This window comes from Neovison vison, chromosome 1 (genome assembly GCF_020171115.1).
Source record: "Neovison vison isolate M4711 chromosome 1, ASM_NN_V1, whole genome shotgun sequence".
Classification (NCBI taxonomy): Eukaryota; Metazoa; Chordata; class Mammalia; order Carnivora; family Mustelidae; genus Neogale; species Neogale vison.
In genome coordinates, this window is record NC_058091.1 from 252,217,251 (window position 1) to 252,323,365 (window position 106,115).

The following is a 106,115-nucleotide window of genomic DNA, read 5'->3' on the forward strand; positions in this document are numbered from 1 at the left end:
GCTATTGTGCACTTGGTGCAGTCCAGGTAGTTCCACACGCGCACAGGATTGGGGGTGAAGCTGCGCAGCCGCCGTAGGCCGCGCGCCCGGGTGGTGAGGTCTGCGGACGGTTCCACTGCACGGAGCCAGAGGGGGGGCCGCGGCAGGCGGCGCTCAGGCCGCAGCGGGACCCGGACCCCGGGCTGCAGCGGGAGCGACTCGCCGGCCGCCCGGTTGGGGTGGAGCCCAGCCGCGGTCCCAGGTAACGCCTGGCTGGGACCCTGCGCCATGCGCCTCAGGCTCGAGGCCAGCGAGGACGGAGCGATAGGGGGCGGTCGCGGGCTGACAGAGTAGCTCAGGGACTTCCAGCGAGGCCTCTGCCTACGTCTGCAGTGCTGAGCTCGCTGTCCCGGGACCGGGAGCCGGAGGTGCTCCGCTCACCAGTGTGTCCGCCCGCCTGCTAGGTCCTAGTGCCCCAGTTTGGGGACAGCCCCCCACGAACTACGAGTCCCAGAGTGCCCTGCGCCCCGCACGTGACCCGACCGACACCCCCCCCACCCCCACCCCCACCCCGCGCGGGTTCCGGCTCCCGCCGGGGCCCTGTTGTCAGGGAACAGGAACTAAAGTGGCGCCGCAGTCCTCCGGCTTCGTAACGTCCTTCCAAACATTTTACCAGCGCTCCTTGTGCCAGCCGCTGGGGAGCCAGAGCTTCCCGAGCCTTGCCCTGGAGCCTCTGCGGGTCCGAGGAACAGGCCACCACACCCCAGCGCCGTCGATACAGCTTTCAGAATGGCAGAATGCGGGGGCGGGTGGGGGGGGGCGGTCCAGAGAGGGTGTGTGTCTTATGCAAGGTCACACAGCTTCCGTTGCCTAAGGATCTCTAGACTCGAACTGAGGGGCTGTCGGGGTTCAGGGCGGTGGTATGAACAGGACGGGGTAGGAAGCCTGGCCCTCAGGAGAGAAACTTACATGGAGAGAAAGTGGGGAGTCCAGTTGAACTCATCTCCTTGGGTCTGCCAGGCCCCACACTCCTGCATGCCCCCGGTTTTCATCTCTGGATGATGTGATAGTACCTGCTCCCACCTCTGCAGACCCAGGGAGTTACAGCGGCCAGAGCTGCAGGGGGGAGGGAATCAGAAAGGGGAACCCCTTCCAACACCGTGCCCACAAAACTCACACACTCAGGTGCAGACCCAGACTCAGAAAGTTGGGTAGGTCCGTCAAAGATGCACACATAGTGGGAGAAACTGTTGACCCACTGAGGTAGGTACTGTCCCCTCCGTTTTACCCCTGGCCAAACTGAGCTGTAAAAACGTGGTGACTTCCTCAAAATGACATAGCTAATAAGGGGCAGAGCCAGGCTCCAAGCTCAGACAGGCTGACCAGAGGCTCTGTATTTAACCATCAGTGTGTGCCTGTCCTCAGTAGCCTATAGGAGATGAATAATAGTGGTGCACACTAAGTGCTCAGTAAATATCATGTGTCACTAGTGTTATTGTCTTGATTTTACAGATAAGACTAAGGTAGAGAAAAGCCAAATAACTGACCCAACTTAGAACTAAAAGTACCCCTGACCTGAGCCCCAGGCCCTTGAACACCTTAATGGACGCCCTGCCCTACCCCCATATGCACAAACAGCCACTTCTTAGGGGAGCCAAAGCTTGGAGCTCACATGTGAAGGTGGTGTGTTCAGGCGTGTCCCGAGCAGAGAGGACTTGGCAGGGAGGCCATCAACCCCCAGTTTGGGGTGTGTGAGGCTCTGGGCTCAGGTCCACAATGTTCAGTGGTAGCTAGGAGGTCTTTGTCCCAGGCTGGCTCTACCAGGCTGTGCTGTGTGACCCTGGGTGATCCCTTAATCTCTGCTCCACAGGCTACTGGGCCCTGCATCTGTAGAAGTTGAGGAGTCTTAGAAGAAAGGAGTGGGGTGCTTTCTGACCCTGAGGGAAAAATGGAGGCAACCAGCTGTCCAAGTTCTTAGGAAGGGCAGGGCCCCAGCAGGAATCCATGACCACCCCCCTTTCTGCCAAAGTGGAATCCCTCCCATCTGAAGAGGAGGCTTGTGGGTGGAAGCTGGAATGTAACATCCAGGGCTTTGCCTTGGAGGGACTGGGATTTGAATCCTCTGCTGCTCATGCACAAGTCCTTGAGCCTCCATGGTCTATTTTTGCCTTGGTATATCTGTGCTTTTTATTATTGAGCAACGCTTGGGGACTCTGTTTTGACATTTGTATTGCATGAACCAAACTTAATGTGAGATTAGAATGTGATCCCAGGTTTGCCCCTTGATGGCTAAGTCATCCCCCTCCTCACCCATTTCTTCATCTGCAAAATCCTGGCACCTAGCTCTTTGGTCTTCGGGAGGACCAGTGAGTTGATCAGGATGGGACTTCCTTAGATTGTGCAGGAAACCCTAGAACCCGAATTTCTCCACAGAACCTCACTGCACATGCTTGCGTTAAGAATGAGCCGCCCCCTCCTGTGGCCTCCGGAACCCACTGGGCCACACTTCCGGGATCTGAGGCAAGGAGAGGCACTTCCTGAACCACTTTCCATTTCCTGGGAGATGAAAACAGGCTCCAGGTGTCAGGAGTGAGTAGAAACCTGTCTTCAAGTGGCAGGGGTGGAGTAGGGTGGATGCGAGTGGGGCACACAGTACATGTGCAGGCCATATCACCACGTTGGGGTTCCCAAGCAGACCTGTAGGTAAACCTGAGGGGATTTCACCGGAAAGCCCAGACTTCTGGCTTCTCTGGGAATCTGGTAAAATTGAGCCTCCTGCCCACTTGCTCCAGGGTGATTCTGCATGTGCCCAGGAAGGTTTTTCAGATCAGGAGGAAAAGTGTTACTGGCCTCTGGCCCTGGGGGCACCCTGGGGGTCTGTGGGTGCTTGCTTAGGGCCTCCCAGGGGAGTAAGCCAGAAGGTCATGCGTGAGAAAGGACAGAGCAGGGTTTTCCCAGCCCTGTAGCATCAGAGGTGAGAGTCAAACTCCGAGCCCCTTCCTTAAGCATCTGCTGCCCAGTGTGAGCCAGCACCTGCTGGGGTGGGGGAGCAGCCCCATGGAGACGGTTTTTCTGCCATCCTGGTGCAGTGTGGGAACAGCTGTGCTGTGCATTAAGGAAGCCAGGGCAGCTGACTGCAGAAAACAGGTCAGGGAGGCCTCGCAGAGGCAGTCTTGGAGCTGAACCCCAAAGGCTGAGCAGGGTTCTGCTGGAGTTATAAGGTGGTGGGGAGGTTTTAATTAGAGTTGTACAGTCAGTTTTGGTGGCTTCAAAGTACCTGGCTTGATTGTGGCTGAAGAATTGTGTTCTGAGGGTGCAGGAGTGGTAAGGTAGTCTCTTTCCGGCAAGTCACTCTTGGGCAAGTCACTTCTTTCCTTGAGTCTCATATCCTCACCCATAAACTGAGCCCTTCTGGTGAAGGCTAGATGATAGTGCACTTAAAGATGATGAATTCCCTTAGGCCAGCTGGGGGTTATGGAGTGAGACATGAAGTGAAGTGACCGTGACAGGGCTATGTGCAAATCAGATGATATGAAGTGAAGACTGGGGTACGTCTAGCCCTGAGTTCAGAGATGGGGGAGGTTCAGTACATGCTGGAGACCCCAGAGCTTCCTATAAGAGGTGAGATGAGAACAGAGCCCTGAAGGACAGAGAGGAGAAATAGATTGGTAGCAAGGGAGAGAGAGGGCATCTGAGGGAGGCAGTCCAGCTAAGCACAGGCAGGAAGATAGCAGGCAGGGAAGGCCAGTAGGTGCTCCATCGTGGCTGTGGGAGAACTGGGGAGAGGTGAGCCTGAAAGGCTAGGGGAAGCTGGTTAAGGACAGCACCAGGGGCAGGCAGTAGGGAGCCACTGCAGGTTCTGTCCCTACACAGGCAAGCAGGGGGTGGTCTTAACAATGTGGCATCTTCCAATGAGGGGAGGATTTTCTAGTTGCTTTTACATAATGGGGAGAAATAAAAGGTCAGAAGGGATATAGGAGAAGGGAGAGTTGATGAAAAGGAGTTGCTTAGAGAAAGGCATCTCCTCTACACCCCCATTCATTCTCATGCACACATAATTAAAAGCATGGTTAGAGTTGGGCAGATAACATCGACAGTACTGCATCATGAACTTGCTCTCCCGTGCTTAGATATCTGCAACGTGCCCCTGGGAACCATCTTCAGTCATTGCATTGCTGGCTGCACATCCACTGTGCAAAAATAGATTGTGGCTGATCTAAACAAAACTTGAATAAGTATCTCTGTTCCCCAGACTTCTGGGTTGTTTCCACTGGATAACTTTCCTGAAGGGGGATTTCTGGATTTCTTACTTTAAGGGAACAGAAGTTTTTATGGCTTAGAAGATTAAAAAAAATACTCTTTCACAGTAATTTTTAAAAATTTAATTTTTTAAAAAAGATTTTATTTGAGAGAGAGAAGGAACAAGCAAGGGACGTGTCACTCAATCCCAGAACTCTGGGATCATGACCTGAACCAGGAGAGAGTCTTAAACTCCATGCTGAGCACCAAGCCGAACACAGGGCTCAGTCTCCCCACCCTGAGATCACTACCTGAGCTGAAACCAAGAATTGGAGGTTTAACCGACTGTGCCACCCAGGCACCCCTGTGTAGTTTTTTGTTGTTGTTGTTGTTGTTTTTTAAGAGCAAATGTACATAAGCATATACAATAAAAAGTCTTATCCTCCGGATCCCATACTCTCTTCCAGTTCTCCCTGAGGACAGTTGTTTCCTGTATCTTCCAGAAGTATTCTGTGCAGAAATATATCCAGTTTTCAGGAAGATGGATACATTGTAACACCCTGTTCAAGCAAATTGCTTTCCATTTTTATTTTTAAATTTGGGGTTATGAAGTACACCAAAGCAGCATAGAATATGACACCACCCCACCCTCAGTAGCTCTACACACAGGCTTTAATAAATGTTAACATTTTGCATTGGCATCTTGTTTAGTGGGTAGCCCTATGTCAGTGCAGCCCCACGCGGAGCAGTCCGGTTATTGATCATATGCACATGATTCTTTTCAGCCTATGCCCAGCTCTTGGATATTTAAAGCATTACTGATTTTTTTTTCTTAAATAATCGATGTGGAGGTAATTCCCACACTTTATGTATTGGAGGTAATACCAATACTTTGTATAATGTTGCCCCTGTATTAAGGCAGAGGAGAATGAGCTCGGCTGTGGTTTCGGTTCAAATACCTATTCCGCCACCCTTCATAGCTGTGTGAGTTGGAGTGAGTGGGTAACGCCCCCCTTGACCCTCCTGACCCATCTGTAAAATCCTGTAGCAGTCCTTCCTTCTCATCGCCGCTGGGAGGAGTACAGTAGGAAACTGAAGACTTATTTGGGCTTAGTTTTCCAAAACCCTTAAGCAGGGAGCCCTCTATGGAAGAGACCAAGCTCTCCCGGCCACGCGCCGACTGCTACCGGAGCGCCAGACTACAGCAGCTCATGCTTCAAACTGTTCCCCGTCCCTTTCCCGGGCCACGCCGGGGGCGGGGCGGTTAAGTGTCTCTGTGGCGTCGGCGCACGCAGGACCAATCCCCTTGCACCGCAGGCGTTAGCTCGTTTGTATGGGTCACCCGCTATTGGTCCGTTGGGCAACCCAGGTGTCCCAGCTTTTTAAAGCTGCCGCGTAGTATAAACAAGAAGATGCAGGGCGGCCAGGCCATGATGTCATCGCGGCGCGGTAGCTCTTGGGGCTGACGTCATCTCCGGGGAGGTTGCCGACCCAAGGCTGTTAGAGCCTTCCTAACCCAGTTGGGCTGGCTTAAGAGGCCCCTCCTGCCTCGTCGAAGGTCAGTCCCATTGCACTTCAGTATCCCAGGAAGCGCCCCGTCCCCGAAGAGAAGACCATGACACAGTAAGTCCGGGCTGCGGCTCCTCTAGGGGGACCCATTTCTCCGGCAGGGAAACTGAGCCTCAGAGGCGCGCGTGGTTCACGAGTTTGCATAGCAAGTTCGAGTTGCAGCTGGTTGGCCTCGCCCACCCCGGGGTCTCCCATCTTTAGCTCAGGCCATGTGGCCCCGCCCCCTGCTTGTGATGAGGGCGGTCACTTTAAGTGCGAAGGTGGGGGCAAGGAGGAGGTTTTAAGAAAATCTGCCTTTCAAGATGGCGTCCCATTAATCACGTGCCGAGTTGCGGCGAGCGATTGGCTCTCATAGCCCCCGCGGGGCGGAGCTCTTGGCTGGGCTGCCGCGGGCAGCAGCCGGCTACTGTTTGCCGGAACCTCCCGGCGCGCCCCCGCGAGCCCCCCTCCCGCCCGGCGCGCGACCCCGCCGCTTCGAATGTTGTGAATCAAATGTGGGGTTTGTTACATTCCGCTGCCGCCGCGGACAGTTCTTAAAGGGCCAGCCGCCTGCAGCTGCGCAAACCCGGTTGCGTCCTGCGCCGCCTCCCGCTCCCGGAGGGCCTGGGCTGAGAGGCAGACCGCGCGTGGGCCTCGCGAGGCAGACGCCGGCGGACCGACAACAAAGAGAGAGCCCCGGAAGGAGCTGGACTGCCCCCGGACCGGGGGTGGGGTGGGGAGGGGAGCACATTGTTCCGCAGGGCGGGGGCTCTTAAAGGGTCCAGGCAGCCCCCCTCCCCTCTGTCCAGCTTGGCCGTCCTAGATCGGGAACAAAGGAGCCAACGTGTGGCCTGGCGGCCCAAGGTGAGTAGGGGCCAGAGTCCCAACTCCCTATTTCCGCATCCCTGGAACTCCTGTCCCTCTCCCCTGGGATTGGGGGCTGTGATCTAGCTGGCTCCGCAGGGGTTAATCACGGGCGGTCCAGAGGGGATAAGGAGACCTCTAGAATCAAGGAGGATCACCCCCTCCCAGCCCCCAAGGCCGGTCGAGCCTCCCTTCTCTGGAGGCTGAGTGCTGCGGAGGCTGAGTGCTGCGGTTGGAAAGGAAGGAGCCGCCCCCTCCCCCTGCCGCCGCCACTTCCTTTGTTGTTGCTTTTGTCTCACGCCGAGCACATGGTCCGGGAACCTCGGCTCTTAAAGTCACAGCGCTCTGGCCCCAACGCCGCAGTCCGGCCTCCCGCCCCCCATGTCCTTCCGAGCGCGGCACAAATGAGTGAGGGGGGACGTTGGGGGTCTCCTCGCTGGGCGGGTGTCTGTACCTTGGCCCCCCATCCCCGGGGAGGGGTGGCTAAGGAAGCTCCCCGGAGCCCCTGCGCCTGGCCCGCGTTGAGGAGGGGCAGGTCCTTCAGGAACACTGGTTTCCTCCCCCGCTAATGTGACCACCTGGTTTCTTGCGTCTTGTTTCTTTTGGCTTTATTTAGGCGTTCTAGGAAGGAGAGATTTCCACCCCCATTTCACAGCTGTGACAACTGAGGCTTACAGAAGCAGAGAGATTTCCTTGACCAAGGTCACCTAGGGAACTTGGGCTATCCAAGGACTCCTAGCTCTGAGGCTGATGGTCCTACTCTCAGCTTCCTCCAGGCAGCACACGTTCGGAGAGCTCTGCTTGCCTACCAGGCAGTAGTGGCTTAGCCTGCCCCTGGCGGGGAAGGGGGCTTCTCATCCTGCTTAAATCTACACCGACTCTCAGGCAGACATCCCCAGGGCAAATGACTTGGCAGGGGTTTCCTAGACTTGGACTGGAATAGCTGCATGGGGCACTGGAAGTAGGGAGTTGGCTGCCTCCTGGGGAAAGAGGTGGCTGCAAATGTGGTGCCTGCTTCAGGCAAGATTGGGTTTAGGGATGGGACCCTGCAGACCCATTTATCCACACCTCATTGAAAGTGCAGCACCAAGGACTATGAAAAGACAGAAATTGGGGGTGGTCACCTGGCCACCCTTGCAGTTTGACCTTGAGCAAGTTGCTTCCTCCAACTCTGGGTCTCAACTTGCTTCATTCACCACAATAGTTAGTCGTGAGTGCCTAAAACAGAAAACTCTTGATCCCCTTTAGGTACTGAAATTAGTTGGGATTAGGTGGGTTTGGGGGCTACTGATGCTAATGAGAGTGTCAGGGGTTGGGGGGATCTGGGCCTTGGTGGCCAGCAAGGCCGAACTAGTTTTGTGTCTCTCTGGCTTTGTGGGCTAGAACAAGTTACTTCCTTTCTCTGGGTCTCCGTTTCCTCAACTGTGAAGTGGGTGTGTCCCTTCCGCATAACCTCTGTTCTTAGTAGGACTTCCAAGAACCAGGGGTCCTTCCCTTGCCAGCTGGGATTTCCCCTAGGGAGGCATATTTCCCAGAGCTTGAAGTGGCACCTGATTTCTTTTTGTGAGGGTGAGAGTGGAGGTTAGCCTCTCTTAATTTCTAATAGTGATCACTCACGCATGCGCTTTAGAAATCACCTTTCCTTTGCGCAGTCCTTGCCAGTCCACTTGCAGGTGGTTATCTGGCTGTTCCATCTTAACAGGTGAAGAAGCTGAGGCTGAGAGGGGAAGTGATGTGCCCAATCCTCAGCCAGGACTGTGGCCAGAGTTGGGGTATCGTGTAGAAGAATGCAAGGGTTGACACTTAAAACTTTGGCACAGTCATCTACAGCGGGAGGCCCTTTGGTCTGCTGGTTTGGTTTCTCAGCTCCTTGCCACTTCCCTTTCCTGAGGAACGGGTGTTTTTGAAGGGGCTGACCAGAGCAGATTCCCATGTGCCTGAGCCCCTATGCCATCCACATCCCACAGACTTCAGCAAGGCAGCCTGGAGCCATTGAAGATGCTGCCTGGGCCATGTCCCAGTGTACTCCAGCTCTGGCTGACAGACTCTGGACCTCACCTCGCTGAGCCTCAGTGTCCTTACATCTGAGGGTTGCTATGAGGACTCAGGATGGCATGTGAGAAGTGTCATAGTCATTACTGTTACTATTCTTTATCAGCAGGACTGTCGGCTCCCAGGATCTCCGAGGTCAGTTAGAGCAGAGGTGCCCAAACCTGGCTGTGCCATAGAAACTGCTGGGGAATTTGGTAAAATATCTCAATGTCTTTGTTCCCCAACCCTCCAAAGATTCTGATCCAGAAGGTCTGGAGAGGCCTAGGAGTCTCTCATTTCAGATATTTAGGGGTATACTAGGAGTCTGTCTTGGCCTTTTTGCTAGGCTGGATTGTCAGCAAGAATCAGGAAGACTGGGTGTACTCATGTGTGAAGGATGTACATTCAGCTCACCCCAGGCGTTACAGACCTAGTCACCTACGGTGGGCAGGTAGAGAATGGGCTTTCGGTGGTCTGGAGAGAAAGCTCCCGCTCCAGTGAGAGGAACCAAGCAGAAAATGAGGGCCTAGAGGGACCAGATTTTCTGCTTTTTTCCTCTCAGGAAGGAACAGATTTTTATGTAATCTCCCAATTTTTAATCATAGGCACCAATTTCCCTCCTGCCAGACTGTGTGATGAGCTCTCAAATGTACATTTACCACATCATTGCTGGACACAGGCTGGTCAGTGGGCTCTGCCTGCCCTTCTGCCAAGTGCCAGAACCCAGGTTAGGCAGGAGAAATGTGAATTCCAGCTCTTACATGCCTGGCTGTGGCCATGGCCAGGTGCTGTCCTAGCAAGTGAAGAGCTTCCCCTGGACGCTGGCTATGAGAGTTAGGGCCCCGGCTTGTAAAGCCGAGCACAGAGGAGGTGTTCTTGCCACTGCTGGCAGGAGGGAATGAGGTATTGAGGGTATGGTGTACTGGCTCCCCAGCTGTGTCAGCAGGGAGGGAACACTGAAAGCTGGGTGTCAGAGATGCATAGGAGTTCTGTCAGATGGAGAAGGGGCGGATGGAGGAGGCCTCTCCGTAGCAGGAACAGCAAAGGGCTGGTCCTATTTGGTGCACCCTTCAGCTTTGCAGGGCCTGACAGGTTCCAGAGTTTTCTCCGCCAGGGCTTCATCCCAACTTCTGGAGTTAATAAATGGTCCCACCAGCTTATCCCACCTGGACCCCCCAACTCCTACCCAAGGGAGGAGACCTGCCCCACCCCATTCCCACTCAACTTCCTCCTTTAGGTTCTCGCTTCCCTTTTTTTCTCAGCAAGCCCCACCGCCACTTGGGGGCTGTGTTAGGCCCCCAGAGCAAGGGCCTGGCTGTATGCCAGACGCACCCACCCACCAGTGGCCACTTGATCACCTCCTGCAGAGCGCTTGGGCTGGACCCCTTCTTGCTAGCAGCAGGGTGCCCTGAGAGGCTTGTGGCCAGCTCACCTCCCAGCTTGGACACTTGGGCAAGTCTCTTTCAATCTCATTGACCCTCAGTTTTCTAGTCTGTGAAATGGACCTTGAAGAGTAGATGAAGTCACATGTGGGTAGGCACTGTGGCAACTGGTTATGGAAAGAAAGAAAGCTGACTTGAATTGAGAACCCCTGAGGGCGGGAACTGGGTCAGAACCTCTTACCTGGCAATAGTGGAAAGAGAAGGCCTGATTGGAGTCCCCCTAGAGCCAACACAATGGAATGGAGGAAGCTGGAGTGCCCTCCCAGGGACCCCCTGCTTCCTGGAGGTTGAAGTAATTGACCACCACACCAGAACAGGGAGCCCTGGGGACTCCAGCTTGAGGGAACCTTAGTGGAGCCACCTGGCCTGGAAGCATGCTGGCCAGCCCTCTTAACTCACCACAACCCTGAAGGGGAACTTGATTCCATTTCATAGAGCAGGAAACTGAAACCTGGGCTCCCTGTCCCTGATCTGTCATCCTGGATCCCCAGTGCCCAAGAAGAAGGCCAGACCCAGAGTGCACACTGCGCATGGAGTACAGTGGCGTGGTGGACATCAGTAGCCCTTAGAATCAGACTGCTGAGGTTTGATTCTGTCTCCACAATCCCTAATGGGGCAAGTGACTGGACTTCTGTGTGCCTGAGTTTGTTTATCTGTTTGCTTTCTAGGGTTGTGAGCCCTGGCCCAGCCCCTCCACCCCTCTGCCACCCCTGATGCGACCATGGGCTCTGGCAGTGACTAGGTGGCCACCCTCTGCCCCTGTGGGTCAGCGGCGATTCTCTGTAGGACCTGGCACTACCCCGGGCCAGCTCCGGGGAAGGTAGGAAGGAGCCTCCTAGTCCTACAGAGCTTAGAACCCCTGGTACCAGCGCTGTCAGCTTGGATTGGGGCATAGGGGCCAGGGGTGGCAGGGCACAGGGCCCTGAGCGGTATTCCTTCCCTAGTGGGTAGTGACCTTGGCTTCTCTCCATGCTCTCTGAATGAGTGGCTCCCCTCAGTCCTACTGGGGCCTCCTCTCTGTGGTGCAGCCCCAGCCGCGAGGGCCCCCTGGCCAGCCTGCCTGCCCAGGATGAGCGCTTACCCTCCCAGCAGCCACCACCCCGACCACCACACCTCCCTGTAGAGGAGCACCGAGCCTCGGCTCCTGCCGGCAGGAGCCCCCGAATGCTGCACCCAGCCTCCCAACAGAGCCCGTTCATGGTTGATCTCCACGAGCAGGTAGGCAGAATGCCCATCACCTCCGTTTCCCCACCCTGCTGGCCCCTCCCCACCAGCCTCTGGCAAGCCTATCTGAGGACCAGAGGTAGCAGAACCCTGATTTCCCCTTGCTTTACTCATTGCATGTTCAGTGAATCGTTATTAGCCCTGTTTTACAGGTTGGTAAATTAAGGCCCAGAGAAGGGAAGGGCCTTCCTTAGGACTACACAGTGGGTGAGTGGTAGAGTTGGAAGCCCCTCCCAGGTTCCCAGAGGGTTCTCTCTGCCCTCTAGGGCTTGGGACAAGGAGTACTGGCAGGTGGGTACCTAGGTAGGCCCCAGCTAGAGAAGGGAAGGGAGGTGGCCCAGTAGGGCTTTCTCATTTGAGGGCAGCAGCATGGCTATTTCTTCCTTACACTTCCCGGGTTTCTCTCTGCCCACAGGTGCACCAGGGACCTGTCCCTTTGTCCTACACAGTCACGACAGTGACGACCCAAGGCTTTCCCTTGCCTACAAGCCAACACATCCCTGGCTGCAGTGCCCAGCAGCTCCCAGCATGCTCCGTGATGTTCAGCGGGCAGCACTACCCCCTCTGCTGCCTCCCACCCCCGGTGAGTGAGTGCCTCCACCTCCTGCTCCATCCCCACTTCAAAGCCTCAGACAAGGCCAGCAGCAAAAGCAAACTGAGCTTATGACACCCATCCACACTATCAGAGCGCCTGCCCAGCTCCAGGCTTCCACCCTGCCCAGAAAGGCACGTGTACATTTGTAGATAGTGAGAGAGCACCTCAGGGTTCAGGGACCTTCCCCGCCCAGTGCCTACCTTATGGTTTGGAATTGTAACTGTGGGCCTTAAAAGAGTGTAGTGTCCTGCCTTGGTGGCCTCTGGCAGGGGTAGGAGGGGCCAGAAGGCTTCAGTGAGGTCACCTCTCAATGGGTGGAATGGCCCCTGGCCCTTGGCCCAGGCATAGGCGCAACCCAGAGCCTAGAACATTCTGCAGCCCCCTACCCCCTCCCTCTCTTGGCAGCTGATCCAGGCGTGTACCATGCAGCAGCTCCCCGTGCCCTATCAGGCCTATCCTCACCTCATCTCCAGTGACCACTACATCCTGCATCCCCCACCGCCAGCCCCACACCCCCAGCCTGCCCACATGGCACCTCTTGGGCAGTTTGTATCGCTGCAGGCCCAGCACCCGAGGATGGTGAGTCTGGGCAATGGGTTTGATGCTCTAGGGGATGGCATGGGGGCCATGGCTTCCCTTGTTAGCGAGTCTGGCTGCCCACCGCCCCCACTGCCCCCCCCCCTGCTTCTTCCAGCCTCTGCAGCGGCTTGACAACGATGTGGACCTGCGGGGGGACCAGCACCCCTTGGGGAGCTTCACCTACTCCACCTCTGCCCCAGGCCCAGCCCTGTCCCCATCTGTGCCCCTGCACTACCTGCCCCACGATCCACTGCACCAGGAGCTGTCCTTCGGTGTGGTAAGTACCGTCCCCAGCCAGACTCTAGAGTGATCAGGAGACAGGTCCACTGGGCTGATCTGCACCTGGCACCCCTCTCGTAGCCATATTCCCACGTGATGCCACGGAGACTGAGCACTCAGAGATACCGCCTGCAACAGCCGCTGCCCCCACCACCCCCACCGCCACCCCCACCACCGTATTATCCCAGCTTCCTGCCCTACTTCCTGTAAGTACCAGTACATCTGCCCCAGAGCCATGGTGCTGTGGTCTCCTGGGGCCTCCAGTTGTTGGACCCAGACAAAGTCCCATGGGGTGCCTGGGGCCTCTGAAGCCATCTGGCATCTCCACCAAACCACATACATTCTCAACACTCACCAACTGGGTTCCTGGCCCTCCTGCAATGTCCTGGGACAAACGCTGGAGTCCCTGGTGTGAACGGTGCAGAGCTCTGGGCTTTGTTTCACAGAGGGAGTCGGGAGCAGCTCTGCACCCCCTACACCTATTGACCTTGACCCTGGGCCCCCCATACCTGTCTCCCCCTCCCCTAGCTCGATGCTGCCAATGTCACCAACAGCAATGGGGCCCACCATCAGCCTGGATCTCGATGTGGATGACGTGGAGATGGAGAACTATGAGGTCCCGTGGAACACTGTCCTGGGAGGTGGGAGCCTGGGGGACCTCCAGCCCTGAGCATTAATGACCTTCCCTTCCTGCCTGGCTACAGGCCCTCCTGAACCTGGCAGAGCGGCTAGGAGATGCCAAGCCCCGAGGCCTCACCAAAGCGGACATCGAGCAGCTCCCATCGTACCGCTTTAACCCAGACAGCCATCAGTCAGAGCAGACGCTGTGAGTGCTGTGCCCCTATCTCCTGCCCCTCTGTGAGCACAGGGAGACTACAAGGGGACCCCTTTCTCCAGGGGGTTTTGTACTATGTGATGAGCCTCCCCCTGCCATCAGTGACGCTCTGTGCCCCCTCCCAGGTGTGTTGTCTGCTTCAGTGACTTCGAGGCACGGCAGCTGCTGCGAGTCCTCCCCTGCAACCATGAGTTCCACACCAAGTGTGTTGACAAGTGGTTAAAGGTAATGCAACCCAGGCCAGATTCCAGATGTTCATTATGTGGTAAGGGACGGGGGGGTGGACGTTGGAGGGTTTCCCTTGTCGTCATCTAGAAGTTCAGGCTCTGTTCAGGGATCAGATCCCAGAGGTAGAATAGACCCAGCTGGGGTGGGAGACAGGCAAGAGTGGAGCCTGATGTGTGGCTGCTCCCCCAGGCTAACCGGACGTGTCCCATTTGCCGGGCCGATGCCTCCGAGGTGCCCAGGGAGGCTGAGTGAGGCTCACAGCCGCCCAGGATAACCCTGCCCGAAGCTCTGGAAGCTTGGGTTGGGGGGACCTGGGGAGGACGGGGAGGGAGTGGCCCAGGCCTGCCCAGTCACTCCCGCCTGCATCTCCAGAGCTGGTGCCAGGTCAGCCCCGAGAGAAGTCCCTGCAATAAGCCCCTGCATTTGCCAAGCTCCAAAGACTCCTGCCCCAATCTGCCTGCCATTCTGCCCACCACGGAGCTGCCTGAGTTTCCTTCACTCAGTCTCCCTCCTGTTTGCCCTCAAGTCTGTCTCCTTTTCCTGCCAGCCCTGGGAGCCAGGAGTCCATCCCCTCACCCCAACCCCGAGTGCAGCTGGGGAAGATCCTCAGCCCTAGAATGGGCAAAGGGGGCTCCATCCTGGGTTGCCTGGTCTCTTGCACTGAAATGGTATGCTGTCTGACTGGGTGACACTGACAGGCGTGCAGACAGAGGGTAGCATGAGGCCATTTCCTGAGCCCCAGGCCTGGGTCCTCCTGCCTTCACCCCAGACTCAGGCAGCCAGCCCTACCCAGGCTGCTGTGAGGGTTGGCTCCCTCAAGGACCCTCCCCCCAGTCACAACATTCCAGCTCACCCCCAGGCTGGAGGGTATCAGAGCCAGCCTCCTGAGCAGATGGGAGACAGGCCCTGAGCTGGGGTGGCTTGTGACCTGAGAGGGCCTGGGCTATGCAGGGGAGACGTGACCTCCTGTGTTCCTGGCGGCCACCCCTTCCTGGCAGTGACGGCAGCCAGACACACGCCCAATCTCCCCTTTCTGTTGTTTTGCATGAACGTGAGGAGCAGCAGTTTTTGTTTATTCATTTGGCCCAAAATTGCGTGTAGGATTTGGGGGTGTGGATTTTTAAATAATTTGTTTCCTTTTGGTTTAATGGGGGATATAGGGACCAACCAGGACCAAGCGCCCAGGGGCCGGGAATGGTCTGGTGGTGCCGCCTGGTCTGCATGCATGTGTGCGGCTGGGGCTGGGCTGGGCGGCTGGCAGTCAGGGCTGGGGTTGGGGGGTGGTCTGTGCTCAGCTGATAACTGCCATGCACTGTACTGCACACGTCCCCAGAGCCTACCGGGACCGTACGCTTTTCAGGGCATTTCTCCCTCCAGCCAGGGCCCGTCTCCCACCTGACGGGGCAAGTCTCCTCCAAGGAAGTCCCAGGAGGACAGGGACCAGGGAGGGCGTGGACCCCACCTCCAGGGGCCCCCTCCCAGCCTGAGCCCTGCCCTCCAAGGTCTGGAGGAGGTCCCCGGTAGGGTCTGGCTGAGCTCCCATCTTCTCTTTCCCTAGTCCCATTCCTTTCCTGTCCTACCCCCAGCTGGGGTTGCTGCCCCGAACGAACCGCGTGTGGGGCCGGCACATCCTAGCAGGCAGCCCCTGGCGCCTGCTGCCTCAGGGATGCTCCAACCACCCTCGTTCTCCCTGCAGCGGCCCTGGCTCCCTGCCTCCCCTCAGCCTGCCATGGGGCCCCATCAGCCTGGCCCCACCCCCATGGAGAACCCAAAGTCTTACTGTATATAACTCCAGGTGATGTTTCTATATTTATAGCAGTGTTGAAACCCCATGTGTTTTACAGAGAACCACCCTCTCCAAACCCCCCCTCCCTTTCCCACCCCGACAAAAGGTTTTCCAGATCCTCAAGGTTCCTGGGGCGGGCGGAAACAGGCTCACGGGTTGTACGTTGGCTGCAGCAGTCATTCTGACGAGCAGCTCTGGGGGGGGGGAACACATTTAAAAAAAAAATCATTAAAAAAAAGATTTATAAAACAATTATTTAGGATGTTTGTGATTTGCCGACCTTGCTATAGATGCCATGTTACCAATGATTTCCTGTGGTGGGGGCTTGTCATTGTTTACTCTTTTATTTACCAACTTCTGGCCTAGGCATGACAGTGGGCATCATCCCCCAGCCCTGGCTGGGCCCAGCACCTGTGTTCTGTGTTAGAAAGGTGTTTTATGTATATGTGTGTGTGTATACACACACACACACACACATATATATATATATAAAATTACATATATATATATAAAAATACATGTAATTTGGGGGGCCCTGTTCCTTGCACATTTTACAGTTACCTCATTTTTCCCATGTATGTATTTGAGAAAATGCTAATATATAGAGAAAAAAAATGGTTCTTAAAGCTTAAATGTGTGGTTTTTTCCATTCCATTGGATTCACATTGGTTTGTAGCATTTAACATAACTAGTATGTTGTATTATATATATGTGTATACTGATTGAAATTTTTAACAGATTTGTACTTTTTTTAAAATGAAAGTTGCTAGTTCTGCTTGACCAAGTAGTGCAATCATTATTTTTTTTAATATTGTTGCTGATTTCAGAGGGATATTCACTAATAAATGTATGATGTATATCAAGTATTGCCCAAGCTGCCTTTGGCTACCTGTGTTCTTTCTGTGGGAAGTGGGGGTAATGTCAGTCTGAGAGTGGGTAGGGGATACGGATGAGGTGGGCAGAAAAGACTGTTCTCTGCTGTGGCACCTTGGGGGTACCTCCTGATCAAGAGGGTCTGCCAAGCCAGGTTAGTGATGACATTCTGGGCCATCTGCTTCACACTCAAATTAGGCAGGATTCTGTTGGCAAGTGGCAGGATTCCATGAAACTGGTTTTAGGCAACCGTCACTTGTTGGTCTCTCATTTCATTTCTGGAGGTAGGTTCTGCCTCAGGTGGGACTGGATTGGGCTCGGGCATGTTATAAACCAAGGTCTCCTGTCTCCTTCATTTTATAATTTTGTTTTGAAGGAGCTGCTTCTGTGTGGTGGTTCTTGGCAGCTCTAGTTCAGTTTCTTCTAGTTTAGCATCATTCATGGGAAAACCATTTTTTCCCCGGAATTCTAATGATATTTCTGGGATGGAGTCTTGTTAGACCCGGTTTGGATTGTGGGTGCATCGCTGAACCATTCATTACCATATCAGGGAGCTACACCAGCATGATCAGCCTAACCTGCATTACATACCCTCCCACACCCAGGCACTACTAAGACTACCTGGACTTGAGTCCCTCATCTCCAGGCTCAGTGGAAACTAGGGGCCTGAGAACCTCCCAGGGGACCAGGTTGGTGACACGGTTACATAACCCTTAACCCATGATGGTGTATGGTGCTGCAAGAATATCAGCTGATTATTAGCATGTCAAAGCAACATGGTCTGGAGCAGGAGCAGTGGGCTGGGGTCAGGAAACCCAGGACCAGGTGTCTGTGTGATGCCACTGTCTGTAGCCTTGGTCAGGTCACTTCTCTTTCAGCCTCTGTATCAACTGCAAAATAAGGGACAATTAGTCGAGTGGTTCCCTGTGTCTCAGAGACAGGGCTATGAGAGCATAAGGGGGTTTAAGAAGGGCTCTGTTAAACAAGTTTGGGAAATTCCACACTAAAGGTAATAGAAGCTTATGCTGCAGGGCTTCTCTGAGCCATGGTTATGCTGATGAGTGTTATAAGCCTCTAGAAATGGATACCGTGAGCAGCACTTGCTATATTGGGCTTGTCTGGCCAAATGTAGTGCTCAAATTGCATTCTCTGGGGGCACACTGGGAAGTGCTGGACTAGACCAGTGATAGTGATGGAGTTCCAGGGCCCTAGTCTGAAGTCTAGGGAAGTCTCTAAGCTTTTTCCAGTATTTACAAAAAAAAAACAAAAAACAAAACTTACAGGAAAGCTGATGATCTTATCAGTTGATTTAAAAAAAAAGAAACTTGGGGGCGCCTGGGTGGCTCAGTGGGTTAAAGCTTCTGCCTTCGGCTCTGGTCATGATCCCGGGGTCCTGGGATCGAGCCCCACATCGGGCTCTCTGCTCGGCAGGGAGCCTGCTTCTCTGTCTCTCTCTGCCTGCCTCTCTCCCTACTTGTGATCTCTGTCTATCAAATAAATAAATAAAATCTTTAAAAATAAAAAAAATTTAAAAAAGAAACTTGGCAAAATTGAACATTTATTCATGACAATAACTCTCAGCAAGCTAGAAATAAGAAGATAACTTCCTCAACTTGGTAAGTAACATCTACAAAAAACTCAACAGCTAACAATATAATGGTGTGAAAGACTAGGTGCCTCACCCTTGAGATCAGGACAAGGCAAGAATATCCACTCTTACCACTCCTTTTCAATATCATATTGGAAGTCCTAGCGAGCACAATAAGATAAGGCAAAAAAAAGGAAATAAAATTAAACATAAGATACTGAAAAGAAAATTGCCCCTGTTTATAAATTTGATGACCTATAAATTACCAAAACCCCATGGAGATTTTGAAAATCCTAAGGAATCTAAAAAAATGGAACTAAATGAGTTCATCAGGTCATAGGTCACAAGATGAATATACAAAAATTAATTATAGTCTATATAGTAGCAATGAACACATGAAGTCCTAGCGAGCACAATAAGATAAGGCAAAAAAAAAGGAAATAAAATTAAACATAAGATACTGAAAAGAAAATTGTCCCTGTTTATAAATTTGATGACCTATAAATTACCAAAATCCCATGGAGATTTTGAAAATAAAATTTAAAACTACAGTCACTCAAAAGGTGAAACCTAAATCTAACAAAATGAGATTTGTGTGTTAAAAATAAACACTGGATAAAAGAAATCAAAGACCTATATAAATGGAGAAACATGTCATGTTCTAGAATTAGAAGACTCAGCAATAGGTTAAGATGTGATTTCTTCCCATATTGATCTATGGATTTAATGTGATTCCTATCAAAATTCTGGCAGGTTTGTGTGTGTGTGATGACATTCTTCAAAATTCATATGAAACGGCAAAGAAACAAGCAGCTAAGATAACTTTGAAAAACAAGAAGAAAGTGAGAAGAATCACCCATACCTGATTTTAAGAGTTACTGTAGATCTGCATTAAGACGACATGGCAGAGGGACAAACAAGTAGATCAACGGAACAGAAAAAAGATTCCAGAAAGAGACCCGCACAAGTAAGGCCAGCTAATTTTTGAGCATTCAATGAAAGATAGGCTTTTCAATAAATAATACTGGAGTAGCTGAACATCCACTAGAAAAATTAAATAGAAACAAGTCACAATACAAAAATGAACTCAAAGCAGATCAAAGATTTAAAGGTAAAACATAGGGGCACCTGGGTGGCTCATTCAGTTAAGCATCTGCCTTCAGCTCGGGTCATGATCTCAGAGTCCTGGGATCAAGTGACTCAGCGGGGAGCCTGCTTCTCCCTCTCCCTGCTACTCCCCTTGCTTGTGCACGCTCTCTCTCTAATAAATAAATAAAGTCTTTAAAAAAATAGTAAAGGTAAAACATAAAAGTGGAAAACATTTAGAAGAAAACAAGTGAAAATCTTTAGGACCTACAGTGAAGTGAAGAGATCTTAGACATGACACTGAAAGCAATCCATAAAGGAGAAAAGTAATAAACTAGACTTCACCAGAAATTAAATGCTTAATTTGCAAGTCACATATATGAGAAATGACTCATGTCAGATAAAGAACTCTCAAAACTCAAGAAAAGATAGTCCAATGAGAATATGGGCAAAAGACATGAACACATTAAACAGAGGATATTTCATTTGTTGACCACCATAAGCTATTAGGGAAATGCAAATTCAACCACAATAAGATTATTACACACCTGTAAAAACAATGAAAATAACAAATAGTGTCAATAACAAATTTTGGTGAGGATGCATTGCATCCTCCTACATTGATTTCTCCTACATTGCCAACGGGAATACTAAATAGTACAGCCACTCTGGAGTATAGTCTGGCAAGTGTTTGATACAATCTATGATAAATAAGTCAGTAGAGGTTCCACTCTGCCACTGAAGCTTCTGTGAAGAGCCCTGTACCATTCAACTGATGAGCATCTAAAGGATGACCCATCTTTCATTCCAGCCACCACACACACCTTCCATGTTGTTCCTGTCTATTAACTGCTTCCAAATCCAGATGACCAAATAGTTCTTTATCCCCTGAGTAAACTAAAAAGGGTTGGCTATTCATTCCAGGATCTGCACCCCTCTTAAATCCCAGGCAAATCATGAGAGGAATAAGGTTCCAGGGGCTGGCAAACTGGCCCCCCTTGAAGGGCTGCTGCAGCCTCTGCTTGGCCTCTTTGCTCAGCTTCACCATGGCGACAGCCTGGCAGTTTCCTCTAAAACTAAACATATACTTATTACATGACCCAGCACTCCTGGGCATTTATCCCAAAAAAATGAAAACATGTCCATACTAAAACACATACATAAATGTTTATAGCTCCTTTACTCGTAATCACCCCAAAGAGAGAACAATGTACACATCCTTCAGTGAGCAAATGGTTGAACTGTGATTCATCCAGATCACAGAATACTACTTAGCAATAAAAAGGAACAAACTAGGGGTGCCTGGCTGGCATGCTCACTCAGTGAGCGTGCAACTCTTGAGGTCATGAGTTCAAACCCCACATCTGGTGTATAGTTCACTTAAAAAAAAGAAAAGGAACTATTGATACATGCAACAACTTGGATGGATCTCAAGGCAATTATGGTGAGTGAAAAAAGCCAATCACAAAGGATATATATATATATATATATATATATAAAATCAATATTAGGAGAGATGGAGAATAGATTAGTGGTTGCTAGGGGTTGGGGATGGTGGAACAAGGGTGTGTGTATGTGTGACTATAAAGGGGTAGCAGGGATAAGATCTTTGTGGCAATGCAGTGGTTCTGTATCTTGATTATAGTGTGGTTACATGAATTTATATAAGTAACGAAACTGACAACTACAAATACACACAAATGGGTGGATGTAAAACTGGTGAAAACTGGGTTATATCAATGTCAATTTTCTGGTTTTATGCAAAATATTATTGGTGGGGCGCCTGGGTGGCTCAATCAGTTAAGCATCTCCCTTCGGCTCAGGTCATGATCTCGGGGTCCTGGGATCGAGCCCAGCATCGGGCTTTCTGCTCAGCAGGGAGCCTGCTTCCCCCTCTTTCTATGCCTGCCTCTCTGCCTACCTGTGATTTCTGTCAAATAAACTAATAAAATCTTTAAAAATAAAAATACATACATACATACATACATACATAAAAAGATGTACTCAATGGGTTACATAAGACATTTTTGTAATATTTTTACAAGTTCCTATAAATTTATATTTATTTCAAGTAAAAAAATTTTTTAAAAGCCTTTGGGAAATTGGGTAAAGGCTGATATTATGAATCATTAAAATCCTATCATTTTTATACTATACATAGAAAATCCTAATGACTCCACCAAAAACCATTAAAAGTAATATAAGAATCAAGTGGCAGGACATAAAATTAATGCCCAGAAATTGGTAGTGTTTCCATACACTAATAATGAAGTGGCTGAGAGAGAAATTAAAAAAAAAAATCCTGGGGCGCCTGGGTGGCTCAGTGGGTTAAGCCACTGCCTTCAGCTCAGGTCATGATCTCAGGGTCCTGGGATCGAGTCCCGCATCAGGCTCTCTGCTCGGCGGGGAGCCTGCTTCCCTCTCTCTCTCTGCCTGCCTCTCTGTCTTGTGATCTCTCTCTGTCAAATAAATAAATAAAATCTTAAAAAAAAAAATCCTATTTACAGTTGTACCAAAAAGAATAAAATACCTAGGAATAATTAACCAAGGAGGTGAAAGAAACTCTGAAAACTATAAAACACTAATGAAAAAAACTGAAGATGACACTAACAAATGGAAAGATGCTCCATGCTACTTGTTTGGAAGAATTAATATTGTTAAAGTTTCCATATAACCCAAAGCAAGCTACAGATTCAGTGCAATCCGTATCAAAATACCAACAGCATTTTTCAATGAACTAGAACAAAAAATACTAAAATTTGTATGGAAACTACAGAAGACCTACAGAAAACTTGATTAAGAACAAAAAAGCTGGGGCGCCTGGGTGGCTCAGTGGGTTAAGCCACTGCCTTCGGCTCAGGTCATGATCTCAGGGTCCTGGGATCGAGTCCCACATCGGGCTCTCTGCTCTGCAGGGAGCCTGCTTCCTCCTCTCCCTCTCTATGCCTGCCTCTCTGTCTGCTTGTGATTAAATAAATAAAATCTTTAAAAAAAAAAAAAAAAGAACAAAAAAGCTGGAGGTATCCCAATACCAGATTTCAAGACATACTACGAAGCTGCAGTAATGAAAACAGTATAGCACTGGCACAAAAATAGACACATAGATCCATGAAACAGAGAAAAGATCCCAGACATAAACCGACAATTATACGGTCAGTGGTCAGTTAATCTATGCAAAGAAGGCAAGAATACACAATAGGAAAAAGACACTCTTTAATAAATTGGTGTTGGGAAAACTGTACAGCTACATGTAAAAGAATGGAACTAGATCACTAACACTATGTACAAAAATAAACTTGAAATGGATTCAAGGCCTAAATATGAGACCTAAGACCATAAAAATCCTAGAAGAGAGTACAGACAGTAATTTGTCGGACATCAGCTGTAGCAACACTTTTCTAGATGTGTCTCCTGAAGCAAGGAAACAAAAGCAAAAATAAACTATTGAGACTACATAAAAATAAAAAGCTTTAACACTGCAGAAGAAACCCTCAACAAAACAAAAAGACAACCTACGGAATGGGAAAGGATACCTGCAAATGATATATCTGATAAGGGGTTAATTTTCAAAATATATAAAGAACTTATACAACTCATCACCAAAAAACCCAATCTGATTAAAAAATGGGCAAAGGACCTGAACACATTTTTCCAAAGATGACATAGAGATAGACATAAACACATGAAAAGATGCTCAACTCAACATCACTAATCATCAAGGAAAGGCAGAGTAAATCTACAATGAGGTAGCACCTTACACCTATCAGAATGGCCAAAATCAAAATGACAAGAAACAACAGTATTGGCAAGAATGTGGAGAAAAAGCAACTATTGGTGGGAATGTAACGTAGTGTACAGCCAACTGTGGGAATCCTAGAAGGTATTATACTAAGTAAAATAAGTCAGACTGAGAAAGACAAATACCAAATGTTTCCACTCATAAGTGAAATCTAAAAAAAAAAAATATTAAACAAAAAGCAGAATCAGACCTATAAATACAGAGAACAAACTGATGGCTGCCATAGGGAAGGTGCATGGGAGGATGAGCAAAATGGGTGCAGGGGAGCGGGAGATACAGGCTTCTAGTTATAGAATGAGTAAGTCATGGAAACAGAAGGCACAGCATAGGGAATATAGTCAATGATGATTGTAATGGCGTCGTCTGGTGACACCAGCTACACTTGTAGTGAACATAGCATAATGGATAAACTTGTTAAATCACTGAGCTGTACACCTGAAACTAATGTAATATGGCATGCCAACTATACTCAAATAGAAAACAAGTTAAAAAAATTTTTTTTCTAAATCCTATCATCTTGGGACCCTTGGATGGCTCAGTTGGTAGAGCATGCGACTTTGGATCTCAGGGTCATGAGTTAAAAAAATAAATATTTTTAAAAATCCTATCATCTTTGAGCTGTAGTTCTGTTACTCAAAGGTGCGGCAGTGTTGCGGGGTTGGGGGTGGGTAGAAATTCATTCTGGTTAGAGCGCTGTTCTATCAGAAGCTCTGCCTGCCAGTAACTACAACTATGCCATTTCTTGAAGAATGAATGAAGTGGCAGTCAAGTGTGTCTTTACTTTAATAATGGTTGGTAGAATTGGTAACATCTCACCAAGGGCTGCACACCACAGGTCCTCAGAGAGAGGCAGGTGGAGCTCCAGGAACAGACACTTTCTCACCCCTTTGGCCGTGGTGCCTCAGCACCATTTGAACTCAGCCTGTATGCTCATGGGAAAGACTTTCACAGTTCTTCTCTGGGCACAGGTGTGAAAACCTACATACTCTATAAGGGCAGTTTAACCGCCACTGAGTCCTCAGCACCTTGTAGGTTGCTTTGCATGTTGTTTGTGCTAAATAAAGTCATTCAACAGAACTGGCTGAGTGTTTCTGCCCAAAGCCATGCACTGTTCTAGGCAGTGGGGGAACTCCACTGAATGAGACAAAGTTCCTGCCTCCAGGAAGCTGGCACTCCAGGAGAGACAGACAATATATAAGCAAAGAATAACCTCAGATTATCACAAGGGTCATGAAAATGGGGTGGTCTCCCAGAGGCGACCAGTGAGATCAGTGAGGCCTGAATGATGAAAAGGAGCTACCTAGTCAAGAGAAAAGCATTCCAGGAGGAGGGAACAGAACATGCAGAGGCCCAGAGGCAAGAAAGAGTTCGGGCAAGAGCACAGGGTGAAGTTGAAGAGGTGGTCAGGGGCCAGGACCCAGAGTGCCTTATAAACCATAGTGTTTCATTTGCTCTTCATCATCTTTGGTTTCCCGCTGGAGGAGCTGCAGCTCAGAGAGGCCCCAGGCTAGCCCTAGGCCCACATAGAAAATGGCGAGAATCAGGATAATCTGGTAGTCTTTCCACTTCTGCATTTTCCAAGTCAGAAAACCCACTTTTGAAAAACCCTAACAGAGGTCTTCAGTCCGTTTCTCCCCCCTCCTCCATGCTCCACTGCTACCTTACAGCCTCCTGGGATGCAACAGAAAATGGAAGTCCTCTGTTCCTTACGGGGTTCTTGAGGATGACAGCCACAGAAGGAGTGTTGTCTCCTCTTTTCCTTTTTTTATGAATGGGGAAACTGATTGCAGCCCTGAAGATAAACCCCCTTTGTCATTTCATTGGAAGATGGTGATGTCAAAGAAATGGGGTTCCATACTTGTATTTTCCTCCTTTCCCCTGCCTCTCCAGCTTCCCTGTGGGAGGGAATGGAGGCAGTAGAAGAACTATTATCACAATTTCGTCTCACTCTTGTCAGCCCCTGTGTCTCCCCTCCTTCAAGTCAGACCAGGTTCTCATGGTTTCCCCAACATGCTGTTTTTACCCATATTGTGCATGCTGGTCCCCCTGCTTGGAAGACCATTCACATTTCATGAATGCCTACCATACTGCTGAGTTATCCTTCACGGAGTCCTTCTGTTTTCTTTACTGTAAAACTGTTACTACCTTCCTCATACTTCCTGCTGAGGAAAGGGAGGCCCAGGAATGGGAAAGGACTTGGCAAAGATCCCAGAGCCAATACACAGCAGAGCTGGGATCAAGGGCTCAAGACCAGGTCGGTCTACCCACCCCTGCAGCCTTTGCCATTGAACCACACTATATAGCCTCAAATGCCTTAACATTTCCTGGTAATCAGGCTCCTTTCCCAAAGTCCAGTTTGAATGCCTCTCCTCAAGTGAGCTTCCCCAGATCCCTCCCTCAAGCCAGAGCAGGCCACATTTCTACTCTGTTTCCACAGCCCACCATACAGACAGCTTTCTCCCACATGTCTCACCTGTTATGATCAATCCAGTTGGCTGCCCATGTCTCTGCTTCACTAGACCAAGGGCCATCACAGTCACCATGTTCCCAGATCCTAGCAAAAGGGCATGGACACAGTAGACATCAGTGAGGGTTTTCTCCACAGGTGATTGAAAAGTGAACAAATAAGCTCCTGGAGGGAAAGCATGTGGGAAGTTGACCCCAGCCCCAGGGCCCAGGTGTTTGCCCAGGCCCTGCCCTCTCATTCTTTCCATCATCCCAGCATAGTAAATTAACTGTTATCTGTCCCGTATCCAATGATCTTTCTGTACAATGATGATTCCTCGAACCATCCCCTCCCTGGCCTCCACAGTTCTGACAAGCTGAGGCAAACTCATTGGCCTCTGCTGTTATTTCAACCTCAGATCAAGCACACTAGGAAAGGCCTCCGAAAAACAGAGGGCTCACTGCCGGTCAGTGCGCAACACAATGGCAGGTTGCTCTGTCAGAAATTAGCCACATAGGGGTGCCTGGGTGGCTCAGTGGGTTAAAGCCTCTGCCTTCAGCCTAGGTCATGATCCCAGGGTCCTGGGATGGAGCCCTGCTTCGGGCTCTCTGCTCGGCGGGGAGCCTGCTTCCCCTTCTCCCTCTGCCTGCCTCTCTACTTGTGATCTCTGTCAAGTAAATAAAATCTTAAAAAAAAAAAAATTAGCCACATCTGCTGAGCATGAAGGGATTTATTTTAGTAAATGTATAAAGATTTGATGCGATTTTAACCAAAGTATATCCAGGGGGGAGAAAAAAAGCTTGAAGCAAATATGCCAAAATATTAATAATTTGGGGTAGTAGGAATCAGGTTTTTTTTCTTTTTATACTTTTCTGCAATTTTTAAAAAAGGCCCTGCCATATATGGGGTGCAACTAAGCACAGAAACCCCAATCTACTTGCCAATTATGTTCCTCCCTCCCAAAGGTGGGAGTCCTGACTTCCCAAGGGTATCTTCTACCTCTGACAACACCCTCCCACCAACCCACCCCCTCTGAAACCTGGACCTCACCCTTTCTGTGATCTGACTTTCAGTTCTGGGACCTACCCCATGGTCTTTCAACACATCAGTTTTTTCCCTTAAATTAGCTACAGTGGGTTTCCTGTTTGTTACTTGCAACTAAAGATCTCTAATAGAGGCACCGAAAGGTAAGAGCTATCTGAAAAGATCCAGATGTATACAATTACTGTGTTCCTAAATTGGTATACCATGCTAATTATGATTTATGTCTACTCTCCTTGCTAGTACCTGTGTTATAGTAAGCCCGAGTCTAGGCACTGCCTGCTGGCCACCAGAAGAGTTTGAGGAATTGACAGCGTGTCTTTTAAACCATTTCTCTTGGGGCGTCTGGGTGGCTCAGTGGGTTAAGCCTCTGCCTTCGGCTTGGGTCATGATCTCAGGATCCTGGGATTGAGCCCCACTTCGGGCTCTCTGCTCAGTGGGGAGCCTGCTTTCCACCCCCCTCCACCGTCTCTGCCTACCTCTGCCTACTTGTGATCTCTGTCAAATAAATAAATGATATCTTTAAAAAAAAATAAACCATTTCTCCTGAGTGCCAGTTGTGTTAGTTTATCTTTAGGCAGGAAATGCACGGTATATTTAGGGAACAACCAAGAGATCCATAATGGTTAGTTAGTGTGGCCATGAGGAAGAACAGAAAAACAAAGCTATGAAGTTCTGCAAGGGCCCAGAGTTGAAGTCTCCAGCTCCAGGTTGAGGAGCTGGACTTTGACCTGGGACAAAGGAGGTGTTGAAAACTGAATGGCCGCATGTGACCCATTTTCAGAAAGAAAATTGGCAACAGGAAGGAAATAGACTGGTGACAAGGCCTGGCTTTTTGTGTCTTTCCCTACTATGTATTCTGGTCTGAGTCTCACCTGGGCTCTGTTTTTCCAGAAAGCCACCTGTCTTCCTATACTCGGGCCTGCTCTCTAAAATGTCTATTTCAAATCTTCTTCAGTCTTCTTAGACATTTGACCTCATCAATCCCCACAACCTGACAGAACAGAGGACATCACATGCACACACTCTCAACTTTTTGCCTTCAAATCTACAAATACCTTGACTTCTGTTCCCATCCTTCCTCCAAGGCCAACCCTTCCACCACCCCAGGGGCATCTTTCTGTTTTCCTCTCTCTGTGGATCTTCAACCTTTTCCTCTAAAATCTCATTGCTTTTAACATTTACACTTAATGAAGTCTCTCCCACCTTAAAACAAATGACCTTTTCTCATTCACAGCGCCTCTCTGGCCTGTTCTATTTCCTCCAATACCTTCCACTGACAAATTTCCCAAGAGCTGCCTACACTTCATCTCCCATTCGTTATTTCTACCTTCCGATACTGTACTCCCCTGAAATAGCACCTGTGAAAGTCACCAGTGACTGTCTGTTCCTAAATGCAGTTGTCAGATCCTGGACATCACCCTCAATTTCTCACTCCATCATCCTCCATATCTTATCAGCCTCCAGGTCCTCCCTGGTCATTGTGCTTCCTAAACAGTTCTCATTTCCATCATTAACACCCCCATCATTCCCAAATCATTCCTGATTCAGGACTCTATCATATCACCTCTTAGTCCTGGCTCCCTCCCATTCAGTCTCCCCAGTGACAGAATCAGCTTTCTAACACCCAAATCTGATGCATCTCCCTTGCTTAAAGCTCCTCAATGGCCCTCAAGATAAAGTGTGATTCCCTTACATAGTTCACATAATCTGACCCCCAATCTGTGGGCCAGAAACAAGGGGACACTTGAGTCTGTATCAGGTACCAACTGGGGAACTTTTACATTTACAGAGATCTTGTAAGAGATCAATTAGGGGGGCGCCTGGGTGGCTCAGTGGGTTGGGCCGCTGCCTTCGGCTCAGGTCATGATCTCAGGGTCCTGGGATAGAGTCCTGCATCGGGCTCTCTGCTCAGCAGGGGGCCTGCTTCCCTTCCTCTCTCTCTGCCTGCCTCTCTGCCTACTTGTGATCTCTGTCGAATAAATAAATAAAATCTTAAAAAAAAAAAAAGATCAATTAGGAGGTTATAGCTGACCATAAGAGATGGTTAGTGGGGATGAAGTTCAATCAAAAGGAGGTTAAGAAAGAAGTGGAAGCTGGTTGTGCAAGCCATCTTGGCAGGAAAGGAGGTAGGATGGTAACTTGTGGGTAAGTTTAAGGTTTTGCAAGGGAGGAGATGCCAAACATTTTTAAATGGAACATGAAAGGAGACTCAAGTGACTGAAAAGGGGATAGTTGTTAGTAAAGGTTCTGGCAATGATGACACAAATGGGAGACTGAGCACACAGTGCTGGCAGAAATACAACTTTTCTGCCCTACAATTTGGAAATCAATCATTTAAAAAAGCAAAATTCCATCCTTTTGTGACTCAGTAATTTCACTTCGATTTCTTTTTTCCCCTGAGCAAACAAACATGGATGTGAACAAAGTTGAACAACCTAAAATGTCATAAGAGGATTTTTATTAGTTTATAGTTTATGGCACATCCATTCAGTGAAATGCTGTATAGTCATTTAAAAATATATAGAAGATGTGAAATTGAGATAATACAGTATTTACAATGCCATCCCGTTTTTTTTTCCATCCCATTTTTGTAGAAGAAAAAGTTTTTTTTTTTTTTAAAGATTTTATTTATTTATTTGAGAGAGAGAGACAGTGAGAGAGAGCATGAGCGAGGAGAAGGTCAGAGAGCAAAGCAGACTCCCCATGGAGCTGGGAGCCCGATGTGGGACTCGATCCCGGGACTCCAGGATCACGCCCTGAGCCGGAGGCAGTCGTCCAACCAACTGAGCCACCCAGGCGTCCCCAAGAAAAAGTTTTTAATAGGTAACGTCTGGGAAGACATACACTGGAATATTCATGATAGATACCTCTGGACAATGTGGTATTATAGGTTTTTTTAATTTTTTTTATTTTTTAATTTTTTTAATTTTAATTTAAAAATTTTTTTATATTATAGTTTTTTAAATTGTTCCTTTGCACTTCCTAAAGTTTCCTATTATGAATAGGAATACTTGAATAAAGGAAACAATTGATGGGGCATCTGGCTGGCTCAGTCAGCTCAGTGATTCGATCTCAGGGTTGTGAGTTCAAGCCCCATGTTGGGTGTGAAGATTTATTAATTTAAAGAAAAAAACCCACACACACACAACAGGAGCACCTGACTCTTAAGCATCTGACTCTTCATTTCAGCTCAGGTCATGATCTCAGGATCATGAGATCAAGCCCTGTGTTGGGCTCTCTGCTGGATGTGGAGCCTGCTTACGATTCTCTTTCTCCTTCTTCCCTTCCCTCCTCTCCTCTCCCCCACCCCAATTCATGTGCTCTAAAAAAACAAAAACAATTTATAAAATCACACACACACACACACAATGAATCCATTCATATGAAGTTTAAGAACAAGCAAAACTTCTACGGTAAAAGAAGCCAGAAGAGCGGTTGTCTCTGAGGAGCTATAGACACACAAGGTAACTTTCTAGAGTGAGTAAATATATTGCACCTTGATTTTGGTATACATAATCAAGAAAAATTTGGTATACACAATCAAGAAAAAAAATAATCATGTTGTGGATTTAAGATTCAGGGATTTTATTGTGTGTTTTATCTCCTTCAGGAGAAAATAGACCTACAAGACAGAAAAGAGAGGAAACAGGTAACAACACAGAACCATTTGGAAGTGAAAAAGAGGATGAAGTTCTGTGACAAGAACTTGAATTTCTCAGGAAGTAGGCTGCTTAGCAGTGGACTTAAGAGTGAAAAGGATGCATTAGGGCTTGGATTTGGGAAAGGGGACACAGTAGAGCAATACTTATGAGGCAGAAACACATGGGGAGTTTCCCAGAGCTGGAGCACAGAAGTGGGCACCAATACCAAGGCTCCTCAGTTTACTGTGATATATAAGCTAGGACTTTGCAACTTAAGGAACAAGAGGAGGGAAATAAAATGGTTCATTTAATTCGGGGAATTGTGACAGCACTGGATTGTAGTGGAGAGAGGCATGAAGCCAACAGAATTCTGGTAGGGAGAATTAAGAGGTGTAGAGAGGGGCAGAAAGGCCTTATGGGCAGTGTTGGGACAATGGAGCTGGAGCACTAAAGGCAGTGGTCAGTAAGGATTTGGTTCTGAGGTCTTGAGGGTGAAGCAGTTCACACTGAAGGCTAACCTCAAAGCACAGCACTGCTGGGACAGGAGCGAAGAAAGCAAACATTTACTAAGCACTCTTCCACCTACCACCAGGCACTTCACAGCAGTCCATTTAAAGAGCACCTAAACTTTGCAAGGATGCACTGCCTTGATGTTTACAGATGAGGAAACACCCTAGATTACTCAGCAAGGGGTAGTTTCAAATTCAGATTTGACTCAAAGCCTCTTTCTACTACATTCAGCAGCTGTATAAGTCAAATCAGGAGAAGGACCAAAATTTTAGGAAATTCACATATATAAGATGTAAGAGTCACCTAGGTTGCTGGTGGAGAAGTAAGTACCAGTTGCCAGTATCTGGGAGAATGTCCAGTAGCAACCAGAACAGTATAAAGTAGTCCAAGGAGATGGCATGTGCTTCAGGAACACCATCCTAGACAACAGCGGATCAAAGCAGCAGAAGAGAAATGCAGACCCATCTTCTGGTTTCTAGTTTTGAAGGAAAATGGACAGTCCCTGATTATGGGTTTTTCTGAAGTGGTATCTTCAAGAGAAAACCAGGTTTCAGCTTACCAGGGTTAAAACCTGGAAGTTTGGGGCATCATTCTGAGAGTTCCCAAGAAGGGCAGACAGAAAAGGGGAGAGTTAGAGCCATGAGGAGGAGGAAAGGCTCAGCATAGAGCTCATGGTCAAGAGGAAGAGACTTTGGGGCTGGTGGCTCCATTAGGATAAAAATACATGGTGTTACAACACGGGAGGCATGGGAAGAAAAAAAGTGTTGGACATTATCCGCCCATAAGCAAAGCATCAACTTAACCCCCCTCCTTTTGCTCTCCTTCCTTTATCTGCATCTAGGATGGACTGTTAGCAGGGAGCAAGCTACAGACTGTGCTGCAAACAGTAATCGGAGCTATTCCTTAGTGAACACCTATTGTGTGCCAGGTCACTGCAGCAGCAATTCACTTCATCCTGACTGCAAGGCTACAACTGGCCCCATTTTACCAATGATGAAACTGAAACCTAGAGAGCTGAGGTCATTTGGCCAAAACCATGGCCACAACCAGGATTTGAAACCAAGTATATCTGGCATCAGAGTTCAAATCATCCATTGATCTGTCAATCGATGGCAAAAATTTTACACATAACCTTCACAATCAATTGCGAAGTGTTCATTTTTATTTTTTATTTTTTAATTCATCTTTAAAAGATTTTATTTGACAGAGAAGTAGGCAGAGAGGCCGGCAGAGAGAGGAGGCGGCAGGCTCCCCGCTGAGCAGAGAGCCTGATGTGGGGCTTGATCCCAGGATCCTGGGATCATGGCCTGAGCTGAAGGCAGAGGCCGTAACCCACTGAGCCAGCCAGGCGCCCCTGTTTTTTAAAGACTTTTATTTATTTATTTGAGAGAGAAGAGAGAGAGCATGAGAGGGGAGAAGGTCAGAGGCAGAAGCAGATACCCCGTGGAACTGGGAGCCCAACATGGGACTCGATCCTGAGACTCTGGGATCATGACCTGAGCCAACAGCAGTTGACCAACTGAGCCACCCATGCGCCCGCAAAATGTTCATTTTTAAAAGTGGATTCTGACCCAAGGTAAACCAATGTTTCTTGCAGACTTATGAGACTGAGCAGAAGACATTCTAGTTTACACTTCGGATCTACATTTAAAAAAAATGAACAAGCAGTGCCTGGATGGCTCAGTAGGAAACCTGCTTCTTCTCCCTCTCCCTCTCCCCTGGCTTGTGTTCCCTTTCTTGCTGTCAAATACATAAAATCTTAAAATAAAATAAAATAAAATAAAATACACACACACACACAAAAAACCAACAAAAAGGAAGCCCACATCTTCAGATAAGCAACAGGGTAGACTATGAAGATGACAAGAATTCATAGCTCACAGGAGTGAGTTCTTTGAGCAAGGTCAGAAAGTGGGGAAGAGAAAGGAAAAGAACCAAGGCTTGCATTTCCTCTCAGAAACTAAAAAGCAAAAATACCTTAGGAGGGGAGTTCCAACAGTCCAGACTTTATTACATCAAAGGTGTCTCTTCTTTAGGCACTCATTCATTCACAAGGAAATGGGTGTGTTCTAGCAGGAGACATGGCATCCCTTTTGAAACTGACAGTTAAAACTGCAAGAAAATATTCCTTCAGAACACACTCCCATGGAGAAAAGGAACAATGACACCTGTGTTGGGCACTTCATATACATTTGACTAACCTACAAACCCATCTTGATTGACACAGATGGTGTTAACTTCACTTATTGTTAGGGGAAACGAAAGAACTTGTCTGAGGTCAGAAAAGCCCACTCAAACCTGAATCTGTCTGCTTCTTCTGCTATACCACACTGTGTTGCCTCCTTTCCCTGGAATACAGTATTTTAACTCCATGGTCTTCTTTGATTCTCTCTTGCTTTTCGGCAATGCAGTACCCTGTTCTGACCCCCATGGTTTCCCAAACTTTCCTTCACACAGGAAAATACCTACCACATCTCTCCTGGACAGAAAGACCCACAACTTGTTTGGAGATTTTTGTTATAAAACATTTAATGTTAACCTACAATACAATGTAAACTTTTATGAAAAAAATTTAAAGTACACTAGATTTCTTCAGTAAATTATCACATAACTATTCAGGTGCAGTACAAGTTAGGGCACTGCATCCTTTGTGGATGGATTTCCTGTTGCTGCATTCCTCACAAGTCCTAAAAAAAAAAACCAGTTGTAAAGTGGAGCTCCTTGTTCAAGCACCAGATAATACTCCCCTGATTTTGCATTCTGGGGGTTATCACTTCTTCCCACAGTCATTTTCTGAAACTCTTTCCTTGGCCTTGGCACCATTAGCAATTTTCATAATGACTGCTCAGTTGAAGATTCTAGGTTCCTTTTTTTTTTTTTTTTTTAAAGAGACAAGTATTATCCTCTGCTCATTTTTTATCCAAACTCATAGTGGAGGAAAGCAAGGACAAAGAAGTATTTGCTGCAGGAAATTCTGTAGAAGTGGAAGAAAAGACCAGAAAGGCCCCACTGAGGCTGCAGAAATTCAACTGACTCCAACAGGTGTCTTGGTCATTTCCCATGGTTTATCAGCTGAATCTACTACTTCAGTTTTGGGACTGCAGAACACAACTTGAAACAAGTGTTTTTGTTAGGTTGATGACTTGCTGTTTGATAAACAGCTGAAATAACCCAGAGGTGATCTGGAAATGAGCAAATCCTTGCAGGTACTTCTCAGTTATTTTCTCCCTCACAGGTCCCATTGAGTTCCCAGAGGTCCTTGGGAGTAACATACAGATTGTACTGGCTTTAAGTGACAAAACGTGCATTCTTCACGGAGGAGGGAGATGGCACCTAGGCAGCAGCCCTAGGGTCAGCAAGGAGACAGGAAAGAGGTCTGAGCAAAGCAGGCCTGTTTCAACATGGACTAGGAAGGAACATGTGCTCCAGATAAAACCTCCTGAAACCTGAAGTAATGGGCAGGCCATTCCAAGAACTGTACCGACATAGACTTTTTCTTAATATTCTGGCATCTGACCTTCAATGAACAAGTTTTTAAAGGGCAAGAGACATAAAGTGCACATTGTAGAATAAGATGCAGACTGAATTAAGGAAAAAGTTTTACAACTTCCCAAAGAGGTGTGGGCAAGACACTTGGTACCCCAACCTAACGAAGGCCCTTAACATCCTCCCCTCCTGTGTACTGCCAGGGAAACAGCCGCAAGATTGACAGGTAAGGAGGCTCTGAGTTAAGCGGAAAAATTCCTCTTTGCGTGGTTGTTAGCAGGAAGAATTCACGTAAGGTTGGATGGAGAATACGCTTTATCCTGGTACTCACTCCAGATTCCTTTAAGGCCAACACAACAGTCAGACAGTGATTTCCCACTCACCTGGGCTTGAGGAAGCAGGAAACAATGGAATAATAGGCAGTCAGGAACAGAATTAAATTTCCCTAGAAACAGTGTTCTAGAAACCTGTGCTGAGGCTACTGGGAATTTCCTAGGCTTCCCAGGTGCTTTGTGTGAGGATCCTTACTCTGTTCCTTATGTTTACCCCAACCCCTGAGGGCTGCAGAGAGTAGAAGACACATCACTCCTACCTAAAAGAGTGGCCCTTAGATTTTAGGTAAGCAAGAGAGAAGGCCTTTGGAGGCTGGAAATCTATGTTTTATCTTGATGTGAACCCCTGGCCTCACAGCATGCTAAGATCTATAGTAACTTCAGTAGGTAGCAGTGTTACATACCTGCACCAGTCTAGCTCTAGAACACTTTGGAGTATTTGCCAGCTCATGCTGGCATCTGTTAATACATGGCCTGACCCATGCACCCATTACCATAAACTCAACCAGAGAATAGATATTCAGAGGTTAAAAAACCCTATTACTTCAACACAGCAAGAGAGAGGATTAAAAACTACGTCTAGCAGATGGCTACATCAGAAACTAAATGTGCCTTCCAACAGTTTACACAGGCTGAGAGTTGGCTTGGCTCCCTTCAAGGTCTCTAGTTCTATCCTTAAACCACCACCACCACCACACTCCCACTGAGATAGGCAGGGAACTCTCATGGGGTTCCTTCTGGCTCTGCCACAGGTCCTGCTAGTCCTTTGGGAAAGCACCAAACTTGGCAATTCAGGAAAGCTCAAGGCTGGGCAGGAAAAGCATGCACATGTCAGAAGAGGAATGAAGAGCCGCTATCCTTTGGTTCAGATCCCATAACCACTTGGTACAGATTCCAAAGGAAAGCTGCAGTCATGTGTATACTCAGTATACGCCGAATTCACGCCATGTATATGGGTCTATCTGTATAGACTTTGTGGGGCAATGAACCCAGATTTCCTCCTAATACTCCCCAGTGGGGCACACAGATGGCAAGAAAGGACAGCAAGAGTTGGACCAAAAAGAATCACCTCTCTGGGAATGTGAGAGGGAAAAAGGCAGAAATAAGCATAAACCAGCCCAGGCCACCTTTATTACACTCTGTGGGCTAAGGAGCCCAGGGCATGAACTCATGGGCTTAAGAATTGGCTCTCATCAAATAAAGTTGAGGAAAAAATACGCCTATGTCAGCCTCATTCCTTTGGTCATTACAAAGCAACAGAAAACATTTAGAAGTTATTCATAAATTGTGGGAAGTTCAAGAACATCTCTGTTCTGTGCCTTCTCTTCCCTCTCTTCTCCTGTGGTGGGAGAAGCAAGTCCTCAGGAGATGCTGCAGTAGCTGGTTGATGGACGTCTTTTTCACTTTTATTTTCCATAAAAGCAAGAATGAATGAGAACTAGTGGGAATGTCCACCCTTCCCCAGTAGGGACAATGACTGGGTTGGAGGTGAAGAGTCTCCTTTTGTTGGAAGGTGCGTGGTGCAGAGGCAGTAGGGAAGGGTGGCCTTGCCAGCGGGAACGTTCGTTGCTGACCTCGCACGCACACACAGGTGGTGACTCTTTTAGGCAGCATGGTTTCTGATCCTTCCTCAGGATGCAGCAGTCTTTTAAAAAAAATATTGTATTATAATAATAATAATAATATGAATTTCTCTCTTGTTTTTTTTGTTTTTGTTTTCCATTTCTTTTAGGGATTAGGGTAGGAGGGGGGAAGAAGAAAAAATGTCATTCATCTGTTAGGTCCTGAACAAAGAGAACTTCTGTGTGGCTGAGTCCGGCCTCCTGCAGTGTTGGGGGGTTGGGCCACTCCTCTGAAGGGATGCAGGGCAGCACCCGCCGGGGAAAGTTGGCTTCAATCTGAAACTTTTCCGGGCTTTCTTTCAAGGAAAATAAGAAGTCATGGATTACCTGCAGATCATACAGAAAAAGGACAGTTAGAGAAAGACAGACAGACAACACAACTATGAAATCAAATATCCCCTTGCCAGCTCTCTCCAGGATGACTCGGAATATAAAGTCATCGCATGACACTGGAATTCTATTATGAGGTCCTTCAATTTCACAGAGCAAATACATAGGGCAGCTCTTAATTTTAAGAGATTACATTGCCCAATGCTAGTCCTACTTCTGAAGGAATTCATCTGCTTTTTTCTTGACAACTTGATATAGAGCTAAAAATTTACTTAGAAATAATCAGAGTTACAGAACAGTGGGAAGTACAGAACATAAATTTTTTTTTCTTTTAACCAGTTGAGAATGAGCTGCCAGCCTGATGGCCCATCACCCCTAAAATCCTTGTCTATGTCTTATAAACAGGACAATCTCCTACATAACCTTGATATAGCCCTCAAAACACAGGAAATTTAACTGGCACAGTAGTGCTGTAACAATACATATTTAATTATTATCAAAGTTTTCAGGTTTTGCTAGTTTCCTTTCTTAGCAAAAGCATCTAGTTTAGGATTATGTGTTTCATTTCAGTGTCAAATCTTCTAAGTTTCCTCCTTTAGTCTGGAACAAACCCTCAGTCTTTCATTGACTTTCATAACCCTGACACTTCTGAAGATTATTGGTCAGTTATTTCGCAGAATGTCTTTCAATTTTTGTCTAATATGTACTCATGATTAGATTCCAGGTATGTTCTTTGGCAGGAGTGTTACAGAGATGATGCTGCATTCTACTAAATCCACCCTATCCAGCTGGAGCACAATTCCCATTTGCCCCACTACCTATAATGTGCACTTTGATACCTTTATTAAGGTGGTGCCTGCTAGGCCTCTCCACTGTCACAGCCATTCCTTTCTTCTTTGTAATTAAAGAGATTTTGTGGGGAGGTACTTTGAATCTACAGAGACAACTATTCCTTAAGCTTTTAACTTATTTATTTTTTAAGATTTTATGTATTTATTTGACACAGAGAGAGATCACAAGTAGGCAGAAAGGCAGGCAGAGAGAGAGGGGGAAGCAGGCTCCTTGCTGAGCAGAGAGCCCAATGTGGGGCTCAATCCCAGGACCCTGAGATCATGACCTGAGCCAAAGGCAGTGGCTTAACCCACTGACCCACCCAGGCACCCCTTATTTATTTATATTAACATAGAGTCCTGATTCCCTATTTTACTCAGTAGGTTATAATGTTATAGTATTTATTTCAATATTCAAATGTTCCAGATGGAGTTAGAAGAGTCCATCCAAGATGGCTTTTGTGTCTTTGTGGCAAGTCTCCATCATTTTTTCAATAATTCCTTGCTATTCTGGGCTGGTCTTGTATTTTCCTGCCCACGCTCTGGAATCAGTCATTTCTCCAAGGAGCCCTGGTTCTTCTTAACGGACAACGGCTATTAAAAGCCATGTTATCTAGGTGCTAGGTATGTATGTTCATTGCTATTGGGGTGTTGCTGCTCCCAAGCCCTCTCTATGGAGAAAAACTAGAGAATATGTGTATGTACATACATACATCTATATCTGAACTTCCTTATATTTATGTACACAGAAAAACCATGAGTTCATTTCCCCCTCCTTACCCAGTTCTGGCTTTAGCACCCTACACCCCACACCACACCAGAGGCCACTCGGGCTCCGACTCTGTGCACTAGGCAGTCCTCACATCTAGACACTCTCCTTAATTTGGTCAAGATCTGATATTCTTCATGCAGACCTCTCTTCTATGAGAATGCCCTTCTCACCCTGCTCTGGCTCTGACAGAATAAAGGTAAATTCTTAATGAGAAGTAAGGTGACATCAAGAAAACTCCCATTACTAACACTTAAAATGTGAGGTACTATGAATAGGCCACCTTTACCGTTCCCGGTCTCTTGACACCACACATTAAGTACTGGCATACTGGATCTACTCTATGGCCCTCTTCAGCCGGCATGCTACTTCTACCAAAGAGTCGGAAGGATGTGCTGTGAAGGGCAGTGCTAATCTTTCAGGTCAGTCCCGAAGATCAGGAACGTAACACTCAAGTTATCCTATTTGGAGGGAATCTATTTTCTTTTTGTTCTACCACTCGTAAGTTTAGTCCCCTTTGTGTGAAGCACTCCTTTTTCATTTGTCTTAAATTTACCTCTTTAGAGCTTTTAAGAGGCTACATATGACTCCAGAATTTAAGAAGTAAATCCACGCTCCTCTTCCCTAAATCCATTCATGATTTTATAAATTCATATACTTTAATCTATCAACCTCAATCATTTACAGTTCCTGTCTCTCTGTGCAATTTCCATTAATATTATTTTCCTTATGCTGAAATGCATCAATTAGACTTGCAACAAATACTACTGGTATTAACCCAACACAGACCTTAAACAATATTTTGTTTCCTTTTTAATCTTGTTGAAAATATTCAACCCTGGTATAAAACTGGCACCTTCTGTTTACCACTGACAATGCACATCACCTCCAGAGGTCACTTTTGCTTCCTAACAGATAGAAAAATGATTTGGAGTCTCTCTAACATGCATTCATTTAACAGAAAGTCAGCTGCCACTTTTCTGCCCACTCATGAGACCTGGAGATTTTTTTCTACAGTTTATTCTTTTTTATCTTAGCATTTTATTACTATCAAGAGCTGAGCTTTGTGCAAATTGAGTATTCCACTGCACATTAACTTTTTGGGATTATTTACAAAGAGGAGATCTCACAGGAAGATGATACAAAGTCTGCAAGAACATGAAAAACTATGAATTTTTACTCAGTTATATGTACAAACGCCATGGATGTTAAAGGCCCAAAGCATCACTACACTTTACATTTCTTTCCCCTCTCTGAGCTTTGTCCCCACTTATGATCAAGTATTTCAGTCAGAGGTTTGTTTTTTTAAAAACTGAGAACCTATTTAAGAGTCTTAAAGGACTGGGGAGGTCTGGGTGGCTTAGTTAATTAAGCAGCTGCCTTTGGCTTAGGTCATAATCTCAGGATCCTGGGATGGAGCCCCACATTGGGCTCCCTGCTCAGTGGGGAATCTGCTGTCTCTCTCCCTCTCCCCCCTCCCCCAACTTGCACACTCTCTCTCAAATGAATAAATAAAATCTTAAAAACAAACAAAAAAAGTCTTTAAGAATTAAATAGCTAACAAATGGGCTGGTTCCCCTTAGGCCAGAAGCCTATTCTGTTCCACAATTCTAATAGATTTTTCTTCTTTAACTCTCAAGAGAGTCTATTTTTGTTAGGTTTTTCACATACACAATTAGAGTTTAGGGAGTAGAAGCTCCATAAAGCTCAGGTATACTATGATGTGAAACTGTTAGTGAACATGGTTGTAAGCTAAAATCCAATGCAAACCTCCGTAGTTAGGAAACACCAGGGGGAAGGGAATGAACATTTAGTAACCACCTACTACATGGTATATACTATGTGAGGCTCATTCATGTTATCCCAATTTAAGAATCCAAAGTTAGGAATGTGAATATTTCACTCAAAAGAAATAAATGCATAAATGGGAGATAAATAAAATGAGAAAGCTACTCACTTTTCTCTCCCCAGGATGCCTCACAACTTTTTACTTTGTATTAACTCTGAGTCTTACATTCCCTACTGGCCGTAAGTTGCAAGAATGCCAGATCCATGTCTCACTTATCTGTATAACCCCTAGAGTGCCTAGTGCAGTGCCTGAGATATCTTCAGTTTACATTTATCAAAAGGCAGATTATATCTCCATTTAATTGATGAGGTATCTGAGGCCCTGTAAAAGATTCTACAACTTGTCCAATGTTCTTTCCTTAAACAGGAGAAGTAATAAATGTGCCACCTGGCCTCACCTGACTGCAGTGCATACTCATTTCTATTACGCAGTTTACTCTGTTTTGAGTTTTATCAGGGAAATGGCATAATCTACTATAGTTGGTAAATTTAAAAAGACAACGCACTATCAATATAAACAGAAATTTCCTTTTGGTTATAAATACCAAAAGCAACAGTTAACATGTGAGTGCTTACTATGAGCCAGATGCAATGTTGAATACTTTATGTCTGAACTTAATCCTGACAACAATCCTAACAGAGAGTACCTATTATGATATCCATTTTACAGATGAAGAAACTTGAATCAAAAAGTCCACTGATCAAGAAAATGAATCCATTAATCTTAGAATGAAAATTTGATCCCCAGTTTCTAAAAGATTTATTTATTTAAGAGAGAGACAGAGAGAATGTGCACAAGTCGGGGAGAGGCAGAGGGAGAGGAAGAAGCAGATTCCCCGCTGAGCAAGAGGCCTAACACAGAGTCCCGATCCCAGGACTCAGGGTCATGACCTGAGCCAAAGGCAAGAGGCTTAACCAACTGAGCCACCCAGGAGCCTCATCATTCCGGGGGACTCTAATAAGAGACTCTGCTTTTAACTATTTCCCTATAGAATGACAAATACTATTTAGTTCTAGATACCAAATACAAAAGGTAGCCCCCCAAAGTGGGGATTCTTATGGGCTAAATGGATAGAAACAAAGAGTGACAACTGCATGCAAACTGTACATGCATTTATATTCGGATGTGTAATTCTGATGCTTTTAGGTCAGTGGAGACAGAGTGTGCTATGGAGACAGAGCAAGGGGTTCTGCTGGGATTCTGAAGCCAATGTGAGCTGAGCGGCATGGAAGAGCCTCCCACCTTAAATACCCAAGTCTTCTGTGGAGCTTCCTGGTGAGGAACGATTCAGAACTCAAACACGATGAAAGAAAACCTTAGCAGCTCCTTTGAGTTGGCAGCTAGAATTGAAGGAACCTCATGGTTCATTGCACTCCTCTCTCTGCCCACCCCTTCCTGCTCATCAGAGCAACAGATACACCAACAACACTTTCAAGAGTCCTTAAAAGCTTCCAAATCTATAGCCCAGACCCTACATACACTTCACACAACTTAGGGGGTCCTTACTGTTAGAGACTGTGAAAAGTGGAATCGTCTCTCTACTCGAGAATCATTGGGTAATTTGAAAATGATCTTGACACTTTCAGGGTCATCAGGGGAAGGCTCCGGGGGCAGGCACTCCAACTTCCTTTCCTTTTCCTCTTGTAAATTCTGTACAGACACAAAACAAAGTTGAGACTATGGTTCCAACAGGGAACAGGACTACTATCATCACGTAGGTTTACTGTGCAGCCAGAAGGAAAATGAATGACAGCTATCATAAGAAAAACTTCTTGGCAAGAATCAGAAACACCCTAATTCAAAGTGCTACTGCATTACATGTATTATTTATTGACGATGTTATGGTATTTACCTGTCAGGAAAAAAGGGAAGGGCTAAAAGACACCGGCTATAATCAAGTAGCAATACGTGATGAAAAATCATGAATGAAATGCAAAATTAGCTAATACTGACTAGTGCGAAGAAATAAAAAATATTGCTATGAATTCTCAACTGCCTGTTACCCATTTACACTTGCTTTTCATGGAACAGAGTTGTTTTGTCGAACTTTTGCTCAGTGATGTATTTGTTCTTAATAAAAAATTGAAAAAAAATTTTTAAATTACTTTTTGTAGTAAACATAAAAATAGCAAGGAGGGGGCAGCTGGCTGCCTCAGTCAGTAGGGCATACAACTCTTGATCATGAGTTCAAGTCCCACACTGGACACAGAACTTATTTTTTTAAAAAAATGGCAAGGAATTAAAACACCACAAATCCCATCATTTTCAAGTTTTTTCCTTTCACAGTTAAGATCAGTTTGGGAATCACAAGGAGGAAAAGATGGGCTCATTACCCGCCGACGTCTCTCCTCTGCTAACTTTTGCTGCTGCACCTCCTCTTCCTTCCGCCGCTTCCGTTCCCGCTCCTCCCGTTTCTTCCTTTCTTTCTCCTGGTCAGCCCTGAGAGAGGCCAGGTAGGCCTCATCCTGCTGTTGTCTCAACACTTGGGTCTGGTTTCGTTCTTCCCTGTGGCCAGACCAAAAAGGAGAGAAGGAAAAAAACAATCTCTTTTTTTCTCATACTGAAACTTCTGAGGAGGTAAAAAGGTTGACAATCTTGACAGATGAGTATTTCATACTACCATGAAGGATTCCAAAGCAAAGCATGGCAGAATTTGAATGAGCTTTTTTCTCAGTTTAATCTGGCAGAAAAATAAATGGCAAGCCTCTCCTTTACCTTTTAACTTTACAAACAGAACTATCCTTTTCTCAATTGTAACAAAAGTAACAATATTACTGCCAAAAAGTGATCATCAAGATCACGTTTTACATTTAAATACCCTTTTGGGTTACTAGATTTTTGTACATATTGCTTTCATAAAACTAAAAACCACATACATGCCTTTTAGAAGATTTGGAAAATGGAAAAATATCTTGTTCAGAATCCTACTAACCAAAGAGAAAATACTGAACATTCTGGTGTACTTCCAATTTTCTCTCCAAAAAAAAAAAAGGTGTGTATGTATACGTAGGAGTGAGTGAATAAAAGATATTGTGTATCTATAAAATAAAGTACACCAGAATATCAAAAGTTATAGTAGGACTATGGATGATTTTAAGTTTCTTTTTTGTGCTTTTCTGTGTTTTCAACATTTTCTACAATTAATGTATACCACTTAATGTAATAGGGGAAGAGTTCTAACGATTCCACATTTTTTACATTTAAGCTCCTTAGATCATGGTTTAAGTATTCTAAATGACATGACATATACATTCTTGAGCACAAAGCCTTGTCTTTATTTTGATTCACATCTCCAAGAACAGATGACCTGAAGAGAGAATTAATTCAGTCAACGTACATAAATATTTTAACACTAAATGCATAAGGTTTTCAAAATTGCCCAAGACACAGAGTAAGTCAGGATCTGTGAAGCCCTGGGTCAGCCACTCAAATCTGTAGCTGGTCTCTCTGTTCCAGAAAGGAACTGTCCTGTACCTTTCAAGGCGTTCTGACACCAGGTAAGTCTGGTTTGCATCCATGATAAATGTAAGCTGGTTAATGAGGTCATCGGGTTGAATGAGGCCTTCTAGCCGTCCCACCACAGTCATTCTCCGATCCTTCAGCATAATCATGGCCAGGAATGGGTAGGTGTTCTCTCGTAAAGCCTGTGAGACTGACAGAAAGAAGAGCCAACAGGTGAAGTGCAGCCCTAGGGATGAATCAGATCAGCTCTTAGACTTTTCGCAATGAGCAAGAGAGAAAGGTTTTAATCCCACTTGGGAAAGAAAGGAGGTCTCACTTATTCTCTAAGTACCTTTTTTTTCGTTCTAGTTTCTTAATCTTTGCTGTTTTTTTTAATTTTTGTGTCTCTATTCCCAGGTAATTTGATCAGAATGGAACAGGCTTTTCTGATGGAAGGTGGCTGTCATAATGATGCTATGGAGACTGCAGGGGTCAAGGACAATATCTTTTTGATAAGGAAGAATCTATAAAAAAAATCTGACTAAGCATGATTTTTTCCCTATGTCGGGTGTCAAGCCTAAAGGAAATAAGGCTGCAAATCTCAGCCTTGTATCACTGGTGATGAGCTCCACCACTGTCTTCTGCCTTTTCTTCCTCGTATTCAGTCCCTTCCTTATCCCCCTTTTAAAGTCTCCCCCACATCACCCTCAAACAAAAGAGCTAGTTTTTCTGTTTTAAAGGAGTTTTAGAAAGTTGGTTTTCCAAATAACCAAGGTTTTACCATAACAGAGTTTTACTTGTTTTCCTTATGGTTTGAAAGAAGAGATTTTATATGCTTCTATATAAAATATCCTTAGTCTCACTCTATCCACTACCCTCCAATCCCAAAGCCATATCTGAATGGCAGAATGCACACTGTACAAACTTATCAGATGCTTAAAAACCAATTAGGAGTAAAGATTCAGATTTTAAGATGTAGGCAAAACATCTAGATTCTTAGGATCTAGCATAGTGCCTAGTATGCTAGTATATACTCAAGTTGCTGAACAGAAGTAGCTGCAAAGTAACTATATTTTTCTTCACTGGTTACCTTTGTATGTTATACTGAGTTCTAACAATACTTCTCTCCAGTGAAGAGTTATTGTCAGCAAAGATTTGAACTTTCTGAATCCCTCTCAGCATTCAAGGTACTCAAACAATGATCTGTGAAAATTGCTGATGACAAGAGTAAACTCCTCTGAAAAAAGCCATTTAGATTAAAAGTAAGTTACTGGACAGAACTGGGTGTTTTAAAACTCAAACAGGTCCTGGCAGTGGTTACCTGTAAAGAACGGACTGAATCTAAAAGACCTGAGCTTGTTAACTGTATGATCTTGGGCCAGTCTCTTAAATTCTGAGCCTGTTTCCTAAACCATAAAGTGGAGATGATACAACCCCCATCTCAGGACTACTGAGAGGATTAAATAAGATAATGTATAGTCCCTAGCACTGTGTCTCACACGGAAAAATCATGCACTAAATGGCACATTTTCCACTTATTTCAAGGATATTTCACCAATCTCAATGAGGAAAAAGAACTACAACTCACCCCTGTAGCCCTCAGGTTTATTTGTGGAACACGCCCAGAACAGCATCCTAGTGTTAATCAGGGAAATAACTTCCGGTGCACAGAGTGTGTTGCTGTGGAGAGGGATGAAAAGGACATGAACAGAACTTGATTACTACAGAATATCAGCAGATCAAAAAAATTAAATAACTGAACAAATGATTAATCTACTTACCGACAGAACTCATCAGAGTCCTGGTGATCATCTCCATGAAGATAAACCAAAAGGAAGCGAAGCTCCCGTTTGGCATCATTAAGTGCCTGTGGAAAACAGAAGATCACTAATTATTACGATGACTGTGCCTTGAGCTTTTAATTAGGCTAAAGGAACAAAAGGAGAAATGAGGAATAAAGTGAACAAGAAATCAGATTCTGGGCTCCTACCTTCATATCCCTGGCATTTTTCTCCCTATAAAAAGTTCACACTAATAAGCTTTAATGAAAAGGTTTTAGTGTTGTTAGGATTTAAACTGTATCAGGCACATGAGAGTAGACAGGCTGACAAAGAAAGGTCCCCAACAAATCACAGAAAAGTCAGCTGTTCCCAAGTCTAAAGGAAGATAAAAACAGGAGAATCTGACCGGGTGAAAGGGAGGTGAGAATTTTGTCTCTTTAGAGCTAGCTACACCATCTTTGTCTATAAAAAAATACTGCAAACATGAGCCTGACCCCAGGGATGAAAGACTGGGGGACCCAAATGCATTCCAAAGAGCAAAGGGTTTAAAAGATCTTTCAAGACAAAGCCAGTGTCCAAGATTCCTATGTATACTTTTGCATTTCCAAAATCCTTACACATTACAATTCAATTAAGATTTCCTGAATGACCAATGGCAGTCTACTCTCAGGATCATGGCAAGGAGGGTACATGAAAGGTAACCATCTCATTCACATCTGCATCTCTAGCATTGAGCACACCATCCAGCATACAGTGGGAGCTTAATGCTTATTGAGTAAGGTGGCAGCAGAGCCACTGAGACCAACTATGAGAAAAGGCTGATATGGGAGAATCAAAGCAGGAAGCAAGAGTAAGCATTTTTCTTTTTTACCAGATAGATTAAGGAATACAAAAACCTGAAACAAAACCATCCTTTGGACTATGTTCACAGTGTTATTTCTACATTTTTCTCTGGCAAACTAGAGATATGCCTAACACCCACAAAACTCTTAATTTTCACCCCGAGAGTTAACAGTTCAAAGGCCTGTGTGGCTTGGGTTGAATAAGATGTGCTGCCTTGAGTCTATGGTCTATGCCCTTATTCAATTCTGTGAGGGATCAAAGATAACTTGGACTTTGCCTTCAAGGGGATTACTGTCTGATACAGGAGATAAAACATGAACATAATCAACCATAATATAAGGAAGAATGTGAAACTGCTGTAAGTTTTCAAAAAAAAAAAAGCTATGAAAGCACAAAAGGAAAGACTACTATTTTAGATTGCAAGCTAGGCCAGGTAGGGCACATCAATCAGAAAGGGTATAGGGAAGGGAGTGATATGACCTAGTTGAAGGATGGGCAAGGTTCTATTTAGCAAAAATGGGAGGAAGGCATTCCAGGTAGAGGGAAAAGCAAAAGCAAAGGCACAGAGGTGAAAAAAGTAGAGTATGTTCAGGAAATGGTTTAGCTGGAACCTAGGGTATGGAGAAACAAGTTATATAGGAAAAACCTCAAAAGAGGGTTGGGATTAGATTAAGTAGGGCTGGCTTTCTTTTTCTGTAAGCAGTGAAGAGGTATTTAAGGATCCTGAGTAAAAGAATGACATGATCAGTGCTGGGCTATGCTTTCCTTTGTGGATAGAACCATATCAATAAATTGGCATCTATATGGTTTGTGGCACTGACCTGGCTGTACGTTCCCTGGTAGAAGACAGGGTGTGCCCTCCCATATTTCTCTTCAAAAGAGTGCATAAATGAAACAATGTCCCCAACGGGGTCAGTGACCCGGCTGCGAGGGTCAGGCCGTATAAAACGAAGAGCAAACCTGGGGAGGAAGGAATAAATATCACATGAATCGGCTTATTGTAGTGCATATGGAGTGGGCCAGTTCGTAAAGATTCCTACAACAGAGCCAGAGGCGAGGCAGCAAAAGGAGGTGAATGGTCTATGAATGGACCATCAAATCTGAGAGTAGAATCTGGCTCAAAAGCTGCAAAGTAGCCAAGTGTTTTTCCATTGCCCCTTCAAGACAAATGTAAACTACTAGGATTATAAATTCCAACAATGGCTTAAACAAATCCTGAGTGTTTTTTTGCAGAAAAATTCAGGACTAGAAAAATTGTGAAAGGAAGACACAGTCCAAAAAGATCATAGGTCAGACTGTGCCCCCAGACTCCCTAGAATGGCACTGTCTAATAAGGCAGCCACTAGACACATGGGGCTAAGTTTAAATTAACTAAATAAAATACAAAATGAAATTCAGTTCCTCAGTTGCTCTCACCACATTAAGTACTCAATAGTCACATGAGGTTAGTGGCTTCCACACTGGACAGCGAAGATACAGAATGTTTCCATTATCATAGAAAATTCTATTGGATAGCATTGCTCTAGAATAGAGCTCTGTCTCTTTTTGGTTGTCCTACTTGCCTCTCCCTCTCCTTTCTATTGTCCTGGGATTTTGAATTTCCAGAGCATACTCCCAAGTTATTCAAATTATGGACAGGCTTCAAACCCGAACTTGTGGTCATGATTTACTTGCTTTTCAAGGAGGCAAGTAAAATTCTGCTAAATGACTGGCGGTTAATGGCATCCATGAAGGAAGTTTTAAAACTGACCTAGAGTACACTGGTAGATTTGGAGACCTGGCAGCTTTGTCAAGTTAAAGATGATACCACACATCTGTTTCTTAAAAGCCTATCTTCTATTTGTATAGCACAACTTATTTATCCTTTGGCTTTCCACAGAAGGCAATGGACAGAGTTTTGACAAGTCAATGTGCTACATAACATGAAATAAGTTGTCTGGATGATAAAGTTGCATTAAAATTAGTCAGACATGCCATGCATACTGTTTTTCCAAGGAAAGCACACAATACTCACGTACTTGAGGCATTTTCAGCACAGAAAAGTTGACTAAACTATGACACTTTCCTTTTCAAATACTGAGCCAATTCCTTAGCCTCTCAAATTCCCCATGTGTATACAATTTCACTTACAAATTCTCCTAAGTAATCAAATCAAATTCACTGACACAAACATTGCAGAGGAAATTAAAAACAAATGTAAGAAGTTGTATATGTGGGGGAGTGGTTAGAAATCATTTAGAAAATTGATATTTTGGTAACTTTCTTAGAAATTAAGGATTTAAGACTATTTTATTATTCTCTTAAGTTTTCAAATTTTGATGAACAAATGGATAAAGGCTGTAACTTTTCTTTCTAATTACAATACATTCCCATGGCTTACATAATTCAGGACAATCAGCTTTTTTTTTTTTTTTAAAGATCTCAAATTCAGTCTTTGTTATGATTTTAACAGTTTATATGTGCCCATTTTAAAATTAAACAGGATGGAAAAAGTACCAACTGATTAACTGGTAACCAATAAGAACTTTGCTAAAGCTAAGAAGTCATTAAGCAGGCAACTCCTAAAACAACCAAGTAGTCAAGGTAAAAGGTATTACCTGATCCTTGCATTTTTACACGGCTGGGTCCTCACCTTCAAAGCCTTTGCTCTCTAGAGCAAGGCAAAGTTTTTCCATATATGGTGGGGGAATATAGGTTGCCCTGTATACAAGGCCCAGACCACATATTCTAGCTCCATCTGTTGGCCTGGATGCCCATACAACATGTTAGTTCCCCATAATGCCCAAGTATGGGTTCATTTACTACTCAGCTCTAGACCAGATGCCCCAAGACCAGTATGCCAGAAACTTGGTCCCCTTTGACATTTTCTAGCCCAGTCCCCTCTTTGTCTTCCAGTACTGAGCTCTCTGAATGGTACATGAAGGAGGCAAGAAGAAAAGTGAAAGTATAAATCAAGAGGGTAGATATAAGGAAGGATGCCAGTGTCAGCAACCTATGGGTTGCCAGTACAAAGGAGAATGTACAGCAGTGTCTGAGAGGTAAAACTGTTGTGGGAGGGAGAAATACAGGTAATCTCAGAGCAAGACAGTTTGTTGGGATTAGGAGTAGTCAGATGAAGTTAGATGGTTTAGGGTAAAAGTTATAAGGAGTGTATGAGATAATGGTGGTTAGAAAGAAAAGGGTGTGAAGATTAACTAGGGAATGTAGAGGTGACAAACAAGGTGGGCAGAAGGAGGATAATGATAAATGTAGGTAGACTGACCTTCAGAACAACAGGCAAGATTACTTTACAGGATCAATTTAAAACAGTTCCATTTCACAACATTTGTTATGTTTGACCAATTTAAAATCTTGTCATACTACGTTAAAAGATTGTTCAGGAAGACTATTCAATGTGATGACAAACTGGCAAGTCAAAACCGACAGCAGAAACCTTATTATTTTGGTCTATGTTTCAGCTCCAAAGTCTGCCCTATTGCTACTGACACATAAATACAAAGGTACATACCTAAATATATCAAGTATTGTGTAATAGGTAAACCGGAATGGAAGCATTATCAAGTAATAACCCCATCCAAGCAGCCCCTGAAATTCCAAAAACAAAGTTAGACACCATTCTCTCAATCCCTAATACCCTGCAAAAATGACTAGTTCAGATTTTCACTCTCCTTTTGTTCTTTCATATGATTCCTCCCTCTACAATATGGTTCCCTCTTCCCTGGCCACCCTTTTCTTTCCTATCCTTCCTAAAGACCTACTGCCTTTCATCTCATTTCATCTGATACTATCATATTTTCCCTTATCACATAATTATTGTATTAAATCTGCTTCAACACTTTCTGCAGTTACTTATACTAGTAGTCAAATTTAATTACAAGTATGCCTCCCAACATTGTAAATATTCATTCTTTCCTTTTCAGATTTACACATTTCCTTTTCAGATTTCACATTACACATTAAAATATGGTATACAGAAGTAACAAGAAAGATAACCACCTTGGGACATTTGATTATAAATTTGTATATAAATGACAGATAATTATATTAACCACAATTATAAATCCCAAATGGCTGCCAATATTAATATTAATAAATATTAAAATAAAAGAAAATAAAAAATAAATAAATAATAAAATAATAATCACTATTATTTTAGCAATGCTAATTACTACTGCTATTATTAACAACTAGAATATATAAGGGGCTCCATAGTTTACAAAGCATTTCTTCTATGTCACAACATGTTACTGTGATACCTTCCCTGTGTCTATGGCCAGGGGGCTCTGAAGCCCCATGGCTGATGTTAGGGTCCCAAACACTAAATCAAGCCCAAAGCAAACTGAGGAAATATCAGGCATATACAGAATTTCTAGAGTCATATAATTGCTCTAGGAATCTGTTTCCTTCTACTTCAGAATACCCTATAACAACTAGTTAGAAACACTGTTTTTAAAACATTGTCAAGTACTCCATAAACAAAAGTATGATAATGGAGTATATTCTAACTGCTGGAAAGTTAAAGAGAGTGCTTTCTTGGAATTTTAAGCCTGGATGATTCAGTTGGTAAGCATCTGTGTCTGGCTCAGGTCACCATCCTGGGGTCCTGGGATCAAGACCCACACTGGGCTCCTTGCTGATCAGAAAGCTTGCTTCTCCTTCTCCTTCTGCCTCTGGCAACCCCTCCTTGTCTTCTCTATGTATCAAATAAATAAAAAATCTTAAAAAAAAAAAAAGTCCTCTGGAGTTCATTTATTAGTATACATTATCTAACTTTCCTAATTAGACTAAAAGAGCAATTTGAAGGGGGAGAACTGGCTCTTTATTCTTATCTGGATCACCAACAGCAAAATACCAGGTACAACAGAGCACCCTTAAATGCCTGCTGAATTTAAAGGAACCACCATCACCTCCCTGCTACTAGCTGTTCAAGACAAATTTCAAACATATGACCAAAGACTCCACAAAGATTCCAAGTACTTCCCCAGAAGTAGCTTAAAATTAAGTAAAATGAAGTAATCTAACTTAAAAGTGAAAGTGAAAGACCTAGGGGTGCCTGGCTCAAGTGGCAGAACATGTACTCTTGATCTCATGATTGTGAGTCTGAGCCCCACACTGGGTGTAGAGATTATGTAAAAAAATAAAATCTTGGGGCATCTGGGTGGCTCAGTGGGTTAAAGCCTCTGCCTTCAGCTCAGGTGATGATCCCGGGGTCCTGGGATCGAGCCCCGCATCGGGCTCTCTGCTCCGTGGAGAGCCTGCTTCCTCCTCTCTCTCTGCCTACTTGTGATCTTGTGATCTCTTATTTATTTATAAATAAATAAAATGTTAAAAAAAAAAAAAATCTTGGGGCACCTGGGTGGCTCAGTGGGTTAAAGCCTCTGCCTTTGGCTCAGGTCATGATCTCAGGGTCCTGGGATCGAGCCCCACATCGGACTCTCTGCTCAGCAGGGAGCCTCCTTCTGCCTCTTTCTCTGCCTGCCTCTCTGCTTACTTGTGATCTCTCTGTGTCAAATAAATAAAATCTTTAAAAAGAAAAAAAATCTTGGGGAAAAAAGTGGAAGATCTATTTAATATGTAGCAAACATTTTTAGACATGTAAATAAAACTGTGTATTCAAGGGACGCCTGGGTGGCGCGGTTGGTTGGACGACTGCCTTCGGCTCAGGGCGTGATCCTGGAGTCCCGGGATCGAGTCCCACATCAGGCTCCCAGCTCCAAGGGGAGTCTGCTTCGCTCTCTGACCTTCTCCTCGCTCATGCTCTCTCTCACTGTCTCTCTCAAATAAATAAATAAAATCTTTAAAAAAAAAACAAAAAAAACTGTGTATTCAAAACAAGGTACACAAAACTCCTAAAAAAAACTAGCAAAAGGGGGGAGAAAAAGGATAGTTATCAATTCATTGAGGAATAAACCAGAGAGTCAGGTCTAGCTAAGGCTCCCATTCTGATTATTTCCTTACTCCTGTCATACAGAGATCAATACAACCTAGTGAATGGACTTATAAAATAAGGGGGAAATTCCAGCTACAAATAACTTGCCCTTGGTTGTGGTCTTGAGACAACATAGCTGTAGATCCTGTGGTCAGCTGTATTAACTTGCAGGGGTCGGGATGGAGGTGGGTTGAAAACACTTGGTACACCTTCTTGCTCATTCAATCGGTCCTGTACAGCAGCCTGAGAAGGAAAAAAGAGCATTAAGAATTTCAGTGATACTCAATTCAACACAAAAGAAAAGATGAGGCAACCACTGTTTGGTGTTTCAAAAAGGATTACTTGAGGAGTATACCTTTATAGACATTTAACGCGCTATGCTGGGAGTCAGTGTGTGGTGATAGCTCCAGAATTCACAGGAGTCCAAGAAGCTTATCTGGAAGCTCCATTAATGCGGCAAACACAATTGCTTTTATCCAAATGGTATGTGTTATTAAGGGTGGCTGGGATCCAAGGTGCTTCACTGTAGGAAGGAAAGCCATCCACAGAGAATACAATGTAGAAAGTGCCCCTATAGACATGCAATGGAGCAGTCATGATGAGCAGTGTTTGATGGAGGGCTTGGCTTTGGAACAGAGAAACTTTGGTCTGAATCTTAGCTCTATCACTCAGAAGTCAATTGGCTTATAAGCCTCAGTTTCCTCACATGTAAAACGAAAGAATACTATTCTCAGGGTTAATTTGAAAATTTAATGGGATGTCTATGTAAGATCCTAATATAATTTTTTATAGATTTTACTTTTTAAAAGATTTTATTTATTTGAGAGAAAGAGAGTGAGTGAGACAGCCAAGCAGGGGGAGTAGCAGGCAGAGGGAGAGGGAGAAGCAGACTCACCGCTGAGCAAGCAGTCTGATGCAGGGCTCGATCCCAGAACCCTGGGACCATGACCTGAGCCGAAGGTAGATGCTTAACCAACTGAGCCACCCAGGTGCCTCAAGATCCTAATATAATTCTTGATAGAATATTCAATAAAAAAACCTTATTCTCTTTTTTTAATAAAGATTATTTATTTATTAGAGAGACAGCAAGTGCGTGTGAGTGGGGGGAGGGGCAGAGGGAGAGAATCTTAAGCAGACTCCCCACCGAGTGTGAAGCCCCATACAGGACTCAATCTCAAGACTCCAAGATCATGATCTGAGCCAAAACCAAGAGTTGGACGTTTAACCAACTAAGCCAGTTTTTGGGTGTCCCCCAAAACTTTACTCTCTTCTTAACTCTGCCCCAGAAAACGAGTATTTGTCACTGTAGTAAAAAAATCTGGCCCTACCCAAAGAGAGATCTGGGTTTTTGGTTTTGGATTCTGGGAGATAATCTCTAACTGACAGGAGTGTCTTTGTTACCAGATCTCAGGGCAAAAATGGCCATCCTGGAAAGACCAACCATATGTTTTAGGGTGGGGACTTTGTGTAATGAGTTATCAGTTGATCTGGAGACTGAGCTCAATAGTAGGCAACCAATCAATTCAATCATGACCATGTAATGAAGCCCCAGTGAAAACTCTGGACACAGAAGCTGAGATGAGCTTCCCTGGTTGGCAATACTTCATGCATAATGTCATAAATCTTTGATTCCATTAAAGAGGAATATGGAAGCTTTGTGTTTAGAAGTCAAGATTCTGTCCTGTATGTCTTTTCCTTTAGCTGATTTTAGTCTGTATTCTTTCCATGTAATAAACTGTCACCCAAGTATAATAGCTTTTAGAGAACTCTTCTAGTGAATTATCAAACCTGAGGGTAGTTTTGGGGAATTCCCAAACCTGCAGTTACTGTCAGAAGCGAAGGTGGTGGGGCACCTGGGTGGCTCAGTGGGTTAAAGCCTCTGCCTTCGGCTCGGGTCATGGTCCCAGGGTCCTGGGATCGAACCCTGCATCGGGCTCTCTGTTCCTTTCTCTCTGCCTGCCTCTCTGCCTATTTGTGATCTCTGTCAAATAAATAAATAAAACATTTAAAAAGAAGAAGAAGAAGAAGTGAAGGTGGTCTTTTATGAACTTGTGTGTGCTAACCATGATAGTTGGCTTTAAACTTTGTGAGGTGGCTAACATCAGGTAGTTCTCTAAGTTTTCATATTTTTGAGTATTAAGGCATAACTTGATGTGGAAAGAGCAGTCTTTTTTTTTTTTTTAAAGATTTTATCTATTCATTTGACAGAGAGAAATCACAAGTAGGTGGAGAGGCAGGCAGAGAGAGAGAGAGGGAAGCAGGCCCCCCGCTGAGCAGAGAGCCCGATGCGGGACTCGATCCCAGGACCCCGAGATCACGACCTGAGCCGAAGGCAGCGGCTTAACCCACTGAGCCACCCAGGCGCCCCGGAAAGAGCAGTCTTCAACAAATGATGCTGGGACAACTTACTGACATGCAAAAGAATGAACTTGAACTCCTAAATCACATTATATGCAAAAATTAACTCAAAATACATCAAAGACCTAAAGAGCTGAAATTATACAACTTGTAAAAGAAAAATTAAAATCTTCATGACCTTGTATTAGGCAACTGTTCCTTAGATATGACACTAAAAGCACAAACAACAAAAAGAAAAAAATTAGATAAACTGGACTTTCATCAAAACTGAAAACTTCTGGGGCGCCTGGGTGGCTCAGTGGGTTAAAGCCTCTGCCTTCGGCTCAGGTCATGATCCCAGGGTCCTGGGATCGAGCCCCGTGTCAGGCTCTCTGCTCCGCAGGGAACCTGCTTTCTCCTCTCTCTCTGCCTGCCTCTCTGCCTACTTGTGATTTCTCTCTGTCAAATAAATAAATAAAATCTTTAAAAAAAAAACAAAAAAAAACCAAAAAAAACTGAAAACTTCTGTGCATCAAAGGGACACTACCAACAGAATCAAAAGACAACCCACAGAATCAAAGAAAAGATTTACATATATTTTTAAGAGTGTGGTATCAAGAAAACATTAAAAACCCTTAGAACTCATCATCAAAAACATAATAACCCAATTTAAAAGTGGACAAAAGACTTAAATAGACATTTCTCCACTGATATATAAATAACCAACAAGCACATAAAAATGTTCTATATAATTAGCCATCAGAAAAACGCAAACCAATATCACAAGAAAATATTTCACATCCACAAGAAGACTATAATATAAAAGATATGAACAAATGTTAGTAAGGATATGGAGAAATCGGAACCTTCATACACTACTGCTGGGAATGTAAAATAGTGTAGCCTCTTTGGAAAAGTCTGGCAGTTCTTCAAAAGGTTAAACACAGAGTTGCCACAAGACTCAGCAACTCCACTCCTAGATGTACATCCAAGAGAAATGAAATCATCTCCACAAAAACTTGTACACTACTGTTCACTGCAACATTACCGATAATGGAAAAAGTGGAAACACCCAAACATTTATCAACTGTGGTATATTCATACAAGGGAATGTGATTTGACAATAAAAAGGAATGAAGTATTGATACATATTATGACATACATAAATCTTGAAAACAACATGCTAAGTGAAGTAAGCCAGACATAAATGGACAAATACTGTCTGATGCCACTTATAAGAGGTATTTAGAATAGCCAAATTCTATAGAGACAAAAAATGCAATTATGGTTACCAGAGGCAGGGGAAGAAGATAATGGAAAATAATTGTTCAAATTTAATAGGTACAGAGTTTCAGTGGGGGACTATGAAAAAGTTCTGAAGATGGACAGTATTACCACTATCACAACAATGTAATTGTACTTAATGCAACAAAATTGAAAACTTAAAAATGGTTAAAATGGTAAGCTTTTATGTTATGTTTATTTTACCACAACACAAAAAAAGGAATGCAGTGCTGATATATGCTAACATGGATGAACCTTGAAAATATTGAGTGAAAGAAGCCAGTCACAAAAGACCATATACAATTCCACTCATATGGAAGTCCAGAAAAGGAAAATCTATAAACAGAAAGTAGGTTAGTAGTTGCTTAGGAACAGGGAGGGATAGAAGTAGGTGGGTAATAGCTAAAGGGTATTGGGTTTTTGGTGTGGGGGGGTAAGGGTCTCAATATTCTAAAACATTTTTGGGAAAATGTTTTAAAACTGATGGTGGTAATGGCTGCACAACTTTGTGAATATACTAAAATCTGCTGAATTTCACATTTTAAATGGGTGAACCGTTTGGTATGTGAATTATGTATCAATAATAAAGCTGTCATTTAAAACCCACAACTGAAAGCAATTACTGTCAATGATAAATTAGAGCTTCTAGGCAAAAATTAGAATTTTAGAAAACTTGTATTTGCCATTGTAAACTTGGTGATTTCCTAATGCCTTTTAAAAGCTTTTCTGAGGAGTATGGTGGTGCTATTAACACATGAAATTATAGGGGCGCCTGGGTGGCTCAATGGGTTAAAGCCTCTGCCTTGAGCTCAGGTCATGATCTCAGGGTCCTGGGATGGAGCCCCATATCGGGCTCTCTGCTCAGCAGGGAGCCTGCTTCCTCCTCTCTGCCTGCTTCTCTGCCTGCTTGTGATCTCTGACTGTCAAATAAATAAATAAAATCTTAAAAAATAGGGGCGCCTGGGTGGCTCAGTGGGTTAGACCACTGCCTTCGGCTCAGGTCATGATCTCAGGGTCCTGGGATTGAGTCCCGCATCGGGCTCTCTGCTCAGCAGGGAGCCTGCTTCCCTCTCTCTCTCTCTCTCTGCCTGCCTCTCCATCTACTTGTGATGTCTCTCTGTCAAATAAATACATAAAATCTTTAAAATGTAAACTATTTTAAAAAGAAAAGAAAAGAAAAAAAAATCTTAATAAATAAATAAATAAAAATAAAAAGGACATTTATGGGGCACCTGGGTGGCTCAGTCAGCTGAGCATCCAACTGTTGATTTCAATTGGGTTCATGATCTCAGGGTTGTGGGATCAAGCTCCAAGAGTGGTTGACGCTCAGTGTGGAGTCTTCTTGTCCCTCCCCCTCTGCTCCTTACCCTAGCTCACATATGCACTCTCGCTCTAAAATAAATAAATAACCCTTAAAAAAAAAAATCATTCATAAGAACTAAACAACAACAAGTGCAAGAAAGATCAATAGATTTCAATGTAAAAGAGTGAAAAGTTCCTTCATATGGTTTCAAATTCCATATCACAGCTAACTTTAAGAAACTGCCATGTATCAGAGAACAACCATGGTTATATGGAAAGGTTATTGAAGTATTTTCCTCATTTTCAACTATAATTGGGTGAAACTGGATTTTCTTCACATACTTCAACTAAAGTGATGTATCAAAACAGATTAAAGGTAACGCAGATGAAAATCCAGATTTTTTTCTCTATTAAGCTAGACATTTAAGAGATTTGCAAAAATTTATGTTAACATGTAATGAGTTTATTTTTAAGATGAGCTAAAATTTTTTTTGGTTTTAATCTGTAGTATGGTAATAAATATCAATTGATATAAGCCAGTATAAACAAGCTCTATGGAGCTTCTCAAATTCTTAAGTGTAAACAGTGGCATGAAAAAGTTCAAGAACCTCTGGATTATTTGGGGGAAATATATACATATATTTTTAGACAGGCATAAAAATATCTGGAAACAAATTTAAAAATGTTAATATTATTTTATTAGGGGTTTAGGATTAAGAGATTGTAATAAAAATGTGATCTGAATGGGATTTTTTTCATATTTCATTTTAGGCTTTAAACTTTTTTTTTTTTTTTTTTAAAAAGATTTTATTTATTTATTTGAGAGAGAGACAGTGAGAAAGAGCATGAGCGAGGAGAAGGTCAGAGAGTGAAGCAGACTCCCCATGGAGCTGGGAGCCTGATGTGGGACTCGATCCCGGGACTCCAGGATCACGCCCTGAGCCGAAGGCAGTCGTCCAACCAACTGCGCCACCCAGGCTTCCCTAGGCTTTAAACTTTTTAAAGCCAGGATTATTTTAATGTATTTCATGTGTTATTTTTATGAGTTACTAAAATAGATTAAGGTGAAAAAAATGTAAAGATGGCATAATCCCACTAGTGTAGCAAGAAGATTATACTTCAATCTACAGTCATATAAATAAGTATAAAAAGTCCAAAAGGATATACACTAAAACTTAATACCAGTAGTGGAATTAAGGAAGAGGATTTTCTTCTTTATGCTTTTCGGAATTCTTTATCTGTGTGGGTATGCACATGTACACAGGTATTTTGCAACAAGCTTTTAATATTATAATAAGTCATTTCCTATTAAAGGATGGTCAACATTATGCCAGGTAATTGAAAAATCAATAAAGAAAAGCAGGCGCAACAATATTAATATATCAAGGTAGAATTTAAAGCAAAAAGTATCATCTAATACTAAGAGATATTACAAGAAAGCTCTAACAGGCACTTGTCTTTCTGTGTCAAATATTCAAACTGTGTAAAATTAGAAAGTGTCTCCTTAAGAATAAAGCATAGTATTTTAAAAGATTTTATTTATTTATTGGACACACAGAGAGAGATCCCAAGTAGGAGAGAGGCAGGCAGAGAGAGGAGGAAGCAGGCTCCCCACTGAGCAGAGAGCCGGGTGTGGGCCTCGACCCCGGACCCTGAGACTATGCAGAGGCTTAACCCACTGAGCCACCCAGTAGCCCTAAAACATAAAATTTATTAATATAGTTTATCTGCACCATGGCCTGCCTTTCCACAGCATGTACTAAAGATTAGAATTTCTTTGACATATTTGTTATTAACACACATATAATATATATATGTGTTAAAATATATACATATATTATCAGTACACTAAGCAGAGTTACATATATATGAAGGTCTGGTAGAACATATACTAAAACATCAAACATGGTTATCTTAAGTGTGATTACCAAGAACTTTTACTTTATATAATTTATTTTTAAGATTTTATTAATTTGAGAGAGAGAAAGCACTAGAGGGGAGGAACAGAGGGAGAGGGAAAAGCAGATTCCCTGATGAGAAGGGAGCCTGGCGTGGGGCTCAATCCCAGGACCCTGAGATCATAACCGGAGCTGAAAGCAGATGCTTAACCAACTGAGCCATCCAGGGCCCCTAAGCCCATAGTCTTAAATTGCAATAGTTAAATTAGGTATCAGTGGACACTGCCTAGTTTTTTTTTTTTAAAAAATCTTTTTTAGAGAGCGTGAACACATGACTGGGAGCAGGCAGAGGTAGAGTCTCAAGCAGGCTCCAGGCCCAGGGTGGGGCTCAATCCTACACCCCAAGATAATGACCTGAGCCGAAATCACAGCCTGTTGCTCTACCAACTGAGCCACTCAGGCACCCCAAGAACTTTCACTTTAAACTTTATCAACTCTGTATCTTAAATTTGGGGTAGACATGTACTGTTTTTGTAATTAGAAAAAAAGACATCACCAGTAAGAAACAAATCCAATGTGGAGCTCGATTCCACAACCCCAAGATCATGACCTGAGCCAAAACTAAGAGCTGGATGCTAAACCGACTGTACCACTCAGGCGCCTCAGGAAACAGCAGATTTTAATTATACAGTTAAATAAGCTTGATTGAATACAGACACCAAATCTTTATCCAACAAAAAAACGCATTCCTTGATAACCACCTAGTTGTCAACAGCAATTACTTCTTAAAAAAGAAGGAAAAGAAAGCAGGTGCGGGTGTTGGAGAGGAATGACATGCAAGCAACTTACATGGGGTGTGATTTTACCCATATGTGTTTATTTTACTAGTTTTTCATTTGTATTTTTATATACACTTTTTTTCTTTTCAAATTTTTATTTTAATTCCAGTTAGTTACTATACAGTGCAATATTAGTTTCAGGAATAGAATTCAGTGATTCAGCACTTACATGTAACACCCAATGCTCATCACAAATGCCCTCCTTAATGCCCTTCACCCATCTAGATCACCCCCCACCCACCTCCCTCCAGCAACCCTCAGTTTGTTCTCAGCCATTAAGAGTCTTGGGGCGCCTGGGTGGCTCAGTGGGTTGGAGCCTCTGCCTTCAGCTCAGGTCATGATCCCAGGGTCCTGGGATCGAGCCCCGCGTCGGGCTCTCTGCTCAGCGGGGAGCCTGCTTCCTCCTCTCTCTCTCTCTCTCTGCCTGCCTCTCTGCCTACTTATGATCTCTGTCTGTCAAATAAATAAATAAAATCTTAAAAAAAAAAAAAAGTCTCTTACGGATTGTTTCCCTCTCTCTAATTTTCCCCCTTCCACATGTTCATCCGTTTGTTTCTTTAAATTCCACATGTGAGTGAAATCATATGATATCTATCATTCTCTGACTGACTTTGCTTAACGTAATATATTCTAGTTTCATCCACATCATTGCTAATGGCAAGATTTCATTCCTTTTGTTGGCTGAGCAATATTCCACTGTGTGTGTGTGTGTGTGTACACACACATCCTCTTTATCCATTCATCAGTTGATAGCCATTTGAGCTACTGTTGGTAATTCTGCCATATATATACAATGCTGCTATAAACACACTGGGGTGCATGTACTCCATGGAATCTGTTTTTTTTTTTTTTTTTTTTAAGATTATTTATTTATTTATTTGACAGGCAGAGATTACAAGTTGGCAGAGAGGCAGGCAGAGAGAGAGAGGGGGAAGCAGGCTCCCTGCCGAGCAGAGACCCCGATGCGGGGCTCGATCCCAGGACCCTGAGATCATGACCCGAGCTGAAGGCAGAGGCTTTAACCCACTGAGCCACCCAGGCGCCCCTTGATTTGATTTTTATAGCTTGGTTTATTTATGTTCTTTCTTGCATTTAAGGCTATGAATTTTCTTCTGAAAATACCCTTTTAAAGTTTAGATTTTTTTCTTTGACCCAGAAGTTATTTAGGAACATATTTGGAATTTTTAGTAGCTTGTTTTTTTGCTTTTTGTTTATCCTTTTCATATTAATCTTTCATTTTATTTCATATAGGCATGTATTGAGGTTCTTGTGGCTTAATAATGTTCCATTAACATTATGAGATGTATTTTTAAGTTTTTAAAAATTTTTTTTAAAGATTTTATTTATTTGGGAAAGAGAAAGCTAGAGACAGAGGAGAGCAGAGGGAGAGGGGAAAGGGGAGGGGCAGAGGGAGAGGGAGAAGCAGACTCCCTGCCGTCCAGGGAGCCCAACATGGGACTCCATCCCAGGACCCTGAGATCATGACCTGAGCCAAAGGCAGACATTTAACCAACTGAGCCACCCAGCTGCACCAAGATATATTTTTAAATTAATACTTTAAATTTAGAGAAAAATGTAGAGATAAGGTGAAAAGCCATGTACCTACCATCCAGCTCCTGATACCCAGGCATTTTACAATCCTTGTTTTAAACTTCTTTTAAACAAATATGGATAAAACGATCAACAAAACTAAAAGGAATAGGAGAAGATATTTGCAAACAATGTATCTGATAAAGGGTCAGTACCCAAAATCTATAAAGAATTTGTCAAACTTAGCACTCAGAAACCAAATAATCCACTTAAGAAATGGGCAGAAGACATCCAGATGGCTAACAGACACACGAAAAGATGCTCAACATCATTCATCATAGGGGAAATACAAGTCAAAACCACGATGAGATACCACATCACACCTGTCAGAATGGCTGAACTGAACAACAAGAGAGAACAGGTGTTGGTGGATGGCTAAAATGAACAACAAAAAAGAACAGGTGTTGGTGGGCGTGCAGAGAAAGGGGAACCCTGTTGCACTGTTGGATGGGAATGCAAAGTGGTGCAGCCACTGTGGAAAATCTCTCTCTGCCTGCCTCTCTGCCTACTTGTGATCTCTCTCTGTCAAATAAATAAATAAAATCTTAAAAAAAAAAATCAAATCAAGATGCTAAGTTAAAAAATATAAATATACAAAAGCGTGTAGATTTTTTTTCTTTTTTAAAAAAGATTTTCTTATTTGAGAGAGAGAGAAAGCGTGAATAGCTAGGGAGAGTGGCAGAGAGAGAGGGAGAAGCAGGCTCCCCACTGAGCAGGGAGCCAGATCTGGGGCTCAATCCAAGGACCCTGGAATCAGGATCTGAGCAGAAGGCAGATGCATAACTGACTGAGCCACATAGGCACTCCAGATTTTTCTTAAATAAAAAAAAACAAAACAAAACAAACAAAACCAGAATGAACTGATAAATACAAGAGCTTTTTATAAACCAAACAAATAATAAAATAAACCAATATTCACCAAGTCTCCTTTTTTAAAAAGGAAAACAATAAAAACAATAAGGGCTTCCTGGGTGGCTCAGGTCTCTGTCCTCTGCTCAGGTCACGATATTGGTGTCCTGGGATCAAGGCCAGCGCTGGGCTCCCTGCTCAGTGGGGAGTTTGCGTCACCCTCTCCTTTTGCCCACCTGTTTGTGCTCAAGAGCTCTCTCTTACTCTCTCTCAAATAAATAAATAAAATCTTAAAAAAACAAAACAAAACAAAACAAAACAAAACAAAACAAAACAATGGGGTGACTCAGTCGGTTAACCGTCTGCCTTCAGCTCAGTTCATGATCCAAGGGTCAAGTTCTGCATCAGGCTCCTTGCTCAGAGGGGAGTCTGCTTCTCCTTGTCTTGTTATTTTAAAGTCTGTCACTCCCCCTGCTTGTGTGCGCACGCACACATGCTCTCTCTCTCTCTCTCTGACAAAAAGAAAAAAAAAAAAACAACCAACAATGAGAAGAGGGGCGAACCGAACAAAGAGAGAAAAAAGATATGCTACTTTGTATAGCCTATGCTAAAAAAAAAAATTTGAAAATCTCTAAGAAAAAAGCATCTCCTAAGTAAGCTTATGAAGAAAGATGTAGCAACCTCACACCAGTCAGAATGGCTAAAATTAACAAGTCAGGAAATGATAGATGTTGGCGAGAGGACATGCAGAGAAAGGGGAATCCTCTTATACTGTTGTGGGAATGCAAGCTGGTGCAGCTACTCTGGAAAATGGTATAGAGTTGAAAGTTGAAAACAGAGCTGCCCTTATGATCCTGTAACTGCACTACTGGGTATTTACCCCAAAGACACAAGTGTAGTGATCCGAAGGGGTACCTGCACCCCAATGTTTATAGCAACAATGTCCACAACAGCTGAACTACAAAAAGAGGCCAGATATCCATCGACAGATGAATGGATAAAGAAGTAGTATGTGTATGTGTTTGTGTATATATATATAATTCATATATTATATATATATATATATATATATAATGGAATACTACTTAGCCATCAAAAAATACAAAATCTTGCCTTTTGTAATGATGAGGATGGAAGTAGAGGGTATTATGCTAAGCAAAATAAGTCAATCAGAGAAATATGATTTCACTCATACGTGGAGTTTACAAAACAAAACAGTGGATTATAGGGGAAGAGAGGGAAAAATAAAAAGACGAAATCAGAGAGGGAGACAAACCATAAGAGACTCAATCATAGGAAACAAACTGAGGATTGCTGGAAGGGAGGAAGGCAGGAGGATGGGTTAACTGCAGGATGGACATTAAGGAGGGCGCATGACGTCATGAGCCCTGGTATTACATAAGGCTAATGAATCACTGACCTCTACCTCTGAAATCAGTAATACCTTATGCGTTAATTAACTGAATTTAAAAAAAAAAGAAAGATGTAGCAAAGAAATTATGGATGGGGAAAACATGAAAAAGTTAATAGAGAATTGACAGAAACAAGTTTTGAAGTGCTTTCTTTCAAATCTATGCTATGTACATTCCTGATTCACATCAAGACAGTCATCTTACAAAGTCAGCACATACTTGAAATAAAAATTTTAACAAGGAAATAGCACAAAATTATACAGAGCAACATCATTTATCAGCCTAAAATGCATTCTCTGCCCCAAATGTTCACATTCACCATCCCTTTTCATCATTCAGGTATCAGCTCAAATATAGCCTCCTCAGAAACGCCTTACTTCACCACCCTATTTAAAAAAACTCAAGAGTTCCTGTGACATTTCCTATACTCATTCACAGCATTTATTACGAATTAAAATTATCTAGAATTAAGCTCCCTGAGAGTAGGATTTTAGTCTTGTTCTCTGGTATAGTAACAGAGCCTAGAACTTCATTGCTCAAAAATGTGCTAAATAACTAAATATCATTCAGGAATATATTTTCATAAATCTAGCACCCTATTCAAATAACATACTATAATTAAAACGTAGTAATCTCAACAGAGATCTGCTGAATAGACTAAGATTGGAAGATAGTAGGCAGATATTTATTGACAGCCTATGACATGCTATAATTTTTTAAAAAGATTTTATTTATTTGACAGAGAGACAGTGAGAGCAGGAACACAAGCGGGGGGAGTGGGAGAGGGAGCAGGGAGTCTGATGTGGGGCTCAATCCCAGGATCCTCGGATCATAACCTAAGCCAAAGGCAGACACTTAACAACTGTGCCACCCAAGCGCCCCTCTAGAATGTTTTAGATGTCAGAAGATGGCAGTCAGCAAAACCAAAAGCTCTCATGGAGCTTAATTTCTAGTGATTTAGGTCAAAACAACATCACACTCGATAATAAAACATTAGAGGCATTATAGTGAGGACAATGTTTACTATTACCATTATTAAGTGACACTGTTTATGAAGTTCTAGAAATTCAATGATCAAGTAGAAGAGACAGAAGATCTACATATGGAAAAAAAAAATCACTGAGTTGCAGATGACAGAGCTACCTAGAAAATCCAAAAGAATAAACTATAAAATATGTAATAAGAAAGTTCATATTAAGGTATTTGGTTACAAACCAAATATATAAAAATCGAGTTTTCCTGAAGAATCACTGAAAAAACTGAGGGGGCACTATACAGAGGGATCTCATCACCATCTTTTATAAAAGATTGTAATAGACTTTGATCATAATTTTTACCTTTCCCAACACATTTATTTTTAAAGACTAAAGAGTTGTAAATTAAAACAAAACAAAACAAAACTATGAGGAGAAAAGACTCCTGCTGTGAAAAAATACATGTCTTTGGTTCATTATCAAACCAGAAGAAAAGAAATAAGCTCAGAATGAATCTTACTATACCTCTATGTTCCAGTTATGCTGTTCCAAGGTATGGCGACATTGATCCATAGATTCTATGCCAGTCAGATCCTGAAAAGAAGGAAAAACCAAAAAGTTACTTAGGGAGAAACCAACAGTAAATATATATTTTTACCTTTTATACTTAATGAATGCTGCTGGGAAACTACACTGAAAAGTACTGAAGACAGATGTTCAAGTATGGTAAAAATGTCACTATTCAGAATTTATCTAAGGTGCACTTGGGTGGCTCAGTGGGTTAAAGCCTCTGCCTTTGGCTCAGGTCATGATCCCAGGGTCCTGGGATTGAGCCCCACATCGGGCTCTCTGCTCAGCAGGGAGCCTGCTTCCCCCTCTCTCTCTCTGCCTGCCTCTCTGCCTACTTGTGATCTCTGTCAAATAAATAAATAAAAGTCTTTTTAAAAAATTTATCTAGTCTTTTATAGCAGGTGTTACTCCCATAGGAAAATTAAAAAAAGGAAAGTTTCTTACCCTTTAAAACTTCAGGGCTTTCAATTAAATGACTACTGATTAAAATCAGTTTCTCCTCTCAAACTGAAGTTTAAAAAATTAAAGATTCCTTCAACCACTGGGTCCAGCAAAATATTCTTTAATGTTCAACAACAGTTCTGTTTATAATACATAATAAAAAAATAACATAGGTTTCCTGCAAAATGTAATGCCTTCCAATAACTTACATCATTTTACCTACTGGCATATAACCTAGCTTATAATATGAACTGTGTAAAACTGAATCTGTTATTCATAGGTTTCCCTATGATAAGTATTTTCCCTTCTCCTTGGACTGTTCTCCGATTTCACTTTGTTCCTTCTCTGGCTCCTCTTCTGCCACCCCTCTAAATGGCATTTCCCTAAAGATGCATTCCCGGTTTTCATCTCTCTATACCTACCCCACCCTGGCAATCTCATTTAAAGATTTTATTTTATTTTATCTTATTTTACTTTATGTTTGTTTATTTTACTTACTTACGGAGAGGTAACACGGGAGGAAAAGGGAGAGAGAATCTGAAGCAGACCCCATGCTGAGCACAGAGCCGGACATGGGGCTCAATCTCATGACCCTGAAATCATGACCTAAACCCAAACCACAAGTCAGACACTCAACCAACTAAGCCACCCAGGTGTTCCACTGGTAATCTCATTTGATCCTTAGTCTTCAACCACCCTTTCTACTTAGATGACTCCTAATTTATTTATTTATTTATTTATTTTAAAGATTTTATTTATTTTACAGAGATCACAAACAGGCAGAGAGGCAGGCAGAGAGAGAGGGGGAAGCAGGCTCCCTGCTGAGCAGAGAGCCCAATGTGGGGCTCAATCCCAGGACCCTGGGATCATGACCTGAGCTCAAGGCAGAGGCTTTAACCCATTGAGACATCCAGGCACCCCAGATGACTCCTAATTTAATCGCTGGGCCTGCTAACTCTTCTGAAGTTCAGCAGCATACTTCCAATAGCCTATTCAACACATCCGCCAAGCTGTGGCATCAGTATCTCACATGCATCATTTAAAACCACTACATGGTAGGGGCGCCTGGGTGGCTCAGTGGGTTAAAGCCTCTGCCTTTGGCTCAGGTCATGATCCCAGGGTCCTGGGATTGAGCCCCCCATTGGGCTCTCTGCTCAGCAGGGAGCCTGCTTTCCTCTCTCTGCCTGCTTCTCTGCCTACTTGTGATCTCTGTCTGTCAAATAAAAAATAAAAAATAAAAATAAAAATAAAAAATAAAACCACTACATGTATTAATGACATCACCCTCCAAAATATACAGGTGGGGTGCCTGGGTCAGTTAAGCATCTGCCTTCAGCTCAAGGTCATGATCCTGTCCTAAGATTGAGCCCCACATCAGGCTCCCTGCTCAGTGGGGAGTCTGCTTTTCTCTCTCCCTCTGCCCCTTCCCCTGCTCCTTCTCTCTCTCAATTTCTCTCTCAGATATATAAAACTTAAGAAAAAAAATATATATGTGCATATATATATATATATATATACACACACACACAGGCGCGCGTGCGCGCGCACATACACACCCCCCCCATACATTCACACAGGCAAAGATGACCTTGGGAACCTCAGCCTCATTTTTGAGTACTCTATGTCTTAACTCCACACTTCATCAGCAATCAAGTTCTAACCATTTTCTATATTGTATCTATAACCACATTTCCTTTTTTTTTTTTTTTTTAAAGGTTTTATTTATTTATTTGACAGAGAGAGAGAGAGACAGAGATCACAAGCAGGCAGAGGCAGAGAGAGAAGCAGGCTCCCCACTGAGCAAGGAGCCCGATGCGGGGCTTGATCCCAGGACCCCGAGATCATGACCTGAGCTGAAGGCAGCGGCTTAACCCACTGAGCCACCCAGGCGCCCCTATAACCACATTTCTATTCTCAGATCCAGCATCTTTAATCAAGCTCTTATAACCCTTCAACTGAACTGTCAAATCATCATTTTCTCTCTCCTTCTAACTCTGCATGTATGTGTGTGCAAACGTATATGCATGTATGTGTATTACTCCTCTGCTCAAAACTTTTCAGTTGATTGCATAGTAAATTCCAAAACGCTAAGCCTGTCATTCAAGTGTTTGTATAACACGGTCCCAGCCTAGCTTTCTAGGTTATTTTCTTTCTTTCTTTTTTTTTTTTAAGATTTTATTTATTTATTTGTCAGAGAGAGAGAGGGAGAGAGAGTGAGCACAGTCAGACAGAGTGGCAGGCAGAGGCAGAGGGAGAAGCAGGCTCCCTGCCGAGCAAGGAGCCCGATGTGGGACTCGATCCCAGGATGCTGGGATCATGACCTGAGCCGAAGGCAGCAGCCTAACCAACCAAGCCACCCAGGCGTCCCTCTAGGTTATTTTCGATTTCCCTTTAGATGTGCCAATACTTAATAAATCTAACAGTTCATATGTATATCTAATGACCAGAATTTCCAGCGGGCTAAATCCTAGACTTCCTTTGAGGTCTAATACAAAAGCCAAATCCATGTATCCATCCATCCTTTCACATAACAAATGTCTATTGCTATTATCTATTCTCTGTACTACTTACTATGCCCAAGAGATACAGAGTCTCTAACCCTTTTTTTTTTAGTAACTTTTTTTTAAAAAAGATTTTTATTTATTTATTTGACAGAGAGAGATCACAAGCAGGCAGAGAGGCAGGCAGAGAGAAAGGAAGGGAAGCAGGCCCCCTGCTGAGCAGAGAGCCCGATGCAGGACTCGATCCCAGGACCCTGAGATCATGACCTGAGCCGAAGGCAGCGGCTCAACCCACTGAGTCACCCAGGCGCCCCAGAGTCTCTATTCTAAAGAAATTTCTCTTAACAACCAGCAAGCAGCAGGAGAAAGAGACTGATCTCAACCTCACAATAATGTGGTAATATGGACTCCTGAAGGAGCTTGAGGTTCTTGCCTTGATGCTGTACCCTGTAAAAATGGACCAGACACATTTTAACTCTTTAGGATTTAATTCTAAAAGATTTTAGCTTCTTTTATGCGTACCATAAGGGGCTTAATTTGGGCTGGTTGTGCTTTCTAGATCTTAAAAAAAAAAAAAACCCTTGGACACCTGCATGGCTCAGTCGTTAAGCATCTGCCTTTGGCTCAATCCTCAGGGTCCTGGGGTTGAGCCCCGCATTATACTCCCTGCTCAGTAGGAAGCCTGCTTCTCCCTCTTCCACTCCCCTGCTTGCGTTCCCTTGCTTGCTGTTTGTCAAATAAATAAATAAATCTTATAAAAACCAAATAAATAAAAAAACTAAGTCTGAATTATTTAGTGATGCAGTTGTTTAAAAAAAAAAACCCAACAGTGTATAAATTTTGATAAGAAAAAGTGTTTATGGGGCGCCTGGGTGGCTCAGTGGGTTAAGCCGCTGCCTTCGGCTCAGGTCATGATCTCAGGATCCTGGGATCGAGTCCCACGTTGGGCTCTCTGCTCAGCAGGGAGCCTGCTTCCTCCTCTCTCTCTCTCTGCCTGCCTCTCTGCCTACTTGTGATCTCTCTCTGTCAAATAAATAAATAAAATCTTAAAAAAAAGGCATCTCCCGGGATGCCTGGGAGAGCCCTGCATCAGGCTCTCCGCTCAGCCAAGAGCCTGCTTCCTCCTCTCTCTCTGCCTGCCTCTCTGCCTACTTGTGATTTCTGTCAAAAAAAAAAAAAAAATAATAAAATACTATACAAGTTTCAAAATTAAAATTGTTAAGTTCTGTTAATTACTATAAAGCTCTATTAATTAGATCCACTGGCTGTGGGATGCCTGGTTGGCTCAGTTGCTTTAGAGTCCAACTCAGATCATAAGATTGAGTCCTACCATCAGACTCCGCCCTTGGTGTGGAGCATACTTAAGATTCTCTCTCCCTGGTGAACCATGAGAGACTATGGACTCTGAAAAACAGTCTGAGGGGTTTGAAGTGGCGGGGGGGTGGGAGGTTGGGGTACCAGGTGGTGGGTATTATAGAGGGCACAGCTTGCATGGAGCACTGGGTGTGGGGAAAAAATAATGAATACTGTTTTTCTGAAAATAAATAAATTGGGAAAAAAAAAAAAAAGATTCTCTCTCCCTCTGCCCCCTTGTGCCCTCTTTAAAAACAAACAAAGAAACACTGACTTTGACAGCTCTAACAGTCTAGCCTTTAGTTTCTGACCATTCTAGGCCTTTCATCAATTTGGCTACTGCCTTCTTTTAAAAAAAAATACACACACACACACACACACACACATTTATTTATTTATTTCAGAGAGAGAGAGAGAGAGAAAATGAGCAGGGGGAGGGGCAGAGGGAGAAGTGGGCTGCCTGCTGAGTAGGAAGCCTGATGCACGACTCATCGATCCCAGGACCCTGAGATCATTACCTGAGCTGAAGGCAGAGGACCAACCAACTGAGCCACCCTCGTGTCCCTGCCTACTGACTTTTAATAGGCTCCCCCTTAACTTCCAATTTCCTCAAGACCTTCTGCAGGAGACTGGGATATCCAGGGTTTTCCCTCCTCTGTATACACTGTCATTAAAAATGAAACTCCACTTTCACCTTCTTCTCTGGGTGAATGGCCAAGCTGCCTTTATTTAAAGAAAATTTTATTTATTTATTTGAGAGACAGAATAAGAGAGGGAGTGAGAGAGCAGGAGAGGGGGCAGGGTCAGAGGGAGAAGCAGATTTCCCACTGAGTCTGGAGAATGATGTGGGACTCTATCCTGGGACTCTAGGATCATGAACTGAGCCAAAGGCAGACGCTTAACCAAATGAGCCACCCAGGTGCCCCAGTCACTGCTTTAAATTGTTTTCTATCTCTCTTATCTACGTATTATTTTCTGCCTTCTATTATGATTATTTATACTCACTTTATTGCCTTATTAGAACATACAGATGCCTTGAGAGCAGTGTCTGGAATGTATCTATAGCACACAGTAAGAATTTAAAAAGTTACAGAAGTAGTTACTTAGTATACAGTAAGGACCTAAAAAGTTACAGAAAGTTAGTATAAATTAAAAAGACCGGGATGCCTGGGTGGCTCAGTGGGTTAAGCTTCTGCCTTCGGCTCAGGTCATGATCTCAGGGTCCTGGGATCCAGTCCCGCATTAGGCTTTCTGCTCAGCAGGGAGCCTACTCCCCCCACCCCTGCCTGCCTCTCTGCCTACTTGTGATCTCTGTCAGTCAAATAAATAAATAAAATCTTTAAAAATTAATTAATTATTTAAAAAGACCTTTTTGTATACGCTTTGATGACTGCAGCTATAAACCGAAATCCTCCAGACAGTCTCACCAGATCTCATTGTATATTAATACCCTAGGGCTTTAAAATCCCCAAAACTTCTGACTAGATGCTAAGCTGGGTGTTAAAAACATAAATTTGCAGAATTTTCCTGAAGGTAGGTCAGATGTGAAGTCTGGGAATTTTTTTTTTTTTTTTTAAAGCTCCTTAATGAATTCTAATATACACTGGGCTGGGCAATTCATGGTACTGTACAGTGCTACAAACAACTAGAGATTATACTGTATGTCACTTACTAATTTAAAAAAAGAGTTATAGACATTATAGAAGAGAAAAATCAGAGTAAATGCACATCTTCAATATACTGAAACACTTAACCTAATCTGCAAGCAAAACTCTTTCGTAAGTAGTGAATCAGGGTGAACTGGAAGCCCAACTGAATAAGCCTGTTTTTCCATCACTACTAATGAGTACTAAAGCCATGCACTAGGAACAAGCAATGTGGACACACCTAGGACAGGACTACTTATTCATCTATGAACAAATGTTCACCACTGCAGTACTGTAGATATCCAGTATACAAATACAGTTCCTTTTTTCATTAAGTTTATATCCTACCAGAGGCAGACTGAACAAAACAAACCACACACATAGAGCAAATAAAATGAACACTTTTCTAGGTTAGGAGATTCCTCTGGATTGAGCGTTCAAGGAAAGCCTCCACAAGCGCTAACATTTCAGCAGAAAACTGATGAAAGATAAGGGTCCAGTCATGGAAAACCATGCAGGAAGAGTATTCTAGGCAGGACAACAAATGTAAAAACTCTGACAAATGGATATGTGACACTATGCATTTGTTAAAACCCATGAACTTCATAGCAGAGTAAATCTTAATGCATGAAGTTAAAAAGATCATTTAAAAGTTCAGAGGATCCTAGGATGGAACACCAATTACGACAAAAGAATCTAATTGTATTATAAATATATGAAACGACCTCACTGAAGGTGAAGAAAGGGAAAGGTGTGGACCTATATAGCTGCGGAAATGAGTGGAGTCTATTAAGACTAAAGGCAAAAGAAACTGCACATAAGTGCTGTTCTCCAGGTGATAAAGGTGTTTGCCATAAGGTGTTAATTCTGAAGCCACTAAATCGATCAACATATACAGGAACTGAACAACTAAGTAAACAGATGAGGGGAAGTCAGTTTCCTCAGTGTTTGAAGCAGGAAGTTACAGGTAACCAAGGGGAGAAGGCTAGAATGATCCATGTGGTAATGGATTAGAGTTGGAGACATCTGAATCAACTCATGTTTAGCTTAATATAGAATGGTTAGAAAGAGAAACTCTTTGTATATACATATGTATACCCCTGCTCCATCAACTGAGAGGACCTAGAAGCAACAACACACAACCCAGTAGCAAGCACCCATTAACGCCCAGATTTTGGTTGCTAACATCATTCTCCAAAAAAAAGGAACCACGTACCCTGGAAAAATGGGTGATCCTAGGACTAGGGCAGGAAATATACAAAGTAAGCCTAGAGAATCTCCAAGCGCCAGAAAGTAAGGAATTGCCCCCAAAGAACCCCACAATGATGGGGGTATATCAAGAGGAGTCAACTCAAAGAGCTAGCAGTAACCAAAGATGGTACAATCTGAGTAACAAAATAGTCATGGATTATACTACAAAATAAACATCCATGAGTCCACATAAATACACAAATGAATAAATAAATGGGGAAGAACAGACAAATATCCTGTGCAAAACAACACCAAATAATTGTGTAGATAACTATGCCTTCAAGGAGATATAACATAACCTTGTATTCCTTAAGTGTGAGCTGTGCACAGTGACTTTCTTCCAAAGAGTACAGTATGGAAAAGGGGGGGAAAAGATTAATTATACAGCTGGGAAACCCAACACTACCACAACCAGGTAATCAAGTCAATGTCACTGGTGATAAATTGTGCTCACATTATTAGATCTTATCAAGGGTACAAAAACAAAGCACTTTCCCTCTGTGGTCTTCCTTCTAAAAATCCGTAACTCTTGTCTAATCATGAAAAAAACCATCAGACAAATCCTAGCTGAGGGACATTCTACAAAATACCTGACTAATACTCCCCAAACTGTCAAGATCATACAAAACAAGGGAAGTCTGAGAAACAGTGACAGCCAAGAGGAGCCCAAGGAAACTCGGCTACTAAGTGTAATGTGGTACCCTAGATGGGATCCTGAAACAGAAAAAAGAACATTAGGTAAAAACTAAGGAAATCTGATTAAAGTATGAACTTTAGTTAATAATAATACACCAAAATAATAATACTGATTCATTAACTATAACAAAAGTACCAAATTAATAATGTAACATGTTAATAAGGAACACTGAGTACAAGAGACACGGGAGATTTGTGTAATATTTTTCCAACTTCTCCATAAATCTAATTCTGAAGTAGAAAGTTTACTCGAAAGTGAAAGTGAAAAACCGGGGCACCTGGGTGGCTCAGTGGGTTAAAGCCTCTGCCTTTGGCTCAGGTCATGATCCCAGGGTCCTGGGATTGAGCCTCGCATCGGGCTCTCTGCTTGGCAGGGAGCCTGCTTCCTCCTCTCTCTCTGCCTGCCTCTCTGCCTACTTGTGATCTCTGTCTGTCAAATAAATAAATAAAATCTTAAAAAAAAAAAAAAAAAAGAAAGTGAAAAACCAAAAGTAGGGGGGGAACTTCTGAGGCAGAACAAATCTGGCAAGCTGGCAGATAAGGTCTGAGAAGGCGGCAGGGGAGAGAACATTAATCTAGGGTAGTTTTCTGAGAAGACAGTGTTATTTACTCAGAATGAGGAAAACAGCTGAAATAATTTTTGCAAAACTGTGAGAAAAATTTACCTTTGGTAAAAAAGCAAGTGGTTTTTTAAAAAGACTTATTTATTTGAGAGAGAGAGAGAGAGAGCGCGCGCACACGCAAGTGATGGGGAGGGACAGAGGGAGAGAAAGAGAGGAAGAAAAGCAGACTCCCCACTAAGTACAGAGTCTGACACAGGGTGGAGACCCTGACTGAGATCATGACTTGAACCAAAATCAAGAGTTAGATGCTTAACTGAGTCACCCAGGCACCCCTGAATTTGGGGTTTTGATTCAATCTCCATCCAAACTTTTAATTATAGAGGGAACTGGTTAAAGGGCTTTGCTTCTCTTTCCCAGACTACAAGCATCTTGGGAAGAATCCATCTACTTTTGCTTTCTGATCTTTGTAAGACTCTTCTGGTATTTTCTCACCTAGCTTGGGAACCAATCCCTCTACCCCTCCTCCCTTTCCACTAACCAGCCCTCCCCACAACCTCCCACATCACTGCTTACATCACCAGGTGAGAAGCTTTCTGTATTTTCTCTCCCCTGTGAGACTCCTCTTTCCTTGATACATACAATTTTGAGCACTCTTACTTAATACATTAACTATTAGTTATATATCAGTTAACTATCAGTTATATAATATTCCAATTGGCCAAATAAAATTCAGTTATATAAAATTCCAATTGGCCAAAACAACTTACATATAGATGTTACAACTGCTTCTGATTTTCCACTATTAAAATAGCACTCTGATGAACATTTCTGCTTGTAAAGTTTCTTTGCATTTAGAATTTCTCCCTTTAGGGTTCAATTAAAATTATGAGCCAAGGAATACACCTAATTTTTAAAGTTCTTGATACATATTGCCAAAATGCACTTTGAAAGGACTATTTCAATTTACACTAAACAGGGCTGGTTTCAATGTGAGTCAAAAGCTAAATATGTCTCAAGCCAGTATTCATTCTCACCTTGGTGCCAAAGGGAGTTCTGCAACACTAGCTTTGTTCGAACAAAAAATGTAGCAGTTTTGGCTAGAGATATTACATTAGCTTGCAACCAATTCTTTCCTTCTCAAGAACATAATGTTTGGCTACTGGCACTTAATGAAAACAGGTAAAATAGAGAACTTAGAAAATGTTGGGCTTAATAACCTTAGTCACTGGTTTCCAACTTCTCCCAAATTAATTTATTTCAATTAAAAGGAACTTTTAATTTAAAATTAAAAACTTTTTAACTTGCAAAGAACTTTTAAAAGGAACTTAAAAAAATATATATATGCTCTATGCCCAATGAGGGGCTTGAACTCATGACCCCCAGATCAAGAGTCACACTCTCTATCCACTGAGCCAGCCAGGTGTCCCTCTTTTCCCCCACCCCGCCTGCACTCAAAGGAACTTTCTTTTTAATATAACACCACATGTTAACTGTACTGGAATTTAAAATTTAAAAAGGGGGGGCGGCCTGGATGGCTCAGTCAGTAAAGCATCTGCCTTCAGCTGGGGTCATGATCCCAGGGTCGGCTGTGCTCTCCCTCTAAGTCAAATAAAATCTTTAAAAACAATAAAAATAAAATTTTAAAAACAGAACATTCTTTTGTAGAGAGAACCCATTTATTTATATTATCTTCAAGATGCAGTGAAGTGCCTCTGCAAATAGCAGAAATATCTGAACAAGGGTGCCTGGGTGGCTCAGTAGGTTTAGCACCTGCTTCAGCTCAGTCATGATCTCACAGCCCTGGGATCAAGCTCCACATTGGGCTCTCTGCTCAGTGGCAAGTCTGCTTCTCCCCCTCGCCCCGCCGCTGCCACTGTGATCTTTCTTGTTTTCACTCTCTGAAATAAATAAAATCTGAAGAAGAAGAAGAAGAAGAAGAAGAAGAAGAAAATGTTTGAATGAATCCTGTCCCTTTGCCAATAATTGACTTTATCCCTGTTTTTTTTTTCTTTAAATATTTATTCATTTGAGAGACAGCGAGCCAGAGAGAGCAGGGGGAGGGGCTGAGGGAGAAGCAGATTCTGCACTAAGTGTGCAGCTCGACTTGGGGCTTGATTTCACAGCCCCAAGATCATGATCCAAGAAGCTCACCCAACTGAGCCACCCAGGTGCCCCTAAAGATTTTTATTTTCAAGCAATCTCTACACGATGTGGGACTTGAACTCCAAGGTGAAGAGCTGTAGACTCCACTGACTGAGCCAGCCAAGCACCCCATCTCTCTAGTTTTTAAGTATTTTTAAAATATTTAATTTTAAATATTGTTCTTCTTATTATCACATACTCCTACTTTGTGTCAGGCTACTAGCCATCTTTACTACATTTTCCCCAACAATCCTATGAGACAGATACTACCATCATACTCATCAGCAGTTGAGAATACTAAGACTCTAAAAAGAATTATGTGCATGTACTCCTCACTAAGTCAGGTAGCACCGTAAGTGCTCAAAAAATTTCAGCTAAATCTGCTGACCTTTATCTCCTACCTGGCTTGCTTTTCAGAACTCTGGTTTACATTTAGATCTACTAACATCTGAAGTGACTTGAGATGGCACTGGATAAAACAGCTGCCATGGATATAAAAGTTAATTTTAGCACCTGTACATTAACATTGGGACCTCTTTCTCCCTCTAATCTCCCAGGGCCAGCATCTAATGTCAACTGCTATTATAAATCCCCTACTGGGAAGGTGCACCCAGGTCTGTCTTACAGAGAAATATCCCTTGCTCCGAGATGATCTTTCCTTCCTTTCTCCTCCTCTCAGAGATAACTCCTCTTCCATTAATTGCTCTCCTAAAGATTTAGGATACTACTGCATTAATTACAACAATTTACACAAAAGTGTAATTGATTTATAGCATTAGTAGGAGAAAGGTATATATCTTTAGAGCAAAAAATACCCTGAACCCCAACCAATCTCTAATTAGCAAAATGCACTGGGGAAACTGGAGGGAAGTGTGTGGACTATTCTATATCCTTCTCCTTTTCCATCCTTGGTCTAACTTCCTCCTCTCCCAAGAGGAGAAAAGAGTGTGGACTGTTCTATAACCTTCTGGATATAGAACACAGAACTAGAGGATGTAGAATACAGATACAGAATACAGAACTAGAGGAACGTGTGTGGACTATTCTACATCTTTCTCCTATTCCATCCTTTGTCTAACTTCCTCCTCTCAGAAGACAAGAGCACAGCAACACCACTTGGCAACCCACTTCCAAAATACTGAAATCCTTGACCTATCTCAAGTATGATTCAAGGAAGGTATTATAAACAATAAATGGTATAATGTTTTACCTAGATGTCTCATTCAACTATTTGGATAGGGCTTAGGTAACACTCTAGATTACCCAAGTGTAATCACTAGAGTGCTTTCCTAAGAAGTGTTTCTCTTCCCACACCTCATCTGTTTAATCTAACAGACACTGTAGGAAGGAGGCTGATGTGAAATCTCAGTTGAAATTTAAGTACTCTCTAAATTCCAATTGGAGTGTTGGCTCTAAGTTGCTGGAGATGGATATAACTTGTTTTGTTATTCCCAGAGAGAAATTTGACAAAAACCAGTGATTTTTGTTCCCTCCTTCCTACTACACAGATACCTTTGCTTTATGCAGTAAGCAATATGCCCTCTATAGTAGTAGCAAGAGAAATGGAATTTGAGGTCCTTTCAGGAAGCAATCACATACAGCCTCTATCTATTACTAAAACTCTTATATTCAGATATTTATTATTTGTAACTACTGGGCTCCCCTAAATTAAACAGCGGCAGATGGGGTGCCTGGGTGGCTCAGTCAGTCGAGGGCCTGTCTTCAGCTAGGGTCATGTTCCCCGTGTCCTGGGATGGAGCCCCATGTTGGGCTCTCTGCTCAGCAAGGAGCCTGCTTCTCCTTCTCCGTCTGCCTGCCACTCCTCCTGCTTGTGCTCTCCTTCTTTCTGTCAAATTAATTAAATCTTTAAAAAAGAATTAAATACCAGCAGCTTCCATTTCCTAAGCACCTAATACTATGTAATAGGCATTATAAGTAATTAAAAGCCCTCATTTTCACCACTGAGAAAGCCAAAGGATTCAAGAGGTTAGGTAACCTGTCTAAGAATATCCTTGTCTAGGAATAACAAGAAGTGGTAGAGCTGAGACTGAAACCTAGAATAACTACATACAAAGTCCAGGTTCGTTCCTATGCCATACTGCTTCCCAGTATCATTTAATTCCTATTAGAAGACAAGTTTTAAAAAATTCTCAATTCAGAACTTAAAAAAAAAACGTTTTTTTTTTTGTTTGAGAATACCTGGAATGTTTCTAATTTTCCCATTAAGGATTAAAGATAAGTCGGAGAGAGCAGGGACGCCTGGGTGGTTCAGTAGGTTAAACATCTTGCCTTCAGCTTGAGTCATGATCCCAGAGTCCTGAAGAGAATAAATCAACCCCTCATTTTGCACAAAAGGAAACTGAGGCTTAGTGATGTGAAAAAGCTTTCCCAAGTTACAGAGCGTCTGGATGGCAGAACTGTCTGGTCTTTGTATTCCTGGTTATTGCTTTCTTCCTTCCCTTCTCTCTTTCCTCTTTTTTTTTTTTTAAGATTTTATTTTTTAAGTAACCTCTACACCCAACATGGGCCTCAAACCCACAAGCCTAAAATCAAGAGTCACAGGTTTTACCAACTCAGGCAGCCAGACACCCAAGGTTCCTTCCTCCTTAACTACACTTACTGGTAGCTAACTATCAGCTCACAGATGTATACAAAATTGTTCTCCTTTATGCCTAGATTCAACAATTTATTGGTATAGTTTTGCTCTATGAACAAAGGGTTTGGTGTTAAACAAGCCTAGAAAATGCTGCATATAAAAATCCCTTTTGGAAATTCCCAATACATCTTTTAGATGTCTTCCTTTTAGGTAAAAAGAAAAGAAAATTAACTTCACAACTGCACAAAGGAAAAGGTCTATTTTAAAAGAATACTATTAATATCCATTGAGGAGCTATCCCATAGAACTGGCCTTGGAACCACAGATTAGAGATCATCACTGGATGTTATAAACCAAATGGTCTATGTGAATCAAGAGATAATCCTACCCACCTGTGTAGATTCTTAAATATTTGAAAAGTAACTGGACACAACAACAGTATGTAGGATATTTTATGTGCAAATATTTGAATCTACATTATTTTTTGTTAAGATTTTGTTTAATTATTTGACAGAGAGAGATCACAAGTAGGTAGAGAGGCAGGCAGAGAAAGAGGGGAAAGCAGGCTCCCTGCTGAGCAGAGAGCCAGATGTGGGGCTCAATCCCAGGACCCTGAGATCATGACCTGTACCAAAGGCAGAGGTTTAACCCACTGAGCTACCCAGGTGCCCCTTGAATCTACATTAAAATGCCACATGGAGGGGTGCCTGGGTGGCTCAGTCCTTAAGCACCTGCCTTTAGCTCAGGTCATGATCCCAGAGTCCTGGGATTGATGCCTTCGGGAAGCCTGCCTCTCCCTCACCCTATATGGGGCTCAATCCCAGGACTCATGACCTGCCTGAGCTGAAGGCAGACTGAGCCACCCAGGTGCCCCAAGTGGTTGATCTTTGCTGGAAAATTAGAGGAGACCAGAGTCTTCAACAATGCTTCATTCTAACTCTACTGCTAACTGGCTTGGGCATGAGTCTGAGGTTCAGTTTATGTCTTAGTAAAACATAAATAAAAACAGTGACTGATTGATTGAGCTGTAAAGATTAAGTATACAACACTCAATACAGCTATTATTACAAAGAAACATGGAGGAAACATTAAAAATGAGAATGTCATCATGAAACTTAAGTTTCTTTTTTTTTTTAAAGATTTTATTTATTTATTTGACAGACAGATCACAAGTAGGCAGAGAGGCAGGCAGAGAGAGAGGAGGAAGCAGGCTCCCCACTGAGCAGAGAACCCAATGTGGGACTCGAGCCCAGGACCCTGAGATCATGACCTAAACTGAAGGCAGGGGCTTGAAACCACTGAGCCACCCAGGTGCCCCGAAACTTAAGTTCCATGTGGACAAGAAAAAGACATTTTATTTGTACATCAAATGAGATGATCATGTGGACTTTTCCCCCCTTCATTCTGCTAAGCTGAACATAGATGTTCATACTCTCAACCACTGTTGCATTCCAGGAATAAATCCCACATGGTCATGGTGCATAATCCTTTTAATATGTGGCTAAATTCAGTTTGCTAGTATTTTGTTGAGGATTTCTGCATTAATGTTCCTAAGAGATAATGGTCTCTAGTCTTCTTGCTGTGTCATAATCTGGCTTTGGTATCAAGGCAATGCTGGCCTCACAGAATGAGTTAGTAAAATGGTCCTTCCTCTTCCAATTTTTTGGAAAATTTTGAGAAGGACTGGAATTAGTTCTTTTTAAAATTCTATTTTTAAGTAATCTCTACACCCAATGTGGGCACCAACTCACATACCTGAGATCAAGAGTGACATACTCTTCCAACTAAGTCAGTCAGACGCCGCTGGAATTAGTTATTCATATGGCTAGTAGAATTTACCAGTGAAGCCATCAGGCCCAAGGCTTTTCTTTGTCAGTTTTTTTTTTTTAATTTTTTATTGACTCACTCTCCTTATGGTGATAGGTCTATTCAGATTTTGTATTTCTTTGTGATTTAGTCCTGGTAGATCTTTTTTTTTTTTTTTTTTTTTAAAGTCCTGGTAGATCTTATGTTTCCATGAAATCTGTCCATCTCATCCAGGTTACCCAATTTGTTGGCATTCAACTAACTGTTCATAATACTTTCATATCAATTTAATTTCTATAGAATTGGTAATTATGTGTCCATTTTCATTTCTGATTTTAGTAACTTGAATCTTCTTTTTTTTTCTTAGTCTGTTGATCTTTTCAAAAGAACCAACTTTTGGTTTCTCTGATTTTTCCCTACTGTTTTTCTAGTCTCCATTTCATTTTCATTTATCTAGGCTCTAATCCTTATTATTTCCTTTCTTCTGCTAGCTCTGGGTTTAGTTTTCCTTTTTCTAGTTTCTTAAGTTATAAAGTTAGGTTGCTGGTTTAAGAGCTTTCTTGTTTTCTTAGTGTTTTTTAATAGTGTATAGTTGAAAACTTACTTCTTCTTGTATCCCATAAATTTTGACATGTTTTGTGTTCATTTTCATTTGCCTCTACATATTTTCTAATTCCCCTTGTGATTACGTCTTCAAGCCACTGGTTGTGTAAAAGTATGTTGTTTAAGGTCACCCAGGTGGCACAGTCAGTTAAAGCATTCAACTCTTGGCTTCAGCTCAGGTCGACCTCAGGGTCATGAGATCAAGTCCTGCATGGGCTCCCTGCTCAGCATGAAGTTGACTTGAGTTTCTCTCTCCCTCCCCATCTGCTCCTCCCCTACTCACTCTAATAAATTAAATCTTTTTAAAAAGTATGTTGTTTAATCTACACAAATTTGTGAATTTTCCAGTTTTACATGTTATTCATTCTAATTCACCCAGTTGTGGTTGTAGAAGATACTGTGTTATCTATGATATCTATGACACACACACACACACACACACACACACACACACACCCCTTGATCCCAGGACCGAGACCATGATCTGAGCCAAAGACAGGTGCTTAACCAACTAAGCCACCCAGGCTACCCAGCTTTCTTACTGATTCCTAAAACAACCTTGTAAAGTTAGAAATATCAGAGTCACTTTGCAGATGTGGAAACTAAGGCCTAAGATTAACTACCATACAGATCTCAAATGGCCAAGTCCTGAAGTCATGAAGCTCTTTGCCCTTTACCATGCTGCAAAGATGAGAACATGACTAACCAGATTTTTTTGTTTTCCCCTTTTTCCTAAAACTGGAATACCTAATACTGTTGGAAATACTTCAATAAAAGGGAGGGAGAGAGAAAAAAACATTAAGAACAATTGGAACAAACCCCCTCTGGTTAAGTGAGATTTCTGGTGAATTACTCAACTCATTCAAAAAATATTAATTCAGCAACTGTCCTGCAGCAAGTACATCAAAGAAATCAAAGTCCCAATCCCCAGTAATTTTGTGGAGTAAAATGACATATACATGACTGTATTGACAACACACCAGTGCTAAAATAATCCTTAAGTCTTTCAAGGGACTAGGGGAAAATGCAAAGGAAGACACAAAATTCCAAACTGAAAATTAGCAGAAGATAGTGTTTCAGAGCAAGGGAGGATTAGGTATGGAGGCACAGAAGCATGAAAAAGAATGTTACATTAGGGGAACTAGAAAGTCTACAAAGTATCATTGGAATAGAAAAGGAAAAGGATATGCGGCAGTTTAGCTGGCTCAATGGGTAAAGCATGCAACTCTTGATCTCGGGGTTGTAAATTCAAGTCCCGCATCTGGTGTAGAGATTACTTAAAAATAAAATCTTTTAGGGGTGCCTGGGTGGCTCAGTGGGTTAAGCCTCTGCCTTCAGCTCAGGTCATGGTCTCAGGGTCTGGGATTGAGCCCCATACATCAGGCTCTCTGCTCAGCAGGGAGCCCACTTCCCCTCCTCTCTCTCTGTCTGCCTCTCTGCCTACTTGTGATCTCTCTGTCAAATATATAAAATCTTGAAAAAAAAATAATAAATAAGTAAAATCTTTTAAGATTTTATTTATTTATTTGACAGAGAGAGATCACAAGTAGGCAGAGAGGCAGGCAGAGAGAGAGAGAGAGAGAGAGAGAGGAGGAAGCAGACTCCCTGCCGAGCAGAGAGCCTGATGCGGGACTCCATCCAGGACCCTGAGATCATGACCTGAGCTGAAGGCAGAGGCTTAACCCACTGAGCCACCCAGGTGCCCCGATAAATAAAATCTTTTAAAAAGGAGGGGGGAAGGGTAGAATTATCGGGTTGGACAGTAAAGTATGGGTCAGCTCAGGAGATTTAAAGATTTATGCAGGGCGCCTAGGTGGCTCAGTCGTTGGGCGTCTGCCTTTGGCTCACGCCCAGTGTCCTGGGATTGCAAGGCCCACGTCAGGCTCCCTGCTCAGTGGGAAACCTGCTTCTCCCTCTCCTAGTGTTCCCTCTCTGTGTTGCTCTTTATCAAATAAATAGAATCTTAAAAAAAAAATGATTTATGCAGTTTTGATCAATGCAAAGCGAATAAAAAAGTCTTAAGAGAGTGACATGAAATGTTTGTTAAGAAATTGTTCTGGAAAAAGTAGGAAAGCTGAAGTTGAAAAGGAGATCTGAAACTAAGGGCACTAATATAACGTTACTGAAATATCCAAAGGAAAAATAAAGTGTACACTAGGTAGAGGCAATGCAGATAGATTAGAGGGTTAACTGAGGATAGTGGATTTTTTTGTTTGATTTCTCTGTAATTTTTTTTTTTAGTACTTCATTCCTTTTATTTATTTATTCTGAAGAATAGCTGACACACAATGTAACATTAGTTTCAGGTGCATAACATAGTGATTCAACAATTCTATACATTCTCCTATGCTCACCACAAGTGTAGCTACCATCCATCACCATACTACCATACCAGAGTACGATTCGAATGACTATATTCCCTATGCTGTAGTTTTGATCCCTGTGATATTTCTTTAATTTCAATAGGAACTTACACATACTCAAATACTTTTTTTTTTTTTTATTAAAGATTTTATTTATTTGGCAGAGAGAGAGACAGCAAAAGAGGGAACACAAGCAGAGAGAATGGAAGAGGGAGAAACAGGCTTCCCACTGAACAGGGCAGCCCTGTTGGATGGAGAATGGCAGGCGATGAGGGGGCGGGGTGCACGCAGTAAGTGTTAACCGACCCTCTGTTGGTCAGCTTGTGATCTGAGGGTCATGAGATCGAGTACCCCAACATCACACTGGGCTCCATGCTCAGAGGGCAGTCGGCCTGAGATTCTAGCTTCCTTTTCTTATGCCCCTCCTCCTCCTATACACATGCTCTTGCTCTCTCCCCCCGCCAAAAAAAAAAAATCTTAAACATCTTGAGGCCCCTGGGTAGCTCAATGGGTTAAGTGACTCACTCTTGATTTCTGCTCAGGTTGTAATCTTAGGGTCATGGGATCGATCCCCATGTGGGGCTCCATGCTCAGCGTGGAGTCTGCTTGTCCCTCTCCCTCCCCCAGCTTGTACTCTCCCTCAAACAAATTAAATAAAATATCTTAAAAAAAAGAAGCTAGATTTCTTTATGAGCATATTCATAGGGCACCTGGGTGGCTCAGTTGGTTAAGTGACTGCCTTCAGCTCAGGTTATGATCCTGGAGTCCCAGGACTGAGTTCCATAATGCGACTCCCTCCTCAGTAGGGAGTCTGCTTCTCCCTCTGACTCCTCCCCATTCTTGTGCTCTTGCTCTCTCTCAAGTAAATAAAATATTAAAAAAAAACATATTCATAAATATATCTATATTTATTTTACATATTTATAATATGTAAATATTTATAAGACAAATTTTAAAAAGCAGCAGCAATCCCTAAACACGAGAAATCAAAATCAAATAAATATACTGGGTTGGTGGCTTCAAGAATGACAAAGAGACTATCCCAAATGACTTTAGTACATAGTAAAATGAAAATATACCATGCAGAAAAAGAGGCTTAAATTGTTTCAGATAATCATATTGCTACTAGTATATGAGTATTGTTATTTTGAGACAGTTAAGTGTTGATTATGTGATGAAGTAAAGGAATAGCCATGTAGTATCACTAAGAACCAAGTTTTTGGCATGAAGAAGGATGACAAGAGAGGTAAGGTGTAGTGCAGAATTTGAATTGGTAGTCCTGAATCTGAAATGCAAATATCAAACTGTTTTATCATGAAATAAAGTAAGAATATATTTGTATGTCTATGTATATACCACATATTCTTAGTTCTGTCAACTAAAAAGTTCTAGACCAACCCAGCAGCAACAAGCAGTCTAAGCTAAGAGAGACCCTAAAAGTAGTAGATCAGAAAGGAACAGAAACAATATACAGTAACAGTCACCTTACAGGCAATACAATGGCATTTAATTCATATCTCTCAATAGTTACCCTGAATGTTAATGGGCTAAATGCCCCAATCAAAAGACACAGGGTATCAGAATGGATAAAAAAACAAAACCCATCTATATGTTGCCTACAAGAAACTCATTTTAGACCCGAAGACACCTCCAGATTTAAAGTGAGGAGGTGGAAAACAATTTACCATGCTAATGGACATCAGAAGAAAGCAGGGATGGCAATCCTTAGATCAGATCAATTAGATTTTAAGCCAAAGACTATAATAAGAGATGAGGAAGAACACTATATCATACTCAAAGGGTCTGTCCAACAAGAAGATCTAACAATTTTAAATATCTATACCCCTAATGTGGGAGCTACCAACTATATAAACCAATTAATAACAAAATCAAAGAAACACATCAACAATAATACAATAATAGTAGGGGACTTTAAGACTCCCCTCACTGAAATGGACAGATCATCCAAGCAAAAGATCAACAAGGAAATAAAGGCCTTAAATGACACACTGGACCAGATGGACATCACAGATATATTCAGAACATTTCATCCCAAAGCAACAGAATACACGCTCTTCTCTAGTGCACATGGAACATTCTCCAGAATAGATCACATCCTCAGTCCTAAATCAGGTCTCAACCGGTATCAAAAGACTGGGATCATTCCCTGCATATTTTCAGACCACAATGCTCTGAAGCTAGAACTCAGTCACAAGAGGAAATTTGGAAAGAACCCAAATACATGGAGACTAAACAGCATCCTTCTAAAGAATGAATGGGTCAACCAGGAAATTAAAGAAGAATTGAAAAAATTCATGGAAACAAATGATAATGAAAACACAACGGTTCAAAATCTGTGGGACACAACAAAGGCCATCCTGAGAGGGAAATATATAGCAGTACAAGCCTTTCTCAAGAAACAAGAAAGGTCTCAAGTACACAACCTAACTCTACACCTAAAGGAGCCAGAGAAACAACAAGAAAGAAACCCTAAACCCAGCAGACAAGAGAAATCATAAAGATCAGAGCAGAAATCAATGAAATAGAAACCAAAAAAACAAAAGAACAAATCAACGAAACTAGAAGCTGGTTCTTTGAAAGAATTAATAAGACTGATAAACCCCTGGCCAGACTTATCAAAGAAAAGAGAAAGGACCCAAATAAATAAAATCATGAATGAAAGATGAGAGATCACAACTAACACCAAAGAAATACAGACAATTATAAGAACACACTATGAGCAACTCTATGCCAACAAATTTGACAATCTGGAAGAAATGGATGCATTCCTAGAGACATATAAACTACCACAACTGAACCAGGAAGAAACAGAAAACCTGAACAGACTCATAACCAGTAAGGAGATTGAAACAGTCATCAAAAATCTCCAAACAAACAAAAGCCCAGGGCCAGATGGCTTCCCAGAGGAATTCTACCAAACATTTAAAGAAGAACTAATTCCTATTCTCCTGAAACTGTTCCAAAAAATAGAAATGGAAGGAAAACTTCCAAACTCATTTTATGAGGCCAGCATCACCTTGATCCCAAAACCAGACAAGGATCCCATCAAAAAAAGAGAACTATAGACCAATATCCTTGATGAACACAGATGCGAAAATTCTCACCAAAATACTAGCCAATAGGATTCAACAGTACATTAAAAGGATTATTCACCACAACCAAGTGGGATTTATTCCAGGGCTGCAAGGCTGGTTCAACATCCATCAATCAATGTGATACAACACATTAATAAAAGAAAGAACAAGAACCATATGATACTCTCAACAGATGCTGAAAAAGCGTTTGACAAAGTACAGCATCCCTTCCTGATCAAAACTCTTCAAAGTATAGGGATAGAGGGCACATACCTCAATATTATCAAAGCCATCTATGAAAAACCCACTGCAAATACCATTCTCAATGGAGAAAAACTGAAAGCTTTTCCGCTAAGGTCAGGAACACGGCAGGGATGTCCATTATCACCACTAATATTCAACATAGTACTAGAAGTCCTAGCCTCAGCAATCAGACAACAAAAGGAAATTAAACGGATCTAAATCGGCAAAGAAGTCAAACTATCACTCTTTGCAGATGATATGATACTATATGTGGAAAACCGAAAAGACTCCACTCCAAAACTACTAACTCGTACAGGAATTCAGTAAAGTGTCAGGATATAAAATCAATGCACAGAAATCAGTTGAATTTCTCTACACCAACAACAAGACGGAAGAAAGCGAAATTAAGGAGTCAATCCCATTTACAATTGCACCCAAAACTATAAGATACCTAGGAATAAACCTAAGCAAAGAGGCTAAGAATCTATACTCAGAAAACTGTAAAGTACTCATAAAAGAAACTGAGGAAGACACAAAGAAATGGAAAAATGTTCCATGCTCCTGGACTGGAAGAATAAATATTGTGAAAATGTCTATGCCACGTAAAGCAATCTACACATTTAATGCAATTCCTATCAAAATACCATCCATTTTTTTCAAAGAAATGGAACAAATAATCCTAAAATTTATATGGAACCAGAAAAGACCTCAAATAGCCAAAGGAATATTGAAAAAGAAAGCCAAAGTTGGTGGCATCACAATTCCGGACTTCAAGCTCTATTACAAAGCTGTCATCATCAAGACAGCATGGTACTGGCACAAAGACACATAGATCAATGCAACAGAATAGAGAGCCCAGAAAAAGACCCTCAACTCTATGGTCAACTAATCTTCGACAAAGCAGGAAAGAATGTCCAATGGAAAAAAGACAGCCTCTTCAATAAATGGTGCTGGGAAAATTGGACAGCCACATGCAGAAAAATGAAATTGGACCATTTCCTTACACCACACATGAAAATAGACTCAAAATGGATGAAGGACCTCAATGTGAGAAAGGAATCTATCAAAATCCTTGAGGAGAACAGAAGCAGCAACCTCTTTGACCTCAGCCACAGCAACATCTTCCTAGGAACATTGCCAAAGGCAAGGGAAGCAAGGGCAAAAATGAACTACTGGGATTTCATCAAGATCAAAAGCTTTTGCACAGCAAGGGAAACAGTTAACAAAACCAAAAGACAAGTGACAGAATGGGAGAAGATATTTTCAAATGACATATCAGATAAAGGGCTAGTGTCCAAAATCTATAAAGAACTTAGCAAACTCAACACCCAAATAACAAATAATCCAATCAAGAAATGGGCAGAAGACATGAACAGACATTTCTGCAAAGAAGACATCCAGATGGCCAACAGACACATGAAAAAGTGCTCCATATCACTCGGCATCACGGAAATACAAATCAAAACCACAATGAGATATCACCTCACACCAGTCCGAATGGCTAAAATTAACAAGTCAGGAAATGACAGATGCTGGCGAGGATGCAGAGAGAGGGGAACCCTCCTACACTGTTGGTGGGAATGCAAGCTGGTGCAACCACTCTGGAAAACAGCATGGAGGTTCCTCAAAATGTTGAAAATAGAACTACCCTATGACCCAGCAATTGCACTACTGGGTATTTACCCTAAAGATAGAAACGCAGTGACCCGAAGGGGCATGTGTACCCGAATGTTTATAGCAGCAATGTCTACAATAGCCAAACTATGGAAAGAACCTAGATGTCCATCAACAGATAAGAGAAATTAAGGATAAAGAAGGATAAAGAAATTAAGGATAAAGAAGATGTGGTATATATACACAATGGAATACTATGCAGCCATCAAAAGAAATGAAATCTTGCCATTTGCGACGATGTGGATGGAACTAGAGGGTATCACGCTTAGCAAAATAAGTCAGAGAAAGACAACTATCAAATGATCTCCCTGATATGAGGAAGTGGAGATGCAACATGGGGGGTTAAGGGGGTAGGAGAAGAATAAATGAAACAAGATGGGATAGGGAGGGAGACAAACCATAAGTGACTCTTAATCTCACAAAACAAACTGAGGGTTGCTGGGGGAGGGGGGGGTTGAGGGGGGATAGGGTTATGGACACTGGGGAGGGTATGTGCTATGGTGAGTGCTGTGAAGTGTGTAAACCTGGCGATTCACAGACCTGTACGCCTGGGGATAAAACTATATTATATGTTTATAAAAAATAAAAAATAAAAATACAATTAAATTAAAAAAAAAAAAAGGCCACAGCATGGGATGCCTGGGTGGCTCAGTCGGTTAAGCTACTGCCTTGGCTCAGATCATGATCCCAGGGTTCTGGGATCAAGTCCCACATCAGGCTCCTTGCTCCACAGGGAGCCGGCTTCTCTCTCCGCCTCTGCCTGCCACTCTGCCTGTTTGTGCACTTGCTCTCTCTCTCTCTCCCTCTGACAAATAAATAAATAAATAAAATCTTTAAAAAAAAAAAAAAAAGCTACAACATGGATGAACCTCGTGACTGTTAATAGGCACAGTTTTCTGGTGGGTATGATAAAAATGACTGAGAAGTAAATACTGGTAATGGTTGCACAACTCTGTAAATATACTAAAAATCACTGAACTGTGTATTTTTTAAAAAAGGGTTAATTTATGGTATATGAATTATTGCTCAATAAAATTGTTATTTTTAAAAAAGAGCCCAAGAGACCAAATTAGAAAACTATTAGTAATGATCAGAAAACATGACAAGAAATTAGATAAAAGAACCAAAAACTTAAGATAAATGTGCAAAATTCAACAGCATTGAATATCTACTGAATATCATTGAATATCTATCAGTACCATTTAGAATAAAGGAATGTTCTATTTACAAGGATGACCAAAACTATAAAATACCTATGAATAAATTTAATAAGGAACATACAAAATCTAGATGAAGAAATTTACAAAAAACATTTTAAAGGATATGTGACACATCTGAATAAAGAGATGTACCTGTTCCTGAATGTCAACCAGTTCCAAATTAATATACACATTTTAGGCCATTCCAATAATCCGGCAACAGCACAAAATGACTCTTAAATGTATATAAAGGGAAACCTGGGTGGCACAGTCAGTTAAGCATCCAGACTCTTGATTTTGGCTCAGGTCCTGATCTCAGGGTCATGAGATCGAGTCCCATGTCTGGCTCCACATTTAGCACAGAGTCTACTTAAGACTCTATCCCTCCCCCTTTACCCCTCCGTGTGCTCTCTCTAAAAATAAGTAACTCTTTAGAAAAAAAAAAAAGTATATAAAAAACCTTGTAAGAATTACCAATAATTTGTCAAAAAATAAATAAATAGGAAGGAATCCTATCCTATCAGATATTAAAACTTAGTGTAAAGCCCACTGTTATTAATCCAGTAATGGTGAAACAGAATACAGTATGATAAAGAGGACTACTCACAGTGGGGGAAGGGATGGATTATTCAGCTAACCTATAATTTCCAGTGGAAGAAAGTAAAGTTAGGTTCTTATATATACAAAAAATAAAGTTCCACATGGATTAAAGATTAAAGATTAAAGATCTGATTTTAAAAAGAAAACCATGTGACGCCTGCGTGGCTCAGTTGGTTGGACGACTGCCTTCGGCTCAGGTCATGATCCCGGAGTCCCGGGATCGAGTCCCATATCCGGCACTCAACTCCACGGGGAGTCTGCTTCTCTCTCTGACCTCCTCGCTCATGTTCTCTCTCACTGTCTCTCTCTCAAATAAATAAATAAAATCTTTTAAAAAAAAAGAAAAAAAACTATGGGGGCGCCTAGGTAGCTCAGTGGGTTAAAGCCTCTGCCTTCAGCTCAGGTTGTGATCCCAGGGTCCTGGGATAGAGCCCCACATCGGGCTCTCTGCTCAGCGGGGCGCCTGCTTCCTCCTCTCTCTTGGCCTGCTTCTCTGCCTACTTGTGGTCTCGGTCTGTCAAATAAATAAAATCTTGAAAAAAAAGGGGGGGGGGAAAGAAAACCATGAAACATTTTGAAGAGAGCAAAAGAGAACATTTGTATAACTTCATTAAGTGCAAGCATTCTTAAAAAGAACCGAAAACCCAAAATCCATAAGGAAAAGAAATGTCAACTTGGTAACAATTTAAACAAATGTAAAGATAACAAAATAAAAGATGAAAGAGATCATGAAAAATATTTGCAGTATGTGACCAATATCCCTTTTTATATAAAGAACTACAAACTGATAATAAAATGTCAAATAATCCAACAGTAAATGAACAAAGGATAAGCAGGCAATTTACACAGTAAGTGTAAATTAACCAGAAGAAGCTCAATCTAGGGGTGCCTGGGTGGCTCAGTGGGTTAAAGCCTCTGCCTTCGGCTCAGGTCATGATCCCAGAGTCCTGGGATCAAGCCCCACATTGGGCTCTCTGCTCAGCAGGAAGCCTGCTTCCCCCTCTCTCTCTGCCTGGCTCTCTGCCTACTTGTGATCTCTGCCTGTCAAATAAATAAATAATCTTTACAAAATTTAAAAAAGAAAAAAAAAAGCTCAATCTATCAGTAATCAGAAGTTTATGGAATGGGATTCAATCTTCAAATAAGCATTTTTACTCTACAAACCTCCCATACACCCAGGGACACCGACATTATCTCTTTAAAAATAGAGACTGGGGGACACCTGGGTGGCTCAGGCCGTTAAGGGTCAGCCTTCGGCTCAGGTCATGATCTTAGGTCCTAGGTTTGAGTCCTGTATCAGGCTCCTTTCTCAGTGGGGAGCCTGCTTCTTCCTCTGCCTGCTGCTCCCCCTGCTTCTGCTCTGACAAATAAATAAAATCTTAAAAAAAAAAAGGGGAGCCAAAAAGCCAATCCCTGCCCTGAAGTTCTTTATTCTATCCTAATTTTCCTATTAGAAATAGCTTAAAACAAGTGTTTGCATTAGTCATTTAAACTTGACTGAAAACCAAAACCAAAATCTGCAACCACCACTACCACTAAAAGTGCAAAATTAAAACAAGAACTTTAAAAATTTAATCATACTGACAAAAATTCAAAAAGCTACCATCCAATGCGGGCAAGGGTATGGAAAACAGTCTGACAGGAGCTATCAAAACATACAAAGTACATTTGTTTTGAACCAGTAGCACGAGGATTCTGTTCTACAGAAATAAAAGGTCTGCTATACCAGCAATATCCCCTATATCCATAACTATGTCTCCGAACATTTCCTTCACTTTCATTGTCTAACTGAAACCTGGCTTTCCTCTGAAGATACTTCTTCCTCTGAAGTCTTCTATCATTTTCTCTCTCAGATCTGTAAGTATGGGAGAACTGTCCTCTTCATTCATTTCCACTTTTGAGATTCTTCTTTCTTTCTGCTTAACAAGTCCACTTTTATCCTGAGTGATGATATCCAGAATTAGTACCATACTTTTGACTTGCTTTGCTGTGTTTGCTTTCTTAAAACTACCACATGATATCAGCTCATGATCTCAGGGTGATGGGATCGAGCCCCACGTCCAGCCCTGCACTCAGTTTGGAGTCTGCCTGAGCCTCTCTCCATCTCCCTCTACCCCTCCCACCACTACACACAAACTCTCTCTCAGATAAAGAAATCTTAAGAAAAACAAAAACAAAAACAAAACCCTACCACATAGCTATTGTTATTGGTCCTAGTCACTTACCTGTAGTTTAAAACAAATCAATACCTAATGCTGGAGAGGCAGTGCTAGGAAAGAGGAAGAAAGAATCCAGTGTTCTAGATTCAAATCTAAGCTTGTTGCTACTAACCTTAGGTAAATTAAGTACTAATTTTAGTTTACTCACCAATATCAGAACCTACACCATTTATTTTTTGAGAGTAATCAATAACACAATGGATCTACAGCACTGTGGACAGAATACAGTAAACACCTGAACAACATGGAAGTGAGGAGCAGAGTTCCATGCAGCTGAAAATCAAGTACGACTTTTGACTCCCCAAACTTATCTACTAATAGCCTACTGTTGAACAGAAGCCTTACTGATAACACAGTTGGTTAACATGTATTCTGTAGGTTTGTATTATATACTGTACTCTTACAATAAAGTAAGCTAGTGAAGGCAAATGTTATTAAGAAAATGGTAAGAGAAAATATATTTACAGTGCTGTATTTATTGGGGAAAAACCACTTTAAGTTCAAACCCATGTTGTTCAAGGGTCAACTGTAAACGCTCAATAAATGTTTAAGTGACCACATAATATCAAAAATACCTTCAAATCTCAAAATTTCTTTATGTATTCTTGCTCTACAGATGACTTCAAACAAGTTTCAGGGTTTTAAATATTATCTACATACAGATGATTTCCAAATTTACATCGCTAGCCTAGATTATTCTCCTGCCCTCAGTAATAGTATATACAGTTAGACATCTTCACTTGATGTCTAACAGAAACCTCAAACTTTACATGACCAAAACTGAGTTACTCACCTCACCCCTACACCCAAACGTAGTCCTCCCATAGCCCTCCTTATCCCAGTTAATGACTCTTCCATTTCTAGTTACTTAGGTCAAAAAGCTGAGATATCTTTACTTTCTTCCTTTCTCTCTCCATTCACATACAACCCCTTAGGAAAATCCCATCCACTTTATCTTCAAAATATATTCAGAATCCAACTACTCCTCATGATTACTTTCCTACTTCATCCGGTTCAAGCAGTCTTGCATCACTGCAAAGATCTCCTAACTGGTCTCCCTACTCCTCCCTTACCTTCCTTGAGGGTATCCTCAAGAAAACAGCCAGAGTGACCCTAATATATCATAAATCCTGTCATCACTCAAAATCCACCTTGCTTCAGAGTTAAAGCCAAAATCCTTACAATAGCCTACAAGGCCATTTGTGAATTAGCCCTGCCTTTAACTCTCTAACCCTGTCTCCTACTACTTTCTTCCTTCCTCCCTCCCTTCCTTGGTACTAGCCACACTGTCCTCCTTGCCATTCCTGGACAAGGTCCCTTGAGGCCATGCTTTAGAACTCTTACATGCTTTATTCCCTCTATCTGGAATCCTCTTCCCCTAAGCACTCACATGATTTCTTTAGTACTTAACCTTTAGGTTTTCACATAACTGATACACTCTCATCGAGGCCTTTCCTTGATAATCCTATTTAAAATTAAACACCCCACTATCCCACTCTCCAGGCCCTTGGGTGGCTCAATTGATTAAGCTGATTAAGTGGCCAGCTCTTGAATTCAGCTCAGGTCATGACCTCAGGGTCCTGGGATGGAGCCCCAACTCTGGCTCCAGGTTCAGCAGGGAGTCAATGCTTAAGTTTCTCTCTCTCTCTCCCTCTGTCCCTCCCCTGCTCAGGCAGCATGATCTCTACCTCTCTCCCTCCCTCTTTCTAAAATAAATAAAATCTTTTTTAAAAAAAGATCTTAGGTCCTTTATTTATTTAAGAGATAGTGAGAGAGATCACAGAAAAAGAGAGAAGCAGACTCACGCTGAGCTGGGAGCCTGATGCGGGGCTCGATCCCAGAACCCTGAGATCGTGACCCGAGCCCCAAGCAGACGCTTAAATGACTGAGCCTCCAAGGTGCCCAATAAATAAATCTTAAAAAAAAAAAAAGTTAAACACCCCCCCCAAAATTCTGTTTATTTCTCTCCATAGCATTTATCACCATCTAACATAGCCTATATTCATTCCATTTATTTAGACTCTTTGTCTCTCCCACTAGAATGTTAGCTCCACAAGTGTAGGAACTATATTTAATATTCCCTTATATCCTGTGCCTAAAACTATACTAGCACGTAACAGATCCTAAAAAAAGTTTATTGAGAATGGGATAAATGTTTGTGGACAAGGATATTCACTGTGACATTAGCTGTATGAAACCAAAAAATGAAAACGTGATTGTCCCTTAATTTTTTAAAAACAAAAAGTAATAACTACAATAATGTTTAACATTCAAGCACTTAACATTTGCCAGGGCTTTATATATATTAACATTAATTACTGAAACAACACCTTGCAGTAGGTAATATAGCAACTGCACACATGAAGAAACTAAAGTAGAAAGGCTAAGTAACTTGCCCAAGGTGACAAAGTTATTAACTGGAGAAGCTAGGATTCAAAACTAGGCTGTCTTACTTCACAGCCTGTCTTCATGACAACTTACTATGCTGTGCTAACTTTAAGAATTATACGATCCTACCTCTATTAAGACAGAGACAGCAGAAGCTCTTATCCAATGAAAATAAGACTTACTAGTCAATTAATTTAAAAAGTCACTTAAAGTGAGGAATAAAAACATTTCATACACATATATTTCATTTAAAACATAAAGCATACACATCTATGCAGCAATTTTTTGATGAAAGCCTACCCTTTTTTTTTTTCTTTTAAAGATTTTATTTATTTATTTGACAGAGAGAAATCACAAGTAGATGGAGAGGCAGGCTGAGAGAGAGAGGGAAGCAGGCTCCCTGCTGAGCAGAGAGCCCGATGCGGGACTCGATCCCAGGACCCCGAGATCATGACCCGAGCCGAAGGCAGCGGCTTAACCCACTGAGCCACCCAGGCGCCCCAAAGCCTACCCTTTCTTAAGGGCATGGGTCCACCAGCATTTTTTGGAGTCTTTCTAGCATAAACCATATCCATAAGACACTGATTTAATTTCTTGGAGTGGAAGAACTCCAAATACTTGACAAGAATTAAGTGCACAATACTGAATCTCAATGATTTTTTTCCCAAAGTTATCTATATATCTATCTTGCCCACACCTATTCTAGCAACTTGACCCTATAGATCTTTCCCAAAGCATTTACTTTAGCTTTCAGATTAAAAAAAAAAAAAACCTCTCACACTGATGCTTAAATTGTTTATGAATTATATTTTTATGACAAATATAACCAGCACACAATGATTTGGGAGCAAATACAACCGACTTTTGAGGTGCCTGGATGGTTCAGTTGGTTAAGCATCTGCCTTCGGCTCAGGTCATGATCCTGGGGTCCCGGGATTGAGCCCCATGTGGGGCTCCCTGCTCAGTAGGAAGCCTGCTTCTCCCTCTCCCTCTGTGGCTCCCCCGCCTGCGTGTGCTCGCACGCACACGCGCTCTCTCTCATAAATAAATAAATATAATCTTGAAAAATTTTTAAAAAATAAAACTGACTTTTGTCAAGAGTACAACTCCATTGGTGAAAGCAAAACTACCTGGACATATTACAGAGTAGATCTTAAGAAACAGAAGCCATCTGCTTCAACTAATCAGCCAAGTGAAGGGTAAGAGAGCTTATACATTAAGTATGTGTATCTGTATATGCAGAAGAAAAAAATATACAAAGACACAACAAACTGGGAATGAGGAAAGGGGAATAAGATTAAATTTAATTACACTTTTATGATTTTATGTTACCAACTTCCATAAAGTATGCATTACTTGGTAGTTTTGGGTTTTTTTTTTTTTACGTAAAAAAACACAAAAACCACTGTGAATTAAGTAATAGTATCCCCATTTTATAGGGGAGGAAAGATTCAAGAAAGTGGGAACATGCCCAAGGTCACAGGACTCAAGAGAAGCTAAGCTGAAAGGCAATTCAGGTTTGCCCCAAGTTTCAAAGCTCATGGTTTTCCTATAATACGAAGTTCCTGGTCAAAAACTTCACACAGATCACTCTGATTTTTTGTAAATACATGAACAAAGAGCACTGTGTTATTCTTTTTCTTTTAGGTAATAAAAGAGTCAGATGAAGCCAAAAAGAGATTTTCCAAGTGTATGATAAGCTTGATTCTACAGGCCAGAGTTCAGGGTTAACTTTCTATAATTTAAAAGAATAAAGATCATACATCCTAATATTCATTTAAAAGAAAGAAATTTCTTACACCTGTACAAAAGTAGAAAGGGATCATTTCTTCCTCCACTTGCCACGCATATAGCTCCTTTAGCCCCTTCTCTCTGTCCATGTCATCTTTCTCCAGGGGTTCAAACAGCAACCTAGAAGCAGTAAACCAAGGCACTAGGGGAGTCTGTTATATTTGGAAATTTGAGAAAATGGATTTCTGTAAAAGTAACCTTACCCACCTGCATTAATTCTTCTTTCTTTTTTAAAGATTCTATTTATTTACTTGAGTGAGAGAGAAAGACTGAGAGATAAAGCATGAGTGGGAGAGAGGGGCCAAAGGAGAGAGAGCAGACTCCCAGCTGAGCAAGAAGCCTGATGTGGGGCTCAATCCAAGGACCCTGAGACCATGACTTGAGCTGAAGGCAGACACAAGCAACTGAGCCACCTAGGCATCCCCCTGAATTAACTTTTTTTCCTTAAAGATTTTACCTACTTATTTGTCAGAGAGGGCGCACATTCGCGCACAAGCAGGGGGAATGTCACGCAGAGGGAGAAGCAAGCTCCCCACTGAGCAAGGAGCTCAAAGCAGGACTCCATCCCAGGACCTTGGGATCATAACCTGAGCTAAAGGCAGACACTTAAGCAACTGAGCCACCAAGGCGTCCCTGCATTAACTCTAAAGACCTATTCCCTCCATTTGAAACAGCTTAAAACAAATGTGTGCATTCGCTATTCATACTCAATTGGTTCCAAAACAAACAGGAGAAAAGGATAACTAAAAAAAATCTTAGAAAACAGCAAATGGACTGGTAAGTGTGATAAATCTACTCTAGGGAGTTCAGGTCAAATCACATATCACAAAAAACATGACAGAGAAAACCTAAGATTTCTAAAATTCACTTTTGCTAGTTTCAATGTATCAAATGAAGCAACATACTGAGAACTAGCTCCTAGCAGTATCTCCCAGTTCTGTCGGGACTCCTAGGGATATTCCAAGCACATACTCCATACTGTTAGTGAAGCAAACCTGAAACCTACTGTTACGTTACTCTCTAGTGGGAAAAAAACTCTGATGGCTACCTATGTGTACAGATTAAATTTTAAACCGTTCTGCACAGCTTTGAAAGGCCTCCAAAATCTGGCTCTAATTTACCTATCCAATCTTGTTTTCCACTTCCAATTCTCTAAATCCATCACAACACTCCATACTATTCCATCTTCATACATAGCTCAAGCCATTTCCTCCGCTTTGAGCATCCTTCTGCCTACCACCTGCTGAAATTCTATTCCTCCTTCAAAACTAGCAAAGTACAGTGGGAAGAGCTGAACCTTCAAGCCTGACCCAGACCCATGCCCACCAGGCTTCTAAATATAATTCCAGGGCGCCTGGGTGCCTCAGTGGGTTAAGCCGCTGCCTTCAGCTCAGGTCATGATCTCAGGGTCCTGGGATCAAGTCCCGCATCGGCCTCTCTGCTCAGCAAGAAGCCTGCTTCCTCCTCTCTCTCTCTCTCTCTGCCTGCCTCTCTGCCTACTTGTGATCTCTCTCTGTCAAATAAATAATAAAATCTTTTTAAATAAATAAATAAAATTCCATTCTCACTATTTAATAACTAAATGAACTTAGGCAAATACTTCAATAGCTGTTTCACCACTTAAGAGTAGCTATATCATCTACGGCACTTTACAAGTCTACTGGGAGAATTAAGCGTAACAGTTATCAACTACCTATCTAGCACCATGCCTAAGGTATAGTAGATACTTAATAAATGGTTAACTCCTAGGTCATCCTTCTCTCTTCTCTCCTCTTCCCACCTCCATGGATACTCCTGTTTCTCCCTAAATTCCCACAGCACTTTGTTTACACCATGGGCACTAATATCCTGCAGGATACTCATTATTCATTTATGTCTGTATCTTGCTTCTCCAATAGGTTATAGCTAAGACGGTTATGGGTATGGATTTCTAAATCTCTGCCACTTAACTAGTGTGAATTATTTGACCTCTCAGAACCTGTTTCTTTAACAAAATGAACGAGAGTTAATTCCTTACAATGTTATTAAGAGGTTTAAAGGAGTTAAGGTACATTAAATACCTGGTATAATGCTTGACACCTAGTAAGTTTCAAAGAATTTTCAATGGCAACTGAATGGTGAACCTCATCCAGCAACTGCTTAAGGAACACAAAAATGCATTTGCCTTGGTAAATCCAGTTTCATAAAGCAATCTGCTTTTTTGGTTTTTGTTTTGTTTTGTTTTGTTTGTTTGTTTTTTTAAGTTCTACACCCAGTGTGGGGCCTGAACTCACAACCCTAAGATCACGAGTCACATGCTCTACTGACTAAGTCACCCAAGCATCCCTCACAAAGAAATCTTAATACAACTTTAACCTACCACTCACCCCTTACTGATTAAAAATGCCCAACGAAGACAAAAGAAAGGTACCCATGAACTTTACCTCAGAAATACTACCACAAATTCATGCCTTCCCAGTATCAGACTAAGTACATCATGACATATAACTCACATCACCTTGTAACACTTACTCTCGAAGCTTACTTTAAAGAGCTGTGTAAGGGGTAAAATGGCCTGTCAAATTAAACAAATTCTGAAATAAGGGGTCTACCAGGGAGAGAAGGCTGGTTGTCTGATATTCATTCACTCTGATCCTAATTTGCTGTCTTCAATTTCTCTACTCAAAACTCCAAACAAATGTCAACTGTTTCTATAATAGCACTTTTCCATTAACACACTTCCAACCCACTGCTCAATTTAAAGAAAAATTAACCTCAAATTATAGTGAAATCTAATCAAGGAATGTGCAGAAAAGTGATAATTTGTTTAAAAAAAAAAGACATACCACAACATTTGCATTCCACTCTCAGCTATACACTGATATTTACACAGGTGGTACAGCACACAAAAGCTCAGGAAAAGTTCTGGAAAGATGGACCTGGCTTTAAATCTGCTACCACCACTTACTGGGTGTGTAACCTAAATATGTTACTTCTTAAGCTTCATATTCCTCATCTGTAAAATAGGGATTGTAACAGCATGAGTCTCATAGAGTTGTTGTATTAAATGCGATCATGTGGGGCACCTGGGTGGCTCAGTGGATTAAGCCTCTGCCTTCGGCTCAGGTCATGATCTCAGGGTCCTGGGATCCAGCTCCACATTAGGCTCTCTGCATGGCTGGGAGCCTGTCCCCCCCCCCCTCTGCCTACTTGTGATCTGTCAAATAAATAAATAAAATCTTTAAAAACAAAAAATTAAAGCGATCATGTACACCATGTGTTTAGCCAAGTACTTAACAACATTGTAAGTACTCAATAAATGGCACCCGAACTAGCAGTGCCTGAGCACTAAAGTTCTTGGTAAATAACGCTGAATTAATGAATGTTCTGTACACTTTACATTAGGAAATAAGTGTACCACTAACTTTAATTCTATCCTAAGTTAATGATTAATGGTAGCGATACTGCTTGGGAACAAACATTTCAGTTTACAAGCCCTTCATACATCCCAAAACTCATTTGATCTCCACAATATCCTTACCGGGTAGACATTTTTAAAGAGAAGTATTTTAGAAATAAGGAAACTGGTATCCATTAGAGTAATAAACAGCCAAGGTTATCCACCCTAGTGGTCTCCTTCAACCATATTCTCCAACTCGGAAATTAAGTGCTTAGTGCCAGAAGTTCTTAACATGACAACCACCACCAAAAGGAAGCAGATTTCTGCAAGTTACCACCCACCTCAAGAACTGTCAAGAACATGAGTCCAGGAATAAGCCCAGGGTGAAAAAAACCCCGTCAGACGCCACTGATGACACTTTTAATTGTTGCATTGTTTCCTTAGGTGGTGTCCTCCCACACCTTTAGGGTGGGGGCCAAGTATGCCCCCTCCCCCACCACAGCGCCCAATACAGGACACCAGGCACCCAAGAAGCCATCAATAAATATTTGTAGAAATAGCGTGGGATGCTGGTAGATTTCCCAGAGACCCTTAACGAGGCCAGCTACGCGGTAGGGATTAAGCATCTCCGTAGATCTAGAGTCGAAAGGCGGAGAGGGTCCGACGGGTAACCGGCTTGGGAAGAATGGTTGAGGACGGGTATCGCTAAAGGAAACCAGGGAAGCTGACCCGCTGAGGGGAGAGGAGAGGGCCGCAACCCTGGCTAGAAGGCCAGGGACCAACAGAGGCTCGGGGGCCGAGAGCAGCTGGGCAGTTGGCGTCTGGGGGGAGGGGGCTGCCGCTGGTCTGAGAAGATTCTCGGGCCCAATCTGAGGAGGGTTCTGGGCTCCTCCAGGGGCCCACTCCCCAGCCCGTGGCGGCATTTGCTGCACCGAGTACTCGCTGCTACCTGAAACTGCAGCAGCTTCTCTGTCTGCTCCTGGGTTAGATCCCGCTCCTCAGGCGCCGCCATTTTGCCGCCGCCTCTACGCTTCTGACCCGTCCGCACCGTCACCCGCCGGAAGTGACCTCAGCAGCAACCACGTCCGGTCTGAACGGCCGCTAGCGCGCAACTGCGTCTGCGCATACTGGTGCTGCCGGGCGCTGCTGGTGGTGACAGTTCCCGCCGTCAGAGGGCGCCACTCTCGGGCCAATCCCGAACACTTCCGGAAATTGCCGAGGGACTGTTGGCATCAGTCGCGCTCACGGTTTAGGCGACAAATGGGTCTGCAGGGACCCAAGACTCCTGAATAGATCCTGAAGAGGCGAGAGCTCTCGTGTGCTCCTCGAGAAGCTCCGGAAATTTTCGAATGCCAATTCGCAGATTTAGCCTGCTTCCTAACCGTTTTCCCATAGTCTCCAATATTTCAGAATATATCTTAGGACACTGTGGCCCTTCCAAAATATCGGCCGTTTGAAGTTTGATTTCTTCCGTGACGTTTCCGAAAGCGCCTCATCATCTCAGAAGATTCCGAAAGTCTCTGAATAGCGGTCGGGCATTTCTGATGCTGCCCTGACCTAGAAGTTGTGAAAGGCCTCACAGTGTGAAAATCGGGGCTACAAAGTCGTTTGCTAGGATTGTTTGGACTTGGCTACTTGAGTCTTTGATGGTTAATGGCGCTGCCAGCCTTGGGCAGAGTTTCCATCTACTCGGGTGACAACTCTGCTCCTACCTGCTTCAGGCCCATTGGCCCATTGACCCTGTGATAGACCGAAGGAAGTTCCTGGACTGGGATCGGGATTCTTGGGCTCAGGATCTAGTGTCCACCTGGCAAAGTGCTGGACGTCCTTGGGCAAACCACCCCCTCTCTGGGCTCCATTTTGCCATTGGTGGAATGAGATTCCCCCAAAAGCCACTGACACACCACCTCAGCTCATTCTCCTTGGAGGGAGGCTCTTACCCTTTCCACTAATTTCCACCCTTCTCTGACTTCCTTCGCACTTTGTCCCTTCAAACTGCCACCTCTGTTTAGAACTCTCTTTCTCAATTCCACTTTTGTTCTCCTGCCATCACCCTCAGAAAGCCTCCAGAAGACAAAGGGGTCTGGGTCTGCTGTATGCTTTTACCAGACTACCTGTGTACCTTGGAAATCACTCTGCCTCCCCCACCTGTGGAATTCCACTCATTTTCACAGGATTGATCAGGCAAGACAGGACAGGTGCTTTGAAAGCTGAAGTTCTGTGAAGACTATATTAAAGGATGGAAGGGCACTACTTGCAGGCTGTATCATGTAGGTCTTAACCAGGTCTGCACAAAAAGCATAACAATACCTTGGAACTTTTCTTAGATCTTTAAGATAAATCTGGAAGCAAACAGATGTGACTTTACATCAACTCAAACCTCGAAGGAGACCTGGTACTATTCAATATCTTGGATAATGTTGGAACCAGACAAACTAGATGAGAGATTGCAAAATCATACACTGTCTGGAATTATTGCATAATTCTGATTTAAGATCTATTCCTTCAACAGACAAACTCTGTAGCTCTATTACACACCATAGAACATTCTTCACGTAAAGAAATATACAACTTCTTGATCTACTTTTCTGTTTTATTTGAATTAAGACATGGTTACAAGAAATATTTTGCTTTTTTTCCTTAAAACTCTACTGGTAAGAATTTGTCTCAGTGTAGAGAATATGGTATGGCAAATTGGAGAGTCCATTCTCTGTCCAAAGGTGGTTTCTGCTTTTTAGCTATAGCTGATGGCTTCCATATAAGACCAATATTGCTAGAACTTCCCACTTCTTTTTATAGGTAATACCTTTATTTTATTTTTTTAAGTAAGCCCTTCACCCACCTTGGGGCTTGAGCTCATGACCCTGAGATCAAGAGTCACATGCTCTGCTGATGGAGCCAACCAGTCAACTAGAACTTATTTTTTTTTTTTAATTTTTGAAAAGATGTATTTATTTATTTGAGAGAGACAGTGGAGAGGGTCAGAAAGAGAGGGAGAGAGAAACTCCAAGCCGACTCTGCACTGAGTGGAGCTTCATTTCACAACCCTGAGATCGTGACCTGAGCTGAAACCAAGAGTTGGACACTTAACAGACTACACCACCCAGGTGTCCCAAGAAGTTCCCATTTTTAAAAGAATAGCTACAAATCCATCAACTGATGAATAGATAAAGAAGATGTGGTGTATGCGTGTGTATACATATATGTACACATGTGTACATATGTGTACGCGTGTACATATATGTATACACACAGTGGAATATCATTCAGCCACCAAAAAAATGAAATCTTGAAATTTGAAATGATGTGGATTGAGCTAGAATGTATTATGTTACGTGAAACAAGTCAGAGAAAAGACAAATACCATATGATCTTAGTCATATGTGTAATTTAAGAAAGAAAACAGAGGAACATATGGGAAGGGGGAAAAGAAAAGAGAGAGGGAAACAAGCCATAAGAGACTCTTAACGACAGGGGCACCTGGGTAGCTCCGTCAGTTAAGTGTCTGCCTTCAGCTCAGGTCACGATCCCAGCATCCTGGGATTCCACTCCCCGCCGCCCCCCGCCCCTGCTCTGTATTGGACTTGCAGGGAGCTTGCTTCTCCCTCTCCCACTTCCCCTGCTTGTGTTCCCTCTCTTGCTGTGTCTCTCTCTGTCAAATAAATAAATTAAATCTTTTAAAAAAAATCGAGAGAAACTCTTAACGACAAAGAACAAATGGGGTTGATAGAGGTGGGTGGGGATGGACTAGATGGGTGAGGGGTATTAAAGAGAGCACTTGAGATGAGCTCTAGGTGTTGTATGTAAGTGATGAATCACTGAACTCTACTCCAGAAGCCAATATTGCACCGTATGTTAACTACCTAAAATTTAAATTAAAGAAAAAAAGAGCACCTACAAATTTGGAGCGGCGTATGGAATTTCCCCATTTTAAAATGATAACTTACTCAGTTTTTAAGAAAATTACTCTGTCAACCATAATTGCAGCCACATTCTTTTTTTTTTTAAGATTTTTTTTTTATTCATTTGACAGACAGAGATCACAAGGAGGACAGACAGGAGGAAGCAGGCTCCCTGCTGAGCAGAAAGCCCGATGCAATGTGGGGCTTGATGTGGGGCTTGATGTGGGGCTTGATGTGCGGCTTGATCCCAGGACGCAGGGATCATGACCTGAGCCGAAGGCAAGAGGCTTAACCCACTGAGCCACCCAGGCACCCCAGCAGCCACATTCTACCCTGTGAGCTGTCAGTCAGCCCCCTCTGACCTAGATAGAATCCTGATGTGCTCTGTTTGTCATGAAAGAAAGTGGCCTTGGAAAAAACCTTTGATCTCTTGATATAGTCAAGGTGAAACCTATAGAAAGTGTAATTAATTAATTAATGGCTTGCCCTCTCCTTTAAGAACAATTTTTCCGCCTGAAATTTATTCTGCCTTTTGTAGCAGTGCTGTCCAATCAAAATATAATGTAAGTCACATGTATAATTCTAAATACTCTAGCAGTCACAGTTAACACAGGTGAACTTACAATTAGTAGTGTATTTTATTTAACACAATATATCCAAAATACTCTTTTTCAAAATGTTTTAAGTCCTTAAAATCTGATGTGTATTTTACATCAGATTTACATCAATTATCCCACATCTTTATTTGGACTAGTCACTTTTCAAGTATTCAATTGTCAAATGTGGATAATGACTACTGTATTGGATAGTGAAGTTCTAGAACATTCTAAAGATCTTTTTAATAGATTTACTAATTATACTAGTCTCTAGATTTTAGGAATTCACTCAGCAAATATTTATTGAGTGCTTATGCTGAGCCAGACTCTGGACAACATACTACACACAGTTTAATGGTCAATTAAATGGATTTCATCATTCTCTGGAAGGATTGTGTGTGGGTGGGTGGGTGCGTGTGTGTGCATGTGTGTGTGTGTGTGTGTGTGTGTGTGTGTGTGATAGGTTCTTGAGTCCTGGTTTTATGCCACATACTAGGAGTTGTAACTGAGAGCTACTTTAAAGAATCTAATGAATATATGTGTTTCTCTAATCACAGTAATAGGCCTTTGTTGATACATTACCATTTTGTTCCTGATAAAGGACAAATTCTGTCCTGCCAAGTCATGGAAATCCTAGAACAAGCCCTCAATTTCTGAGTGGCTGGAACACAAGATATTTTCTACTAGTTGAGGACACCATATCTTGATTGCTGAGTAAAGCAGACCATTGAGATGCCAGCAACAGTTTTTTGTTTGTTTGGCCTCCTGCCCCATCAAATCAATGAGAAAGGTAATACCTGCACCCTCTAGTATATTATAGATCCTCAGGCTTCTGCTGGGGTTATTTGGACTGATGAAACAAATTAGGCTTGGAGGCAAAGTTTTGCCTTACATAAGTCACAAATACATCCATCTCATGCTCTCCAGGGAGGCCTGAGTACAAACTGATGCCACCATCAATTGACTGTGTGACTTTGGCAGTTTGCTCATCTCTCAGCTCTAAGCAAACTAATAGTCCCTATCTTACAAGGTCATGGCAAGTATTAAAGAGGGCATGTAAAGTCCATGGCCTAATCATAGCTACCTTGCAGACTTGAGAAAAGAATGGAATGAAATAATGGATTAAGAAAAGGCTTTGTCAGAGCACCTGAGTGGCTCAGTCGGTTAAGCATCAGACTCTTTTTACATCTGCAAAATGTTTTTGGCTCAGGTCATGGTCTCAGGGTCATGAGATAGAGCCCTGTGTGGAGCCGTGCTCTCAGTGTGGAGAGTTTACTTCTCTCTGCCTTTCTACTGCTTGCATATGCATGTGTACACTTTCTCTCTCTCTCTCTGTAAAATAAACAAACCTTAAAAAGAAAAAGAAGTGCTTTATGAGTGCTAAAGTCCTTTGCAGAAATTATCACTGTAGATTGATTCAACACACATTTGTTACTGTCTTACAGTTACTTAGTTCTCAGGATGACCTGGTATTAGGTAGGAATCTCCTAGTCTAGCAGGAAGTTAACTGCAGTATCAGGCAGGAAGTGATAAGAGACCCAGAAGTATATAGTTGGTAGTGGACTGTATCAGTAACATAGGCCCTATTAGCTCCCATCTCATCTCTCACCTGATCACTGTAGGTACCTATTAACCTGCTGGTCTCCTTGATTTTACTCTTACCCCTCTCTAATTCAGTCTCATCACAGTTGCCAGAGAATATTTTCCTTCTCTTCTCTTCTTTTTCTCTTCCCTTCCCTTCTTTTCTCTTCTCCTCTTCTCTCTCCTTTTCTCTTCCCTTCCCTTCTCTCCGTTCCTTCCTTTCCTTTTCTTAGGAGGCTCCATGCCCAGCATGGAGCCCAAAGCAGGACTTGAATTCACAACGATGAGATCAAGACCTGAGCTGAGATAAAAAGCTGGACGTTGGACGTTCAACCAACTGGGCCGCCCAGGTGCCCCAGGAATCTTTTTACAAATGTAAATCAGATCCTATTGTTCCCTGACTCAAAACCTTCTACTGGCTTCCCATTGTCCTTGGAATGGAATCAAGCTCCTTAATGTGGCCTACTAGGCCCTTTGTGATCTGGCTCCTACTGGTTCTCTGACCTCATTACTGGGAACTTATTACTTTCAAACTTCTACCTCATTATTCTCATGTATACCTCAGGGATTTTTCATTTGCAGTGCCTGCTGCCTAGAACACTCT

At 42.7% G+C, this 106,115-nt stretch overlaps 2 protein-coding genes across 11 annotated transcripts; one reads left to right on the top strand and one right to left on the bottom strand.

The window, feature by feature from the left end:
• Positions 1-189: 189 nt before the first annotated feature.
• RNF44 (ring finger protein 44) lies at positions 190-16,503 on the top strand. Of its 8 annotated transcripts, none has more exons than XM_044229029.1 (12): positions 5,575-5,841; positions 8,789-8,876; positions 10,772-10,923; positions 11,102-11,321; positions 11,743-11,910; positions 12,328-12,501; positions 12,617-12,778; positions 12,862-12,986; positions 13,309-13,396; positions 13,485-13,606; positions 13,741-13,840; positions 14,033-16,503. In XM_044229029.1, the coding sequence occupies exons 3-12, from the start codon at positions 10,817-10,819 to the stop codon at positions 14,093-14,095; spliced, it is 1,329 nt and encodes a 442-aa protein (XP_044084964.1). In that variant the 5' UTR covers positions 5,575-5,841; positions 8,789-8,876; positions 10,772-10,816; the 3' UTR covers positions 14,096-16,503. The 8 variants fall into 8 exon arrangements, with proteins under 8 accessions (XP_044084983.1, XP_044084964.1, XP_044084945.1 ...); XM_044229038.1 differs by lacking the exon at positions 5,575-5,841 and adding an exon at positions 6,246-6,630; XM_044229048.1 differs by lacking the exons at positions 5,575-5,841; positions 8,789-8,876 and adding an exon at positions 190-241.
• A 16,616-nt stretch (positions 16,504-33,119) lies between these two features.
• Positions 33,120-100,483, bottom strand: FAF2 (Fas associated factor family member 2). Of its 3 annotated transcripts, XM_044229091.1 has the most exons (12): positions 100,382-100,456; positions 96,062-96,173; positions 64,839-64,907; positions 51,937-52,071; positions 49,408-49,484; positions 46,721-46,859; positions 45,057-45,142; positions 44,864-44,955; positions 43,309-43,486; positions 42,168-42,339; positions 41,341-41,484; positions 33,120-36,383 (listed from the first exon to the last, which is right to left on the bottom strand). In XM_044229091.1, exons 2-12 carry the CDS (start codon positions 96,140-96,142, stop codon positions 36,201-36,203), a joined length of 1,356 nt encoding a protein of 451 aa, XP_044085026.1. In that variant the 5' UTR covers positions 96,143-96,173; positions 100,382-100,456; the 3' UTR covers positions 33,120-36,200. The 3 variants fall into 3 exon arrangements, with proteins under 3 accessions (XP_044085026.1, XP_044085035.1, XP_044085043.1); XM_044229100.1 differs by lacking the exon at positions 96,062-96,173 and having other exon boundaries at positions 100,382-100,483; XM_044229108.1 differs by lacking the exon at positions 100,382-100,456 and having other exon boundaries at positions 96,064-96,086.
• Between the last annotated feature and the right edge of the window lie 5,632 nt (positions 100,484-106,115).

Coding starts and splice junctions, on each gene's coding strand:
- RNF44 (XM_044229048.1), top strand. CDS start 10,817: ATGCGACCATGGGCTCTGGCAGTGACTAGGTGGCCACCCTCTGCCCCT. Junction 11,322..11,742: donor TGGTTGATCTCCACGAGCAG/GTAGGCAGAATG, acceptor CTCTGCCCACAG/GTGCACCAGGGACCTGTCCC. Junction 11,911..12,327: donor TCTGCTGCCTCCCACCCCCG/GTGAGTGAGTGC, acceptor CTCTCTTGGCAG/CTGATCCAGGCGTGTACCAT.
- FAF2 (XM_044229091.1), bottom strand. CDS start 96,142: ATGGACAGAGAGAAGGGGCTAAAGGAGCTATATGCGTGGCAAGTGGAG. Junction 42,340..43,308: donor GTGTCAGAACGCCTTGAAAG/GTACAGGACAGT, acceptor GTCTGGCCACAG/GGAAGAACGAAACCAGACCC. Junction 41,485..42,167: donor CAGAGGAGAGACGTCGGCGG/GTAATGAGCCCA, acceptor GTGTCTGTACAG/AATTTACAAGAGGAAAAGGA.